We start from the raw sequence: 144,179 nt of genomic DNA on the forward strand, positions 1-144,179 counted from the left end.
ACAAAACTTAAGTGCCATGTTCATTATGATAATGAAGCATAGATAGATAAATGCTAATCTCTCACCATTATAATAACAGTGGAGGTTAGCATTTTTGGGTGGGTATGATAACTAACTTTCTCACTCTTCATTATTCACTATTCATTAAAGATTATCTGTAATCATTGTAACATCCTCATTAACTGACTCCGCCCTCCAACCCTGAGGAGGTCAATCTGCATGTCCCAAACTCTGGGCCATCGTCCAGCCCTGAGGCAGCCACCCTGCTATCTTCTAAATCTCAGCCTCCTTCAGCCCAAAGGAGGCCAAGCCAAAGCCGACCTCCCCATTGAAGCAGTCAACCTGCTGCCCTGTCATGCTGAAGGGGACTGAGCTGCCACTGCCTCCTTGGCCTAAGGTGTTCTCATGTCCGGCATGAGAGCCAGACTGAGTCTGGCCAATACCCCCTGTGAAACCAGAGGTGCTATCAAAACTACAGTCCCTCGCTGTGTCACAAGGGGCAGCACCTAAACTGCAGTCCCTTACTGTGCCACCAGGGGCACCGCCAAACTGCAGTCCTTTGCTATGCCACCAAGGGTACTACCCATACTGCAGTCCTTCGCTGTGACACTAGAGGTACCGCCCATACTGCAGTCCCTTGCTGTGCCACCAACGGCACCGCCCAAACTGCAGCTCCAGCAACGCCTCCAATGCTGAAGCCACAGCCTCTCTCACTACCATCCCTACCTGGCCTCCTGCTAGGTAGCTTGCCCTTATTGGCCAACCACACCTTTGACCCAGGGGGATAGGTGGCCGTAGAATGGCCAATCTTCAGTCGGCCAATGGCCTCCATTGAGGAAAGAAGTTAGGCGGTGTAAAGGCAAACCCTCTTACCATGCCCTTTCAACAGTTTAGCAAGCTGATACTGCTCACATTCAGGGAGAAAGGACTGGAGTCAGCAGCAGACAAGTTGGGGGCTAAAATACTTTCAGTTTAAGAGAAACCTCAGTTACTGAAGCTTTACTTTAAGCTACTTATTGTTGAGCATTTATGTTTGTAAAATGATCAGTAATTCTAGTCAACCACAGGAGGCTGTTGAGAGGATGATGACTCATAATAATAGTTGGAACGGAGAAAATGGAATGTCTTCAAACATCTGGAAACCATGTGTTTTGACGTATTTGATACCATTCCGCTGAATCCACTCTAGCCATTACCACGAGCCCATCCTCCACAATTACGGTGCCACCAACCTCCTATGTAGTCAACGTCAACTCATCGCTTAATGCTTGCTTGTATATTTGAATGATCTTTAATGAGTCAGATAAACATTTGAATAGGATAATTGCTCAGTCTTATTATTATGAGTTGCATGTGAGGTATTTATAATATCATATAATACAGTACCAGTCAAAAGTTTGGACAGACCGACTCATTCAAGGGGTTTTCTGTATTTTTACTATTTTCTACATTGTATAATAATAGTGAAGACATCAAAACTATGAAATAACACTTATGGAGTCTTGTAGTAACCAAAAAAGTGTTTTATTAAAAATAAATTAAAACCCTGGAATGTGTAGGTGTGTCCAAACTTTTGACAGGTACTGTATATCAAATATTACCCCACTACAGTAAATGTGACCCCGACATGATATAACATTAGGAGTTTGTTTATTATATTGATTACTTTGGAGGTAAAGTAAGGGGCGACTTGATAATATCTTACGGAGACTTTAGATCAAATATTAGTTAATTCCATTAGATTCCCCGATATATAACGAATATGTAGCTTACGTGATGGAGAATATTAAGTCAGGCTGACTGGCTCTCGTTCAGGCAAATGAGAAATAAGTGCACTCAGGCTATCCGGAAGGCCAAAGTGAGTTACTTTAAGGAGCAGTTATCTCTCTGTGGGTCTAACCCCAAGAAGTTCTGGAAAACGGTTCAAGACCTGGAGAATAAACCCTCCTCGTCACAGCTGTCCATGTCCCTTAATGTTGATGATGTAGTTGTCACTGACAAGGAGCACATGGCTGAGCTCTTTAATCACCACTTCATTAAGTCAGGATTCCTATTTGACTCAGCCATCCCTCCTTGCTTGTCCAACATTTCCTCATCTCCCACCCCTTCTGATGCAACCTTTATAATCTGTCCCTCCTCTCTGGGGAGGTTCCCATTGATTGGAAGGCAGCCACTGTTCGTCCTTTATTTAAAGGGGAGATCAAGCTGATCCTTATTGTTATAGGGATATTTCTATTTTGCCCTGTTTATCAAAAGTGTTGGAAAAACATGTCAATAATAAACTGACTGGCTTTTTTGATGTCTAAGGTATTCTCTCTGGTTTGTAATCTGGTTTCCGCTCAGGTTATGGATGTGTCACTGCAACCTTAAATATCCTCAATGATGTCACATTGCCCTTGATTCTAAACAATGTTGTGCTGCTATTTTTATTGACTTGGCCAAAGCTTTTGATAAGGTAGACCATTCCATTCTTGTGGGCCGGCTAAGGAGTATTGGTGACTCTGAGGGGTTTTTGGCCTGGTTTGCGAACTACCTCTCTCAGAGTGCAGTGTATAAAGTCAGAACATCTGCTGTCTCAGCCACTGCCTGTCACCAAGGGCGTACCCTAGGCTCCACGCTCTTCTCAATTTACATCAACAACATAGCTCAGGCAGTAGGAAGCTCTCTCATCCATTTATATGCAGATGATACAGTCTTATACTCAGCTGGCCCCTCCTTGGATTTTGTGTTAAACGCTCTACAACAGAGCTTTCTTAGAGTCCATCAAGCTTTCTCTACCCTTAACCTTGTTTTTAACACCTCCAAAACAAAGGTCATGTGGTTTGGTAAGAAGAATGCCCCTCTCCCCACAGGTGTGATTACTACCTCTGAGGGTTTAGAGCCTGGGAGTATGGCTTGACAGTACACTTTCCTTCTCTCAGCACATATCAAAACTGCAGGCTAAAGTTAAATCTAGACTTGGTTTCCACTATCGTAATTGCTCCTCTTTCACCCCAGCTGCCAAACTAACCCTGATTCAGATGACCATCCTACACATGCTAGATTATTGAGATGTAATTTATAGATCGGCAGATAAGGGTGCTCTCTAGCGGCTAGATGCTCTTTAACATTCGGCCATCAGATTTGCCACCAATGTTCCTTATAGGACACATCACTGCACTCTATACTCCTCTGTAAACTTGTCATCTCTGTATACCCATCGCAAGGGGGCTCCCGAGTGGCGCAGTGGTCTAAGGCACTGCATCTCAGTGCAAGAGGCATCATTACAGACGCTGATTTGATTCCAGGCTGTATCACAACTGGCCGTGATTAGGAGTCCCATAGGGCAGCGTACAATTGGCCCACCGTCGTCCGGGTTTGGCCGGGGTAAGCCATCATTGTAAAAACTGACTTGCCTAGTTAAATAAAGATAGAAAATAAAAAAGACCCACTGGTTGATGCTTATTTATAAAACCCTCTTAGGCCTCACTCCCCCCTATCTGAGATACCTACTGCAGCTCTCATCCTCCACATACAACACCCGTTCTGCCAGTCACATTCTGTTAAATGTCCCCAAAGCACACACATCCCTGGGTCACTCATTCTTTTCAGTTCGCTGCAGCTAGCGACTGGAACAAGCTGCAACAAACACTCAAACTGGACAGTTTTATTTCAATCTCTTCATTCATAGACTCAAACATGGACACCCTTACTGACAGTTGTGGCTGCTTTGCATGATGTATGTCTCTACCTTCTTGACCTTTGTGCTGTTGTCTGTGTCCAATAATGTTTGTACCATGTTTTGTGCTGCTACCATGTTGTGCTGCTGCCATGTTGTCATGGTGTATAGCTACCATGCTGTGTTGTCATGTGTTGCTGCCTTGCTATGTTGTTGTCTTAGGTCTCTCTTTATGTTGTGTTTTATTTATTTTTATTTAACCTTTATTTAACTAGGCAAGTCAGTTAAGAACACGTTCTTATTTACAATGACGGCCTACCAAAAGGCAAAAGGCCTCCGGCGCTGAGATTAAAAATAAAAATAAATTAAATAAAATATAGGATAAAACACACATCAAGACAACAGAGACAACACAACACTACATAAAGAGAAAACTTAGACAACAACATAGCATGGTGGCAACACAACATGGCAGAAGCACAGCATGGTAGCAGCACAAAACATGGTACAAACATTATTGGGCACAGACAACAGCACAAAGAACAAGAAGGTAGAGACAACAATACATCATGCAAAGCAGCCACAGCTGTCAGTAAGAGTGTCCATGATTGAGTCTTTGAATGAAGAGATTGAGATAAAACTGTCCAGTTTGAGTGTTTGTTGCAGCTCGTTCCAGTTGCTAGCTGCAGCGAACTGAAAAGAGAAGCGACCCAGGGATGTGTGTGCTTTGGGGACCTTTAACAGAATGTGACTGGCAGAACGGGTGTTGTATGTGGAGGATGAGGGCTGCAGTAGGTATCTCAGATAGGGGGGAGTGAGGCCTAAGAGGGTTTTATAAATAAGTATCAACCAGTGGGTCTTGCGACGACGGCTATACAGAGGTGACCAGTTTACAGAGGAGTATGGAGTGCAGTGATGTGTCCTTTTAAGGAGCATTGGTAGCCGAATGATAAAGGACATCTAGGCGCTAGCTCTCTTGTCGTGATGTGTGTTTTGTCCTATATTTTTTTATGATACATTTTTTTAAATCCCAGCCTCTTACCCGCCGGAGGCCTGATAGGCTGTCATTGTAAATAAGAATGTTCTTTTAACTGACTTGCCTAGTTAAATTAACGTTAAATAAGATAAAAATATGCAAGCAACAGATTATTTGAATTATGGAAATCATCTCGCATTAATGATTTGATCAAAAAAGGCAAACAATGTCTCACATTTGATTAGACTAGGGTTGAAATAAATAATTGATTACTTGCACACAATTGACATGCAAAATAAGGAGGCAGAGAAACCAAATTCTAGAGGTTAGTGCGCATTTGCTTTGCAAACACCAAAACAGGGAATTGAAGAGAAATATATGCATTTTGGAACTCTTCTCTGAAGTTGCCTCCTTAGAGCCGGAGGTGACACTTTTGAAGCAGCAATGTGAAGTGCTAGAAAAAGTGTCTGGACACTGAACACCCGGCCGACACCTCTGCTTTGAGGCAGACCATTCAGGCACTGATGATGTTTCAGACACCGATAGTGGTGTTGGCTTTACAGACGATTGTGGAGAGCGCAGCCACACTCCAAAACGCACGTTTAGGCGCCCGCATATTCGAAATCACAGCCGTTGTCGCACTCCTCATAGACTGGCGAGTCCATTTAGGGCAATGGCAGCTCACGTTTCAGTCATCAGGACATTGACAAACAACACAGAGTCTGTCATTTCGCGCAGGTTAACATGCAGCGATACCACCTCTCACTAAAATGTTATTGTAACATTCCCAGTGAAATCTTCATTCACACCATGGAGTCCTAGATTCAAGGCATGTTCCGTTGCGTCTAACGTTAACAATGTTTCTAAACAGTACAATAAACAGTGTTCTCACAAACGAACGGGACATGTAGTGAAAACGTGTTGGGATCTGGGGAGGGGTCGTGCACCCAGGCATTTCAACCAAGGTGTAGACTCTTACACTCCCATGACGGGTCATCTAGCATCGAAGTGTTGGAACCCTGGATACCGGAAAACACATTTCTTTATGCTTCTTAAACTAGACACAAAGCAAATGTTTCAGACTTGAATAGGACTTCGGTGTTGGATATTCACGCTTTCAAACCACTTGAGCCACAGGCTCCAAATAAGTGTCATGATGTTGGGAAAATTGCGCACAACATTGCACAGGTCTTATTTTCAAGATTTTGACTTTAATTCGCTTTCTAAAGCTAATAAACATGTGGAAAAGTGAGCAGTAATTTGTATTCCAAGTTGAATTAGTTAGGGAATGTAAACAAAGTACAAACTTTTTTACATTCACATTTCAATAGCTCCTTGGTCATGTGACATACGGACTTCAAACGAGGTTCAGAATGTCCACTGACTACCCTTCTATATTGCACACCCTTTAGTTTGTCCATTTTCATCTCACAAGATTTTACATTAATTTTTCAAAATGTAACATTTCAATAGCTCCTTGGTCATGTGACCTGGTGACTTCAGACAAGGTTCAGAATGTCCACCCAGTGGCCCTACACATTGCACACTCTTTAGTTTGTCCATTTTCATCTCATATGGTTTTACATGAATTTTTCAAAATTTTGAATTTCAATAGCTCCTTGGTCATGTGACCTAGTGACTTCTCGTGCTATTAGACTTAAATCTGTAAGCTTTGTAGGCCTTCATTTTACATGGGTGTTAAAAAATATATTTTAAGTCAACAAATGTTCCATCCTCGCAATAACTATCTTCCACATGGACACTGAAAAGATCCGCAAATGGCTGTATGTGGTATGGAATAAAGGACAGGAGAGGTGTTCGAACAGAGGTGCTTAAAGGACTGGAGAACTTATATTTGTATTGCTTTTAAAAAATAATAATCTTATTAACACTTTGTTCTAGCTAGCTATTTGTGTAGGTAGCTATCAAGTAAACACAATGATATAGTAACTTGTTGACTTAACTCTAGAATGCCTACTTCAAGTGTTTTAGTACTAGTCTGTAATCTCAGGACTTAACCTATGCCTCATGAAGGTCGGCCTCATGAAAACAATGTTTCATATGCTCTTTTTAATCACAGTAATAGGCAGGGATTTGTCAGTCAGTGAGCTTGATAACGTGAAAGAATCCTTTTCATAGCATCCCTTTCATATACTGTACATTAAGACAAATCCTTCTACGTTGAATATTAGAACGCAGTTTACATAACCTGATAATGACTTGATATTTAAATGCATTCACAACAAGCCACCTGCAAACAACTTACAAAATGCAATAGTGCATTTGAGGGTTTGTTTTTCTGATGAAAAAAGTTATTTGATGCATGGCCTACTATTTCTAACTGGGAAAATAAATTCCTGCGTCTTTTGTGAGTAAAATCCTTTTTTCAAAATTGATTTGGGTACATTTTTGTGAAGGGGTATGAGGGTTGTGAAATGGGTCATTTAATAGTAAAATCATTTAAGGGATCAATACATTTATATGTTGCTTCCCCAGTATCTGCATGAACCATCAGGCCAAGTGTTTTTGGTTGACCCTGCTGGACAGAAAGAGAAGGAGGAATCGAAAAACCCTGCATTCAAATTCAGGTCTTAGTTATTCCATTGTACTGGATCTAATACATATTAGCATTATACATACATTCATAAGTGTAATACTTTTTTATGACATACTGTGAAAAACTCTCTTGGCTGCTGGCTCTGTCACTTTCAGACATAGCAGAGCAGACTTGAACCACAGGGGTTCTCTGTAAAGAGAGAGTAATCCAAAAGGCACAGACACACCCCTTGACTTTCAAGTGGCACCGTTGACCTGTATGCATTCTCTCCTGATTGGCTCTGTGGTGTACAGTCTGGCAGTCTGACTAAAGTGCCAGAGGTATGAGGAGAGACATCCTACCTTGTATTTATGGGAAGAAATATTTCCAAACACTTTGGATCCTATTCTTGGACAGATAGAAGACACAATGCATCAATGCACATTTTTTTATTACTAATTACTGTCCATGAGTAACCTCAACCTTGTGGGTCTGTGGGTGTTTGGGCCAATAAAGTTCTAACTCAATTCTACCACTGACTAGTCTCTCATGCCCCTATGAACAGGGACACATGGCAATAGTTTTTAATCTAAACCAGCCCTTTTTTACTGGAGTACACTAACCCCTAATTGGGGCTCTTTTCTTGACACATAGTAGCAGTTTAACAGATAACAAGTCAAGGAGATCAAAAAGTAGATTGTTGTAAGGGTATATTACATCCTGTGCTGGCCCCATTGTCATATCCATTCTGGATTCTGAGTGGTAAAATCATAGCTGAAAAATGCCTTTATGTATGTGCATACCTTTTCCGCCTAGACAGAACAATCTACTGCAGAGACAGCCTGCAGAGTTCTGTCATGCTATCCAGGTCTGTGCCCAAACAGTTCGAGCTTCTACTTTTAAAAATACACCTTTCCAGAAATAAGTATCTTACTGTTGTCGCTTGTTACAGACCCCCCTCAGTCCCCAGCTGCGCCCTGGACACCATATGTGAATTAATTGCCCCCCCCCCCCATTTATCTTTAGAGTTTGTACTGTTAGGTGGCCTAAACTGGGATATGCTTAACACCCCAGACGTCCTACAGTCTAAGATAGATGCCCTCAATCTCACTCAAATTATCATGGAACCTACCAGGTACAACCCCAAATCCGTAAACTCGGGCAGCCTCATAGATATCATCCTGACCAACCTGTCCTCTAAATACACCTCTGCAGTCTTCAACCAGGATCTCAGCGATCACTGCCTCATTGCCTGCGTCCGTAATGGGTCTGCGGTCAAACGACCACCCCTCATCACAGTCAAACGCTCCTTAAAACACTTCAGCGAGCAGGCCTTTCTAATCGACCTGGCCCGGGTATCCTGGAAAGGTATTGACCTCATTCCATCAGTAGAGGATTCCTGGTTATTCTTTAAAAGTGCTTTCCTCACCATCTTAAATAAGCATGCCCCATTCAAAAAATGTAGAACCAGGAACAGATATAGCCCTTGGTTCACTCCAGACCTGACTGCCCTTGACCAGTACAAAAACATCCTGTGGCGTACTGCATTAGCATTGAATAGCCCCCGCGATATGCAACTTTTCAGGGAAATTAGGAACCAATATACACAGGCAGTTAGGAAAGCAAATGCTAGCTTCGTCCAACAGAAATTTGCATCCTGTAGCACAAACTCCAAAAAGTTCTAGGACACTGGCAACGTCCATGGAGAATAAGAGCACCTCCCAGCTGCCCACTGCACTGAGGCTAGGAAACACTGTCATCACCGATAAATCTACGATTATCGAGAATTTCAATAAGCATTTTTCTATGGCTGGCCTTGCTTTCCACCTGGCTACCCCTACCCCGGTCAACAGCTCTGCACCCCCCACAGCAACTTACCCAAGCCTTCCCATTTCTCCTTCACCCAAATCCAGATAGCTGATGTTCTGAAAGAGCTGCAAAATCTGGACCCCTACAAATCAGCTGGGCTTGACAATCTGGACCCTCTCTTTCTAAAATGATCTGCCGCAATTGTTACAACCCCTATTACTAGCCTGTTCAACCTTTCTTTCGTATCGTCTGAGATTCCCAAAGATTGGAAAGCTGACGCGGTCCTCCCCCTCTTCAAAGGGGGAGACACTCTAGACCCAAACTGTTACAGACCTATATCTATCCTACCCTGCCTTTCTAAGGTCTTCGAAAGCCAAGTTAATAAACAGATCACTGACCATTTCGAATCCTACCGTACCTTCTCCGATATGCAATCTGATTTCCGAGCTGGTCATGGGTGATGCCATGATGCCTCAGCCATGCTCAAGGTCCTAAACGATATCATAATCGCCATTGATAAAAGACAATACTGTGCAGCCGTATCCATCGACCTGGCCAAGGCTTTCGACTCTGTCAATCACCGCATTCTTATCGGCAGATTCAACAGCCTTGTTTTCTCAAGTGACTGCCTCGCCTGGTTCACCAACTACTTCTCAGATATAGTTCAGTGTGTCAAATCGGAGGGCCTGTTGTCCGGACCTCTTGCAGTCTCTATGGGGGTGCCACAGGGTTCAAATCTCGGGCCGACTCTTTTCTTTGTATATATCAATGATGTCGCTCTTGCGACTGGTGATTCTCTGATCCACCTCTACGCAGACGACACCTTTCTGTATACTTCCGACCCTTCTTTGGACACTGTGTTAACTAACCTCCAGATGAGCTTCAATGCCATACATCTCTCCTTCCGTGGCCTCCAACTGCTCTTAAATGCAGTAAAACTAAATGCATGCTCTTCAGCCGATCGCTGCCCGCATCTGCCCACCCACCTAGCATCACTGCTCTGGACGGTTCCGACTTAGAATATGTGGACAACTACAAATACCTAGGTGTCTGGTTAGACTGTAAACTCTCCTTCCAGACTCACATTAAGCATCTCCAATCCAAAATTAAATCTAGAATCGGCTTCCTATTTCTCAACAAAGCATCCTTCACTCATGCTGCCAAACATACCCTCGTAAAACTGACTATCCTACCGATCTTTGACTTTGGCGATGTCATTTACAAAATAGCCTCCAACACTCTACTCAGCAAACTGGATGCAGTCTATCACAGTGCCATCCGTTTTGTCACTAAAGCCCCGTATACTACCCACCACTGCGACCTGTATGCTCTCGTTGGATGGCCCTCGCTTCATATTCGTCGCCAAACCCACTGGCTCCAGGTCATCTATAAGTCCTTGCAAGGTAAAGCCCCGCCTTATCTCAGCTCACTGGTCACCATAGCAGCACCCACCCGTAGCATGCGCTACAGCAGGTATATTTCACTGGTCACTTCCAAAGCCAATTCCTCCTTTGGCCGCCTTTCCTTCCAGTTCTCTGCTGCCAATGACTGGAACGAATTGCAAAAATCACTGAAGCTGGAGACTCATATCTCCCTCACTATCTTTAAGCATCAACTATCAGAGCAGCTTACAGATCATTGCACCTGTACGTAGCCCATCTGTAAATAGCCCATCCAACTACCTCATCCCCATATTGTTATTTATTTAATTTACATATTTTTGCTCCTTTGCACCACAGTATCTCTACTTGCACATTCATTTTCTGCACATCTCACTCCAGTGTTTATTTGCGAAATCGTAATTATTTCGCCACTACGGCCTATTTATTGCCTTACCTCCCTAATCTTACTTAATTTGCACACACTGTACATATACTTTTGTATTGTGTTATTGACTGTACGTTTGTTTATTATATGTGTAACTCTGTGTTGTTTGTGTCACACTGCTTTGCTTTATCATGGCCAGGTCGCAGTTGTAAATGAGAACTTGTTCTCAACTGGCTTACCTGGTTGAATAAAGGTGAAATAAAAATGTAAAAAATACTGTATGTGGGAATGTCTTATGTCCGTCCTACATGTTGTGGTAGGTACATGGAGTATTCCTCAACTGCATATATCATAAATTGCTCTTGCAAATAGAAGTATTATGTTCAACAACTGACATTTTCAGATATTATTTTGACAAACACACTTTGGTGCTTACAATTCATTCTCTATTTTCATAGATTTGGTGGGCACTGTCATCTGTGATCTTTGTCATATTACTTTCTTTAACTTCTTATGGCTGCAGGGGCAGTTTTGAGTAGCTTGGATGAAAGGTGCATAGAGGTGACCATAGTAAACTGCCTGCTCCTCAGTCCCAGTTGCTAATATATGCATATTATTATTCGTATTGGATAGAAAACACTCTGAAGTTTCTAATACTGTTTGAATGATGTCTGTGAGTATAACAGAAATCATATGGCAGGCAAAAACCTGAGAAAAAATCCAAACAGGAAGTGGGAATTCTGAGGTTGGTCGATTTTCAACACAGCCCCTACAGAACACACAGTGGGATATGGATGAGTTTGCACTTCCTACGGCTTCCACTAGATGCCAGCAGTCTGTAGAACCTTGTCTGGTGCCTCTACTGTGTAGTGGGGCCGAAGGAGACAGGAAATAGTCAGGTCTACCATGACCTGGTCATGCTCTGACCATATGCGTTCACATGAGAGGGAGCTCTGTTTCATCGCACATCTGAAGTCAATGTAATTCTCCGGTTGGAACGTTACTGAAGATTTATGTTAAAAACATTCCAAAGATTGATTCAATACATCGTTTGACATGTTTCTACTGACTGTTACGGAACTTTTTGACATTTCGTCAGCTTTTAGTGAACACACTTTCGGACTTTGGATTTGTTTACCAAACACGCTAACAAAAATAGCTATTTGGACATAAATGATGGACATTACCGAACAAAATGAACATTTATTGTGGAAGTGGGAGTCCTGTAAGTGCATTCTGATGAAGATCAGCAAAGGTAAGTGAAGATTTAGAATGCTTTTTATGAGTTTTGTTAACTGCACAATTTGGCGGGTAACTGTATGGCTTCCTTTTGTGGCTGAACGCTGTTCTCAGATTATTTAATATTGTGCTTTTGCCGTAAAGCTTTTTGAAATCTGACACAGTGGTTGAATTAAGAACAAGTGTATCTTTAATTGTATGTATTTAGTATTTATGTTATTTGACGTGGCTCTCTGCAATTCCTCCGGATATTTTGGAGTCATTTCTGAACATGGCGCCAATGTAAACTGAGGTTTTTGGATATAAATATGAGCTTTATCGAACAAAACATATATGTATTGTGTAACATGAAGTCCTATGAGTGTCATCTGATGAAGATCATCAAAGGCTAGTGATTAATTTTATCTCTATTTCTGCTTTTTGTGACTCCTCTCTTTGGCTGGAAAAATGACTGTGTTTTTCTGTGATTTTGAGGTGACCTAACATAATCGTTTGTGGTGCTTTCGCTGTAAAGCCTATTTGAAATTGGACACTTTGGTGGGATTAACAACACGATTACCTTTAAAATGGTATAAGACACATGTATGTTTGAGGAATGAGATTTCTGTGAGATTTCTGTTGTTTGAATTTGGCGCCCTGCACTTTCACTGCCTGTTGTCATATCATCCCGTTAACGGGATTGCAACCATAAGAAGTTTTAAGCACGTACTGATGAAACTACCACTTAATATTTTTTTCTTAAAGTCTACAAACGCTCTACATTTATTCACTCTGTGATAGGTTTGGATCCTATATGCTACTTTTATTATTTTATTATATTATTTCCATAAAGTGGAAAGGAGGGGAAATAACTCACACCATGCAGCAGAACACCTTCAGCTGTGGGGTCTTTGTAATGCAGGTTTGATAGTTATATTTTCAATAATGAATGGTTAGCTGTTATGTGACAATTAGGTCAAAAACTCTATTTTATTTTTTGGTGAAGATGGCCAAGGAAGTTGAACAGAACTTCCCCAACATCCCCTCCCAAATTGATATGGAACCTTCAAAAACACATGGAGCAACTGCGAAACCAAATGGCTGAGGATTTACTAAAAATGTCTGGTATGTAACGACATTTAATTCAAAGTAAATGAACATTCTTTATTTTTAAGTAGTAGTGTGGGACAGCCATCATGTGTGCCACTGATAAAGAACCTGGATGTGGCCCAAAGACTGACTGGGTTAGTAACTTTATTTAACATGTTTATCATCTTTTGACAACAGTGACGGCATGTAAGACAATTTATGATATAACACAATGGATGGCTAATTCGTCATTCATCATACTGCATTGATATTTGATATTATTTTTAACGTGTTACACTTTGTTTTGATAGAATGTTTTGCATGCCAACGGTGGTTCCATGTGCTGTGCCTAGGAATGAAGACAAAAGAGTTCAACAGAGTAAAGAATACAAACTGGAAGTGCAGTCTTTGTTGTTGAAAATGTATGCTATACCCCATCCACACTGAAGAGGCTCTGAAATGTACATCAACCAGGGATAAAGAGAAAGTTAACACTGTGAAATGTTTCATACTTGATTGAAGTTAAGTGTCTGTTGACATGTTGAGAAAGATTAAAGGTCTACAATTTCTGTTTAATTTGTCAATATTACATTTTTATTCATTGATTTACTGGCCACCATTACTGTGGTTACATGTTCAGTATATGTATTGACCAGCAAACCCACTGCAGCCTACCTCACTAGCTCACTCTCCATCCCTGCTTTTATATCCACTGCATGCTTCTTAGGTGTGTAATGGACATGACCAAGGAGCTATTGCAAATTTGAAACTATGAAAAATGTACATTACACTGCGTGATTTTACAGTACACAAACAAGAGTGTGCAATATAGAAGGGTAGTCAGCGGACATTAGGTCACATGACCAAGGAGCTATTGAAATTTTACATTTTGAAAAATGTATGTAAAAACGTGTGAGATGAAAATGGACAAACTAAAGGGTGTGCAATGTGTAGGGCCACTGGGTGGACATTCTGAACCTTGTTTGAAGTCACCAGGTCACATGACCAAGGAGCTATTGACATTTTACATTTGGAAAAATTAATGTTAAATCATGTGAGATGAAAATGGACAAACTAAACAACACAGTCTCACATTCAATTCGCGCATATATGTACAAAATGTATTTCAGCAGATTTCGTGCGTTTTTGTGCATTTTTGGGGTGGTTCAATTCGTTTGAAAATACACGAATTTCTGTGCTTAATTCGTGCGAAAATACACGAATTTCTGTGCTACTTAATTCGTGCGAAAAGACACGAATTTAACCAGTAGGCGACACAAGCCTTTGCAACAACCATATAGACGCGATAATTTATATTTCATTTTTGTTCTTCTTAATGGCTAATTCAACGTCATGAATATACAGAAATGTTGTCTTTGTTTAACCATGTTTTAAAATGTGTCGTTGTATGCCTATATGTACTGCTTTAGACTTGCTGAACAGAATTTTTGAGAAAAGACGCACATTTACCTGCGACTTAATTCGTGGGAAATATTGTTTTATTAATGCCAATGCTGTTTTCTGTGCTTGATTTCGCTTAATAATTTGGATACTGGTGCACTTGTAATCAGAACGCCTTTTTGTCATGTAGGCAACCATACACGATTTTCTTCATAACCCATTTCATATTTTGTGGAGCCTAAATTACACCATTTTCTTCATAATGCATGTATTACATGTTAATGTAAAATAATGAATTATGTTGGCTTACACTTATGGCCTTTCCAAGGCCTTTCCATACCTTAAGGGAACATTTTAGCACTCGCCATATGGTTAGTGAGAAACGCCACATTGCAAATGTAAGGTCCCTTACTAGACGTCCTGCAACGTTTCTAAAATTCGCGGACGGCGTCGGGCCGTGAGCGGGGGAGAGATCTTTCAGGAAGTCATCAAACTAAATCTCTCGGACGTTCGGTTTCCGTTTTATAAAAATAACACATTTTGGTCATTTTTACGCAGTCTAGGAAATTCCCACCAGAGGGAAAATAAATAATATTGCAAATGCACAAGCACATTGCAAATGCATGTGGCCTTTTCTCCTAAACGGAAAATATTTCGAAGACGTAATGGACAGTTGGCCCCGAACAAGATGGCGTCGAGGCCTCAACGCTTTTTGAGTTATGGCCATTTTTCTGGGATTAAAGGTCAAAAACGTAAAGTAGGGTTCTAATTTGACCGCTTCACGTCAAAGTACATAAGCATACGGTGTCAGGAAAAAAAGAACCAGCCATTTATCTATCGTAATTTAAGAGAAATCGTACATTGACAAATTGGTCATGTTCACAAAAAGGAGTTAAAAAAAAAAAAGTTACAGATCCAGTTGCAGTGTGTTCAGACGAACATTTTTTAAGTGGGTCTCGAAGCTCTGCCACTGCATCGCAGTGCTAGCTGCGCCACCAGAGTCTCTGGGTTCGCGCCCAGGTTCTGCCGCAGCCGGCCGCGACCGGGAGGTCCGTTGGCCTAGCGTCGTCCGGGTTAGGGAGGGTTTGGCCGGTAGGGATATCCTTGTCTCATCGCGCTCCAGCGACTCCTGTGGCGGGCCGGGGCAGTGCGCGCTAGCCAAGTGGGCCATGTGCACGGTGTTTCCTCCGACACATTGGTGCGGCTGGCTTCCGGGTTGGAGGCGCGCTGTGTTAAGAAGCAGTGCGGCTTGGTTGGGTTGTGCTTCGGAGGACGCGTGGCTTTCGACCTTCGTCTCTCCTGAGCCCATACGGGAGTTGTAGCGATGAGACAAGATAGTAATTACTAGCGATTGGATACCACGAAGAAAAGGGGATAAAAGGATGGAGTGAAAAAGTACGGTGCTTAAAGACACACAAAGCCTGCAATGGCATTGCCATTATCTCCAGGCCGTGCCGAGTTCAACGAGATGCCCCGCTTGACCGTAGCTAGCTCGGTCTGAGTGCAGCGACAGGGACAAGAAGAAGGACCCAAATGACCCTTTAACCTCAATTTCATATTTTTTTGCTTTTGGGAGACAGAGAGAGAACCGTTAAGGTTAGAAGCACAATTTGACCTCAGGAACGTTCCTAAGGTCCTCCCGATCTGTGCAAGCCTAACATTGACCGTGTGGCATTAACCCTTAATAGTTAAAAAAAGGTGTTTACATCAAACAGTTTACAATGACATCTCACCCCATAGGAATACATTGCCTGCTCCCCTAAATTCAACCTGAAGCCTATGTGGGTTAATAATGCCTTATGAACCTGTCTTCGATGACAATCCATCAGGCCACTAGGAGGTCTACCTGTGTCGATTCTAAGCTTCCTGGAGCAACCGGAAGTGGTTAAATCACCCTAAAAGTGTTTGCCATACCCAACCTGCAGTTTGAGAGAAATAGTGCATTCAACCCTATGTAAATCAGTGAGTTCTTAACGTATAGACTTAAAACTCAGGATTCTGTAAAAGCCCACTCCAATGAGGATATGTGTTTACTTTCAGCTTCCTGTGCCAACCGGAAGTGCCATAATTGGTGTCAAAAGGGCTGTTTCGAAGGGTTAAAAAAGTCAAATCTTTCCAAAACTTAATATATGTGAATAGGCAACCCTCATGAACTGTAAATCAGTCATTCATCCCATCAGATTTCAAGGAAAAATGTACACACCCACACAGAAAGGATGGAGTGACACACTGAGGGGCTTAGAGGCAGACAGTGCCTGCAATAGTTACTTTTGTTTGAACTTTTAAAGAACCGTCAGACCTAGAGTTCTGAAACTTTACAAACCTGTTCTAGAGCTCAGGTCGATTAAGCACCGTGAGTTATGTGGCTCTAGAAGGTTCTCGGACCGATAAAAAGCCTCGGTGCATTTGCATTGACTTCAATTCGTTTTGAGCATTACAAAATTGTGACATTTAGAAAAGTCCCAGAGTTGCAAGACTAGGTGCATTGAAACCGGCTCGGCCCATAGAGACGGACCCCGACATTTCTGTCCGATAGCTCATTCAAGGACCCCGTAGCAAGGCATGGAAAAAAGTGGAATTTCAGCACCAATTAAGGTTTTGCTCGGGCACCGAATGACCTATCGAGCCGAAACTTGGGATTTGAGGTCGCTTCACATAGGGCTAAACATAATGTGAAAACTGGACCCGCAGCTAGAACATAACTACGTATTATTTGTTTTATTATGGTTTAAATGGAAGGCGCTGTGAATTTTGGGCCTGCTCTGAAATATGTGATAGTTGGCTTCTAAACGAGTTGGAAAAAGTGAGTTTGGAGTCAGATGGTATCAGTTTGGTGTCTGAAAATATCTAATTGGCTGATGGACACTGACTTGCTAGTTGACTTTTGTGCATTTGCAATATGTTTCAACAGTGAAAAAACACCAAAATAGCATTCTGAAATCACCACTAAAAATGACATCACCATAGCCGTGCCGAGATCAACGAGATGCCCCGCTTGACCGTAGCTTGCTCGGTCTGAGCGCAGCGACAGTGAAATGAAGATGACCCTTGACCTACATTTCAAGTCTTTTGCTTTTGGGAGACAGAGAGAGAACTGTTAAGGTTTAGAAGCACAATTTGACCTCAGGAACGTTCCTAAGGTCTCTGTGCAAGCCTAACATTGACCGTGTGGCATTAACCCTTAACAGTTAAAAGAAGGTGTTTACATCAAACAGTTTACAATGACATCTCACCCCATTGGAACACATTGCCTGCACCCCTAAATTCAACCTGAAGCCTATGTGGGTTAATAATGCCTTATGAACCTGTCTTCAATGACAATCCATCAAGCCACTATGAGGTCTACCTGTGTTGATTCTAAGCTTCCTGGAGCAACCGGAAGTGATAAAATCACCCTAAAAGTGTTTTGCCATACCCAACCAGCAGTTTGTGATATATAGTGCATTCAACCCTGTGTAAATCAGTCAGTTCTTAACGTATAGACTTAAAACTCAGGATTCTCTAAAAGCATACCCCGATCAGGATAGGTGTTTACTTATAGCTTCCTGTGCCAACCAGAAGTGCCTTAAAATGGGGTCATAGGTGCTGTTTCGAAGGTTTAAAAAAGTCAGATCTTTCCAAAACTTTAAATGTGTGAATCGGTCAACCCTCATGAACTGTAAATCAGTAATTTCGCTAAACAGATGTCAAAGAAAAGCTCTCTCACACACACACACACACACACACACACACACACACACACACACACACACACACACACACACACACACACACACACACACACACACACACACACACACACACATACACATACACACACACAGCAAGGATGGAGTGAAAAAGTATGGTGCTTAAAGACACACAGAGCCTTAAATGCTTTTAGGGGGGATCCAGACTTCCATACCCGCTCTGGGAGCGCTATACTACCGCCCCAAATCAATGGGTGCTGGCCTGAGTGATTTATGGAGGTTTTCAAAAAATATTCTGTTTTTTCTTCTGGAAAATATTTTATGTTTTTTCTTCTCGAGTCAATGGCCTGAGTGATTTATGGAGGTTTTCAAAAAATATTCTAAGTCCAAACTTTTCATGCACCTGGTATTTTTTTGGGGTTACCAGGCGTCATTTTTCAAAACGGTTGAAATTGCTTTTAGGGGGCATCCAGAGTGTCACATGACCGGATGAGTTAACTATTCTTGTTCTTCTTGTAACTTTCCGGTAGGCTAGAAGCTTTCCGGTGTTTAGCTGCTCGACACAGGTCGACGCAGGTATTGCACTTGATTTATCGTTATCGTAACCGTAGGTGCAGCCAAGTGGAAATACGAAAGCTTTCTAGCTATTTCGCACTGACGGTAATTTTAACACAAGAACGTTTCTAGTGAAAAGGTGCTTACACTCAGAGCCATGTATTTACACTCAGCCACCCTAGCCTTATTACGGGTTAACGTTTTGGTAATTTTGGTTGGCCAACAAAATGTAAGACTACAATGACTGCATACGTTTCCCCAAATGTTATATGAAAAAAAAATGTTTTGTTATTGATGGACAATGGCAAGGCTGCCATTGTATTTTCAGTTACATTCTGTTCAATAAAAATGGTTTACACGTTTATTTTTTAAGAAATACATGGAACTACAACCGAATAAAACACCATTAACCATCATGCATTGCTTACATTCATTCTATCCTGAAAAGTCTGTTCAGTAAAATCGAAAACAGTACATATAGGCATAAAACCACAATGCTTTAATAGGGATTAAATAAAGACAATATATATATAACCTCTTATGGTTAAATGGTTAAAAAAAGACAAAATATCTATATATTCATAACGTAAATACAGGCGATCGCGTCTATGGTTGTTGCAACGGCTTGAGTGTCGCCTACTGGTTAAATTCGTGTCTTTTCGCACGAATTAAGTAGCACAGAAATTCGTGTATTTTCGCACGAATTAAGCACAGAAATTCGTGTATTTTCAAACGAATTGAACCACCCCAAAAATGCACAAAAACGCACGAAATCTGCTGAAATAAATTTTGTACATATATGCGCGAATTGAATGTGAGGCTGGGCTGAACTAAAGGGTGTGCAATGTGTGTCTATGCCATCGGGTTAGCTACAACCAGTTTTGAATTTTTTCGGAGTAATGGTTCTATTGAAATTAGAAAATGTAATTTGTCACCATGTTGACGGCCCTTTACTGCTGTTGGTGGACGTAAGGAAAACTACAGGCGAATACCCGTCGAATATCCAACCTGAAACTGTCTCTGTAGCCTACCTGGTGGTGGCCGCATCCGTGCCTCTCTCCAGCAACCAGAGAGGCCAAGTTAACCAGACAGAGCTCAGCCATTTTTTATATTAATTTAAACTCTAATTCGTGAAGCGTTCATTGTTTTTTTTTAACAAGAATAGCACGTTTTAACCAACAACGGGATCATTGGACAGACCGCAGTGTTTCTGGGAAACATGTGCGTTTATTATGCTGCGGTTGTCTTGGTTGCGCATAGGACAGGTTTCAGATTTAGCGATGACAATGTATAGATATTCTCTCAATGCGTGGCGTGAGCGGATAATCATAGATCAAATGATATATATCCTATGATAAATATCCTGTCTTGTTTGAGAAACGGTGCAGACTCTATCCCAATGTTTTAAACTCAAAATGCAGTTGCCTGAAGCTCAGACGCTCGGGAATAACTGTAATTCTAACAAAGCCGGGTAGGCTGCAACAACGTAGTCTCAAACATATGTTTGTAACATTTAACCCTTGTAATCTTGTGCGTGGTAATCAGTTGTGTTAGATTTCTGAGTGTGATTTATATTCCTATTCCTATGCGTATGGCCAAATCCATCTGATATGTGGAGATGTGTGGGTGAGTTATGAATTTTCCCTCATCCCTCTGCTAGTGGATGGCATGTGGATGGCTGGGGGGGTGTTTATTGATAGGCTACACAGGATGGTCTAAGGTATTGATAGACATTTCATATGTTTACATTTATTTTCTTGTTATATTGATGATTTACTATTTTCCCTTACACAGAAAATTTGACATATCCGACTGATTCGATTCCAAAATTCAACTTTTTATTATTCAACCTATGGATGTTGATACTTTTTCTAGCATTTTAGCTAATCACTGACACTATAGAAAGCTGATTCCTTGGATTAATTTCTTAGCTTCTGCTCGACTCCCCTTTTATGTGTAAGATAAAAGAGAATCACATTGGCCTTGCTGGTTTTCGATACCAAGCTCAGCTCTCAATATGAAGCAGTAGATTTGAATGCGTTTAAAATCAGAGATTATGATTATCCCACTTTTGAACTGACTCTGATTGAAGTCCTTGGCCAAGGCAACGCCTCCACTTTGTCCCATATTGCCCTATGTTTGTCTATGATATGTGTTCCACGATCGTTACATGCTCCACGTCTTACTTGTTGAATGTTTCTCTCCTGTATTGAGAATAACCCAACATTTCGCTCAAGATTTACACTGACAAGTTTACTAACACACAGCTAATGCCTTGTTTTAGGTTTGTTTTAGGTTTTGCCCGAAACAATTTCAACCCTTGTGAGGTGGCCACATTAAATGTAACTGTTCTCACTTTGTTGTCACACACAATGTTTGACAAAATGGTTTATGTGGTTGTGCAAAGGATCAGATTAATGTTGATGCGGCAAATAAAGTTAAATCTTCCTGTTGATGACACCCAACTATGGATGTGTGTGTGTGTGTGTGTGTTCAAGGGGGGGGGGGGGGGGGGGGGGGGCACAGATTGTGTTTACAAACTACTGAATTATTCATATTTGAATTGCACAAGCACTGGGTGAGTTTTGGATCTCACTCCCAAGTTTTATTTTCCTCACCTGATAGAAGGTGACTTGCTAAAGATAGCATCGTTTTTTAATTAATCTTTGAATGTGATTTTGTCAGGTTTGAAATACATTTAGTTAAATATGACAGCTCTGTCTCCAGAGACAGAACAGTGACTAGTTACATTCCATTTAATCCATGTTTAAAGATCCAGTTAAATCCCTACTTCCTGATTGGGTCTAAAAGCATTTCAACACATTTACTATGCTGGTTTAGAAACCAGTTCGAAATTGCAATTGCTTTTATGACCTATTGGCAGAGAATATGACATGTCAGCCGAGAACATGGAAATCATTTAGCAACCAAATATATATTTTTTGATGCTAATATTGATTGATGCTAATTCTTATTACACATAGGCATATGTGTCACTACCTTTAATGTTGTTATTCAATTGTCTTACAGAAAATGTATTTGCATTATTTGCATTGTGCATTGTGGCTTAACATGAAGTGTTACTATTATGTTCTGTTTCTAATAATATAAGCTCAAGAATTGATCTTGGGGTGATTTGTTTTCATAAATATGTTTTTCATATTTTCAAGGCAAACTTCCTCCCAGAGGGGAGGCTTTTTCAATTGAACTTTCTGTTTTTCAAAAAAGAAGGTACAATTTAACACTTGTGATAGTGCTACTTTAATTATGCATTTAATGGCCATTCCTTCAATTTTATATCCATCTGATTCATACTTAATAAACTTTGAGAATACAATTGACCAAGCCAACCAATCTGACCAACACACAAAGCCAAACATTGACTAGTAACTCTTGACTGTAATAATGCTTCATCAAATGTTGAGAACTGATTGAACTGTTGTAATCTTTCTGCCGTTAACAAAGAATGACGTTTTATTGAGCTTGGTATGTACCTAGGGACAGTTGCATGTCTAAAGTGCATTGTCAACGATCCCCCGGATGACACTTCTGATGTCATGGGCCCAAGACTAGAAGTTGGATTCCATAAATTGGACTGAAGACTCAAGAAGGAACAGGTATGTGGTGTGGGCCATTTCTTTCTGAGTTGGACACAGGCTGTCCATGTACAGCGTAGGTCCAGGGGGGATTCGTAGGCTAGGCCCTAATTTATGCGTTTTCTGTCACCTGAAGCTGCATGGCAAATAGTCCAAGAACACAACAAAAGCACAAAGGACAATCCCTAAGGCCTAGTCAGCTCTTCCCCCTCCGAGGGCCCAAAATGTTTATCTGTTACAGTATCCAGAGGACTGACTATTGAATGTGTGATAGAATAATGCTAGTATCCATGTCTGGTATATATCTGAAACTTGTCCCCTAAACAGGACTCAGAAACTTTCTATGTGTACAGTACCAGTCAAAAGTTTGGACACACCGACTCATTCCAGGGTTTTTCGTTATTTTTCTATTTTCTACATTACTTTAAGACATTAAGGGGCGGCAGGACGCCTCGTGGTTAGAGCGTTGGGCCAGTAAGCGAAAGATTGCTAGATCGAATCCCGAGCTGACAAGGTAAAAATAAGTCATTCTGCCCCTTAACAAGGCAGTTAACCCACTGTTCGTAGGCCGTCATTGTAAATAATATTTTTTTCTTAACTGACTTGCCTAGTTAAATAAAGCTTAAATAAAAAAATTAAGGTCAGTCAATTTGGGAACATTTCAAGAACTTTGAAAGTTTCTTCAAGTGCAGCTGCAAAACCATCAAGGGCTATGATGAAACTGGCTCTCATAAGGACCACCACAGGAAAGAAAGACCCAGAGTTACCTCTGCTGCAGAGGACAAGTTCATCAGAGTTACCAGCCTCAGAAATTGCAGCCCAAATATATGCTTCACAGAGTTCAAGTAACAGACACATCTCAACATCAACTGTTCAGAGGAGACTGTGTCAATCAGGCCTTCATGGCCAAATCACTTAGTGGGACTATCATTTGTTTTTCAACATGACAATGACCCAACACATCTCCAGGCTGTGTAAGGGCTATTTGACCAAGAATGGAGAGTGGAGTGTGGCATCAGATGACTTGGCCTCCACAATCAACTGACCTCAACCCAATTGAGATGATTTGGGATGAGTTGGACCGCAGAGTGAAGGAAAAGCAGCCAACAAGTGCTCAGCATATGTGGGAATTCCTTTAAGATTGTTGGAAAAGCATTCCAGGTGAAGCTGGTTGAGAGAATGCCAAGAGTGTGCAAAGCTGTCATCAAGGCAAAGGGTGGCTACAAAGAATCTCAAATATATAATATATTTTGATATGTTTAACACTTTTTTGGTTACTACATGATTCCATATGTGTTATTTCATAGTTTTGATGTCTTAGCTATTATTCTAGAATGTATAAAATAGTAAAAATAAAGAAAAACCCTTGAATGAGTAGGTGTGTTCAAACTTCTGACTGGCACTGTATATGATCTCTGTGGTAACTTGTATTTGTACAAGGTGAACTCTAAATTACTCTATGCAAAGGGGGTTTTAAGTTCATCTCAGGAATTCTGTCTTATTTACACTGGTCTCTTCCCCCATACAAGCATTTAGATGTTCTTACACCCTGTGGAGATTGGGCCTGGTTACTCTGTAAACTTGTTATCGTGTGATTGGTCAATGGTGGTTGGTTTTGGGCTGAAGAGTTACACCTTCAGATGTTAGAAATGTAATTAAATGCCTTTGTTGTCTCTCTTATCCTGTATCCCATCCATGGAGGAAGGTTGTATGATCAATTCTCATTTCCTAGGCATCTCTTTGTTCATGCGTTGTCTTGTAAGTTAACTTTAGACTCTATATGCTTTGAATAATGCCTTGAAATGCTTGTTAATGCTTGTAACTAAAGCTTTATGCCTTGTATGTGAATTCATTCATTTTACAATATTATATAAATATCTTCCTTTGATATAGACAATTCTCAGATCAATTCTTGCTAGTCAATGTCAACTCATTGCCTATTGCTTGCTTGTGTATTTTAATTATCTTTATGGAGTCAGATGAACATTTTAGTAGGCTAATTGCTTAGTCATGAGATATATAGAAATTAATGTAAAAATAATTAAAGCATTTCATGATTCTACTAAAAGATGTCCACCATGAAAATATTGTTGCATTTACATTGCGTAATTTATTGACAGTCTCTAATTAGCACCAGAGATAAAACTTTGTCACAGTTACACACCAGCCGACGGAAGCTAATTGGCGAAAGAAACTAGCTAGCCTAGACGACTTCAAGACACAAGCATGCTTCTTACTGTTCCTGTAGACTTCTAGTTTAGACTTCTGTAGACGCTAGTTAGCACTGGTTCATGAAACTATCTTTAACTTCCTTCATACTGGACGCAGAGACATAAAAACGGTATCCACAATAATATTATGTTGCAGCTAGCGATGTTCATAAAATAATTATTTTTTACAAAAAAATCCCACAACATATTTAACGAAATAAATAAATTGCAGGCCCCCTGCAGTACCCCAGTTTGAAGCTAATTTGTTGTTTGTAGCCGGCAATCAGTAGATCCTCAACAGGCAGACCAAGTGTAATGTGTAAACCCATGTTTCTCATGAACAATCAATTATTGAACTAAAAATGGTGTTGATCAAAAACCTTCACTGGTGAAAAATGTACTGCATTTATAGGTAATGTATCCAGGGAAGTGTGGATGGTTAATCATGACACATTGCCTGAATCGTAAAAGTGTCATGTTACATTAGGTTTACCTTCATGGCACTGTAGAAGAATTCCTAAGACAGATACTGAGGGTATTTCCCAAATGGTACACTATGCCCTATAGGGCTCTTATCAAAAGTAGTGCACTATGTAGGGAATAGAATGCAATTTGGGACATACAAGGACACTGAAAGTTATTAACTATTAACACCCAGAAGAGAGGCACTATCTTTCTTGACCTCTTTGTGACCTGTGGTGGAGAGTAAGTCTGAAGGTGTTAGCTCCACTGGTTAGAAAACGTAGTACAAATATGTTCATAGTTTCTACAAACTTCCTACTCGTGGTTTGTTAACTAGGATATATTGTTTCATTAATTAATGTCAAATATATTCCTGTGTCTGGCCAAATACCCCTTACACCCCAACATGGACACAAATAAAAAAAAATAGAAGGAAATGATAGGAAGGGGTTGCTACTGGAACTGAGTCTGTGTGTTTATATTCATGACATCTGCCTCCCTCTCACTCTATCAAACCTCTTCCACTTCTCTGAGGCTTGGACAAACATTAGCTAGTGCTTTCACTGCTGCCCACACAGCTGCCCACACATTACTGTAGCTGTATTATTCTTCTCTCTGGGCAAGCTAACTGTACTGCTGGGGATGAATATTATAGGGCTGTTCGCTTTTTAAAAAGTTGGACAGGGAGAGTTGTAGCTTGCAGCTGTGTCATCGTTTAACCATTAAACCATAGTGGCCACCCCCTGTTTGATTCCAGTTCCATCGTTGACTTTGTTCTTCTCATTAATGTCTGACCACTGGGACTTTGACTGAGCCAGCAGCACAGGAGATTCTGTCTTAGTTGTGTTCTTCTCCATAGAGGATGTTGGTGAGGATCCTGGTTCTGCTCTACCTGGCGGGGGCACCAGCCCTAGCACAAACCCTCTGCCAGCCTAGTAAGTTACTCAGATTGATCTAAAGAAGACGCTTATGTCCTCACAAGTTCTACTTGTTTTATTGGTTTTGTGTTTGGTTGGTTGTCATTCTTTAGTTTATATAAGTGTTACAAAATGTTATGTTTACAACTTCTTATTGTGTCCCTGAATGTTTCTTTTAGCTAGTTTGCCAAATATCTATAGTTTAATGTAGGGAGAGAGAGACTGTGCAATACTTGCCAGCTGATCAGAGTTTTCTTGAGGAAGACGTTCACGTGAATGAGTATGGTTATAATGAGTATTTTCATGATTTAAATGGTCTTTGATGTTGTTCAGTTGTTCAGTTGTTTATGCATTGTCATGTACTACATAGAGGTTTCTAGTTCAACAGTGAATGTTTGAGTGGACACAAAGTAAATACTGTATGGTTGTACAGATAGTTCTTTATCAGGACGGTTTGAAGAACACTTTGTGAGGGATGTCCTATTTACTGTTGGTTTCATTGTCCTGTTTCTTTTTTTTTTTTACTATTTTTATCTATCAACCCATGTGATTCAAGCCCACACGTTTGTGTCCTCTAAAAAAAAAAAGAGTGTGTTCTTGTACGCTCAATGTTTCATGGTGAATCCAAAGATTATTCAAATGTGTTTAAGACGGGGGTGAGAATCACTCATCAAGATAAGTCTTATTCTGTCTGTAGATGCATCAAATGGCTGCAGAGTGCGAATCAGCATCAAAACTGCTTTGGGAAATCAGGCTGTACGTACTATGCTTACAAGTGTTCTCTCACATCATTGGTCCTTTATGAAAAGTTTTAAATACAACATTTAGAACTACATTGTGCTGGGTGATGAAATGTCCTTTTTTGTCTGCAGTATGAATGGAATGAGAATGAAATTTTCCTTTTCCGAGCAACTATGGCCTTTGCCATGAGGAGGTACTACAAAACAGAAACGTACAAGTAAGAAAATCTACAGTTCCCTAACAACTTGTGCCATATATTTAAACTGAAATCAAAGCACAGTGTAGTACAGCATAATGTTATTTCACTTCCTGCAAAGATTAATTTCCAGCATTACTGTGTGCATATTTTATGACTTCTGTTCAAGTCAATAAAAACGTATTCCCGGTGTGTTGGTGTAATGCTGACAACATGGCATTTATGGCATTATGATGTTTGTGGGACTTTTCCAGTGTCGACAACATTATCATGTGTAATCAGACTCTGAGGGTGTCCTTCTGGTTTGTGGTGACGTCACCTGAAAACTCCACCATGCTTATTCCTAAGGCAGATGTGGAGAAAGCTGTGAGGTAATTTCTTGGTCTACTTTAAAAGGAAAATATCCTGGTATACACCTGTAGATGAACTGAACTCTGAAGTAAAAAGGTGAACGTAAACAGCCACCTGAGTATCTGATGGATAAAACAGAAAATAGATATTATGCTTACAATCTGAACCACAAGGCAAGTGGTATTTACACAGATTCAGAGACCTGTAAAAGATGAGATTTACCAATTGGACCTAAAGTAACCCATTCTATGTCCAACAGGATGTCAAGGCATCGCATCAACAACGCCTTCCTCCTGACAGATAGGACCCTGGAGTTTCTGGGCATCCACCCCACACTAGCAGCGCCAGTCAACCCTGACACCCCTCCCTGGCTCATCGTGTTTGGAGTGGTCATAGGGGCTGTGTTTGCTGGAATCATCGCCCTGCTCGTATCCTCTCTGCTTCAAAAGAGACGGTGAGTCCACCCTTTGACAATACTTCTGTCTCTCTGTTGATAATGCTGTGTTTTGTTAATGAACTATGGCTCATTCTAACCTAGGAAAGAGAAAGGGATGATGGAGGATGGACAGGATGAAGAGGACAGGCAGATGAAAGGAGTGGAAAATGACAACGTCCTGGACGGCATCTACAACAGAGGATTCACAGATGATGATCGCTTCACAAAGCTGTAAAGGCTTCCCCTGTAAAATGCTACCAAGCAAGCACAGGATGGGCCAAGAGACATTAAAAACCATTACAAATAGACTTTTATGCACTGTGTCTACAGTTTAAAACTGCATTTGCTGTTTATTTTGGTTGTGTTTAAAACGATTTTGTGCCCAATAGAAATAAATAGTAAATAATGTATTGTGTCATTTTGGAGTCATTTTTATTGTAAATATGAATAGAATATGTTTTTAAACACTTCTACATTATTGTGGATGCTACCATTTCTATTGGGCACAAAATAATCTGAAAGACAACCAAAACAAACAGCAAATGCATTCAACAAGTTTGTAAAGTCACAAGCTTGATGTAATCATTGCATGCTAGGAATATGGGACCAAAAACAAAACTTTGGACTACTTTTAATAATACACATATAAGTGAATTTGTCCCAATACTTTTGGTCCCCTAAAATGGGGGCGACTATGTACAAAAAGTGCTGTAATTTCTAAATGGATCACCCAAAAGTGATGGAAATACCCACACATTAAAGCTGACAGTCTGCACTTTAACCTCATAGTCATTGTATCATTTCAAATCCAAAGTGCTGGAGTAAAGAGCCAAAACAACCAAACACGTGTCACTGTCCCAATACTTTTGGAGCTCACTGCAAGTTAAAAAAAACTGCTTTGAGATAGGCTATAGCGAACACAACACCTTTCAGTTCTGTTTTATCCATGGCTTTAGTTAAGCATTTCTGCAAACCGAGTAGGTGGCATCTGGTCAACAATTTTGATTTATATTTCAAATGGTCAAATAATAGAATCCCTTAATAAACAGTGATCTTGTTCATTTAGAAATCATGAGTACTTCTTCTCAATCACAAATCTGAAAATAATGAAAATGTAGCAACAGAGAGGCACAAATATATCTGAGAGGGAGGAGAACCACCATGATAATTGATTTACATGTAACTAAGAAATTATTGATGTAATGTCTTCGGTAGCTCCAGCATCTAGTTAAATGTTAACCACCTATTCAAGTTTTTTACTGCTTTGTTTTGCACAATGTGATCAAATGAAGAAGAACCCCAGAACAGATGGGTTTAAATGTGGAATATGTACATTTCCAGTCATTGTTTTAAAGAGCACCCATTTTGATTTCATATTGTTTGTTTTGAAAAGCTATTGTGTGAATCAGAGGAAATACAAACAAACTGTAATTTAGATATGTCTCTTCCTTGGCTATTGCAGAATCTCTCTTCCAACCTCTCTAGTCTGTTGAGATTAAAACAGGTTAAACCTCATTAAGGACTACCTATTTATTCAGCTACAGCACATGGAGAATGATTAAAGGGAACGGGGAATACCTAGTCAGTTGTAAAACGGAATGCCTTCAACTGAAATGTGTCTTCCGAAATTTAACCCAACCCCTCTGAATCAGAGAGGTGCGGGTGTAACAGTATAACTTTATGGCGTCCCCGACCTCGGGCGCGAACCAGGGACCCTCTGCACACATTAACAACAGTCACCCACGAAGCGTCGTTACCCATCGCTCCACAAAAGCAGCGGCCCTTGCAGAGCAAGGGGAACCACTACTTGTAGGTTTCAGAGCAAGTGACGCAACCGACTGAAAGGCTGCTAGCTCGCACCACCGCTAACTAGCTCGCCATTTCACATCCGTTACACTGGGGGCTGCCATAAATCGACATCCACGTCTTCGGTGCCCGGGGAACAGTGGGTTAACTGCCTTGCTCAGAGGCAGAACGACAGATTTTTACCTTGTCATGGACACATGATGGAACACAGAAACACATTCAGTCAGTGCCTGCAATTACACATGCATATGTGGTAGATGCGGTGTCAAATGTAACACAATTTGAATTTTACACGCTGTTCTAAACCAGTTCCTCAGTAATAATTAAATGGCTAAATGGGTGGCTCTAATCTTCCTTAAATATCTCTGATGGGTAGGTCTTCTACCAGTTCCAGCTCTGGTAGTGGAACACACAAGGTCCTTTAATTTATTTTGATCAAATGTAGCATCAGCAACTCTAATGCAGCTGGCAACAAACTCAATTGTGCTGCTCAAGTGCCTTTGATCCCTCACCAGAAAGGACAACATGTTACAAGGGGAAAGCTTATGTGATTAATTGACTTGAGAACACCACAACAACCACATTGGAAATTGGACAGTGTAAGCTAGCTAGTCCTACAATTTTGATGATTCAATACATTTGAGGATTGTTATTAGCATTTCACTAATATATAATTGAAAATGTAACTTCTTAACTCAGGAAATAGCTAGCTATGTCTAAAAGTTTGTTGTTTTTGACCTGGGTAAATTGAAAAGCTAGCTAACTAGATACACTGTATATCTAACTGTAGCTAGCTAGCTAACATTAGATAGCCACGTAGCTAACTAGCTATGTTCAATAAAGTTAAAGAGAAAGAACACTGACAAATATCATACCTAGCTAAAACCAGAGCAGGAAAAGAAGACTGTCACAGCTAAAGTAGTGTCTAGCTAACTGTCATGTGTTTCGGTCTGTTTCTGTACCTGTCATCCTCCATCTCATCTGCTTTGTTTTTGTTTTCTCCCTATCTCAGATTATACTCTTTGGCCCTTCTGGGTAGATATCCATGTGGACCCACCACTTCAAAGGCAATGTGTGAGTTTCCTGATCAAAAATCGTGAAATTGATTGATGAGTTGCAAGCTAGTGATGGTTTAGGCTATGTTCTTCTCTAAATCCTCTCCAATTCTTACACAAATTACATTTCAGCCATGTCTTTGCAGATTTCTAATAATATCACAACTTTCCCTACATGGGAGTGGTGTTGGATGCAAGGAGAGAAAATCTAACTGTACCAAGAAACAATGGTACACTTCTCTACATGACCAGGGGATCCAGATTGGAGTGGCATCACGGTTAGTTCACACAGGAATCAACTGCATGCTATTTTATTTTATAATCTGATTAAATATCTATGTAAAACTTCTTTAGACAATGGCAATTTCTGTTCTTAGCCTCTAGATTGGTAATTCTTTGAAATAACATGCCAGCATTGTAAATTATTTAAATGTTCCTTCTATTCCCCAGCACAGGGGAGGTGGATGGAGCCAATCAGCTGTTGTCCCTCTTCAATCTCAACCAATACATATCCTTCAAGGAAATATACCCATGGTCAAAGGTCCCTTACTTCAAAAAGTATGTATCTAAACTTGAGATTATGCGACCACTGCCACCGGTCCTGAACGATTCTTCTGTCTTCAACACGAATACTGTTAGTTGGAGAATGGAAGTGTGTGTTTGTGTGTTTCAAATCAAATCACATTTTATTAGGCACATGCTTCATAAACAACAGGTGTAGACTAACAGTGAAATCCTTACTTATGGGCCCTTCCCAACAATGCAGAGAGAGAGAAAATAGAGAAAAGTCATAACACGTCATAATAAAAGTAATAATAAATACCCAATGAGTAACGATAACTTGGTTATATAGACACAGGGTACTAGTACCGGGTCGATGTGCAGGGGTACATGGTAAAAGAGGTAGATATGTAGATATGTACAACAGGATAGATAATAAACAGTGGCAGCAGGGTATGTGATGAGTCAAGAGTTAGTGCAGAAAGGGTCAATGCACATAGTCCGGTTAGCTATTTGGTTAACTATTTAGCTAACTATTTAGCAGTCTTATGGCTTAGGGGTAGAAGCTGCTCAAGGTCTTTTTGGTTCAAGACTTGGTGCATCGTTACTGCTTGCCGTGCAGTAGCAGAGAGAACCGTATATGACTTGGGTGGCTGGAGACTTTGACCATTTTTAAAGCCTTCCTCTGACACTGCCTAGTATACAGGTCCTGGGTGGCAGGGAGCTCGGCTCCAGTGATGTACGCATTACCCTCCATAGGGCCTTGAGGTCAGATGCCAAGCAGTTGCCATACCAAGCGGTGATGCAGCCAGACAAGATGCTCTCAATGGTGCAGCTGTAGAACGTTTTGAGGATCTGAGGACCCAATGCCAATTACTTTCAGCCTCCTGAGGGGGAAGAGGCATTGTCATGCCCTCTTCATGATTGTGTTGGTGTGTATGGACCATGATAGATCCTTAGTGATGTGGACACCGAGGAACTTGAAGCTCTCGACCCGCTCCACTACAGCCCTGTCAATGTGAATGGGCCGTGCTTTGCCCTCTGTTTCTTGTAGTCCACGATCAGCTCATTTGTCTTGCTGACGTTGAGGGAGAGGTTGTTGTCCTGGCACCACCTCCTCCCTATAGGCTGTCTCATCATCGTCGGTGATCAGGGCTACCACCGCCGTGTCGTCAGCTAACTTGATGTTGTTGGAGTCGTGGGGGGCAACAGGGAGTACAGGAAGGGACTAAGCACGCAACCCTGAGGGGCCCCTATGTTGAGGGTCAGCGTGGCTGATATGTTGTTGCCTACCCTCATCACCTGGAGGCGGCCCGTCAGGAAGTCCAGGATCCAGTTGCAGTGGGAGGTGTTTAGTCCCAGGGTCCTTAGGTTAGTGATGAGCTTGGATGGTACTATGGTGTTGAATGCTGAGCTGTAGTCAATGAACAACATTCTCACATATGTGTTCCTCTTGTCCAGGTGGGAGAGGGCAGTGTGGAGTGCAATACAAATTGCCTTATCTGTGGATCTGTTCGGGGCGGTGTGTGAATTGGAGTGGGTCCAGGGTATCTGGGATGATGATGTTGATGTGAGACATGACCAGCCTTTCAAAGTGTTTCATGGCTACAGATGTGAGTGCTACAGTCATTTAGACAGATTACCTTGGTGTTCTTGGGCACAGGGACTATGGTGGTCTGCTTAAAACACGTAGGTATAACAGACTGGGTCAGGGAGAGGTTGAAAAATGTCAGTGAAGACACTTGCCATTGGTCAGTGCATGCTCTGACTATGCTTCCTGGTAATCCGTCTGTTCTTGTGAATGTTGACCTGTTTAAAAGGTCTTACTCACATCGGCTACAGAGAGCGTGATCACATAGTTGTCCTGAACAACTGTTGCTCTTATATCATGCTTGCCTCAAACCTGCCATACAAGGCATTTAGCTCGTCTGGTAGCCTCAGGTTACTGGTAAGCTCACAGCTGGGTTTCCCTTTGTAATCCGTGATAGTTTGCAAGCCCTGCCACATCCGAGGAGCATCAGAGCCGGGGTAGTAGGATTCGTTTTTAGTCCTGTATTTTTGCTTTGCCTGTTTGATGGCTTGTCGGAGGTCGTAGTGGGAGGATAGAGTTACGGTCAGATTTGCCAAATGGAGGGCGAAAGAGCTTTGTAATCGTTTGTGTGTGTGGAGTAAATGTGATCTAGAGTTTAGTCTCCTCTAGTTGCACATGTGACATGCTTGCAGAAATGAGGTAAAACCAATTTCAGTTTCCATGCATTAAAATCACCGGCCACTAGGAGCCCCTCTTCTGGACGAGCATTTTATTGTTTGCTTATGTCCTATACAGTTTGTTGAGTGCGGTCTTAGTGCCAGAATCGATTTGTGGTGATAAATAGATATATAATATAGATGAAAACTCTCTTGTTAAAAACACTGAACAAAAATATAAAGGCAACATGTAAAGTGTTGGTCCCATGTTTCAGCGAAAATAAAATATCCCAGAAATTGTCCATACTGCACAGAAAGATTATTTCTCAAATTGTGTGCACATATTTGTTTACATCCCTGTTAGTGAGCATTTCTCCTTCGCTAAGATAATCCACCTGACATGTGTGGCATATCAAGAAGCTAATTAAACAGCATGATCATTACACAGGTGCACTTTGAGCTGGGGACAATAAAAGATCACTAAAATGTGCAGTTTTGTCACACAACACAATGGCACAGATGTCTCAAGTTGAGGTAGCATGCAATTGGCATGTTGACTGCTGGAATGTCCACCAGAGCTGTTGCCAGATAATTTAATGTTCATTTCTCTACCATAAGCTGCCTTCAACATAATTTAAAAGAATTTGGCAGTATGTCCAACTGGCAGACCACGTGTATGATGTCATGTGGGTGAGCGGTTTGCTGATGTCAACGTTGTGAACAGAGTGCCACATGGTGGAGGTGGGGTTATAGTATGGGCAGGCATAAGCTACAGACAACGAATACAATTGCATTTTATCTATGGCAATTTGAATTCACAGAGATACAGTGATGAGATCCTGAGGCCCATTGTCGTGCATGTCATCTGCCGCCATCACCTCATGTTTCAGCATGATAATGCACAGCCCCATGTCGCAAGGATCTATACACAATTTCTGGATGCTAAAAATGTCCCAGTTCTTCCATGGCCTGCATACTCACCAAACATGTCCCCCATTGAGCATGTTTGGGATGTTCTGGACCAACGTTTATGACAGCGTATTCCAGTTTCCACCGATATCCAACAACTTCGTACAGCCATTGAAGAGGAGTGGGACAACATTCCACAGCCCACAATCAACAGCCTGATCCACTCTTTGCGAAGGAGATGTGGGGTGGTCACATCAGATACTGACTGGTTTTCTGATCCACGCCCCTACATTTAAAAAAAAGGCATCTGTGACCAATAGATGCATATCTGTTTTCCCAGTCATGTGAAATCCAAAGATTAGGGCCTAATTAATTTATGTCAATTGACTGATTTCCTTATATGAACTGTAACTCACAAAAATCTCAAATTTTTGGGCATTTATATTTTTGTCCTGTATATTATGGTCTACAGTTTATCATGACGGAATCTAACTCATGCGAGCAGAACCTTGAGACTTCCTTATTAGATATCGAGCACCAGCTGAAAGACATACCCCTCCCCTCCTAACCTTACCCGACGCTGCTGTACGGTCTTGACGATGCATAGAAAAACTAGCTAGATGTGTATTATCCATGTCCTTGTTCAGCCACGAATCAGAGAAACATAGGATATTACAGTTCAGGTCCCATTGATAGAATAGTCTCAAACAGAGCTTGTCCAATTTGTTCTCCAGTGATTGTACTGTACGTTCGCCAATAGAACGGAGGATAGAGGTAGATTATTTATACGCCAACATAGTTTCGATAGGGTGCCCACATGCTGGCCTCTCTTACGCCGCCTTTTCCTTTTCCGAGTCTCGATGTTTAGTTCCTGGTCCGGGGTGTGCAGTATTTCCTGCGTCGCCGACTCGAGAAGAAATCTTCATTCAATTCGAGGTTAGTGACGAGGTTAGTGACAGCTGTCCAGAAGCGGTTTTGGGTCATAGGAAACGATGGCAGAAACATTATGTACAAAAATTATGCAAAAAAAAACACGCACTATAGCAGAAACGGCAGCTATCCTTTTCGGCGACATTCTTTCATGTTTGTGTTTATGCTTGGGTAACTGGTCGTCAAAGTGTGTTTGTAGTGGAACTCACTGTCATTGTGTCTTTGTTCAGGCTCCAGACAGACAGTGGATTCAAGCTTCAGTGAGATGACTTTCTTTGATGCTGAACATAGGAACATCAAAGACATCATTCGACTAGGTACTTTCCACCTCCATAAAGTATATAAACTCAAACCAATTTATAACTTCATGAAGTCCACTCTAACTTCCAAAGTCATTAAAATATATACACAACAGAGAAAATATATCGATGATTTCAAAATGATTCAATACCAACTTAGCAAGTGTTACGAACTGGCTCGTAGCCTGTAACAAAAAGGGAGACAACGTGGAGATATATTTTTATTATATAAAGTCAACTAAACTCAGCAAAAAAAGAAAAGTCCTCTCGCTGAGAGGTTTATTTTCAGAACATAACAAGATTCAACAACTGAGACATAAACTGAACAAGTTCCACAGACATGTGACTAACAGAAATGGAATAATGTGTCCCTGAACAAAGGGGGGTCAAACTCAAAAGTACCAGTTAGTGTCTGGTGTGGCCACCAGCTGCATTAAGTACTGCAGTGCATTTCCTCCTCGTGGACTGCACCAGATTTGACAGTTCTTGCTGTGAGATATTACCTCACTCTTCCACCAAGGCATCTGCAAGTTCCCAGACATTTCTGGGGGTAATGGCCCTAGCCCTCACCCTCCGATCCAACAGGTCCCAAACGTGCTCAATGGCATTGAGATCCGGGCTCTTCGCTGGCCAAGGTAGAACACTGACATTCTTGTCTTGCAGGAAATCATGCACAGAACGAGCAGAATGGCTGATGGCATTGCCATGCTTGAGGGTCATGTCAGGATGAGCCTGCAGGAAGAGGACCACATGAGGGAGGAGGATGTCTTCCCTGTAACACACAGCGTTGAGATTGCCTGCAACACACAGCGTTGAGATTGCCTGCAATGACAATAAGCTCAGTCCGATGATGCTGTGACACACCGCCCCAGACCATGACAGACTCTCCACCTCCAAATCGATCCCACTCCAGAGTACAGGCCTCGGTGTAACGCTCATTCCTTCGACGATTAACGAGAATCCGACCATCACCCCTGGTGAGACAAAACCGCGACTCGTCAGTATAGAGCACTTTTTGCCAGTCCTGTCTGGTCCAGCGGTGGTGGGTTTGTGCTCATAGACTACGTTGTTGGCGGTGATGTCTGGTGAGGACCTGCCTTACAACAGGCATACAAGCCCTCAGTCCAGCCTCTCTCAGTCTATTGCGGACAGTCTGAGCACTGATGGGGAGATTGTGCGTTCCTGGTGTAACTCGGGCAGTTATTGTTGCCATCCTGTACCTGTCCCGCAGGTGTGATGTTCGGATGTACCGATCCTGTGCAGGTGTTGTTACACGTGGTCTGCCACTGCGAGGATGATCAGCTGCCCATCCTGTCTCCCTGTAGCGCTGTCTTAGGCATCTCACAGTACAGACATTGCAATTTATTGCCCTAGCCACATCTACTGGGTTCTGCAAAGCCACTTTTGTGAGTCAAAACTCATCCGCCAAAACCGCAGCTTCAAAGACAGCCTTCACTTTTCGTTCGCTAATATACGTGGCTAATTGATCAGGGATTGTGTCCTTAAATTGCTCTAGCATAATCAGATCACACAGCCCCTGGAAAGTCGTAACCGCAGAGGCAGAACACCAGCGATTAATCTGTGAAGATAACTCTCGCACAAACTCAATATGAGTCTGTTTATCAGCCCTTTTTAAAGTTCTAAATCATTGGCGGTAAGCCTCAGGAACCAATTCGTAAATCTGTAGCACAGCCATTTTAACCTTAGCATAGCTGAGACTGTCGGCTACACCAAGAGCTGAATATGCTTCCTGCGCTTTACCAGTCAACACACACTGCAACATTAAAGTGAGATCAGAATTAGGCCAACTCCTAGCGCCAGCATCAGACTCAAACAACGAAAATAAGTCTTAGGGTCCTTCTCATTAAATTTTGTCAACAGCTGTAAGTTTCCAACAATATCATATGTGTCCGGGGCACGACCGAGAGACCCCTAGCTAAATCAGGGTCACCTTCCCTAAGCAAACTCTCCCCGAGAGCTTTCCTTCTCTAACCAATTCTAACTGCTCTTGTTGCAGCTTGATTTTAGCACGCTCCAAATCGTGTTTAAATTCCTTTTCATGCTTAACACAATCAGCATGCTCCAAATCCTGTTTAAGTTCCAATTCCTTTCCATGCTTAACACGATCATGCTCTAGCTGTAACAGCTGATAAAAAAGACTACTAGGGCTAACAGATGGAACGGACAATGTAGCGAAATGGGAAGATGGCTTAGGGGGGTGGCGATTCCTCAGCAGAGTCTGCCCCAGTGATACCTACGAGTATGCCAATCTCTATCAGCTTGGCCTTCAATATCAACCTAACATCATTTTTTGACGCATTTCACTAATTTCAACCTAGTAGTGTTCAGCGATATTCAACAGCTGTTCTTTAGTACATAATTCTAACAGTTCCTCTGATGGAGCGCAAATGAACTAGTCTACATTAGACGCCATAGTCACAAGTAACTGCAAAAAAAAAATTTGCTCTGCCCCTCTGCTGAGCACACCAGACCGAACCACAACAAGAGAAGCACCAATCAAACTGGGCACCACAGGAGAGAGATGAGATATATCAGGAGCTTCTCCAAATCCTACAATAACGCAACCCTAGTCTTGGTGCAGATTTGTGGTGCCCAACGTATTCCAAAGTGGAACATGTCACTAGGCCTAACAGGGGAAAAGACAGGCTATAGCTCCGGGTCGCAAATAGCACTACCCTACCCAAATCTCCCACTGAGTTACACAGGTGATTGAACTGACCTCCTCGGACCGATGTCCCAACAGCGAGTAGAGCAAGAGCTTCCAGCCTGGGCAGGGGCCTGGAAACTAACCAATGTTACTCTCTCCAACACAGCATACAACTAACTAACCACCGCAGTGGCAAGTCTACCAAACAAAGGCAACCAACCCTGGGCACCAAACAGCGCAAATCAAAGAAAGTTGTAACAAGAGATGCAAACAAAGCACATACAGTGTTAATCAAACACTGACTTCATGTTTTCTCCCAAACACAATACTCATACCAGTTAGCCTAACGACACAAGTATTAGTCCTACTTACATACTTTCCAAGCCTATTATCATCGGACAACACTTATAACCAACACTTATAAGACTAGGCAGTGAATATCAAACAAAGTGCATCCCAATTAACATTAACCCATCATAATGCAACAAAATACTATACGCCAAAATGTCTAGCATCCAACCTTATGATCCCGGACGAGCCCGCACTTGTTACACACCGGCTCATAACCCGTAACAAAGAGGGATACAAACATTTTCATTAAATAAAGTAAACTATATCCAAGTAATAATGGAATGTGTTGTCAGTAGTGTGAGTGGATGCGTGCACAGATGGTGATAATGAGGGGTGTTGAGAGATGCCAAAACAAATGAACATAAAGAAGCCTCAAAATGCCACAACCAAAAATAACAGTGTGTATGCATGAAGAGAGTCTCCTCAATGTATGGGGGAAAGGTGTATTTATCCCTGGGACCTGGGCCCAGGTGTGTCCCACTTCGCTGACGACCCTCCCGGCTCCGCCCACCGACAAAAGCAAAGAGAAAGAATTTGGTAGACAGAGTGGGAGGGTCGTCACACAAGTATGTTGCATAAATCGTTCACTCCCAAAGGAGATAACAAGACAAGTAACTTTACTTCAATTTGTGCAGTGTGTTCTGGTTCCGAAAGGAGTGACTGTGAGACTAGTGGTTGAAGAGATTCTACAGTTCTCCCAGGGTGCAAAATGAGTACTTGAGGACAGAGTTGATGCATTGATGCAATGCATAGACTTGACCTCTGTGGGCAGTGTTGCACTGCCACAAACCTAAATATCAGCACTTCACTGTTTTCAACATTACTACACTTTTAATGTGTATAACCAACATAATGTTTTTTTATACTGTATAAAACACAACTGTACATAGTCATGGTAATAATTTCCCTCATACTTTGTTATCTCTTTGTCATTAGTTTGGTATTAATGTAAATACTCAACTCGTCCTTTCTTTCATTTACTGTTAGGACATTTACATTTACATTTAAGTCATTTAGCAGACGCTCTTATCCAGAGCGACTTACAAATTGGTGCATTCACCTTATGACATCCAGTGGAACAGCCACTTTACAATAGTGCATCAGATCTTTTAAGGGGGGGGGGGCAGAAGGATTGCTTTATCCTAGGTATTCCTTGAAGAGGTGGGGTTTCAGGTGTCTCCGGAAGGTGGTGATTGACTCCGCTGTCCTGGCGTCGTGAGGGAGTTTGTTCCACCATTGGGGGGCCAGAGCAGCGAACAGTTTTGACTGGGCTGAGCGGGAACTGTACTTCCTCAGTGGTAGGGAGGCGAGCAGGCCAGAGGTGGATGAACGCAGTGCCCTTGTTTGGGTGTAGGGCCTGATCAGAGCCTGAAGGTACTGAGGTGCCGTTCCCCTCACAGCTCCGTAGGCAAGCACCATGGTCTTGTAGCGGATGCGAGCTTCAACTGGAAGCCAGTGGAGAGAGCGGAGGAGCGGGGTGACGTGAGAGAACTTGGGAAGGTTGAACACCAGACGGGCTGCGGCGTTCTGGATGAGTTGTAGGGGTTTAATGGCACAGGCAGGGAGCCCAGCCAGCAGCGAGTTGCAGTAATCCAGACGGGAGATGACAAGTGCCTGGATTAGGACCTGCGCCGCTTCCTGTGTGAGGCAGGGTCGTACTCTGCGGATGTTGTAGAGCATGAACCTACAGGAACGGGCCACCGCCTTGATGTTGGTGGAGAACGACAGGGTGTTGTCCAGGATCACGCCAAGGTTCTTAGCGCTCTGGGAGGAGGACACAATGGAGTTGTCAACCGTGATGGCGAGATCATGGAACGGACAGTCCTTCCCCGGGAGGAAGAGCAGCTCCGTCTTGCCGAGGTTCAGCTTGAGGTGGTGATCCGTCATCCACACTGATATGTCTGCCAGACATGCAGAGATGCGATTCGCCACCTGGTCATCAGAAGGGGGAAAGGAGAAGATTAATTGTGTGTCGTCTGCATAGCAATGATAGGAGAGACCATGTGAGGTTATGACAGAGCCAAGTGACTTGGTGTATAGCGAGAATAGGAGAGGGCCTAGAACAGAGCCCTGGGGGACACCAGTGGTGAGAGCGCGTGGTGAGGAGACAGATTCTCGCCACGCCACCTGGTAGGAGCGACCTGTCAGGTAGGACGCAATCCAAGCGTGGGCCGCGCCGGAGATGCCCAACTCGGAGAGGGTGGAGAGGAGGATCTGATGGTTCACAGTATCGAAGGCAGCCGATAGGTCTAGAAGGATGAGAGCAGAGGAGAGAGAGTTAGCTTTAGCAGTGCGGAGCGCCTCCGTGATACAGAGAAGAGCAGTCTCAGTTGAGTGACTAGTCTTGAAACCTGACTGATTTGGATCAAGAAGGTCATTCTGAGAGAGATAGCAGGAGAGCTGGCCAAGGACGGCATGTTCAAGAGTTTTGGAGAGAAAAGAAAGAAGGGATACTGGTCTGTAGTTGTTGACATCGGACCATTCTCTCATTGGGCCCTAGACTATTCATTCACAGTTTTCTTTTATTCCTCTTTCTCATTGCCATCTCTGTTCTTCTTGTAAGCCTCGGGTCAATCTCCACACCTCATTTTTCACCCCAAAGAGCTATAGATTGTTTGTCAAATTTCTCAAGTTCAAATCGAATTCTCATTAAGATAGTTGGTTGATTAAGATTTAATTTCCCCTGGTTAGCCTGGTGGGACAAACAAACAGCAGTTTGGCCAAGGCCCCAGGTCTCTGCTAAATTTAGTCATCACACAGTAATCGAAAAATTCTAAAAGCAATTCGTTTTTGCAATAGTAGTACAAATGAGCCATACAGTGTTATCTCAATCTCAATATCTTTTGGGGGAGATATTGATAGGTGGTCATATGAATCATTCTTTAGTTCAATTATGAATAGTAAAGTAAACAGTACGATTGCGTGCGTAAGCTTACCCAATTCCATGTCCGTTTTTAAAGAAAGAGAAGGATTGTGCAGTTCGATGGATTGCAAAGATGAAATGAGTAATAGATCAGTCAATAAACAGGTTTCTAGCTGAACTATCTAGGAAAACTCTCATGTGGGAAATAACGTGGCACAACAGACATCTTCTTTAACACCAACCATTTAATCACTACAAATGATGAAATAATGACAGTGTTTGTCATAAAGGGACACTTTCGTGGTCTGTGTGAAATCCTCCACTCAATAATCACCACATGGCAGAGGATGATATTTACAGTATGCACATAATCATGTCGATATAGTAGGAAACATATTCAACTTTTTACAAGGCTTCTTTCTTCAAAGACGTATTATGTCTAGTCAGTGTGCAAATTGCATAGTGTTTCATAGAACCTATTACTGTGATTATAATTACTGGGACAATACATAGCCTGGGTGTCAAAGTCTATACAATTCTGAAGAGCTACCTCCTGATTGTGACATAATATCATCACCCGAACAGCTTTCATTTGACTGGATGTAATGTGCACAGATTCACCCTTATATATTCACATTAGCTCTATAAGTGTGTGTCTGTGTGTATGCCTACAGTATGCAAGTGTAGAAGTGTGGAATTGGTATGCTTTTTAGAATGAGTTCAATTCAGTTATCCATGTTTAAATGTCGCCTTTGGGAACAACAGTGTTCTAAGTGAAAGTGCACCTAATTAACTATCAAACATTAAATATCACGATTCCCTTTCATTTTTCATGAGGCCTATTTTCCAACAATGCAGCTTTCAGGGCTGGGAATCAATATTTCAGAAAGTGCATTTTTCATAACTTCAGTGTAGAAAGCCTAGGTGCATTATTCATATCCGTTACAAGGAAAGTCTAAAAGTGACATTTTTGATATGCTGTTTAATAAACACAAGGGTGAGTTTATGAGATGTGCTAATGGATCCTCCGGCATGTCTCAGCTGTGCTGCATAGCCAACAAGCAGGAAGTTTAGTCATTGAACAGAACAGAACAGAACAATTTTCTCTCTGAAGTCGTGCATAACACCCCCGTATTGCTTTTAAATTGCATCTGTTGGAGTGTTTCTCTCTCCTTTCCAAACTCCTATTCAGTCTCTTTGATTTGCAGGTTCCCTAAAAATCCCACCTTGAGACCTCTTTCTCTTCATCAACACTCTCTGTTTTGCTCATATCGTTGACATCCAAACCCTGGCTTCTATCTTCTGCCCGTGTCGTCTCCTCCACTGAACTTCTCTCACACTCCTTTTCTTGTTCTCTCTCTTCGATTATCTTCACTAGCCTATGGAACTTCTGGTCCAACTCGTCTACCGTTTCCCTCCCTCTCTCCTCCTCCCTCTCGCCCTCGCTTTCCAGTGAGCTCAGTGACCCTGCCCGGGAGTCCCCCCCCTCAAACTCATAGGTTTGCAGTGAGTCGTAGGGTGGCTGGGATAGGTCAGTCACCTGGTCCAAACGGTGCTTCAGGAAGTCCTCCATCCTCAAAGGCAGGGAGGGGTTACAGTTAGCCCCACCCTTTTCCCCTGCCCTGTTAGACACCAGTCCCCGTGCACAGCCCCACCCCCTGCCGTATCCCAGCATGCCTCCAGAGAGGCTCCTACCAAGCGCGTACATGTTCAGGAATTCTGCACTGCCTGGATACAAAGTAGTCCCGGTCACAGGTATCCCTCCACTGCCCTGGTTTAGTGAACCCACAATGCTGTATGTTGACTCCCCCAGTGTTTTAGTGTGGGTGTCACCAACAGTGTCTTCATTCTTCTCTGAGCTGGGGAGAGTAGAGGAATCTGTGTCTGTGTCATCTACTGCAGAGCTGGAAGCTCCAGTGGTGGTGGTGGTCTGTGAGGGAGAGGACTCTGTCTTGTTCTCCTGCTGCTCTGAGGAAGAGATGCTACTGCTGTGACTCTGGGAGCACGAGCCATTTGGGACAGAGTAGGTCAGAACCAGTGCTTCATCTGTCAGTACAGACTCAGGCTGTGTCTGGGGAGGAAATACACAATGATTTTATGAGGAATTATAAATACTTTAATAGGAAAAATGGTCAGAGATTGACCAAAATCTCTGAGGGAGATAATAACAACATTATAAACACCCATTATATGTGAAAGTTAATATCTGACCCTGATTGGTCCCTGGTCCGGATGCAGCTGCTGTTGCTGGTTGTCAGTGTTGGTCTCCCTGCCTCCCTCTCTCTCTGTGGGTCTGCTGTCAGCCATCATGCTCTCTGGTCCTTCTCTGCTGGGGAACCGTGGCTCAGCAGGATTGAGATGAACCGCTCCAGACTCTAGCAGATCAAATGAGCCCTGGTTCTGGATGACTAGGGAATTATTAACGTTACCCATCTGATGGCCAGGAAGCCCATAGGTTTCCATCAGTTTGGCCAGCTGCAGACCCGACTGGAATGGAGTGCGCCCCTCGGGAAGGTCTCTGAGGACAGGCAGGGTGTGGATGCTGTAGCAGAGGTGTCCGTACACAGGGGTTGAGCCTGGATGCCTGGGGTCCAAAGCAGAGTGTGGGGTCCGGCTCCAGCTGTACGTCCTAGCCCTGGCCTGATTCTGCTGTGTGTACCATCTGGGCAAAGAGATGAGCATAAGGCAGAGGAACACACATGCACGCAAGTACACACACACAGACACATGCCCTCACACACACTACACAAACCAACGTCACAGCTCACATGTTCCTGCTGTCCTGCATGCGCTGTACTCTGTGCATGCTCTGGAGCGCGGTGATGTCAAAGGCAGCAGTGTCTGCTTCCCCTCCCCCTTCGTCATCGTAGGTAATGATGTTCTCCCTCACATCATCCTCCTCAAATGGGGAGTGGGAGTCTCGCTTCTGATGCCGCAGAGACAGAGACAGAGCACAGACCACTAGGGAGGCAGGGAGGCAGGGAGGGGGAGTGGGAGAGAGAGAGAGAGAGAGAGAGAGAGAGAGAGAGAGAGGGAGAGAGAGAGAGAGGGGTACATGATGGTAAATACCACACACTGCTGTCCATTTCATGGGATACAGATCTTCAGATAGAAGGACAGACAATGAATAGACAGACAGACATACAGTATAGTGCAAACAGTACAAACAGGCATGTACTATACATTGATTTGACAGTAGTCCTACTACACAGAGAGTCTTACCCAGCAGCGTGGTGACACAGGCCAGCAGGGCCAGCAAGGTGACCATACTGAAGATGAGGGATGGAGAGGCGGAGGGCAGGGGCAGACATACTGTCTGTCTCTCCCAGCCCCTGTCCCTCTGCCTGCCCCTCTCCTCGGCCTGCATGCCTCCTCTCAGACATGGACACACGGTGACGGTGACCGTCCCGGTGTTGGTGAGGCCGGACGCCCCATCCCGCAGCACGATGGGCACGTACAGGGTGAGGAGGGAGGAGGAGAAGCCAGCGAGGGGCTGCAGGGCCGACTGGAGCACCAGTCTCGCTGTGGCACCTGGGGTTAAATAAGACAGTAACACCAGAAACACAAGCCAGTCGTCAGGTCACTGGTACAGGAATGGCATTCTCCAGTTGCACTATGTCAGTCCTAAAATTAATATTTGAAGTTCGACAGGCTTATATACTATGAGATGTAGGCACACTGTCATCAAGCATGTCAAAAAAATGATCCCGTTGCAGAATTTCGGATTTGACATGCATTAGGCAGAGGGCTGAGGAGGGTGACAATTTGACACAGAGGTTGAATATTGCTCGAGGGCACCTCCACTCTCCCTGATGGTGAGGTTTAGAGCAGAACTGGACTCTGGAGGGATGCTGAAGTGGACTGTGGCGTCCTGTCCTTCCTGGTCCCTATCCACCGCCCGCAGTACCTGAACAACCTGGGAGACAGAGCAGAGAGAGGAGGACTTCTATTGGACCTCACAGTCACAGAACTGAGCCAATGGCATTGGAGAAAAAGAAGTCAGCCAATGGCATTAGAGAAAATGAACTCAGCCAATGGCAGGCTAGAGAAACAGGAAACAGTTATCTGACATCAGGTCCAATTTCATAAAAATGAGACAATAAAAGGAATAGGAAATCTTCAAAGACTTCTAAGGAGAATTGTCCTCTAAAGGTTGGAGTAAAAAAAATGGCATTATGGTTATCAGCATGCGGGGCTATAGATAGATAGACTGATAAAGTGCAGTGTCAGAGTTTACCTACGTTCCGTAGGTAAGTGTTAGCAGCAGCACTGACCTGTCCAGGGGTACTGGAGTCACACACAGACGTTGTGTACTGCCTGTCCAACTCTGGTGCATTATCATTCTGGTCCAGCGTCTCTATGGCAACCACAACTCTGCTCACAAGGTTAGGATTGTCTGGAACAGGAAAGGAGTGCCTGGTGAGTTCTACATCAACTTCATTACAGCTTTTCACAGCTCTCACCCCAGGGCTACAATGAGTGATATGGGGGGAAAACATGACTGTACTAAGCCAGAGTGCGTGTATTTCCTGGGGGCGGCTGAAGCTGAGAGGAGAGAGGGGGGAAGGCCTCATACCTCTCTGTGTGGCGATGACAGTGATATTATGCCACTGCTCGCGCTCCCGGTCCAACTCCATCACCGTGGTGATAAGGCCGCTGTCAGAAGCAATACGGAACAGAGCCTCAGGGTCAGACTGAGGGTCAATAGAGTACCTGAGAGAGTGACGGACGGGGGGGGGGGGGGGGGGGATAGTTTGAGAAAAGATAATGTGAGTGAGTGAAGGACAGATTGACTGACTGACGAACGGACTGACTGGCTGAGTGTAGGCTACCTGATGTTGGAGCTTTGTCCCGTGTCTGGGTCCACAGCAGACACCCGACCCACGCTGCAGACAGGGGGACAGTTCTCAGGCACATCTAGACGGTAACGTGACCGGGAGAAGCGGGGGGGCTCGTCTGCATTGAGGACCATGACCCGTACGGTCGCCCGGTCCTTAAAGGGACCCTTCCGTAGGAACCGTGCGTCCACTACGGGGTTCATAACCTCCACTGAGAATGAGTAGGAACCGCACCTCTCATAGTCGAGCAGCTGAGGAGAGAAATACAGTACCACCAATTAGATTTGACTTATGTCCTTTCCTATAACCAGTTTTATCTACTAATTCTCTCTTTCTCCTTTGCTCAAACACTCTCTCTTTCTTCTTCTTTTCATCATGCCCCTTCCCCAGCCCTGGTTCCATAATTAATTTGCTCCCATGTTGATTCATCATTCCCACATTCTATCTCATACTCTCACCCTCATCTCACACACTTTGTTAAATGGAGCTTGCGATGCCCCGTGTACTTGACACCACACTGAGGAAAACACAGGCTCACAACCTATTTTCTGGTTGGCGATTTCAATTCAACTGCTAGATGAAATCTTTCATTTTTCAAATAGTTGTGCATAAATTCCAGTGTATTTGCATCTCTTTGTCTATTTCCAAGCAAACCAAGGTGAGATATGTTTTGTTTAAGTTAATTACGTTTGTGACATTGCCTGCAATCACACAACAGGATTGCTAGGAAAAATGACTGAGGAAAAACTGTTAAAATACTGTTTCCAGACCAAATATTTCTTTATTCAAAGCATCCTATTATCAGACCTGATTGTTGCTGACTGAAGTCTCTGCAGGCAACACCGTCCTGCTGTTTTCTATGTTTTCACTGAATGAACTTCCTTGTTAGAGTAGCTTGGAGGAGCAATGCTTAGTTTAGCCTCTCATTTTACACCATTGTGGATGTTTTTTGACTTGAGTCTGATTAGGAGCTATGTATCTTATTGCTCACCTTGTTTAACACAATGACAGCCTCTTGGTCTCTTCCGGTGATGTTAAATGTGTCCCCCTCCTCTCCGTCCAGGATGGTATATTCCAGCATGGCGTTCTCTCCCAGATCAGCATCTGTGGCCGAGAGGCGACCCACCTCCACTCCTGGTGCTGCCAGCTCAGAGATAGAGAATGACCAGGCACCTAAAGAGAGAGAGAGAGCAAAAGAGAGAGAGAGAGAGAGCGAGAGAAAGAGGGAGAGAACGAGAGAGCGAAAGCGAGAGAGAGCGAGAGAAAGAGAGAGACCACACAGATGAGTGACATGGCATAGACATACCATTTAGATCCTAAAATGAGAGTAGGCATTCCAGTAGTCCTCAGGGAAAATGTTTACAGTAATGATGAAAACCAAAAGACAAACTTCTCTTTGAGTGTCCTGTATCCAAGGAAACGGCAGCCAAAGTGCAGTAGTCTGTGACAGCAGGGTTTGGCAGTTCCCTGGCTCTCAACGATGAGTCTGTCTGTCTCTCTTTGATTCTACACAGTGAGTGACTAACTGTAGTATTCCTACCATGGTCTCCCTCTAAACAGTATGGAAAGGACACACTTTCATCTAATGACACTTGTTAATAATTCAAAGCTTTGCGAATTCAACACACACGTCTCTATCTCCACAGATGAAACAAATAAGTTTGTTTAGACTCACTCCGCATTAGTGTCAGATAGAGAATCACGAACATGCACACAGTGAGCTACAGTAGGACGACAGCTATAGTGCTTAATAAATACTGTGCATTTGGAATTATGAAATTGCTTGAGAGAGAGAGCGAGGGAGGGGTGAAGTCAAGAAAGAGAGGAATGGGAGAGTGAGAGAGAGAGAGGGGCATATATTACAGAGGAATGTATTGTATGACTGAGAATGTTATATTCTGCAGTGATTCTACTGTCTGTTGGAGCAGAATTGACTGGATGGCAGATCAAATATGAATAGAATAGAATGCAGAAGCGCTTGGATAAGAAAAGACTTGACCATGATCTCTCCCTGTTTTTCAGGAACAGCTTAGTGTTGAGAAACCTAACAGAGAAATCTCAAAATATTTTATCAACTCAGATTGATGATGGTGATGAAGATGACGGTGAGGAGGAGGAAGAACAGATAAGCAGCTCATTCATGGAATTGATTCATTAGTTTGCCATGAGGAAACACGAGCCATATGCACACATCAAGGAACACTCCATAAAATGGCTTCAAAATCCACTATAAGCACAGCGCTGCTGTGTGACAATCCTGGCAGAGAAGATCCTAAAGGTGCTCTTAGTAGCAGCGAGAGATCAGTGCACCATCACAAGTGCCACATTGCAAGGCATTTCATCACAAACATACACACACACAATCAGACAAGCACACACGCAAAATCAAACACACAAAATCACACACACGCAGACACACACAGAAACACACACACACAGAGAGAGAGAGAGAGAATACAGAAATATGTCCTAAGAATGTTTCAACTGGAGTTATAGAAGTTGAAAGCTATAACCGCAATAGCATGACAATTGCCAATAACAAAACCGTAACTGTAATGTTCTCACTCTTTCTGAAGTGAGGGGGGTTGTCGTTGACGTCACTCAGCCTCACAGTGACTGTGGTCGTCCCTGACATCCCCCCCAGGTGCCCCCCCATGTCTTTGGCCTCCAGGACGACCAGATAGGTGTCCTGACTCTCCCTGTCCATGTCAGTTACAGCAGTACGCAGGACACCTGGCAGAGAGGACGATGAGAGGACAGTAAATAAGCACATGATGCATTACATTACATCACAGCTGAAGGGACAAGCAGACCTAAATGCTGTAGTGGGATGAGTCACCTGCTTTAATGTCACATATAGCTATGTCACAAGCCTTTATGTCAGGGGTAGGCGACAAGATTCAACCCCGGGCTGTTTTTGTCAGAGCGGATGTTCGGGGGAGCCAGAACATAATTATAATATTTTTAGACTACAAATTGAACACAACTAAGCCCAAAAGGAGATTGTATTTAAATTAAGACATGATTACATATCTCTATTTTTTATTAGAACAAATTTTGGACCGCGGGCTACCTGTTGCTGACCCCTGCTTTTTGTAGAGTACACAGAATACATCAGACCACAGAAGTTACACCATATAATATCTTTACAAATCAAAGGGTCATACTGTAGTGTCAGTTCATCAGCATGGCTACCATATGGTTAACATGTAGCTTGATAAGAGTCTGCATTGTAGGCCCACCAGACCTGTCTGAGGATCCACAGAGAAATACCGCTGGCCCTGGGTCACAGCATACACCAGCCTGGCACTGTTACCATACGTAGGATCGTCTGCATCCGTGGCTGTCACCTGGATTATGGATGTACCTGTTAGAGAGAGATGGATTGGTGAGACTTCAGGAATGACTAATAAGCCCTTGAGGCAGCTTGTCTAGACTGTAATGTAAATCACAGATCAAGACCGAAGCCCTGTCTGTCACATGTAATACCTATATTGGCCATCTCGGGCACAGTGGTGCTGTATGGCTCATTCTGGAAGACAGGTGGGTTGTCATTGATGTCCTGCACTCTGATGATGAACATGGACGAGGGTTCGAGGGCGTGGCCCGTCTGGCGGTCGGTTACTGTGGCGATGAGGCGGTACTGGTCCTTCTCTTCTCGGTCCAGGGACTTGGTGACGTGGATGTTGCCCGTGTTCCCATCGATGACAAACACAGACCCCACCCCCTCTCCTTCTAAGATGTACTTGGTACGCCCATCACCTCGGTCCATATCTGTGTGCAGCTGCAGGAGATATATGTGTATAGAGAGAGAAATATAAAGTCATAAAATATCTATGGATTCTGCATTGAGCCTTGCCTAATGAGTGGCTTTAGTTTTCTATGATCTTTTCTCTAAAAAGAGGGTTTACAGTTGAACTTATGCTTTGTTGTTTGACATTTTGTGTCCAAGCCACCACTGACTCAGAAAACGCATCCCTCATTAGCATAATTGATCATCTACCTAAACAATAGTTTGTGAAATTGGCGGTTGAATCAAGTCCAAGATGTGGTGTTCAGTCAGTGTGAATTGAATGGCACCAGGTGTGAAGGGGACAGAGGGGACCAGAATGTGTACTGATGCGTACAGCTAATTAACTCATTGGACCAAATAGGCCACCGGGGGATTGTTAGGGGGTGAGAGCACATGACTGTGGACAGTGGCCCCCAAATGTCGCTCTGTCTGTCTTCTGTTCTGTCCATCTGTCTGTTTTCGTTCCCTCTCTGAATCCATCTGTTTGCCTGTCTATGTATCTCTACCTTTGTCTTTCTGTCACCCTCGCTCTCTCTCAATTCAATTCAAGGTGCATTATTGGCATGGGAAATGAGTTTACATTGCCAAAGCAAGTGGCAATAGACAATAAACAAAAGTGAAATAAAAAATAAAAAATGAACATTTCAAAATGTCATATTATGTCTATATACAGTGTTGTAACGATATGCAAATAGTTAAAGTACAAAAGGGAAAATAAATAAACATAAATATGGGTTGTATTTACAATGGTGTTTGTTCTTCACTGGTTGCCCTTTTCTTGTGGCAACAGGTCACAAATATTGCTGCTGTGATGGCACACTGTGGTATTTCACCCAATATATTTTGGAGTTCATCAAATTTGGATATGTTTTCGAATTCTTTGTGGGTCTGTGTAATCTGAGGGAAATATGTGTCTCTAATATGGTCATACATTTGGCAGGAGGTTAGGAAGTGCAGCTCCGTTTACACTTTTGTGGGCAGTGTGCACATAGCCTGTCTTCTCTTGAGAGCCAGGTCTGCCTATGGCGGCCTTTCTCAATAGCAAGGCTATGCTCACTGAGTCTGTACATAGTCAAAGCTTTTTAATTTTGGGTCAGTCACAGTGGTCAGGTATTCTGCCACTGTGTATTCTCTGTTTAGGGCAAAATAGCATTATAGTTTGCTCATTTTTTTTGTAAATTATTTCCAATGTGTCAAGTAATTATCTTTTTGTTTCTCATGATTTGTTTGAGTCTAATTGTGTTGCTGTCCTGGGGCTCTGTGAGGTCTGTTTGTGTTTGTGAACAGAGCCCCAGGAATAGCCTGCTTAGGGGGCACTTCTCTAGGTTCATCTCTCTGTAGGTGACGGCTTTGTTATGGAAGGTTTGGGAATCGCTTCCTTTTAGGTGGTTGTAGAATTGAATGGCTCTTTTCTGGATTTGATAATTAGCGGGTATCAGATTAATTCTGCTCTGCATGGTCTCATTTTGATGTTTGTCCCATTTAGTGAATTCTTGGTTGGTGAGCAGACCCCAGACCTCACAACCATAAAGGGCAATGAGTTCTATAACTGATTCAAGTATTTTTTGCCAGATCCTAATTGGTATGTCAAATTTTATGTTCCTTTTGATGGCATAGAAGGCCCTTCTTGCCTTGTCTCTCAGACGTTCACAGCTTTGTGGAAGTTACCTATGATGCTGATGTTTAGGCCGAGGTATGTAGGGTTTTTTGTGTGCTCTAGGGCAACGGTGTCTAGATGGAATTAGTTTTGTGGTCCTGGCGACTTGACCTTTTTTGGAACACTATTATTTTTGTCATCACTGAAGATCTAGGTGCAGAAGATCTAGGTGCTGCTGTAGGCCCTCCTTGGTTGGGGACAGAAGCACCAGATCATCAGCAAACAGTAGACCTTTGACTTCATATTCTAGTTGGGTGAAGCCGGGTGCTCTCGCCAATTCGTTGATATATATGTTGAAGAGGGTGGTGCTTAAGCTGCATCCCTGTCTCACCCCAAGGCCTTGTGGAAAGAAATGTGTGTTTTTTGATAATTTTAAACTTGTTGTTTGTGTACATGGATTATATAATGTCATATGTTTTTCCCCCAACACCACTTTTCATCAATATATATTGCAGACCCTAATGCCAAATTGTGTCAAAACGTTTTTGAAATCAAAGCATGAGAAGACTTTGCCTTTGTTTTGGTTTGTCTGTTTGTCAATTAGGGTGTACAGGGTGGCAGACGTGGTCTGTCATAAGGTATTTTGGTAAAAAGCCAATTTGACATTTGCTCAGTACATTGTTTTCACTGTGGAAATGCATGAGTCTGCTGTTAATGATAACGCAAGGTTGCTGTTGACGCATATTATTGTTATTCTTATCTCGCAGTTTGTTGGGGGGGGGGGGCATTTTTCTTAAAACTGCATTGTTGGTTAAGGGCTTGTAAGTAAGCATTTCACTGTACACCTGTTGTATTCGGCGCAAATTTGATTTGATTTGATATCCCACAGTAGATATTGGGGTAAAATGTGTCTCTCTCTCTCTGAGAACATACCTCTGACAGTCCATCTGCCCATCTGTTTCTCTCTTTCTGTCTGTCTACCTGTCTCTGTTTGTCTGCCCATTTTACTTTGCAGTGAAGAGTGCTAGCTTGTTCAGTATTTAATAGCAGTAGGGGGATATTACAGGGAGCTTGGTGGGTAAAAGGCCAGACACACAGAAATAGAAAGCTAAAGAGATTACTCAGCCTTCATCACACAAGGAAGGCTTTCTGACCAGGAACCTTCACATCTCTCTCCCCTTAAGGCACATCTACACATGCTCATAATCCACTAGGCTTACTCACATCACATCCTTTCCTCCCCTCCGCTGCGACCCTCCATCTTAGACCAACACAACCTCTGTCTAATGAACCACAACCGATTCTTTTAACTATAGTAAGTAGCATGGGTTGTTTGATATTGGCTGAGCAATATTACTGTAGATTTTCACATCAATTAAGGTCTGTATATATACTGTAGGTTCTTTCATATGAAAACAGCTTTGTGGTCTCTGTGGTTATTATTTTTTTCACATGAGAATTACGTACAAGCCAAGCCATGGGCAAGGAAAATTGTTAATATTATTATGTGACATAAGCCTGGAGAGAGCAAGCATAAGAAAGTATTACGGCCCTAGGCCTTTAATCACATAGATGTGCATTTCTTCTACCCAAGAATACCAAAATGGTGCATAAAAACATTGGTATACATGTCAACTGTAATTCATAAACCCCGGGTGTATACAGCCAAGTGTGTCTGTGTGCAACTGTGTGTGTCAGAGAGAGCGAGTCAGTGTGTGTATGTGTGTAGTTGAGCGTGCAGTTAGGGATTAAAGAAACACATGATAACACAGTAAAAAAATGCTATATATTCATCCTCCTTAAATCTGCTTTGATTCGGATCCCATACATCACCACGAGAGACATCTTTGTCAGTCTCCTTCCCTATCTTACTCTCCTAACATCCTTCCCTCCTAGCCCCCACCCTGTCTCTCACCAACCCCTACACTCCTAGTCTCAATCTAATTGCTAGCTCAGTCCTGCTGTGCATCAGTCGCCATGGCAAAAGAAAATCCTCTGTGGAGTTTAAACTTATCCAATCCATAAAAACATGATTTTTTGTTGTTGAAATGATCTCTGATAGAATTCCCAGACGGCTACTTTCCCCATGCCGTTGTCACTCTCCCCCACTCTCTTTCATCTCAATGTTCTCTTCTCCTTGCTCTTACAGTGTGGCAGGGATCTTCAGTCTATCTTCACCTTGCTGATTTTCTCTCCCAGTAAAATTCTCATTCATTGCCATGATGTACTGTATCTTACCCCCCCGCTCACCGATTTTAGCAATGTCTTTCAAACGGCATAGCACATACACTCTATACATGTATGTGAATCTGGGCATTGATGTATGTATGATCTTATCAAACTCATAGCCCTAACAAGCTGGAACATGTTTGACATAACATCCAAACAGCATCCTAGCCATCTCAAGCCCTGAATCAGACTTGCACACTTACTACAACAACAACAAGAAAGAGTATATTATTTCTCCACCGACCGCACTGACATCCCTCCCTGACTGTTTCAATAACAGACAGAGAGGAAGATGAAACATTTACGAGGTGAACACAGTGTTGGTTGGGGAGGCTCCAAACTGGGGTGTCACGATAAAGTATGCTGCCTCTGCTACTGTGAGTTGGCAGAGTTCCCTGTAAGCGTCACAGCTAATATAATCCACACACACACACACTAAAGCTGCCAACAGATGCATTAGCAGCCCAACACTTTGCCTGTGAAGTGCTACAAGTAACTTCCACAGATCTAGATGGTTCAGGTGTGTTCTGATTTAAAACCCCTCCAATCATCTCATCATCACACCGTCTGAACACTGATTTCCTGTCAGCTCTGCGGTGTTGTTGGTGTGGTGCGACCTACCCTACTTATTGGCTAACCCTAATGATTTAAAAAAAAGAATGTTTATTTCACCTTTATTTAACCAGGTAGGCTAGTTGAGAACAAGTTCTCATTTGCAACTGCGACCTGGCCAAGATAAAGTATTGCAATTCGACACATACAACAACACAGAGTTACACATGGAATAAACAAAACATACAGTCAATAATAAATAATAAAAATTAGTCTAAAGTATGTAAAGTAAAGTATGTCAACTGACTAGTAGTGTACTGAAGTGGTTCCCAAACTGTGGGGTGTGCGAAGGACCACCCCGCCCACTTACTCCTGGAAGTTGTAATAGTAGAATGCACAAGGTGCTATTTCCAAATTGGGTAGTGCATCATCAGTTTTCCTCGTCAGGTCAGTCATTGCAGACCTTAGAGAGATCATTTCCAGATCAACTAGCCCGTGTCAGCTAAACGTTTTATAGCTCGGTTTTTTAGCCCATAGTTTTTGTTGTAATGTTTGGGTCAATCAAACATCACATGAACACACATACATTAATTTAAGACATGGCAAAATGTGTAGAATTGTAGGAAATAAGCTTTAAATCTGCAAAATTGTCTCTCTGCCAACAAGAGGGGTGTGAACAGTGTGTGTCATAAACAGTGTTTGTGCCTATAGAAAGAGATGTGGGGGGCGCGGAATGTTCACCATGAATGCTAGAAGGGGGGCTTTAGTGAAAAAGTTTGGGAACCCCTGGTGCACTATATCCTCAGGCTGTTGTTCTAGGAATTTACCAAAGATACATTTATGGATATTTCTGATAGCACTGAAATCATACTGTACTTTAATGACATTGGTTGTGATGAGGTCTTACCCGTCCGATGAGCACTGGCTCTGGTCCTCTGTACTCCTCAATGACAAAGAACTGGTTCCACTGCCAGCTCCGCTTACGACGAGAGTGAGGCCCCACCCCTATTAGAGTTAACCCAGCCCCCCGAGAGACTAAGCCCCGCCCAGAGATACTCTCTGGGAGAACTCTGGACTCTGGATGCGAGACAGTCTGGAGCTTCACATGATGTTTGGGGTCTCCATTGGCCTCTGCCTCCATGGACTGCTGGGCCTCAAGTGACTGAGTGTGAACATTATCCCCATTATCCACATGGTCACTCTTGGATGTAATTACATTCCATATCTTTCCGGGAGTCAAAGTGGTTTGAAGGGTAAAGTCTGGAGTTTGAGTTGATATCTGTACTATTTCATCCATGCCATTCTTTTCTTTGTCTGTTAATCCAGGAGTCAGTGGGATGTGGGATGTCATAAGAACCTCAGCATTCTGACCATGATTCACCAGAGAGTATTCTGCAGCCCTCAGTTCAATTAGGTCTTCCTGGCTGTTCTGAGCTGTAATCGGTAAACTAACAGTTAGTGAACTACATCCTCGCTGCTCCTCCCACATACAAACCAAAACAAGAAGAAGCACCGTTGGGATGGTCATAGTGGAGGTGGTGTGTTAGTCAACTCGTTTAAAAAAAATATATATATATTCAGAGATTATTTTATCCTCTCCTTGGATTCTGTTCATCTTCTCCCCACATTGTGATTTCCTTTGCTATCCGCAGGGTCAGTCTTGATTCTGGTTTACTTTTCACTCTCACACTAACTCATTCCCGTTCTGCTGTACACATGAGGCAGGACTCCCTCCCGAGGCCGCAGCAGAGCGGAGCTGGATTACCTGAGTAGAGAGATAATTAGAGTAATCTCAGCTGTTTTAATTAAAAGGAGAGCAAACAGCTCCGAGGTGCAGGAGGCATGAAGACATGCAGAGATGTTGACACTATTCTCATTAACTCCTCGAGACCTGAGGAGAACTGGCTGCCATTTTACAACTCCACATTGTGGGGAATATATTGCAATAGTCTGTACTGTGTTTTTGCATCCAGTCTATGTGGAGATTTGTCCATCGTTTAGTGTTTAGTGAATTGCAGGATTAGACACCACAGTCATCAGCTTATAGAAAACCAGAGGCTATGTTCAGTCTGTTGTAAAATTGCAGCATATAAATACCTATTATCTATTTATAACATAATAAAACATTACAAGGGCTCATAGATGCTCGTAACTAGTAACAAAGCATTACATATTTTGGTTTAAAGCGTCACTGAATACTTTGTGACAGAATGGGGCATAGTGTAATGAGACTATTGTGTTAGGTTATGAGCTCATTATAATGCATGTAAAGGAGATCTGTCTCTGGAAGCTGAGTTTGGACCTGAAGGGCAGAGGGTGGGGCACAGCTCCACTACTTTACTGTGTCAGACACAATTGCCAGTCCATCAGATGATTGATGTCGTCCTAAAGATGGCCTCCTCATGCCTCAATGCCAAGTAGTGGAAGAAGTCCCCCTTCAAAGATTAATTGGACTCATACATATTTTAATCAATTTCTGTCATCATTTCCCAAAAGTTTAACGATCCGAGTTTCGTTAGTATTAGAGTCAGACCCCGGCCATCGATCTTCCAGGCTTTGTGAAATGAAGGCTGTCACCAACTTAAGACTGAAAATGTGTAATCTCTCTCTCTCTCTCTCTCTCTCTCTCTCTCTCTCTCTCGCTCTCTCTCTCTCGCTCTCTCTCGCTCTCTACACTCATATACAATGGTACATATTTATTTCTGTCTATAAGAACAGAATGGCTGCCAACCTACAATCCCTGACTTGGCATGCCCAAATCCCATGTTTATATTGAAAAGCCTTATCTGAGCTCCATTTTACTGTGTAATTAAAACATCTGCAATTGTATTACAAAACCCATTCATTTAGATGCACATGAGGGCCTAAGTTAAAACACTATTAACCCAAAATGACTGTGTAATATTTATCAGAATGTTTAATTTATTAAATGTTTTTATGTTTACGACAGGAACAGAATACTCATTCATTCCCATTCAGCAATTGCCCTAGTTTCTTAATGCTTGATAACAAAGAACTAATTTGAGCTATATATTCGACTTTGTTCTACCCCTCCCTTCCACATGAATTCTTTCACCGAGGAGAAAAATTAACTGTTTAAAAGGACTAATGCTCTTTTTTTGTATTTTGCACACATTAATGCCACTTCATCAATATTAATGCCAGATGTGCACTCAGTCTCTCTGAGCCGATATGTCTGTTCCCTCATCTTTAAACCATCCCATATACTGTATCTCCACTAACACTTTTACAGCCATTCCCTTTCTTCTGTATAATGCTGCATCTTTGAATCCATTAATACTACTTCCTGGCCCATTTTAAAACAGGTAGTTTGAGTGTTGTTCATATTGCTCTCATGTCTACTGCTCCACAATTACAGAAAAAACATGTCATTTCATATTATTTTTCAGCATTTGAGATGTAAGTGTTAGTGAGAAGCATGTGTGAGGGGATAGCTGGAGAGAGATAGAGCGATAGAGATAGATAGGCAATGAAAGACTGAGGGTGAATTTACTGTTGCTGGCTCGGAGGGGGATGATGAGTGTCACACAGGCCTAAATTGCAAATCGCTGTTTCAGTCTCACTTCACTCTGTGTCTCGCTTCACTGCAAGAAAGCTGTTTCATTTTTATTAAAAATAGACTGTGCATGTCAAGCCTTTACATATATATAGAGAGAGGAGGGGGGGTAGAGGGAGAGAGAGAGATACAGAGAGGGGGGAGGAGTGGGATGGAGGGAGGGAGAGGGGGAAAGAGAGGGAGTGAGGGGGAGATAGAGGAAGAAGAGAAGAGAGAGGGGGGTATGTGATGAAGGGAGAGCTTGGCTGGCTTAAGCAACGAAGACAGGCAAAGAGATTCTGCTCCACTCGTGCATCTCCCTGACATTCTCTTCTTCCTTCCATTCATCTTAATGTTTTAAGACTGCTCTGCCTCTCTCTCTCGACCACCTTCTCTCTTTCTCTCTCGGTGTGTAGACAGTCCTCCCATTCTGTCCAAACCAAACTGATGAGAGGCCTCACTGTGACTGTACTCAGCACATCACTCATCTTGCTATTGTCAACATCTGACATTCAGACAGTCAGTCAAAGCCTCAGTGGTATGACAACCTCCCAATCTAAGTGCTGTGTTGTGGCAGACGCGTGCTCGCTCTAACAATGTGTTAGCATTTATGACTCAGCTGTACATTCACTTGACAAATTAATGAGTTCCACAAATACTATATCTATACTGGCTGTGTGTGTGTGTGTGTGTGTGTGTGTGTGTGTGTGTGTGTGTGTGTGTGTGTGTGTGTGTGTGTGTGTGTGTGTGTGTGTGTGTGTGTGTGTGTGTGTGTGTGTGTGTATTATGTGCTGAGTGGAAATGGCTGATAATGATCTTCTCTTCTCCTTTTTGATGTCCAAAGTCAAAGTGTTGTTGACGTGCAAATTTGGTACATGGTGTCTTATTCCAACGGTCTGTTATTTCTCTCCCTACTTCCTCTCCTCTTGTGTCACACACACACACACACACACACACACACACACACACACACACACACACACACACACACACACACACACACACACACACACACACACACACACACACACACACACACACACACACTCTTCAAAGCTGTTCATTAGCATACTGTAGATAGGCCTACACTGAACAGCCTGGAGCACAACCTTGTCTTGTTAGAGAATTCTGGAGCTGTGACCCCTCTGACGCATGTTAATGTGATTTACACACTTGGTCTAACTATAATAATGAATGCAACGCTAACAATTCCGAGCAACTGGCGACGCGGCGGCAAGCTCATCATTTTCATTAGGCGAGCGCAAATCCGTGCGGAACCAGTGCGTTCTGCAGGTGAGCTTTTTTTTGCGCGCGCTCCACAACGCACGAGTCCAGGAAGGACAACAAGCTCTCACAGGCTCAAGTTAAAATTAGACGTTCATCCATGTTTTTCAAACGTTTAATTTCGAAGTTGTTCCAAACCTCAAATGTCCAAGTATTTAAGGTTAAGTTTAGCCATTAACTTCAACATCTTAAGGTTAGGCATTAACTCTGAATGGTTAAGGTAAGGGTTAAGGTTTGGGATAGGCTTATAACCAAAATCTCTTGGACCAGAGGCAGATGCTTACGCCCATCCACAACACCCTCACTGTTGGCCTTCGTGGCCGGTTTCCACTTCATCTGAAGATGTCCTCAGACATGGCTGGACATCTATACTAAGCAAAAATATAAAACGCAACATGCAACAATTTCTAAGATTTTGCTAAGTTACATTTAGGGCTGTTACAGTGTTCATATAACCGCCACACTGGCAGTCACGAGTCATGACCACAGTCAAATTCCATGAGACCGTTTAGTCACGGAAACTAGGCGGTACCTGGTAGTCATTAGTAGCCTACCAAACTTGCTAACTGACAGTCGCTAATGGTCTTGTACTCAGCGCTCTCAACGCAAATGCAATCAAAAATCAAATCAAACACTTCATGAGAGCCCTGGCATTCAGAGCTTGAGTGGAATAGGATCACCTGTTGCTCAGTGAGAGACAGCTCCTCATAGCTGGTTGATGCATGGAATGAAATAAGTGTTCCTATACGCTCATGTTGCGCAACATTTCTATAGGCTATGCTATGCAATTTCATGAGAAAGAGTTTTGATGGCCTCTATTAAAAAGAGGATCCAATCAGATTTCTATACACTAGGCCTATTATATTTATTTATCATCTTTCCTAATATTAAGCACATTGTTTCACTTTACAACCGGATTAGCCTACCTGGCTGGCATGAAAATTAACCATGGGAAAAGCGTCCTCCATTCGCTATTCAAGTGCATACGGATTACAATGCTTTTTTCCCCCCTGCACCTGTTCCAACAGATAATGGCCCATTCTAAATCCAAACTAATTTCACACATATTTTATTTAGTGTATGTACAGACTAGATTCAATTGAGAATAGTCTGATTGGAGTGAGAATACTATCACTTGTGAATGATGCCCAGAATGTGCAGCCTGTGCAAGAAACAGAGCAGAGCGCATGCCTTTCATGCAACTTTTTATAAAATTATTATTATGTATTAGAAAATCTAAACATATAGCCTAACGCTTGTATCACAACTAAAGTTGCATAAATAACTCTAAATTAAGCATATAGGAGGACCTGTTTCTTTATTAACCACTCAACACAGAATAGCCGCATGTGTCACTCCTTCAAAAATCGTTTGGGGAAACTATCCTTTCTATTTTATTCAGCTATGTTCCATTTTATTGTTCTCACTATAAAACAATATAAAATAATGCCACGGGAATTATAAGCAATTCTTTCCTGCTAAATGAACTAGTGTAGCCCACAGCTATATGGCATTGCCAGATTAGGGCCTAACATAATGACAACTCAGAATATGCTATTCTGTTCTTCTGAAATAGGTTACATTTTCTTCATATCATTTTGTTTCTTTAGACCGGCCTAAAATAAATCATTGATGTATTGTGATGGTGTAGGCTATATTAAGTGTATTTATTAGACTTTTTAAAATGTAGACGCTCCATAGGTGTGCATCAATGGCTTGTAGGCTATTTCTTGGAAGCCGGAGATGCCAAATGTGTTTGTTAATAAACAGTCAAATACCGTGAGATCGGCAGTTATTTGCATGACAATCACCGCCTGACAAAATGTCATGACCGCCACAGCCCTAGTTACAGTTCATATAGGGAAATCAGTCAATTTAAATAAATAAATTAGGCCCTAATCTATGGATTTCGCATGACTGGGCAGGGGCGCAGGCATCGGTGGGCCTGGGAGGGCATAAGCCCACCAACTTGGGAAGCCAGGGCCATCCAATCAGAATGAGTTTTCCCCATAAAAAGGGCTTCATTACAGACAGAAATACTCCTCAGCTCCTCAGACAATCCCGCAGGTGAAGAAGCTGGACGTGGAGGTCCTGGGCTGGCTTGGTTATACGTGGTCTGCGGTTGTGAGGCCAGTTGGACGTACTGCCAAATTCTTTAAAACGCTGTTGGAGGTGGCTTATGTTAGAGAAATAAACATTTAATTCTCTGGCAACAGCTCTGGTGGACATTCCTGCAGTCATCATGACAATTGCACACTCCCTCAAAACTTGAGACATCTGTGGCATTGTGTTGTGTGACAGAACTGCACATTTGAGTGGCCTTTTGTCTCCAGCACAAGGTGCACTTGTGTAATGATCACGCTGTTTAATCAACTTCTTGATATGCCACACCTGTCAGATGGATGGATTGATTATCTTGACAAAGGCTAAAATGCTCACGTACAGGGATGTAAACAAATTTGTTCACAATATTTGAGAGAAATAAGCTTTTTGTGTGTATGGAACATTTCTGGGATCTTTTATTTCAGCTCATGAAACATGGGAACCACACTTTACATGTTGCGTTTATATTTTTTTTTCAGCGTAATAGTGACTTGTCTGGGTAGGAAGGGAAGCTGACCAACACATTAAAACAGTCGTTACTAGTTACCACAGCCACAAAGTCATAAAGCCCACCTATTTCTACAATTTATCTTCTTAAAATCTGTTTTTAAACCTAACCACAGTGCTAACCTTATGCCTAACCCTAAGCTTAATTAAGACCAAAAAGCTCTTCTTTTTTTTTTCATTCATGTTTACGATATTTGTGGTTGTGGAAATCCATAGGTACCTTATGTCAAATCTCCGCGCTTAGTTTAGTCAACCAGAACATTCGCAGTTTGGTCCCTTCCAACGGATCTCCTGGATAACTCTGTATTATGTCTACATTATTATGTCTGCTAAAACAGCTAACATCTGAAGACAAACATTCTTATGCACATTGTATTTGACATAGGCGCGCGCGCCACACAATTTTGTCTTTTTGTCAGATTCACCACCATGGAACATGTATCGACATTGGAAGAAACATTTTCTTCGCATGCATAAGACTTTCAACAGCAGCTATAATACATTGAATAACTGATAACCTATTTATTCCGTAAAATGCATCGGCTACAGTGAAAGTAACCTACGAATAAAACCGAATCCCATTATGAAAAAGAAAACGTTTTGTCCCGATGCATTTTTCTCACGCGAATTGCAATCTTACCTTTTAATATAGATATAATTGGGTAGCTCCTTCATCTGCCAGCGATTTAATAAGTGAACGCGCTGAATGAAATACAACTAGATTCCAAAGTGGGAAAGAAGCCGGTCTTCTTCACTGGGTGCCTTTAAGCGCGCGCTCTCACTCTGGTGCTCGTGAGACTGTTCCAGTAAATAACATATCACCCCCCCTCTATCCTCAGACCCCTATCCTTCTCGCGGGGCTGACAGTTTGATTCTCGTTTTGGGGGATATTGTAGACTAGGCTACTATTTTTTCAGTCTTCATGCCACAATGTAATTGTGGGCATGTTTGCTTTGCATCCTGTGAATTGCGTATCCTATTCTTGTACTTTCTCATCCTAACGCCTGTGACCCAGTACATATTATCACTGCAGTCCAGTGGTTGCATGCATCAGCCAAACGTAAACAATGTGGTCTTTTTTTGTTATGGGAAAGTTAAATAGTTTTAGAGCCAGGAAAATAGTCTGTCAGCTTGCAGCCTTGCACTCTTAAATAAGAATGCTCAGCAGTAGTCCTCTCCCTGTCAGTTACTCTTCAATTGTCTCTTTCTTCAATAGCTGTTGAAAGAGTGACAAAGGAATATGCTGAGTTGAGTAAAACTGAATACATATATTAGACCTATACTAATGTGGTAGTAAACCATGACATGTGTACACAGGGGGAAAACTGTTTCAGCAAGTCTGCACAATTTCCCAAGTGCATGGAACCCCTGGTGGCTGTAATTGTTATGTCTGGTATGTGTACTGAACCTTACTTCTCCTGGTACATTAATTCAGCCTTGAAAAGGGAGAGTTGCACTATGGCTGTTTCACTGAACGAAAAATATATACACTACTGTTCAAAAGTTTGGCGTTGCTTAGAAATGTCCTTGTTTTTTAAAGGAAAGCACATTATTTGTCTATTAAAATAACATAAAATTGATCAGAAATACAGTGTAGACATTGTTAACGTTGTAAATGACTATTGTAGCTGGAAACAGCAGATTATTTTATGGAATATCTACATTAGGCGTACAGAAGCCCATTATCAGCAACCATCACTTCTGTGTTCCAATGGCACTTTGTGTTAGCCTTTTAAAATGATAAACTTGGATTAGGTAATTGATCATCAGAAAACCCTTCTGCAATTATGTTAGCACAGGTGAAAACTGTTGTTTTGATTAAAGAATCAATAAAACTGGCCTTCTTTAGACTAGTTGAGTATCTGGAGCATCAGCATTTGTGGGTTCAATTACAGGCTCAAAATGGTCAGAAACAAATAACTTTCTTCTGAAACTCATGCCTTTTCTTGTTCTGGGAAATGAAGGCTATTCCATGCGAGAAATTGTCAAGAAACTGAAGATCTCATACAACGCTGTGTACTACTCCCAAACTGGCGCAAACTGGCTTTAACCAGAATAGAAAGAGTGGGAGGCCCCGGTGCACAACTGAGCAAGAGGACAAGTACAATAGTGTCTAGTTTGAGAAACAAAAGCCTCCCAAGTCCTCAACTGGCAGCTTCATTAAATAGTACCCGCAAAACACCAGTCTCAACGTCAACAGTGGGATGCTTCACCATCTGGCAGTCCAACGGACGAATCTGGGTTTGGCGGATGCCAGGAGAACTCTACCTGCCCCAATGCATAGTGCCAACTGTATAGTTATGGTGGAGGAGGAATAATGGTCTGGGCTTGTTTTCATGGTTCGGGATAGGCTCTTTAGTTCCAGTGAAGGGAAATCTTAACGCTACAGTGTACAATGACATTCTAAACAATTCTGTGCTTCCAACCTTGTGGCAACAGTTTGGGGAAGTCCCTTTCCTGTTTCAGCATGACAATGCCCCCGTGCATAAAGCGAGCTCCATACAGAAATAGTTTGTTGAGTTCGGTGTGAAAGAACTTGACAGGCCTGCACGGAGACCTGACCTCAACCCCATTGAACACCTTTGGGCTGAATTGGAACGCTGACTACGAGCCAGTCCTAATCGACCAACATCAGTGCCCGACCTCACTAATGCATGTGGCTGAATGGAAGCAAGTCCCCGCAGCAATGTCCCAACATCTAGTGGAAAGCCTTCCCAGAAGAGTGGAGGCTGTTATAGCAGCAAAAGGGGGACAAACTCCATATTAATGCCCATGATTGGAATGAGATGTTCGACAAGCAGGTGTCCACATACTTTTGGTCATGTAGTGCATCTCCTTTGCCTTAATCCTTCATGGCAATAATGGGATCTGTAAATGATTACTGGTCTGTTCAATTCACTGCTACCAATAAAAAGGCACACGTTAGAAAGATGAGAATGAATGAGAACATTTATTGAAAACTTTAGAGCAGTCAAAAGGAAAGAAATCTGAGTTAAGTCAGCAAATCCACTGGTTAACAGAAGGAACACCCCTTTATCCCAGGCACAGTAAAGAACATGTAGTGACAGCAAGGTTACTTATATTCTTTAAAAAAGGTCATTTTTCAATAGACCAGATACTGTGCCAAGTTCGAATGTGTGTAAACACTTTTTTATAAACTGAATGGTCCCTCTGGCTATCATTCTTTACCCCTCCCCCTCCTATACCTTCTCTGCCTGGTACTGTTGGTGCAGCATTAAGACATCTGACTGGGACACCCTGTTCCAGCCCTCACTGTGTACATGGTACAGGTTGACCTGTCCTCCACTGTAGGCGTCGCGGTAAGTGGCCTGGTAGATGGCCCTGCGGCCCAGATCACAGGCCTCCTCCACAGTCAGGTCCTTCTGCTTCAGACCGCTGTCCACGATGCCATACGCATACATAGAGCCAGATCCCACAGCAAACAGGTCCCCGCAGACACGGTTCCCCTCAGAGTCCACGTAGTAGAGGCCTGGAAGGCGTTAGAAGGTGAAATGTTAACCCTCTACTACTGTACATCGTTGCCCCCAGGCAACAGAAAAACATTTGCCCCTCACACCCCTCAATATATTTTTGTTTGTATTCCTACACATGACAATAATGGCTGTACCCAATTCAATGAGGTGCAAAAGTTGGTATGATATAAATTGGGGGAGGGACCTTATTTTAGGAAGCAGAGCAACGTGAGCACAAGGTGTGAGCAAATGGTAAAATATATGCAAAGAATTAAATGTATAACGTGACAATAAAAAAATATGTTATTGTGTATGAACCCCTAAAGAAGCATATTTTGTTTTTATACACATTAAAAATATATATACACTACCGGTCCAAAGTTTTAGAACACATATTCATGGGTTTTTCTTTATTTTTACTATTTTCTACATTGTAGAATAATAATGACATCAAAACTATGAAATAGCAAATCTTTTTTTATTTCACCAGGTAGGCTAGTTGAGAACAAGTTCTCATTTACAACTGCGACATGGCCAAGGTAAAGCTAAGTAGTGCGACAAAACAACAGAGTTACACATGGGAAAAACAAAAGTACAGTCAAGAACAACAAAAAAATCTATACAGTGTGTGCAAATGTAGTAAGAAGGTAAGGCAATAAATAGGCCATAGTAGCGAAGTAATTACAATTTAGCAAATTAACACTGGAGTGATAGATGTGCAGATGATGATGTGCAAGTAGAAATACTGGTGTGCTAAAGAGCAAAAAAGTAAATAGAAACAATATGGGGATGAGGTAGGTAGTTGGTTGGAAGGGCTATGTACACCAATCGGTAAGGTGCTCAGATAGCTGATGCTTAAAGTTAGTGAAGAAGATATGTCTCCAACTTCAGCGATTTTTGCAATTCGTTCCAGTCATTGGCAGCATAGAACTGGAAGGAAAGGTGGCCAAAGGAGCTGTTGGCTTTGGGGATGACCAGTGAGATATACCTGCTGGAGCGCATGCTACGGGTGGGTGTTATGGTGACCAGCGAGCTGAGATAAGGCGGGGCTTTACCTAGCAAAGACTTATAGATGACCTGGAGCCAGTGGGTCTGGCAATGAATATGTAGCGAGGGCCAGCCGACGAGAGCATACAGGTCACAGTGGTGGGTGGTATATGGGTCTTTGGTGACAAAACGGATGGCACTGATAGCAAACTGGATGCAGTCTGAGTAGAGTGTTGGAGGCTATTTGGTAAATGACATCGCCAAAGTCATGGATCGGTAGGATAGTCAGTTTTACGAGGGTATGTTTGGCAGCGTGAGTGAAGGAGGCCTTGTTGCGAAATAGGAAGCCGATTCTAGATTTAATTTTGAATTGGAGATGCTTAATATGAATCTGGAAGGAGAGTTTAACATTCTAGCCAGACACCTAGGTATTTGTAGTTGTCCACATATTCTAAGTCAAAACCGTCCCGAGTCGGGCGGGCGGGTGCGGGCAAGCTCATTTGTTAACACAATGCCCAAAGGGCCAGATTTATACAGAATGGTGTCGTCTGTATAGAGGTGGATCAAGGAATCACCAACAGCAAGAGCGACATCATTGATATATACAGAGAAAAGAGTCGGCCCGAGAACTGAACCCTGTGGTACCCCCATAGAGACTGCCAGAGGTCCGGACAACAGGCCCTCCGATTTGAAACACTGAACTCTGAGAAGTAGTTGGTGAACCAGGCGAGGCAGTTATTTGAGAAACCAAGGCAGTCATTTGAGAAACCAAGGCTGTTGAGTCTGCCGATAAGAATACAGTGATTGACAGAGTCGAAAGCCTTGGCCAGGTCGATGAAGACGGCTGCACAGTACTGTTTTTTTAATCGATGGCGGTTATGATATCGTTTAGTACCTTGAGCGTGGCTGAGGTGCACCCATGACCAGCTCGGAAACCGGATTGCACAGTGGAGATGGTACGGTGAGATTCGAAATGATCAGTGATCTGTTTATTAACTTGGCTTTCGAAGACCTTAGAAAGACAGGGCAGGATAGATATAGGTCTGTAACAATTTGGGTCTAGAGTGTCACCCCCTTTGAAGAGGGGGATGACCGTGGCAGCTTTCCAATCTTTAGGAATTTTGGACGATACGAAAGAGAGGTTGAACAGACTAGTAATAGGGGTTGTGACAATGGCAGCGGATTATTTTAGAAAGAGAGGGTCTAGATTGTCTAGCCCAGCTAATTTGTACGGGTCCAGGTTTTGCAGCTCTTTCAGAACATCTACTATCTGGATTTGGGTGGAGAAGCTGGGGAGGCTTGGGCAAGTAGCTGCGGGGGGTGCAGAGCTGTTGGCCAGAGTTGGGGTAGCCAGAAGAAAAGCATGGCCAGCCGTAGAGAAATGCTTATTGAAATTCTCGATTATCGTGGATTTATCGGTGGTGACAGTTTTTCCTAGCCTGGGAGGAGGTGCTCTTATTCTCCATGGACTCTACAGTGTTCCAGAACTTTTGGGAGTTAAAGCTACAGGATGCAAATTTCTGTTTGAAAAAGCTAGCCTTTGCTTTCCTAACTGACTTTATGTATTGGTTCCTGGTTGCTACTTGGAATCATGTAGTAAGCAAAAAAGTGTTAAACAAATCAAAATATATTTTAGAATCTTCAAAAAGCGACCCTTTGCCTTGATGACAGCTTTGCACATGCTTGGCATTTTTTGTTCCAACGGCCGTGTGTGGTATATCACCGGCTGAGTGTTAACGGACGGTGGCAATTAAACATGTAGAATCACCGGGAAATTAAATTACAATTTTATTAACTTATTTAACTACGCAAGTCAGTTAAGAACAAATTCTTATTTACAATGACGGCCTACCAAAAGACCTCGTGCGAGGGCTGGGGTTAAAAATAAAAATATAGGACAAAACACATCGCGACGAGAGAGACATGCGGCTGATGTTGTGGTCGTTATGGTGTGTCCCGTCTCTTATTATTGTAGTCTATACTGCACTCTTTAGCCACAACAACTTTAATATGCAGCGTGATAGGGAGGAAAGGCACCTCTCCTTTTTAAGGGGAAGGATGTGCCATACATTCGTAACTCATGGGAAATATGACATTTAGGCTACTGCAATCTTTATGTGGCTCACGTGTGCAATTCAAAATTCAGATCCATAGTTATCTAATTTTGCAGTCTAGGACAGCATGATCTGATAGAGACTAGGGACAGTATATCAGCATGGAGTATATGGTGTACTCACATTATTTTTTTCCAAGTACTTGACTCATCAAATCAAAAAAAATATAGCTATTTTTAGAATGAGGGCCACACTAGAAAAAATGTGCACATTTATCTACAGTGGTTCCTCCTTTAAAAGTTGCGAGTTTACACCGTGGGACTTAGAAGTACCCAGCATCACAGCTTCATTGCTCCAGATCACCACAAGGGGGAGTTAGAGCACTCATTATGCATTTGGGTCCCAAGGTTTTTATATGACCAATCATATCGAGTGGTTCCAATGACGAATTTGATGCGAGCCACCCGCCCCTGGTGGCTTTCTTCAACAAATATGGTTGACAAAACATTACGAGGGGAGCAGATGTAAGTAGTTATAACGAGTCAAGCTAAAAATGTACAATTGAGAGGAATATGTTAGTTAATGTGCCAACAGTGTGCAACAATACCTAATTTATAACCATTACAGATAACAAATCCTAATTGCATCATACCCCCCCCCCCCAGTCAATAAAAAAACAAGTGCCGTTTAAGATTAATTAATTGAAACTAATATCAACTGGTTATATTATATCTCCAATCTTCAAAAAAGGTAGTAACCTCAACAGTGTGGCACTTGATTAGAAGCCTATGGCTGTGCAATGGCATAGCCGTGTTTCGTTAATTTTAAGCAGACAAGATGCTCTTATTTCCCGAGCCCTTATCACAGTCAAGACACATATTTTATGGTAAGAAAATATGATGTAACAGAATAGAACAGAAGAGTGCGAAGTGATTGGCTTATCGCGTCTGGAACAGTTATTCTCAAAGAGTGATCATTTGGAACGGGGCGCAATTTGGCAAGTTGAAAGACATTTTTCAGGGTTACAAACTAAAATCTGCCTTCTTTTCAATATACAGACATTCGGTTTATTGTATTATGTCAGTTCCTAGGAATTTTCTAAATGGATTAACAATCCTACATTGAAGTATGGCCATGACATAAGTTTGGTGAGTAGACCTAGGTTTAATGATTCTGATGAAAATGTGCTCTGTCTTTATCAAACTAATGTTATTGCATATTGTCAGTGTGGAAACTGTCTGTTTGGGGAGGGGTAATAGCCTAGGTCAGAGATGGGCCCCCAACTTACAATTATTATTTATTTTTTTTACATAAAAAAAAAAAAAAATCACTCGAGGTCTCAACTTGCTGTTGAAGAGTTAGAATAATAGAATACACAAGGTCCAATTTGGAAATGTGGTTGTGCATCAGCAGTCCCTCAATTAGCACGTCAGCATTTGTTTTAGATTGGTAAGTTAGTCTACTTAAACTTGTAGTAAGTGTGGTCGAATTACAGACCGGGGTGGGTCACATTTATCATCAGTTATCATATAAAAAAAAACTGCAAATATTTGTAACCAGATCATTTGTATTCAGATCATGTATCCAAAACAGATAATTTCTCTCCGCCCCATGGCAAAATGAGTAGAATTGCAAGAAATGAACTTTAAAACATTTTTTTATTTTAAATCTTCGCTGTCACGAGGGGGGGCGCTAAAATGTTTTGCCACTAGCAGTATGCAAAGTAGGGTAGTCACAAAGTAATAAACCCTAGCCTGTTCCTACAATTTCACTTCTTACATCAGAGATTACGATACAGTTAAGTGGTTTGTGATGATTTGGCTCAGTTGGTAGAGCATGGCGCTTGCAACGCTAGGGTTGTGGGAATTGAACCCACAAAAAAAAGTATAAAAATGCAAAAAAGTATAAAAATGTATGAACTCACTACTGTAAATTGTTCTGAATAAGAACATCTACTAAAATGTTAAAGGAATGAATGGACCATTTCAGTTTACACATAGAAATAAGTTGCATTTGCAAAGTATTTCAAGAAACTGGAAAACAAAGTATTTTTTATATTTCACAAGTATTATCAGATTAACTGTTTTGTACAGGAAATTATCAGATTGAAGTTACAAATGCTGGTTAACACTCAAATTCAAATAAATTCAGTTATAAAAATGATCACAAAAGTAGTGCACTGGTCCTTTACTAGTCCTATATTAGCAGACTGATAAAGTAGTGCACTGGGCCTTTACTAGTCCTGTATTAGCAGACTGATAAAGTAGTACACTGGGTCTTTACTAGTCCTATATTAGCAGACTGATAAAGACATCTTCAGCGCGGGTTAAGAAAAAATATTTCTGCATCACACCCCCCACCAAAACATCCCAGCATCCCCAAACTACTTCCCGCGGCTATGCGTACTATAAGCTCACTCCACAGTAGAGGTCGACCGATTATGATTTTCCAACGCCGATACCGATTATTGGAGGACCAAAAAAGCCGATACCGATTAACCGGGCGATTTTTTAAAATGTATTTGTAACAATGACAATTACAACAATACTGAATGAACACTTATTTTAACTTAATATAATACATCAATAAAATCAATTTCGCCTCAAATAAATAATGAAACATGTTCAATTTGGTGTAAATAATGCAAAAACAAAGTGTTGGAGAAGAAAGTAAAAGTGCAATATGTGCCATGTAAGAAAGCTAACGTTTAAGTTCCTTGCTCAGAACATGAGAACACATGAAAGCTGGTGGTTCCTTTTAACATGAGCCTTCAATATTCCCAGGTAAGAAGTTTTAGGTTGTAGTTATTATAGGAATTATAGGACTATTTCTCTCTATACGATTTGTATTTCATATACCTTTGACTATTGGATGTTCTTATAGGCACTTTAGTATTGCCAGTGTAACAGTATAGCTTCCATCCCTCTCCTCACCGCTACCTGGGCTCGAACCAGGAACACATCGACAACAGCCACCCTCGAAGCAGCGTTACCCATGCAGAGCAAGGGGAACAACTACTCCAAGTCTCAGAGCGAGTGACGTTTGAAACGCTATTAGCGCGCACCCCGCTAACTAGCTAGCCATTTCATATTGGTTACACCAGCCTAATCTCGGGAGTTGATAGGCTTGAATTCATAAACAGCAGAGCTGCTTGCAAAACGCACAAAAGTGCTGTTTGAATGAATGCTTACGAGCCTGCTGGTGCCCACCATCGCTCAGTCAGACTGCTCTATCAAATCAGACTTAATTATAACATAATAACACACAGAAATACGAGCCTTAGATCATTAATATGGTCGAATCCGGAAACTATTATCTCGAAAACAAAACATTTATTCTTTCAGTGAAATACGGAACCGCTCCGTATTTTATCTAACGGGTGGCATCCATCAGTCTAAATATTCCTGTTACATTGCACAACCTTCAATGTTATGTCATAATTACGTAAAATTCTGGCAAATTAGTTCGCAATGAGCCAGACGGGCCAAACTGTTGCATATACCCTGACTCTGCGTGCAATGAATGCAAGAGAAGTGACACAATTTCACCTGGTTAATATTGCCTGCTAACCTGGATTTCCTTTAGCTAAATATGCAGGTTTAAAAATATATACTTCTGTGTATTGATTTTAAGAAAGGCATTGATGTTTATGGTTAGGTACACGTTGGAGCAACGACAGTCCTTTTTCGCGAATGCGCACTGCATTGATTATATGCAACGTAGGACACACTAGATAAACTAGTAATATCATCAACCATGTGTAGTTATAACTAGGGATTATGATTGATTGTTTTTTATAAGATAAGTTTAATGCTAGCTAGCAACTTACCTTGGCTTCTTACTGCATTCGCGTAACAGGCGGGCTCCTCGTGAGGCAGGTGGTTAGAGCGTTGGACTAGTTAACCGTAAGGTTGCAAGATTAAATCCCTGAGTGGACAAGGTAAAAATCTGTTGTTCTGCCCCTGAACAAGGCAGTTAACCCACCGTTCCTAGACTGTCATTGAAAATAAGAATGTGTTCTTAACTGACTTGCCTAGTTAAATAAAGGTGTAAAAAAAAATAAAAAAATAATAATAATAATTATTCTGCAAAATCGGAATCCTAAATGACCAATTTCCGATTGTTATGAAAACTTGAAATCGTCCCTAATTAATCGTCCATTCCAATTAATCGGTCGACCTCTACTCCACAGCTTCAAATATCTACACTCGGGTCGCCGAATTGCCAGCTTTTTGGCAATGCAACTGGCTAGCACGTGTTTGCGAAGCAGAGAATCACTAGTTCGAGCCCAGTAAGAGGCTAGGGACAGTGAAAGAAGCTTTACTGCTAAACTAGCACATTGACACCAGTTAGACAGCATCATATCACATCCATACCTGGTCCAGTCTTATCCCAGCCACACACCATGGTTCCCATGCTGAGGCCCATGCCTTTGTACTGGTACACCATGTTGGCCAGTAGCTTGGAGGCAGCTGCCACAGAGATGCGCTCCTTGTTGCGGAGCTCGTAGACGCGGCACTGGCGGGCCAGCAGGCGCTCCCAGAAGCTGCAGTCAGCAGCCCCTCCAGCCATTGTGCCCAACAGGTAGGGGTTGATCTCTATCACCTTCTTCACTGTCTGGGAGGCGATGTAGGCGCCTGCTGTGGCCCTGGAGTCCACCGCCACGATCACACCATGCTGGAACTGAGGGGAAAAGGACATGGAGGCAGAAGTTAGACAATGGCTAGCCAAGGGGTAATAGCTAGGCCTATATAACCCTAGACTTGATTATTTCAGATGTCATTACATTTTACATTTACATTTTAGTCATTTAGCAGACGCTCTTATCCAGAGCGACTTACGGTAGAGTGCATACCTTTTTATTACATTTTACATACTGAGACAAGGATATCCCTACCGGCCAAACCCTCCCTAACCCGGACAACGCTATGCCAATTGTGCATCGCCCCACGGACCTCCCGGTTGCGGCCGGCTGCGACAGAGCCTAGCAACTCTTTAATGTTAGCTAACTAGCTAAGTTTAAACAAGAAGTAGCCTATCTGACTAGCTAAAATGGCCATTGGCATGAAGCAGTCATTTTTGCCTGCTTATGTGCTCATTTATTGTGTTGTTTATATCTTCAGTTGCGTAAGGACACTTACGCAGGGTTATAGGTCACTGGTAACGTGATTGCGTACACAGTTGACCAGCAAGAGTTAGCACAGGTGAGAGGCGCTTGTTATGGAATGCACATCACGTTGGTACGGCAATACTTAGTTTTGGAACTATGCATTTAATATTCTGCAACAAAAAAAATGTACATTCAACCTTTATTTAACTATGCAAGTCAGTTAAGAACAAATTCTTATTTACAATGACGGCCTACACCGGCCACCGCTGGGCCAATTGTGCTCCGTCCTATGGGAATCCCAATCACGGCCGGTTGTGATACAGCCTGGATGAATGGCCCATACAAAAGATCTAAATGGCTAGCCAACGGGGAATCCAGTTGTAACGTTATGTGAGCGCGCAATTAATTGCACTCAAACAATGGTTACTTGTTAGCTAGCATATCGTGCAAACGGTTTAAAGACGAAGCGAGTCATCCCACTCCCTCATTCTTTCTGGTTTATGTACAGTAAACGAACTGAACTAAGCAGACCAGCCGCTAATGCGTTGGTGCCTAAACCACCCATTAAGCCGACCTTAACTGATGTCTTATTTTCCAATGGTAAACGGCCTCAGTGGGACGTCTTCATTTATCCACCATATTTGTTAGCGAGTAACGTTACACTTACTTTGAAAGCTAATGTGGTTGTGCCATGAAGGAATTCTATCTTTCTTTCTGGCCCATCTTCGTCAGAGCAGGCGGTTCTCACAGCGAAAGAGAGGCTATCTCCCCCTACAGACTCCAAACCCAACTCTGTTTCATACAAACCACTGGCGAAGCCACGCCGCTTGCGACCATAGTTTGAAAAGTCTACTGACTCACTCTGCAACACATTAGCAAGAGCCATCTTTAAATAAGAATGATGAAAATACCACTTCCGTTGTTATCAAAACAGTTTTCCCGGTAAAGGAAATGCGTCACAGATTTGCAGTTTTGCACCTCGTTCAGTTTTCTTCGAGATGGCCCCCCAATAGTTCATTATCGACTTCGCAATATCGATTACAAAAGTTCACTATGGGCTTATGTAAACATTTGTTTACCTATGATAAAGAAACACTCTTAAAAATGTGATGATTCACAATGATGCAGTGTTAGCCTACAAAATACATTTATTATTATTTGTGCGACTGGTCGCAAGCGTTGTGGCTTCGCCAGTGGTTTGTATGAAACAGAGTTGGGTTTGGAGTCTGTAGGGGGAGATAGCCTCTCTTTCGCTGTGAGAACCGCCTGCTCTGAGATAAATACATGTCGTTTTTCAATTACTAAAGATCTCTGTCTGGACACAGTGTGATTTACCCATAGTCACTTCAATGTATTTCCCCCACCCCCTCCCTCACTATACTTAAACAATGAATTCCATCACAATTCTAATGTCATAAAAGCAGTGTTGGTCTCTGGCAATTATGCTGCATAGGTCTAATTTTCTAAAGATGAGAAACTTGTCATTCCAATAACTTAATTTCCAATTTTCACTATGAAGAGGAAAGGTGTGAGTGCAACATTCTTGTGGTGATACAGCTTTTTTATGTGTAGTTGCTCCACACACAAGATGTAGTCCATGCACATACAGTAAAAGACAGATAACTGCAAACAAAGATGTCAAAGACAAATATCAGGAAAGTTTCAGAGATTACCTGTCTGCTGCTGACTCTGTTGAGTCTTGGAAGTCTCAACCCTACTACTCCAAGGAACCATGGATGTCCTTTGATGAGCCGGCGTACCCAGCAGAAACGTCCTGGATTTACTTCCCCTGGCAGATAGCGCCTCCTTCACCCCATCGCCAGCGCTGAGCCTCCAGCATGTGGAGAGATATGGACAAGGGAGATGAGCCAACCCCAGAGGTGAGCTTCCTTGACAACCTCTATGAGCCTTACCACAGACTTCCCATGTTTTCCTCTATGACAGGGCCCAGTGACAAGTGCCAAGCCTCCAGCATGTGTTACGATATGGAGAAGGCCTGCTCATCCTCATGCAACCTGAGCTGACCCCAAGTGAGATCCTTCAGCTTTACTGCAGACTCCCCGTGTTTGTCTCTTTGATGAGGGGGAAGGGGGCAGACGCAAGTTTAGGACCAGGATGTGGCCCAGCTTCTGCTCTGCAGTCCAGGGACATCTGAGGACCAGGTTGTAGCCTAATTTTCTTTCTGCAGTCCAGGGACATCTTGCATTGAAGCTTCTAGTCCAGAGACTTCTTATCAATTCTCTGACATTATCAATCTGATGACTTCTCAGAAATACAATATTTTCTTAACTCTGTCACTGTTGTCCGAGACAGATTAGATACAAGTACTTGATTTAGAAATCAAAGTCAAAAATGTGATTTCCTAGGTTACATAATGTGAATAATGTTGTTATTATGAACAGAGGGGAGTCTCGTGCTTTCAAGCGGGTCCACTAGGTTTTAAAGTCAATTAAAACATGCCCTCTGATGTTTATAAAAATTATTAACATTAATGTAGGCTAACATTTCATTTCAGTAATACTCTAAAAGGCTGCAATTATTGGCTCATACATTTATTATTTTCTTTCTTCTGCTAAGCTTCTCTCTCCTCATACTAGCCTTCTTTATAACCCTAACTACCGATCTCCTCATCCTTTTCCCCCTCTCTATCCCTCCTCTCCTTTACCTTCACTCTTTCTCTCTCCTTCTCTCTGTAATACTCCTCTCTCAGCTCTTCTCTGTCCGTGCAAGTTCACCCATGTGAGGTGACATGATACACATCCACAAAGTTACCAGAGATTACGTCTCTATGTGTGGCCCTGTACACAGCCTCCCTGTCCAGTGAGAAGAGTTCCTCCAGCCCCCATCGCAACCCTCCATCCAGCACAGAGTAGGCATAGAACAGCTTTCCCTGCAGCCGTGTCCCATCACTGCAGACATATTACAGGCTCGGGCCAGACAGCACCTGCCTACCTCTACCTCCAGCAGACATTTCACTGTACTTGTGCACTTGACATTAACAATGCGAAACGTGAACAGTGCTGCCCACTCATGGCTGGTGAGAGGCACTGCCTCTTATCCTGTCCCTCTGCTTGAGAGATTGGTTCACTTGCAGTTGTCTTTGCCTGATCATCTGTTTCACTCCCCATCATTGATCTTTTCTCCTGAACCATCCCTCTGCTGCCATGCTCAAGAGGACGTGTCTCCACCTCTCTTCCATCACAGCCACACAGAGTGGCCGCCACACACAGCTCAGTGCCCTTAACGGGTCCATCATGTGGTTTAGCAGCTTGGCAGCACCAGCTGTGGACAGTCTCCTGGCGTGGCGAAGGTGGTAGAGCCGGAGTTCCTGAGTCAGAATCCTTCTCCAGGGGGCACAGTCGGCAGACGTGATGAGGTTTGGTGCAATGTTTGGGTTGATTTGGCCAAACTGTATGGGGCTTTCACTTAGGTATCAATATAAAGATGCAGTGGGCTTCAACTGTAGCTCCACGACAAGTCACTGCTTGTTGTATCTCTGGTTCTCTTCCCAAAATGCAAGGAGGTGTTTTCCTGGTCTATTTGAAGTGACGCTGAAAATTTCATCTGGAGGCAAGAAAAGAGTCCTTGAAACCATACAGATCCTGTAATGCCATTGAAAAAAATGGGTCCGTTAATATGTCAAATTACTTATTTATTGATTATTTATTTCCTCTCCAATGTCAATTATTGATTCTAATGTTTTTAGTTTTTGAGAGTCAGTCGAGGTCTGTTTGTCTCTGAGAGTGGGGATGCACTGATCTAATTGTAATAAAAAGTATGATTTTTATACAGTAAATGATCCCTCAGTTGTATTGTCTAAACACGTAGCGTGATATCAATAGCATTACGTTACCTCATTACCGGGATGCATTAAATATGGAGTAAACCACGGCAGTCATCAAAAACTGTGCCTGAACATGATATCTGTCTCATAAATCATATTGGTATGCTGATTGTACTTGTGTTGATTTAGATTTATGAAATTAGATTGTGTCTGTAGTTCAGTCTATCCCCCTATTGGTGAGCCAAAAACATGCACACCTGTGTTTAAAAAGTAGGATGCACATTGGCCTGTGTACAGAGGTAGACTATTTGCCTGATGACTCATCCTGAATTTAAATTTGCTGGGTTAGTGCTATCTGGAATCCTTGGGAAATTCCCTTGCCTAAACCCTAAACTTTACCATAACCCTTACCAAACCCCCTTACTTTAACCATTTTAAAGTTCAACTTCAATGAGGTGACTTCCAGGGGAGAACAACTGCCCCCTCATTGAAGCCATGAAGTTCAAGAACGATGTATGTCCTTGAACTGATTATTTTAAAATGGCACACAGAAGACGTTATTAGGGCAATTTAGTTGCAGGCTAGATCAGTGCTGCCCCCTCATTGAGTAGCTGAAGTTGAAGGCCAACACTGTACTTCAGGTTGCCGTTAGCAACTAAATTATCCTTAACTTCTTCTGTGTGCGATTTTAAAATAGTCAGTTCAAGGACATACATCTGGTGTAATTGAAACAATTATTGGTACCATGATTGACTTCAAAACATATATTTATTTACACGAAGATTGCCATTTTTCCATTCACTATAATAGGGGATCCTGTTTTCTGCAAACAATTCCTGCAGTACAGCGGTTGGCCTTGAACCTCATGGCTTCAATGAGAGGTGGCTGTCATTCTCCCCTGACTACTATTCACATACAGTCATTGGGTGACTTCCGAGTCGGAACGTCCGAAGAACACAGAGGTTCTTGACCACCTTTGCCAAGGATCCTCTTTAGACTTTTTTTTTGGCACCATACAGGAAACATTAGTGAGCGTGGCGTTTGGTCAGAGGGTTGTGATTGGGTAGCCAGGCAACCAGACTATAGCAATCATTCCATAAAAATGTAATGAATAGAAAAGGCGTCTCCATTTAAGTCAATGATTGCATAATGGACTGGCAGCTATTTTGAGTGTACCTATGACAGGAAGTAAAAGCAGGAAGTGTACCTTTCAATCTGTGCTGTGATTTGTTGCGTCAACTCAACTGACATTATAAAAAATACATTCCATTGCATGAGCCCCATCAGTTTGCATAATTTGAATTCACTTTCTACATTACCATGGCAATCCAGCATTAGTTCATAGAAAATTGATTGTATTGTTGCATCACAATGCCAGGCAGCCATTGTGAGTTTGCCCATGAGTGTACCAGTCAAATTGCCAGGGTTAGAGCTTCCAAGCCCATTCTTTTCATTTTATTTCTATGATTATTTCTATGAATATGCAAATGTTGCTCTCTGCCCAGGTGTTCTCTGCAAAAGTAAAAGTCAGGTAGCCTACCTGGCACTGCATATACTACTATAGATTTGCAGAACAGGTGGCACCGCATAACTCCACCTGTTATGAGCCACTGAACTGATGAGTAGAGACAAGGCTACAGACAGCTGCATTTGGACAAAAAAATCTCACATTATTTTAAGTTCAATGAATTCTAACCCCGAATTGATTGTGAATTCAATAGCATTCGATTCAGTCCTGGAACAAATTCGGGAAGACAGAATGTCAAGCATTGCATGAAGTGCACTCTTGAAAATGAACGTTTTTAAAAGTTGGAACCCTTGTGGATATGCTATCACTGTTGTTATTTTGTTCTTGCTTGGAAGAAATACAAATGATTGACTATCTTATATAATTCAAATGCGGTAGAGTGATTAGTCCATAGGCAATTTTAAACTTGAAGAATGCAAACAATTTCTGGGTAGTCTATTTAAATAAGTTGCAAACGTGTGTAAATATTTGTCTAGTGTGTGTATTACAACTATTCCTATCATTATGTTTACAGGCTGCCTCCACACATCACTTTATTTTCCTCACAACTTACAGTATTTCCACAAATGTCACATTAAGCTCCTGCTCATTAAATGGAGCTCGTTTAAAATATGATATTTGTTCAACATATGATGTTTAATATGTGGATACCATACTAGGCCCACTATGCTTCTGGCACAGTTCATCAATTTAAATCTGAATGCATATGCGTCTTACCAGTGTTTAAAATTCTAATAAAATAGATTATATTCCAGCCACACACTGCTAGTCACCAGTGCCAGAGGCATCTCAGAACGAATCTTACAAACAAGTTATACTAAGTGAGGAAAAGTCCTGAGGCTTTACTCATTATTTCTCTTGATTTGATAAAAGATAATACCCATGTAAAGATAATACCCACACAAACCAAGACAGGAGTCCGGGTCTTCAAGAGGAGATGGAACACATTCAGAAGATCACATTCCCTCCAGACATGGCCTACAGAGAGGACTTCTTCATCAGGCGCACATTGGACGTCCGTAATGTGATTGTTAGAGCCTGGTTGGACCACCTCGACCAAGGCAATAGAGACAAATGCAATGGGACCAACAGCACATACCATGGGTCCCTGGTGAGGTCATTCAAGGTGCTCCAGGCAGTACCGCCCTCTAAGAGTCCAGTCAGACTTACCCTGGGTGTCCCTCGTGGATGGCTGATCTGAGGTGGCAGCTGACCAGAGGCAGAGTACGCCATTGCCCACATGAGTCCGGCCATGTCTAAATCAACCAATCATGTTTTGTTTATGTGTGTTTAAATTAAACTCACCTGGCTGTCACTTATAATTTGAACAGTTTAAGGTTCCCATGTGTTATGAATTTCCTACCAGAGGCTCTCTGCACACCATCTCACAGCCCACTCTCAGGGACACAAACTCTGCAACTTTCTAACTCCTGCAGTAGGCTCCCCACCCCCTCTGGAGCCTAGCAGACTAGGCTAAAGGTCGTAAACTGGCCCTTCACACCTCTGGTCCTAACCAAACCGATTGGTTGCTAGGGGTCATGGTTGCCAGGGGCCTTATTACATGGTGGGATCAGCCAATCAAAGGCAGTTATCTTTATTTTTCCTTCACGCAGTCACAGAGAGAGCAGCAAGCTCATCTCTGTCCTGCACAACAACAGCTGGACTGGTATCTCTGAACTTGTGCGTGCACAAAGTGATTTGTGTGCCATTTGTATATTGTTCTTACTATTGTTGTATGCTGCCTTTGTGTATAGCTGTGTTGTAATATGTGCCGGTAGTATGTAAATTTTCATACAGTCCTTCCCTTGTTATAAAAAACATGTTTCTCTACTTGTGCTATAAGTTATTGTATTGTGTACAGTGCATTCATTACCTGTTTCTCCTGTTTCAGAACCACTACCATTCCACTACCTTTCCATGTTCATTTTATCAGTGTGTGTGTCAATAAAGTATCTGTGTGTGTAACTCTGAGGTTGCCTTATTCCCCTCTTACCAGAGAAGGTTCTAGTGGGTCACAGATCAACCCAAACAGATAGATGCTCTCTTTCACCATGAATTGAGACAGGAAATAAGCACTGACATATTATTTGGTTAAACATGGTGTCCTCAGTCCTTATAGTTGTAGTGTATACTAATGTTTTGTTTTCCTTTTATTGATTTGTAGACACTGTAGATATGTTGACATTCCCAATGGTAAAGGGAAAGGGGGGATACCTAGTCAATTGTACAACTGAATGCATTCAACTGAAATGTGTCTTCTATATTTAATCCAACCCCTCCGAATCAGAGAGGTGCGGGGGGCTGTCTTAATCGACATCCACGTCATCGGTGCCCTGGTTAGCACTGGAGAGAGTTTTGAAGTGATTTACAAGATCCACCCTTTCATCAACATAGATCTTGAGAGAACCCGCCTCCTCACTGTGGAGCAGCCCAGGTTTGGATCTGACTTCCCTCTAAATTGTATAGTTTATTTACATTTATGACAAACTTCCTTACATTGTCATGACAGCTGATAATTTGGGTAATCTTGTGGGCAACAAGCTCTCTGCTTGTGTAATGACAATGTCACCTGGAATGACTCACAACAACATGAATAGTTATAACCGGTATAATGCCAAATTAATTATACAGTTTTGTGGCCTCTTACACAGTGGGTTCATTTAAAGTTCAACTAAAAAAGTCCATGAACTAGCACTTTGAAAATGATAGCATCTGCCATCCAAAGTTTCTGACTCCAATTAACCCCCTTAGGTCAGTTACAGTAGGCTAAGATCTGTGTCTCTTTTCAAGGCTGACACCTCATTTCACTTCCATTTTTGATTCCACTTAACAGATCAGTTTCCACATGGTACAGTTAAAAAAAGAAAAAAGCCTTTGATAAACTAACACTCATTTGAGCCTTTCTCCTCTTACTAGCTCTGATTTTGCTGATAGCTACTTTTGTAGGAGAAATGTACTTGCTATGACTGTGATATGTGGTTGTCCCACCTAGCTAACTTAAGGTGAATGGACTAATTGTAAATCAAATCATATTTAATTGGTCCATACACATATTTAGCAGATGTTATTGGGGGTGTAGCGAAATGCGTGTTAAAAAAAAAAATAACACAAAAAAAATGGATACTGCAAAGTTGCTAGAAGCAGAGTTGCCATGTCTGTCGGAGCCATCTTCTTTACCAATCGCTCTGGATAAGAGCATCTGCTAAATGACTCAAATGTACACATTTAAATGTACTTTATTGTCTACATGCTTTGAAAGATCAGCAAAAAACATATGTTGAAGATGATACCAGTGGGTGGGTGTGTTTTATGGATGCTTAAGGATGGATGCATAATCTAAGATGTAATCACAGCTTACAATGACACAAATTCATTCAATCTCCTCCCTGAGACAGCCATGGAACAGTGACAGTGACACAGGAAATGGAATGTGAAAGATCTCATTAATCTCTTTTTCCCCAGGGTAACAGTGTCTATGTGGGTCTATCTGGTGCAGTGGTGTGACAAGAAGATCCTCCATCACGTTGATCAGAACAGTAAATATGACACTCCTCTAATGCAGCTCACTAACCAGGCGAGGCATAGCATGGCAGCTTGTTGTGGATTCACCAGATAGGATGTCACTGTGTATTTGTCAGAGTTTTGTTCTCACTTGATACTTATGATGCCATGCTAGGCTGTGAATGTGATGAAGCTGTCCTTGTGCGATAGGTAGTGGTATGATTGGATATCAACGTGCATTATGGGAGATGTACATTATGTCTTATGATTTAATAAAGGACATGTCATCATGTCTGCTGTTTAGGAGAGATCTTAATTCAGGTGTGTGTGGTGTCTAGGGGAGATCAGACATTCATAGCCCATACATCTCTGCCTCTCTGGACATGGATCAGACTAGACTTCTCCATACAAGGCTCTAAGGTACCATACAATTGAATTGAATACACTTTATTAATCCCACAAGGGACACTACAGCAACAACATACAGTATGTATGTGCTCCTAACCAACTATGTTATTTTGTTAGTTTTCTTGCGTTGTTTGTAACTTATTTCTGAACTTATTCTGTACATAATGTTGCTGCTACCGTCTCTTATGACAAAAATAACTTTTGGACATCAGAACAGCGATTACTCACCACGAACTGGAAGAATCTTTTTCCTTTCTCAAGTCCGATGAGAAGGATATACTGCTTCCCGGGAACAGGCCCAGATCCCCGTCATTTGCGTGAAAATTCAATCGCTATTGTTTGCCTATCCGTGTCTTGCTTGTTTGTTATGCTGTGTAGGCTACATACTGTATTGCTTGCCTAAATAGCTGCATGTAACTCCCCTCCTGCAATAGCCTACTGTCACAACAGACAAATAACTAAGTTATTTGAGCCAGACATCCTCCTGTTTTGGCTACCACCTCCACCACCACGCCTCTCTGTTACTGGCTACCATCCACATGGCTGGCCTGGGGGTCCCTGTGGACCAACAGCAGGTAAGGACCACACAACAGTCACCTGCTACTAATGGCACATCTATGCTCAGCTGTATGTGTGACCCCTGACCCATGAATGACCTTTTTATGACCTCTGTGTATTTCAGGGTCATATTTACAGTCTGATTAGTGTACTGGGAGACAACCATTAAGCCCTCATGCATTTGGGCTACAAACACACACAAGGAATTGACAAAAACTGACATGGGGTATGGTTACTACTCCATTGTTGGGGCATAGACAACTATTGACCAAGGGATGGTATTGGAACAACAAGTGAGTTTATAGAGAGAAATTAGGGACTTTAGTTATACTGTGTTTGATGAGTATAACGTTAACCATTCATTTCTTCTTATTCCAAGCAATCTATAACTATAGCACATTCGTATAAGCAACGAGGACCATCTGAACAGCCTGAGACAGGTGACGCCTTTCAGTTTCTCAAACTTCAAGCTGACAGAGGAGACGTTGAATCACAGTTATATCAAAAGACTTATACATAATTTAGCTTTAGTTCTAGACTACAGTAGCTAGAAATGTCTTCTCTGTCAAGTTAGGAAAGATCCAAAGGAATAAATTTGAAAATGACATAACTCTTCATTTATGCAGAAACATCTAGCAAAGCTTCTGTTCTGGGGTGAAAAGGGTGTCTCTAAGGATGGAAGGAATGCAGTTAAGTGGTACGCTAAGAGTGCCATGGAGCTGGAGGATTCTTCAACCATGTATGACTACTCTATCTTATTACTTTAGGTAAGCATCATGTCCTATGCAAATAGGGGACTTCAAATGGAAAGAACCCAAACCACTCAGAGAGGAATGAGGTAGGACCACAGCTCATTTTTAAAATCAACTTGAGTTTTAAGTTGAAAACCTTTGACAGATTTATGAAAGGTCTAATAATCGGTGTGTTTCCTGTACTCTCTGTACTCCTCCCTGAATGGCCACGTGGTCGGGGCGGTGGAGGCAGCCTGGTACCTGTCCACAGGAAACCTGGACAGGGTCTCCCAGGACACAAAGAGGGCTGTGATATTAGTATTTTATCCACTCAGTGAGTGAAGAGAGCTCCTGTTTGGTCCACTGCACCGGAGGGTAGCCTGCAGCAAAGTGTCATCTGACTCAATGACAAGAGCTAATGCAAGGACAGGTCTTGGGTATTTGCATATCTAAGAATAAGTGCCATGTCACAGTGTGGCGTAGAGAGAGAATGACCCTGCTTATTGTTGAGGCACACATGTCTTATGAATCCCCAGATGAAGCAGTTAGTGTCCCACACATTTTCTTAGATTCTAAAGAGTAACGAGTTAGTTGATGCCAGAGAAAACCTTTAATCACTGAGGTTATTGTAGGTCATGGTAATAATGATGTAATGATAATGTAATAACCATACTTAGCTGATTTCGATATGTGATGAACCTCCTTGGTGGTTCAATTAGGTTTTTCATGTATCATTTATTATCTGCTCTGTCCTCCAGCACGCTAAAACAGATTTGCGAGCAGAATGGTTACATGCGATATGTGGTCAGAGAGGCTCTCCAAGCCTACCTCCAGGGCTCCCTGGTGAGAGAAGCAAAATAGACTCTAGAACATCCGTCCAATTTGACTCACATTAATTTGATTTGGCAAATCAAATTACCGATGTTACGGTGTGTGCGTGTGTTTGTGTGTGCGCGTGTGTGTGATTATTCTTCCTAAAGGGGTGAGGCTCTGGTGAGGTATGCTCTGGCAGCAGCAACAGGTCTAGTTGTGGCACAGAATAATGTTGCCTACCTATTTGAGGTAAGGAGTCTGGCATTTTAAATCCAATTTTCTTATGCAAAGTTACATCATCTCTCATATTATTCTGAAATAATTTAGTTCAGATGTAGAGAAGCATTCATTTGAGACAAGGCCTTAACAGAAAGGGACGTGAATAACCATAAGCCATTATGATATCTTCACTTACACCTGAGTTACCACTCTTTTTTAATTGCAGGAAATGAAGGAGAGATATGACTGTCAATTGCTGTATTACAACCATTCCACAATGAACTATGCCCCACATGACTCTGGTGAGTTTCTGTCTTACAGACTACAATGTCATCACAAAGCCTCGAGTCACTGGTGGAAAAGCTAGTTTACATAAAGCACCTGTCTCTCTGTTAGCCTGGTCCCAGATCTGTTTGGGCTCCTGCAAACTCCATTGATGTCATTGTCAAGCCAAACATTTGGCATGACCAGAAGTGACAAGGAGTTGGCACAGACTGGCACTCAGGCTATCTCTCTGTTTCCAGGTTTCCTGAAGATGGTAGACTACTACTAATCTAGCAGCATGCTTGGAACTGTTGATCAGGCCATATCAGTGTACAACAGATCAGCCCTTGCAGGCAGTTCCCAGGTGACTGTCATTTCCTGTATGCTATGATCAAGCCTCTAGAATTCAGAATTACTCTTATGTAAAAGTAACCATCAGAAGTTGTACAGATCCAAACAGATCAATACTCATTATTTTCCTCATGAATCCCCAGGGAATATATAAATTGGTGGTTTTGGCAGAGGAGGGATATGATTTCCCATTGATACATCAGAAACAGATTAAACGTACACTACATGGCCAAAAGTCGAATATCTCATTCCAAAATCAGGAGCAAAAATATGGAGTTGGTCCCCCTTTTGCTGCTATAATAGCCTCCACTCTTCTGGGAAGGCTTTCCACTAGATGTTGAAACATTGCTGCGGGACTTCGTTCCATTCCATTGGGGCAGCAGGTAGAGTGTTGGGCCAGTAACCGAAAGGTTGCTAGATCAAATCCCCGAGCTGACAAGGTAAAAATCTGTCATTCTGCACCTGAACTCGGCCGTCTTTGTAAATAAGAATTTGTTCTTAACTGACTTGCCTAGTTAATAAAAGGTCAAATATTTATAGTAAGATCAAAAATATTAGTGAGATCAAAAACTGATGTTGGGGGATTAGACCTGGCTTGCAGTCGACGTTCTAATTCATCCCAAAGGTGTTCGATGGAGTTGAGGTCAGGGCTCTGTACAGGCCAGGAAAGTTCTTCCACACTGATCTCGACAAACCAATCTGTATGGACCTCGCTTTGTGCATGTCATGCTGAAACATGAAAAGGCTTTCTGCAAACTTTTGCCATAAAGTTGGAAGCACAGAATCTTCTAGAATGTCATTTTACACTGTAGCTTTAAGATTTCCCTAAGGCGCCTAGCTCAAACCACGAAAAACGACACCAGACCATTATTTGTTCTCCACCAAACTTTACAGTTGGTGCTATGCATTCGGGCAGGTAGCGTTCTCCTGGCATATGCTAAACTCAGATTTGTCCGTCGAACTGCCAGATGGCGAAGTGTGATTCATCACTCCAGCGAATGCATTTCCACTGCTCCAGAGTTCAATAGCGGCGAGCTTTACACCACTCTTGTCATGGCCATCGTTAAAGGAAGACCAAGGTGCAGCGTGGTGAGCGTACATTTTCGTTTATTTGAATAAATGTCGCCAACAAAACAACAAAACAAGAAACGACCGTGAAGCTTACAAGGGCTTTAGTACCCCAAACAAAGACAACTTCCCACAATGACACAAGGGAAAAAGGCTGCCTAAGTATGATTCCCAATCAGAGACAACGATGGACAGCTGTCCCTGATTGAGAACCATACCCGGCCTAAAAATAGAAATACACAAACCTAGAAAACAGAACATAGAATGCCCACCCCAAATCACACCCTGACCAAACCAAACGGCTCCTCCTCTGCAGTGCAGGGGGCGGTTCCTCCTGCAGGCAGAGGAGGGTCGTTAAGTGATTGGAGCCACCTGGGCTCAGGGTATAAAACTGCTTACTAATCACCTCTGTCTCTCTTGCTCTCTCTCTCTCTCTGCTCCTCCAGGTATGCTCATGATTTGTTTGTTCCTTTTTAGTTTTGCATAGTTTTCACTCAGTCATGTTCACACACACATATTCATGCACCCATGCACTTTACATACACCTTACATTATGATACATCCACACCTCATTCCTTTTTCTTAGTTTAAGTTAATAGTTTGTTTAATAATAAAGAACACTTTTGAATTGGCCTATACCTGTTGTTCGTGTCCCCTCATTTTTGTCACAGGCTATGAGCCGGCTTGTGACAAAATAGTGACATAAAAATGCTCTCTAAGGCCAGGGCGTGACAATTCTATGCAACGCTAGGCATTGCACATGGTGATCTTAGGCTTGTGTGCCGCTGCTCGGCAATAAAAACCTTTTCATACAGCTCTGACAAACAGTTCTTGTTCTGACGTTGCTTCTAGAGGCAGTTTGGAACTCGGTAGTGAGTGTTGCAACCAAGGAAAAGGCGAATTGTAAGCGGTCCCGTTCTGTGAGCTAGTGTCGCTTACCACTTCGCGGCTAAGCCGTTGTTGCTCCTAGCCGTTTAGACTTCACAATAACAGTACTTACAGTTGACTGTGGAAGCTCTAGCATGTCAGAAATTTGATGAACTGACTTGTTGGAAAGGTAGCATCCTTAGACGGTGCGATACTGAAAGTCACTGAGCTCTTCAGTACGGGGGGTTGTCAATGTAAATAGTCCGGGTGGCCATTTGATTAATTGTTCAGCAGTCTTGTGGCTTGGGGGTAGAAGCTGTTAAGGAGCCTTTTGGTCCTGGACTTGGCGCTCCGGTACCACTTGCCATGCAGTAGTAGAGAGAACAGTCTACGACTTGGGTGACTGGAGTCTTTGCCAATTTTTTGGGCCTTCCTCTGACACTGCCTAGTATATAGGTATATAGGATGGCAGGAAGCTTGGCCCCAGTGATGTACTGGGCCATACGCATTACACTCTGTTGCGCCTTACGGTCAAATGTCGAGCAGTTGTCATAAAAGGCAGTGATGCAACTGGTCAGGATGCTCTCGGAGGTGCAGCTTAAAACTTTTTGAGGATCTGGGGACACATGCCAAATATTTTCAGTCTCTTGAGGGGGATTAGGTTTGGTCGTGCCCTCTTCACAACTGTCTTGGTGTGTTCGGCCCGCCTTTCCTGTAGTCCACGATCAGCTCCTTTGTCTTGCTCACAATGAGGGAGAGGTTGTTGTCCTGGCACCACACTGCCAGGTCTCTGACCTCCTCCCTACAGGCTGTCTCATCGTTGTCAGTGATCAAGCCTACGACTGTTGTGTCGTCAGCAAACTTAATGATGGTGTTGGAGATGTGTTTGGCCACGCAGTCACGGGTGAACAGGGAGTACAGGAGGGGCCTAAGCACGCACTCCTGGAAGGACAGTTCCACTAGCGCGTCGTGAAACACCTTCCACGTCATTCATTATTTTCCATAGAACGCATAGTCCCTCGTTGATTATCCCTTACATATGTTGAATCTTACATATGTTGAATCTTACTTACACTGTTGAATCTGCAGACGTGTTGCTGTGCGTTTTGTTGCTGTGCGTTTTGCTGCCAACTTTACTTTACTTTGCTAGCTGACAACTTTACGTTTTTTGTTTTGTTTCTGTTTTTAATTACCGTTTATATTTTTAGTTTTTCCATCGCAACTTTTTTCCCTCATTCAACTTTTTCACTCCGGACGCTTTATCTGGACATGGTTCGTCAACACCTTCAACAGCCGAAGCTAAGTAGTAACATTAACATGATGTCTTCTAATTGCAGTCGCTGTACTCATAATATACAGGAGAATGATCGCCTTACGGCGAAAATAGCTGTGCTGCAAGCCCAGCTTCAGACGCAATCGTTAGGCAAGGGTAATTTCAGTGTAGGAAAGGAAGAAACAGCGTCTGTGCCACCAGTAAGTACAGATAGTAACGTTAGTATAAATCCCCCCGCACAGTCCCCGCAGCCGGACAACTTTCTCATGGCTTCTGGAGGGAAATGCTGTTGGAATGCTCAACCGGTGTCGCTCATTCAGCCGACAGAAACTTTCAACCGGTTTTCCCCATTATGTAGCGAGTCGGAGTCTGAGTCTGAGTCTTCTCTTGTCTCTACTCCTCCCGTTACGGGGTCTGAGACGCCGAAGGCTCCCACCATTAGCTCTGACAAATTGAAAACCCTAGTCATTGGCGACTCCATTACCCGCAGTATTAGACTTAAAACGAATCACCCAGCGATCATACACTGTTTACCAGGGGGCAGGGCTACCGACGTTAAGGCTAATCTTAAGATGGTGCTGGCTAAAGCTAAATCTGGCGAGTGTAGAGAGTATAGAGATATTGTTATCCACGTCGGCACCAACGATGTTAGGATGAAACAGTCAGAGGTCACCAAGTGCAACATAGCTTCAGCGTGTAAATCAGCTAGAAAGATGTGTCGGCATCGAGTAATTGTCTCTGGCCCCCTCCCAGTTAGGGGGAGTGACGAGCTCTACAGCAGAGTCTCAGCACTCAATCTGAGTTGAAAACTGTTTTCTGCCCCTCCCAAAAGATAGAATTTGTAGATAATTGGCCCTCTTTCTGGGACTCACCCACAAACAGGACCAAGCCTGACCTGCTGAGGAGTGACGGACTCCATCCTACCTGGAGGGGTGCTCTCATCTTATCTACCAACATAGATAGGGCTCTAACTCCTTTAGCCCCACAATGAAATAGGGTGCAGGCCAGGCAGCAGGCTGTTAGCCAACCTGCCAGCTTAGTGGAGTCTGCCAATAGCACAGTCAGTGTAGTCAGCTCAGCCATACCCATTGAGACTGTGTCTGTGCCTCGACCTAGGTTGGGCAAAACTAAACATGGCGGTGTTCGCCTTAGCAATCTTATTAGGATAAAGACCTCCTCCATTCCTGCCATTATTGAAAGAGATCGTGATACCTCACATCTCAAAATAGGGTTACTTAATGTTAGATCCCTCACTTCAAAGGCAGTCATAGTCAATGAACTAATCACTGATCATAATCTTGATGTGATTGGCCTGACTGAAACATGGCTTAAGCCTGATGAATTTACTGTGTTAAATGAGGCCTCACCTCCTGGTTACACTAGTGACCATATCCCCCGTGCATCCCGCAAAGGCGGAGGTGTTGCTAACATTTACGATAGCAAATTTCAATTTACAAAAAAAAAAATTGGCGTTTTCGTCTTTTGAGCTTCTAGTCATGAAATCTATGCAGCCTACTCAATCACTTTTTATAGCTACTGTTTACAGGCCTCCTGGGCCATATACAGCGTTCCTCTCTGAGTTTCCTGAATTCCTATCAGACCTTGTAGTCATAGCAGATCATATTCAAATTTTTGGTGATTTTAATATTCACATGGAGAAGTCCACAGACCCACTCCAAAAGTCTTTCGGAGCCATCATCGACTCAGTGGGTTTTGTCCAACATGTCTCTGGACCTACTCACTGCCACAGTCATACTCTGGACCTAGTTTTGTCCCATGGAATAAATGTTGTAGATCTTAATGTTTTTCCACATAATCCTGGACTATCGGACCACCATTTTATTACGTTTGCAATCGCAACAAATAATCTGCTCAGACCCCAACCAAGGAGCATCAAAAGTCGTGCTATAAATTCTCAGACAACACAAAAATTCCTTGATGCCCTTCCAGACTCCTTCTGCCTACCCAAGGACGTCAGAGGACAAAAATCAGTTAACCACTTAACTGAGGAACTCAATTTAACCTTGCGCAATACCCTAGATGCAGTTGCACCCCTAAAAACGAAAAACATTTGTCATAAGAAACTAGCTCCCTGGTATACAGAAAATACCCGAGCTTTGAAGCAAGCTTCCAGGAAATTGGAACGGAAATGGCGCCACACCAAACTGGAAGTCTTCCGACTAGCTTGGAAAGACAGTACCGTGCAGTACCGAAGAGCCCTCACTGCTGCTCGATCATCCTACTTTTCCAACTTAATCGAGGAAAATAAGAACAATCCAAAATTTATTTTGATACTGTTGCAAAGCTAACTAAAAAGCAGCATTCCCCAAGAGAGGATGGCTTTCACTTCAGCAGTAATAAATTCATGAACTTCTTTGAGGAAAAGATCATGACCATTAGAAAGCAAATTACGGACTCCTCTTTGAATCTGCGTATTCCTCCAGGGTTTAGCTGTCCTGGATCTGCACAGCTCTGCGAGGGCCTGGGATCGGGAGAGACACTTAAGTGTTTTAGTACTATATCTCTTGACACAATGATGAAAATAATCATGGCCTCTAAACCTTCAAGCTGCATACTGGATCCTATTCCTACTAAACTGCTGAAGGAGCTGCTTCCTGTGCTTGGCCCTCCTATGTTGAACATAATAAACAGCTCTCTATCCACCGGATGTGTACCAAACTCACTAAAAGTGGCAGTGATAAAGCCTCTCTTGAAAAAGCCAAACCTTGACCCGGAAAATATAAAAAACTATCGGCCTATATCGAATCTTCCATTCCTCTCAAAAATTTTAGAAAAGCTGTTGCGCAGCAACTCACTGCCTTTCTGAAGACAAACAATGTATACGAAATGCTTCAGTCTGGTTTTAGACCCCATCATAGCACTGAGACTGCACTTGTGAAGGTGGTAAATGACCTTTTAATGGCGTCAGACCGAGGCTCTGCATCTGTCCTCGTGCTACTAGACCTTAGTGCTGCCTTTGACACCATCGATCACCACATTCTTTTGGAGAGACTGGAAACCCAAATTGGTCTACACGGACAAGTTCTGGCCTGGTTTAGATCTTACCTGTCGGAAAGATATCAGTTTGTCTCTGTACATTTCGGTGTTCCTCAAGGTTCCGTTTTAGGACCACTATTGTTTTCACTATATATTTTACCTCTTGGGGATGTTATTCGAAAACATAATGTTAACTTTCACTGCTATGCGGATGACACACAGCTGTACATTTCAATGAAACATGGTGAAGCCCCAAAATTGCCCTCGCTAGAAGCCTGTGTTTCAGACATAAGGAAGTGGATGGCTGAAAACTTTCTACTTTTAAACTCGGACAAAACAGAGATGCTTGTTCTAGGTCCCAAGAAACAAAGAGATCTTCTGTTAAATCTGACAATTCATCTTGATGGTTGTAAAGTCGTCTCAAATAAAACTGTGAAGGACCTCGGCGTTACTCTTGACCCTGATCTCTCTTTTGACGAACATATCAAGACTGTTTCAAGGACAGCTTTTTTCCATCTACGTAACATTGCAAAAATCAGAAATTTTCTGTCCAAAAATGATGCAGAAAAATTAATCCATGCATTTGTTACTTCTAGGTTAGACTACTGCAATGCTCTACTTTCCGGCTACCCGGATAAAGCACTAAATAAACTTCAGTTAGTGCTAAATACGGCTGCTAGAATCCTGACTAGAACCAAGAAATTTGATCATATTACTCCAGTGCTAGCTTCCCTACACTGGCTTCCTGTTAAGGCAAGGGCTGATTTCAAGGTTTAACTGTTAACCTATAAAGCGTTACATGGGCTTGCTCCTACCTATCTTTCCGAGTTGGTCCTGCCGTACATACCAATACATACGCTACGGTCACAAGACGCAGGCCTCCTAATTGTCCCTAAAATTTCTAAGCAAACAGCGGGAGGCAGGGCTTTCTCCTATAGATCTCCATTTTTATGGAACAGTCTGCCTACCCATGTGAGAGACGCAGACTCGGTCTCAACCTTTAAGTCTTTACTGAAGACTTATCTCTTCAGTAGGTCATATGATTGAGTGTAGTCTGGCCCAGGAGTGTGAAGGTGAACGGAAAGGCTCTGGAGCAACGAACCGCCCTTGCTGTCTCTGCCGGGCCGGTTCCCCTCTCTCCACTGGGATTCTCTGCCTCTAACCCTGTTACTGGGGCTGAGTCACTGGCTTGCTGGTGCTCTTTCATGCCGTCCCTAGGAGGGGTGCGTCACTTGAGTGGGTTGAGTTACTGACGTGAACTTCCTGTCTGGGTTGGCGCCCCCCCTTGGTTGTGCTGTGGTGGAGACCTTTGTGGGCTATACTCGGCCTTGTCTCAGGATTGTAAGTTGGTGGTTGAGGATTTCCCTCTAGTGGTGTGGGGGCTGTGCTTTGGCAGAGTGGGTGGGGTTATATCCTTCCTGTTTGGCCCTGTCCGGGGGTTTCTTCGGATGGGGCCACAGTGTCTCCTGACCTTTCCTGTCTCAGCCTCCAGTATTTATGCTGCAGTAGTTTATGTGTCGGGGGGCTAGGGTCAGTTGGTTATACCTGGAGTACTTCTCCTGTCTTATCCAGTGTCCTGTGTGAATTTAAGTATGCTCTCTCTAATTCTCTCGTTCTCTCTTTCTCTCTGAGAACCTGAGCCCTAGGACCATACGTCAGGACTACCGGGCATGCTGACACCTTGCTGTCCCCAGTCCGCCCGGCCTTGCTGCTATTCCAGTTTCAACTGTTCTGCCTGCGGTTACGAAACCCCTACCTGTCCCAGACCTGCTGTTTTCAACTCTTAATGATCGGCTATGAAAAGCCAACTGAGATTTATTCCTGATTATTATTTGACCATGCTTGTCATTTATGAACATTTTGAAAATCTTGGCTCTCTCTAATTTTCTCCTTCTCTCTTTCTCTCTGAGGACCTGAGCCCTAGGACCATACGTCGGGATTACCGGCCGTGGTGACTCCTTGCTGCCCCCAGTCCGCCTGGCCTTGCTGCTATTCCAGTTTCAACTCTTCTGCCTGCGGTTATGGAACCCCTACCTGTCCCAGACCTGCTGTTTTCAACTCTTAATGATCGGCTATGAAAAGCCAACTGAGATTTATTCCTGATTATTATTTGACCATGCTTGTCATTTATGAACATTTTGAAAATCTTGGCTCTCTCTAATTTTCTCCTTCTCTCTTTCTTTCTCTCGGAGGACCTGGGCCCTAGGACCATGCGTCGGGACTGCTGCCCGTGGTGACTCCTTGCTGTCCCCAGTCCGCCTGGCCTTGCTGCTATTCCAGTTTCAGCTGTTCTGCCTGCGGTTATGGAACCGCCACCTGTCCCAGACCTGTTGTTTTTCAACTCTTAATGATCAGCTATGAAAAGCCAACTGAAAATTATTCATGATTATTATTTGACCATGCTTGTCACTTATGAACATTTTTGAACATCTTGGCATAGTTCTGTTATAATCTCCACCCGGCACAGCCAGAAGAGGACTGGCCACCCCTCATAGCCTGGTTCCTCTCTAGGTTTCTTCCTAGGTTTTGGCCTTTCTAGGGAGTTTTTCCTAGCCACCGTGCTTCTACACCTGCATTACTAGCTGTTTGGGGTTTTAGGCTGGGTTTCTGTACAGCACTTCGAGATATTAGCTGATGTACGAAGGGCTATATAAAATAAAATTGATTGATTGATTGATATCAATGTAATAGTGAATCGTCTTGATGTCCACGTGTAATGATCACATTTCCAGCTCTTATGACCCTGTATGTATGGGTTATCTAAATATTTATGCCACAAGGTGGTAATATTGGCCAACTTGATTATCTGTCACAAACTAGTTGTGTTACAGCTAAAGCCTTAAGGTAAATACATCAGAGAAGGCTAGTGAAGGGAGGACGACTCATATTAATGGCTGGAATGGAATCAATGGAACAGTATCAATGACTTGGAAACCATGTGTTTGATATGTTTGATAAAGTCCCATTTATTTCATTCCAGACATTAAAATGAGCCAGCCACCACTGGAATACTGTGCCGTTCTGCTCCTGACATATTTATTGTTGTCTTCTTCGTTGTAGATATTGGAAGCTCAGGTTAAATGTGTAAAGTTACCCATTGTTTTATCATACCAAACATTTATTACATCAAAGCATGACTGGGGAATTGATTCTTTGCCCCCAGAGTGTCGCCAAGTAGACATCCCACCTAGACAACGTAGACATACTGCTGACCGTGCAGTAAAGGACAGGACAGGGACATCCCCTGTCATTCAAGCAGAAGTTAAGTGGACGGCAGGATCAGAATGATCCCATCAGAAGAGAAGACATGTCTAGAACTGTTAGAATGGCCCAGGGACTACACTCTTAGAAAAAATAAGATAATCCTTTTAAGTTCCAGGTGGAACCATTTTTGGTTCCAGGTAGAACTCTTTTGAGTTCCATGTAGAACCCTCTGTGGAAAGGATTATACATGGAACCAAAAATGGTTCTCCTATGGGACAGCTGAAGAACCGTTTTAGGTTCTAGGCAGCACCTTTTTTTCTAAGAATGTATGATTCATTTTCTGTATACTCCATGGCTCCCGAGCGGCGCAGCGGTCTAAGGCACTGCATCTTAGTGCAAGAGACGTCACTACAGTCCCTGATTTGAATCCAGGCTGAATCACATTCGGCCTTGACTGGGAGTCCCATAGGGCGGTGCACAATTGTCCCAGTGCCAGGGTAGGCCATCATTGTAAATAAGAATTTGTTCTTAACTGACTTACCTAGTTAAATAAACACAGAGGGTTGGACAGAGAGTGCAGGGGACAGCTGACCTGGCTGTCTCAGTGCTCTCTGCACATTGACAACTGAATGCATTCAACTGAAATGTGTCTTCCACATTTAACCTAACCCTTCTGAATCAAAGAAGTGTTGGGGGCTGTCTTAATCGACATCCACATCATTGGCGCTTGGGGATTCGTGGGTTAACTGTCTTGCTCAGGAAAGAACGATAGATCTGTACCTTGTCAGCTCGGGGATTTGATCCAGCAACTTTTTGATTACTGGCCCAATGCTGCTACCCACCAGGCTACCTGCCACCATCCTCCAACATCTGCTCTGATGGATGTCTTACACAGCATAGGAAATTACAACACAGGAAATACCTGAGGCATGAGATTACTTATAAAGGAATGTATATGTTTTATGTTGGGTAGAAGACCTGTAAATATTTTGGAGACATCTGACTCATTTTAACTGAAAGTGGGAGTAAATAGACTGATGTGATTGATAGTATGAGTCTGCTGGTAGTTTTGGTTCAGCCACATGTTGCTGATTTGATACATTTCTTAAAGATTGCTTTGCTTTGTGTTTGAGTGAAGAATTGTGTGAGTTGGTATGGTTACATAGGACAGAAGGTTACTTAAGGCAAAAAAAATATTTTTTAACTACTTTACAACTACTTAGCATGTTAGCCAACACTAAACGTAACCCCTAACCATAACCCCTAGCTAGCCACCTAGCTAACATTAGCCACAACAATTTGGAATTAGTAACATTTAATACGTTTTGCAAATTCGTAACATATTGTATGAATTGCACTTCGTAACAAATTCTACGAATTGCAATTTGTAACATATTATATGAAATTATTGATGGACATCCACAAATTAATACATACCAATACAAAATGTAGCATATCATACTCCCGGATTTACATTTACTATGTTACGTCTACCCCTGAGTCCAGGTTGGATTTGTGATGCTCTGCAACATATTTCTAGACAGGAAATTGGAGCTTAGGTTACCGCAGAGAAATAATGTGCTGCACTTGTTTTTCAAAAAAATACGCTTAAAAAGAGATAATTCGAATTAATTAATTGATTGGTTGGAATGTTCCGTAACAATCCAGTAGGGCTCTAATATCAACAGGAATGACCCTGTAATTAAAAACATCAGTAGATAACCAATTGGCTTGGTGGATACAACCACAGGACCTGAAGTGAAAGCGGGTTGGTAAGAAAGGGAGAGCTCTGTTTAAAAAATATATATATTTACCCCCTTTTTCTCCCCAATTTCGATCCTGTCTCATCGCTGCAACTCCCTAACGGGCTCAGGAGGCGAAAGTCGGGTCATGCGTCCTCCGAAACATGACCTGCCAAACAGCAGGTATTTTTTGTATTTAATTTTTTTACATTGAATATCCGAAACATACAATATACTTGCAGTGATGCCGCTCAACAACTGCATCATACCAGTCATCCAACAGACTCCCATTCAGAGTGACACACAGAAGCATCCAGGGTCAAGGCCCTGGGTTCCTCCTAATGCAAGACAATGCTAGACCTCATGTGGCTGGAGTGTGTCAGCAGTTCCTGCAAGAGGAAGGCATTGATGCTATGGACTGGCCCGCCTGTTCCCCAGACCTGAATCCAATTGAGCACATCTGGTACATCATGTCTCGCTGCATCCACCAATGCCACGCTGCACCACAGACTGTCCAGGAGTTGGCGGATGCTTTAGTCCAGGTCTGGGAGGAGATCCCTCAGGAGACCATCCGCCACCTCATCAGGAGCATGCCCAGGCGCTGTAGGGAGGTCATACAGGCACGTGGAGGCCACACACACTACTGAGCCTCATTTTGACTTGTTTTAAGGACATTACATCAAAGTTGGATCAGCCTATAGTGTGGTTTTCCACTTTAATTTTGAGTGTGACTCCAAATCCAGACCTCCATGGGTTGATAAATTGATAAATCCATTGATCATTTTTGTGTGATTTTGTTGTCAGCACATTCAACTATGTAATGAAAAAGTATTTAATAAGAATATTTCATTCATTCAGATCTAGGATGTGTTATTTTAGTGTTCCCTTTATTTTTTTGAGCAGTGTATATTAGTAATTAGTAATTGACTGTCTCTCCAGATCTCCTAACAGTACTATTTCTAGGGTCAATTTTTTGCTCATACGATTTGAAAAACGAATCATCAGGAGTAGGCAGCGCCATAAGTAAGTGAGTAAACTGAGATATGACTAAGGAGTTAATCAGGGCAATTTTTCTGTAAATAGACAGTTATTTACCTCTCCATGGTTGCAGGATCTTGTCTAGATTTACAAGTTTTCTATTGAAATTCATTGTGGAGAGATTATGTATATATTTTGTGATATGAATACCAAGTATGTCTACTTCACCATCAGCCCATTTATGGGTAAACTGCAGGGTAATGTAAAAGTTCAATTTTTTAAGATCCAATACGTAATATTGTACACTTATCATAATTAGGTTTTAGTCCAGAGAGTTCAGAAAAGTTATCTATATCTTCAATGAGACATTGCAAGGATGTAGCTTGTGGACTTAATATAAAACTTGAGTCATCGGCATACATGGACACCTTTGTTTATAAGCCTTGGATTTCTAATCCTCTAATGTTGTTATTGGATCTGATTTTAATAGCGAGAATTTCGATGGCCATAACGAATAGATATGGTGACAGCGGACACCCTTGTTTAACTCCTATTGACAATTCAAAACTCTATGAGAAGTAGCCATTATTTACAATTTTACACCTGGGGTTGCTATACATTATTTTTACCAATTCCATTAAGGAATTACCGAAATTGAAAAAATCCAGGCATTTATAAATAAAATCCAGTCTTACTTTATCAAATGTCTTTTCAAAATCAACTATAAATACCAGACCTGGCTTCTTAGATGTTTCATGATGTTCTATTATTTCTAGTAGTTGTCGTATATTATCTCCAATGTATCGTCCATGTTAAAAACCTGTCTGATCCGGATGAACAATACCTGGTAAAACCGTTTTAATTTTGAGTGTTATGCATTTCGTTAGTATTTTTGCATCACAACATTGAAGTGTAAGAGGCTTCCAGTTTTTTTTATATAGACTGGGTCTTTATATTTGCCATCTGGGTTGTTTTAATAATAGAGAAATCAGACCTTCCTGCTGAGTACCTGACAGACTACCATTTCTATAGGAGTAGTTAAAACAATCTAACAATGGAGCTTTTAGTATATCAAAAAAGGATTGATATACCTCTACCGGTATGCCATCAAGCCCTGGGGTTGTTCCAGACTGAAAGGATTTAATAGCCTCAAAAAGTTCTTCCTCTGTAATTTGGCCTTCGTACTGATCTTTCTGTACATTTGTTAATTTTCCATTTTGTATATTATTTGGAAAGAATTCCTTAACACAATCTTCATTCAGAGGGAGAGGATGAGAGGGAAAAGGGAACATCTGCCTAAAATAATTAGCTTCCTCTTTTAAAATATAATTCGGAGAATCATAGGTGACTCCATCTTCAGTAACGAGTTTCTGCAAATAATTTTTGTTACCGTTCCTGTATTGGAAATTCATGAATCATATTGTGCATTTTTCTCCATATTCCATCCAGTTTGCTTTATTTTTGTAATAGATTACATTAGATTGTTCTTGAATAAGTTCCTCAAGTTCTTTTTGTTTTTCCTCTAACTTATTTTGTATCTCTGTAGTATCGTTTTTATTGATATCTACCTGTACTATTAGTTCATGGATTTCCATTGTTAGTCTTGTCTCCTTAGCCAGAAACTGCTTTTTTATTATTGATGAATATTGAATTGAATGACCCCTGAAGGTACATTTAAAGGTATCCCAAACAATGAGGGGATTTGCTGAACCTATATTATACTGGAAAAATGCAGTTATAAATGATTTTGTCTTAGTTAAAAATAAGTTGTCCTCCAGTAAACTTTGATAAAATTTCCAATATGTGGAAATATGTGTCCATGTGGAAAATCTATAAGAGTTATGTGAATGTCAATTAGATGATGATCCAATCGCATTCTGTCTCCTATTAAAACTATTTTAACCTTTGATGCAAGTGAGAAAGAGACAAGAAAGTAGTCAAGACGACTAGCTTAATTAAGTCTCATCCATGTATATCTCACTAGGTCGAGGTTTTTTAGTCCCCAAATATCCACTATTTCTAATGTGTACATAATATTTGTGATTTGTTTAAGGGCACGGTGATGATAGTTTGTAGAGGGATTACCTTTACGGTCCATTGAGGTACTTAACGCTGTGTTATAGTCTCCTACCATAATGATTTGATCATTTGTTGCCTGTAAGTTCAATCAATTGGTATAAATGTTTTCGAATTTGTATGTATCATCCTGATTTGGACCATATAGATTAATGAACCAAATCTCTTTTTCGTCCACTTTCATATTCAAAAGGATCCACCCTCCTTGCGAATCAATCCTGATTATTTGCACATTCAGATCAACATGTTGGTTAATTAATATCATCACACCCTTTGAGTTCCTTTGTCCATGACAGAAAATTATTTCACCCCCCCATTCCTTTTTCCACGTAACTTCATCTAAGGATGTAGTGAGTTTCCTGTAAACAGTATATGTTATATTACTTTTCTTTTAGCTATGTAAAGACTGATCTTCTTTTTTATAATCTGCTAAATCGTTACAATTATAACTGGCTATACTTATTTCACCCCTTACCATAACTAGATACTATTCTCAGTCTAAATTGACCAAATTAGTGCTTGTAAAGTTATTGCCATCAGAGGTATTATGACGGTCAAAATTAGAGCTTTCAAATGTCTGATATTCAGAATTCAAGAAATAGGTTCTAGCTATATTTGTTTTATTCCCTTGCCTGTTTGCTTGTGAGCCACTGCCACAGATGTTAGACAATTGAGACAAGATATTATGTGTGTAGTAAATCTGAGTAGGTTGATGTGTATGATATTGGATGTGATTTAGTGAGAGTGTGTACGATGTCTGTATAAGACTATAATGTAAGTAAGGTAATGTAAGACTATAATGTGTGATGTCGAAATAAATAATAACTGCCAATTTGCATGGTTGAGTGTCTATGTGTGTAACATGTAGTGCGTATAGCCTTAATTTTCATGATGATAATTGTAATCCATGTCGTATCACCATCATAGTTGCATCATAATTACCTAACATCATTGAAAAACACATCCCAGGATTTCCATAGCAATTGACGTTTCACATGATCATGAAAGAGACCTTGCAGTACTCTAGAGACGGCTTCGCTACAGTACAAATGTGTTCCGTACAATATGTTATTATTCAGCAAATCCTCCAATTCTGATATCTTTCCCTTGCTTGTTGTAAACAGATATCAACTTGTAGACAAATATATAAAAAAGATAGACAAAAAATAAACATATTAAATTATAAAACAGTTCTCGACAATAGAGAGAGAGGGAGAGAAGAGAAAAGAAAAGAGAGAAAGAGAGAGTGAGAGAAGAGAGCGAGATTAGGTGTGTGTGTGTATACGTCAGTATGTGTAAGCGAGCATATAATTGAGTACGTGTGTGTTCATATCCACTTCATAGTGTTCAGATATTTTTACAGTTCCCATACTTTCTTTTTTTCGTAACCTGAAGTCCCTGTAGAATTTAGTACAGCCATGGTGTTATGGAGCTGTCTCAGAATAGCTGTCCATCTATATAGAGTTTGTCCACAATGAGAAAGGCACGCTTACCCTTCTCCCTTTGTTGCCTTTGTACCAGATACAGTCTCTTACGACGTTCGTTTATCTCCCTTGGAAATGTGTAATTGAGTCCGAATTTGCTCCCTTCCCCTGCTTTTGATCAGCTCCTTTTGTTGGTAGTGTCACGATCGTCTTTGGGTGAGAGAGAGGACCAAGGCGCAGCGTGTGGAAAATACATCTTCTCTTTATTTAGAAGAAGAAAAACAAAAACAAAACAACAAAATGACGAACGTGAAGCTATAAACGACTAAGTGCAAACATGCAACATAGACACAGACAATTACCCACAAACACCTAAAGCCTATGGCTGCCTTAAATATGGCTCCCAATCAGAGACAACAATAAACAGCTGTCTCTGATTGAGAACCAAATCAGGCAACCATAGACTTTCCTAAACACCTACACTGAACACAACCCCATACATACTAAAAACCCCTTAAACAATACACACACACCCTAAACTAGACAAAACACACAAAGACAACCCACCCCAACTCACGCCCTGACCAACTAAATAAATAAAAGAAAAAAGGAACAATAGGTCAGGAACGTGACAGGTAGTGTTAAAAGTTTGCGATAATCGGTCGGGGGACCCTTGGTCTTGTCGCTCTGAGCTCCAAGTCTGTGTACTCTATGGAAAGCCACCCTGTTTACAGTCTCTATAGGACATTTCAAGGTGGATTGCATGAATTCTCTGATCGCGCCCTCTGGATTATTGGATGCGTCCTCAGGAATCCCAGACACTTTTTCGATTTTCATACATGCTACGACTTTGTATGTCTAGTAGCGACTCTTTCATCACCCTGTTTTTCCTGAGTAGACAATCCATGTTGGAATCGTGGATTTTCTCCTTGGTTGTGAGTGCCTTGCTTCTTAATACCCGCCTGCTTAACCCAGAAGGCAGCTGCACCAATGTGTCGGAGGAAACACAGTTCACCTGACGCCTGAGGTCAGCCTGCAGGTGCCTGGCCTGCCATAAGGAGTCGCTAGAGTGCACTGAGACAAATAAAGCACCCCCAGCCAAATCCTCCCCTAACCTGGACGACGCTGGGCCAATTACGGCCAGTTGTTATACAGCTCAGGATCGAATCCGCGTCTGTAGTGACGCCTCTAGCACTGTGATGTAGTGTCTTAGACAGCTGTGCCACTCGGGAGTCCCCCAAAGGAGAGCTACTACTAGAACAGAACTCTCCTTTGGGGGCCCCTCCTAAACGTCTGTCTGTCCAAGGCCGATCATATGGACAGGCTTATGCTGGTTAACTTACGGTGGTGGAAACTGTACTCAATTGTCATACTTGAGTAAAAGTAAAAAGTAAATTCATCAATCAAACCAGAAGGCACAATTTTTAAAAGATTATTATTTTATGGACAACCAGAGGCACACTCTAACACTCAAGACTTAATTTACAAATGCAGTATTTCTGTTTAGTGAGTCCACCAGATCAGAGACAGTAGAGATGACAATGTGTTATATTAATAGGTGCGTGAATTGGACCACATTGCTGTCCTGCCTGAGCATTCAAAATGTAACGAGTTATTTTGGCTGTCAGGGAAAATGTATGGGAGTAAAAAAGTACATATTCTCTTTAGGAATGTAGTGGAGTAAAAGTTGTCAAAAATATAAATAGTCAAGTAAAGTGCAGATACCCCAAAAATCTACATAAGTAGTACTTCAAAGTATTTTTGCTTAGTTACTTTACAGCACTGTTAACTTACTAGAGATTTTGTCTGAGCAGCGGTCCAGAATCTTGCTTGATTTATTAGTAAGGGTTAGTATCAATCATATCCATAACATTATCCAGAGTAAATATGATGGGTCAGCAACAGTATGAGTATGTGTAGCACTCCTAAAGCCATGCCCAAGGTTTACTGTAAGTTTTTCACAGTTCAATGTCTGTTCTCCGTGTACAATATATATACAAAAGTATGTGGACACCCCTTCAAATTAGTGGATTTGGCTATTTCAGCCACACCGGTTGCTGATAGGTGTAGAAAATCGAGCACACAGCTATGCAATATCCAGAGACAAACATTGGCAGTAGAATGGCGTTACTGAAGAGCTCTGTGACTTTCAATGTGGCATCATCATAGGATGCCACCCTTCCAACAAGTCAGTTTGTCAAATTTCTTCCCTGCTAGAGCTACCTCGGTCAACTGTAAGTGCTGTTATTGTGAAGTGGAAACGTCTAGGAGGCTTAGCCGAGAAGATGGTAGGTCACACTAGCTCACAGAACGGAACCGCCGAGTGCTGTAGAGCGTAGTGCGTAAAAATTGTCTGTCCTCGGATGCAAATTGCCTCTGGAAGCAACATCAGCACAATAACTATTCGTCTGGAGCTTCATGAAATGGGTTTCCATGGCTAAGCAGCCACACACAAGGCTAAGTATAGCAATGCCAAGCTTTGGCTGGAGTTGTGTAAAGCTCGCCTCCATTGGACTCTGGAGCAGTGGAAACGTGTTCTCTGGAGTGATGAATCACGCTTCACCATCTGGCAGTCCGGCGCACGTATCTGAGTTTGCAGATGCCAGGAGAACGCTACCTGCCACAATGCATAATGTCAACTGTAAAGTTTGGTGGAGGAGGAATGTTGGTCTGCAACTTTTTTCCATGGTTCGCGCTAGGCCCCTTTGTTCCAATGATGGGAAATCTTAGAGCTACAGCATACAATGGCATACTAGACGATTCTGTGCTTCCAACTTTGTGGCAACAGTTTGGGGAAGGCCCTTTCCTGTTTCAGCATGACTATGCCCCTGTGCATAAGCAAGGTCCATACAGAAATGGTTTGTCGAGATCTGTGTGTAAGAACTTGACTGGTCTGCGCAGATCCCTGACCTCAACCCTATTGAACACCTTTGGGATAAATTGAATTGGAACACCGACTGCGAGCCAGGTCTAATCACCCAACATCAGTGATCAACTTCACTAATGTTCTTGTGGCTGAATGGAAGCAAGTCCACGCAACAATGTTCCAACATCTAGTGGAAAGCCTTCCCAGAAAAGTGGAGGCTGTTATAGCAGCAAAGGGGTGACAAACTCCATATTAATGCCCATGATTTTGGAATGAGATGATCAAATAGCAGGTGTCCACATACCTTTGGTCATGTAGTGTATGTGTGTCAATGAGGCAGATATGATTGTGTTCTGTGAAACAAACTAATGCCCCACCATACTGTGATGAACATGTAGATACAGTACCTCACTGTTGCTCTCTGATTTTCAGATAAGGACATCGTGTTATGGTGATGTTAGAGCTGGTACTATGTTGGGTAATTTATAGGAACTAAACAGCGGTATAATTTCTAGTATTTCTCCCCTCCCCCCAAAATGAAGATTGATATGACGTTGAATTCTTGGTACTTCATTGCCAACAAGCACTGTGACCAGAGTAATAAATGTGACATTTTGAATTGCTCTCAACCCTACACTTTGTAATAATATTAATATTAATATTCCCACGGGCAAACAATTGTAACCAGAGATTGAGTTAATGCGTGGTCTAAGCTATTCATTAAACCATAGTCTGTAAACTGTCCTTTCATAAAAAAATTGTTAAATTAAATGTGATTGCAAAATTATTTCAAGATTATTGCTATTATTAAAACAGCTGAGTATTTAACTCTTTATCCAATGTTATCACCAGTGCCAGAACTCTCAGAAATAAAAGTGTCAAAGAGCTCTATTCAGTCCCTATCAGTGTACAGCGTGATTGAAATTTAAAGGCAATGTTCCCGCATTCGCGGAGACTGCATTCACGGTAAACGCTGCATATATCCTCAATGGGAAATGACCTTTACATTTCTATCACACAATTTGTAACGCTTAAGTGATCGAATAAAGCCCAAAGTCTCTGTTATCAACTCATTAGATACAGTATCAGCTACCCATTATAACAATTTTCCAATTCTGCAATGTGCTCTCAGAGCATTTTATATCATTCTGTAAGTAAATCCGAGACACTCCATTTAGTATGATATGTTATGTTTCGTATGGTATGTATACATTCTTTGGTCTATGAGACCAGTATGGATTATTATGGATTAATATCTACCCCAAACTAGAAGGCAAAACCCCACCTGACCTGGTTTTAGCGATAAACACATACAGTCTGAAATTATAGATTGAATTGGTAACGTGCAAATGGCCTATTTGAGAAAACATAACAATGATAACCTTGTATTTGGTTTTCTGATCTGCTGCCATTTGTACCAATTGATTTAGTAGTTAACTATAAAGTACTATCACCATGAGTTACTCATGAAGTGCACCTTGGCTTGAGCACCATAGTCAGGACTGGTCTCCCAGGTGAAATATCTATGGGTCAAAGGATGCAGGGCAAAGTCCTGCCCAGGTGGCTACTGTCCAAAAGCACATCAGATACATTTCACATATTACTATCAGTAGTACAGTACCAGTCAAAAGTTTGGACACACCTAATCCTTCAGTGGTTTTTCTTTATTATGACTATTTTCTACATTGTAGAATAATAATGAAGACATCAAAACTATGAAATAACACATATAGTAACTAAAAAAGTCATGTAGTAACTAAAAAAGTCTTAAAAGTAACCTTCTTCAAAGTAGCCACCCTTTGCCTTGATGACAGCTTTGCACACTCTTGGCATTCTCTCAACCAGCTTCACCTGGAATACTTTTCCAACGGTCTTGAAGGAGTTCCCACATATGCTGAGCACTTGTTGGCTGCTTTTCTTTCACTTTGTGGTCCAACTCATCCCAAATCATCTCAATTGGGCTGACGTCAGGTGATTGTGGAGGCCAGGTCATCTGATGCAGCACTCTGTAACTCTCCTTCTTGGTCAAATAGCCCTTACACAGCATGGAGGTGTGTTGTGTCATTGTCCTGTTGAAAAACAAATGATAGTCCCATTAAGCGCAAACTAAATGGGATGGCGTATTGCTGCCGAATGCTGTGGTAGCCATGCTGGTTAAGTGTGCCTTGAATTCTAAATAAATCACTGACAGTGTCACCAGCAAAGCACCCCCACACCATCACACCTCTTCCCTCATGCTTCACGGTGGGAACCTCACATGCGGAGATCATCCGTTCACTTACTCTGCATCTCACAAAGAACCAACAATCTAACATTTGGACTCATCAGACCAAAGGACAGATGTATACTGGTCTAAGTCCATTGCTTGTGTTTTTTGACCCAAGCAAGTCTCTTCTTCTTATTGGTGTCCTTTAGTAGTAGTTTCTTTGCAGCAATTCGACCATGAAGGCCTGATTCATGCAGTCTCCTCTGAACAATTGATGTTGATATGTGTCTGTTGCTTGAACTCCATGAAGCATTTATTTGGGCTGCAATTTCCGAGGCTGGTAACTCTAATGAACTTATCCTCTGCTGCAGAGGTAACTCTGGGTCTTTCTTTCCTGTGGCGGTCCTCACGAGAGCCAGTTTCATCACAGTGCTTGATGGTTTGTGCAACCGCACTTGAAGAAATGTTAAAAGTTCTTGAAATGTTCCTTATTGATTGACCTTCATGTCTCAAAGTAATCATGTCTTAAAGTATTAGTGCCATCTTCTGTACACCACCCCACCTTGTCACAACACAACCGATTGGCTCAAACACATTAAGAAGGAAATAAATTCCCCAAAATAACTTTTAACAAGGCACACCTGCTAATTGAAATTTATTCCAGGTGACTACCTCATGAAGCTGGTTGAGAGAAGTATGGAAAGCTGTCGTCAAGGTAAAGGGTGGCTACTTAGAAAAATCTCAAATATAAACTATATTTTGATTTGTTTTTAACACTTTTTTGGTTACTACGTAATTCTATAAGTGTTATTTCATAGTTTTGATGTCTTCATTATCATTCTACAATGTGGAAAATAGTAAAAAAAAACAACTTTGATTGAGTAGGTGTGTCCAAACATTTGACTGGTACTGTATATATTTATACAACCTCCCATAAACTAGCTACAGCATTAGAGCACAACCCTCCAGGGGTGACCAATTTACTGTATCCTTTAGCTTACATTTATGCATTATCAATCACAGGGCGACAGGTAGCCTAGTGATTAAGAGCGTTGGGCCAGACACCAAAAGTTCTCTGGTTTGAATCCCCGAGCCAACAATAGAAAAATCTGTTGTGCACTTGATGTGCACTTGAGTAAGGTACCTAACCGTAATTGCTCTTGTAAGTTGCTATGGATAAGAGCATCTGCTAAACGTAATGACCAGGTATTGAGTTGCATCCCCCCTACCCCTTTTGCCCTCGGAACAACCTCAATTTGTCAGGGCATGGACTCTACAAGTTGTTGAAAGCGTTCCATAGGGATGCTGGCCCATGTTGACTCCAACGCTTCCCACAGTTGTGCCAAGTTTGCTGGGTGTCCTTTGGGTGGTGGACCATTCTTGATACCCACGGCAAACTGTTGAGTGTGACACACACAGCAGCGTTGCAGTTCTTGACACAAACCAGTGTGCCTGGCACCTACTAGCATACCCCGTTCAAAGGCATTTGAATATTTTGTCTTGCCTATTCACCCTCTGAATGACACACATACACAATCTGTCTCAATTGTCTCAAGGCTTCAAAATCCTTCTTTAACCGGTCTCCTCCCCTTCATCTACACTGATTGTAGTGGATTTAACAAGTCACATCAATAAGGGATCATAACTTTCACCTGGATTCACATGGTCAGTCTATGTCATAAAGAGCAGGGGGGTGCAACTCAATATTAGGAAGGTGTTCCTATTGTTTAGTATACTCAGTGTATATACAGTGGACACTCACTTTTTGGTGATATTATCCTACAAGATGTGCAGTTGCCCTGTTCAGGCTTACACCACATGATACAATATCACCGAAACAGAGACTGGTTAACTCCATAAAGCCAAAGCAAACTTGGAGAATTACAAACATGTTACAAATAGGTTATATATGTCTTACAGATAGATATGGTAACTGCGTTAGAGCTGTGTAGCTTTCATAGTTTCCTTGGAGGTCTCTTGCGGCTCATCGTCTCTGGTTAGGACTGGGTTATCATATATCTCCAGACTCTTCTTCCTCTCCTGCAAACCCTTCTCTTCATCCTCAGTACTCTGGCAGCGCTTGCAGCAGCAGCAGCAGCGAGCGCCGCAGAAGGCCATGCCTGACATCACCACACGGTCCCAGGGGGCCATGGAGTGCAGGGGGCGGGGCAGGAAGTCCCAGTCACGTAGCGCGCTGGGCAGGTACTGAGGACAACGTGCCTGCATCAGGTTAACAACGATGATGAAGATGGCTAGGACAACGATGGGTACGGCCACCCCAACCAGGGCCTGCCAGCCGGCCAGGGAGAGCCCCAGGATGGTCAGGGGCATGAGGAAGAAGCAGAGCAGGAGGTAGATCGCTGCGAACCAACGGTACTTGGCTGTGCGGTTCCCCAGGGCTCTGGCCAAGCGGATGGGGATCCGAGTGAAGGGGATGGGGTACCACAGCAGAATCCCCGCTATGTTGAAGAAGAAATGGCACAGTGCAATCTGGAGAGGAAGAGATGCAAACAGGGTGAGTAAGACTTCAATTGCACTGATGCATATGGGGAGAGTGGACAGAGAGCAATATGAAACTGCCATGAAAATAAATGATTACTACAACAAACCTGCAGTGAGTTGGCTAGTGTTTCTCCAGGAGCAGCCATAGCAGCAAGAATAGCAGTGGTGGTTGTGCCAATATTTGAGCCCAATGTCAGGGGATAAGCTCTCTCAAGGCTAATAACACCAATACCTGTTGGGTAATTGAGAGAACAATCACATGATACTGAAATAATACTTGAGTATATGCTCTCTACATTAGTCAGTAGGTTTGGATACAATTGGAGACAGCTAAAGGTAAGTGGATAGATAGAAGCTAAAAAACTACTCACCAACAAGGGGCGTGATTGCAGAGGTGAAGACAGAGCTGCTCTGGACAATGAAGGTCATTCCTGCTCCGACCATGATGGCAATGTAACCAGTGACCCAGCCAAAGGGGAAAGGGAAGTCTGAACAGACAAGACACAGCAGGTTAAGCATTTGCTTGGCGACCACAGTGAACGTTAGGATTACTTTCAACATCAACATCAAAGTGACTGTATGGATCACAGCACAGTTGTACTTGATCTTGGTCCAGAGCACCTGAGGTGACCTTCAAGCTGCAGCGTGGCTTTACCAGTGTTGCTCATCAAACATCAAGATGTACCACTGCTGACTATCAAACAGGATGTATGTTCTACCAGCATTCTGAATAGATTGAAAAGATAGCCAAATGTCTGCTCACCTGTGTTGAGCACCTTCTTGATGACCACAGCCACCTGTCCCTTAAGCATGGAGTTGAGCAGCTTGACAATGAGGATGAGGCAGGTACAGAGGATGAGCAGGGATAGGGCCAGCAGAATGAGGCCCACAGCCAGGTCAGGCAGGTTAGCATAAACAAAGATATGGTTGCCTGCATGGGAAGATGCCAAATATTATTGAAGATTTAAATGGGACAAAGGGGCAATAACAATAATAGATTAGAGAGAAGGTAATTAAACTTTAGTGAGATTAGAAAGAAGGTAATAAATGTAGGCCTCCCGAGTGGCGCAGTGGTCTAGGGCACTGCATCGCAGTGCTAGCTGCGCCACCAGAGTCTCTGGGTTCGCGCCCAGGCTGGGCTGGGTTCGCGCCCAGGCTCTGTCGCAGCCGGCCGCAACCGGGAGGTCCGTGGGGCGACGCACAATTGGCATAGCGTCGTCCGGGTTTGGCCGGTAGGGATATCCTTGTCTCAGTATGTGAAAATGTAATAAAATGTATGCACTCTACTGTAAGTCGCTCTGGATAAGAGCGTCTGCTAAATGACAAAAAAATGTTTTTAAAAATGTAGTGATTTTAGAGAGAAGGTAAAACGATTAGTGAGAAGGTCAGTTTTCGGTCCTGACATGACTTCCACAGATTTTATGGAATAGATAGGAAGAATGGTAATCGCACTCCACACTGCCCTTTCTCACCTGGACTAAAGGAACACCTACGTGAGAATGCTGTTCATTGACTACAGCTCAGCGTTCAACACCATAGTGCCCACGAAGTTCATCACTAAGCTAAGGACTCTGGGACTAAACAACTCCCACTAAAACTGGATCCTGGACTTCCTGATGGGCCGCCCCCAGAGTAGGCAACAACACATCTGCTACGCTGATCCTTAACACTGGGGCCCATCAGGGGTGTGTACTTAGTCCCTTCCTGTACTCACCGGTTCACCCACGACTGCGTGGCCAAACACAACTCCAACACCATCATTAAGTTTGTTGACGACACAACAGCGGTAGGCCTGATCACCGACGACGATGAGACAGCCTATAGGGAGGAGGTCAGAGACCTGGCAGTGTGGTGCCAAGACAACAACCTCTCCCTCAATGTGAGCAAGACTAAGGAGCTGATCGTGGACTACAGGTAAAGGTGGGCCGAACAGGCCCCCAATAACATCGACAGGGCTGTAGTGGAGCGGGTCGAGAGTTTCAAGTTCTTTGGTTTCCACATCACCAACGAACTATCATGGTCCAAACATACCAAGACATTCGTGAAGAGGGCACGACAAAACCTTTTCCCCCCCAGGAGACTAAAAATATTTGGCATGGGTCCCCAGATCCTCAAAAGGTCCTACAGCTGCACCATTGAGAGCATCCTAACCGGTTGCATCACCGCCTGGTATGGCAACTGCTCTGCATCTACAGGAGGTAGTGTGAATGGCCCAATACATCACCGGGGCCAAGCTTCCTGCCATCCAGAACCTATATCATAGGCAGTATCAGAGGAAAGCCCATAAAATTGTCAGAGACTCCAGTCACCCAAGTTATAGACTGTTTTCTCTGCTACCGCACGGCAAGTGGTACCTGAGCGCCATGTCTAGGACCAAAAGGCTCATCAACAGCTTCTACGCCCAAGCCATAAGACTGCTGAACAATTCATAAAATCACCACTGGACAATTTACATTGACACCCCCGCCCCTCCCTTTTGTACACTACCTCGTTATCTTTATACTTATATTGTTACTTTTTATTATTACTTTTTATTTCAGTCTACTTGGTAAATATGTTCTTCTTCTTAAACTGCACTGTTGGTTAAGGGCTTGTAAGTAAGCATTTCATGGTAAAGTCTACAGTTGTTGTATTCGGCGCATGTGAAAAATAAAGTTGGATTTGATTTGATTAGTCAACATGTTTTTTTCCCCCATAGCTTCTACACTTAGCTCTGACATGTGGTGACCCAATGTAGGGGGTTACATTACAACAGGATTTGGTCCAAGTCATAATGAGAGCAGTGAACCTTTCCCTTGTATTGATTGACTGATTTCAGATCCAAGCGTACAGGTATTAATTTTGATTGCCTGTGTCAGACTTGGGAGCGCTGGCCCGTCATTTGGCCTTGGGCCACTCAGGTGCTTCAGCTGGCCAGGATGAATGGGCCTTTTGAGCAGGTGGAGAGGGTGGGGGAGGGTATTTGAGCAGGCAGAGGGGGTGAGATGAGGATATGTGCCGAGTCACTTTATAGACTGAATGGAAGTCATTGTCCTTGTATCATGTGGTCTTTTCTGGCAGTGGGGGTGGGATTCAGGTTTCACAGAATTTTGGTTTAGCGTATCTGGCAATTCAAATTGCTCTGTAAAGACCTTTGTAGGGTCATGGGCTGTTCAGTGATTGTGCTGTACTTACATCTCTCTAGATTGATTGTTTCAGTGACATTTATCTGGGTAAATGTCTTGTTGCCTTCCACCCAACAGAGGGCACCGGTCGTGCAATTGGCAGCTGAGGGAACTGTTATATTCACAAGAGTCTAAAACAGAAGAGATTAAAAACAACGATGATCTATTATATTGACCAGATAGTCCAGTGAGCGCTCTAACAATGAAAATGCATCTCCTCGAAGATGGAATGCAGGCAGGAGGAGGCGTGATCTTGTGAGCCCATTCTAGCCTATGAGAGGGCAGATACGCATGTGAACAACAGGCACAACTCCGATATAAAGTCGTTTCTTTCAAGGTTGCTGAAATGCCGCAGGTGTCCACTTATATCAGTGCATTCGTAACAACCTAACCATTACGAAATGTGTATTTGATCAAATAAGCCTCACGTAGCAAATTAGCAAGGACTTTTTCAACCCTCTCTCATTGATCTCCATACAAAAATTCCTTATTTTCATGGACAAATTTTGGTCGGAGTAAACCCTCTCGCTTCGCCTCTTCCTCTCTGATAAAACACAAGCCAATACAGATAAAAGGCACAGTAATTATGGCTATCACTAAGTAATTAAAACCTATGGAAACAATGACCTTAATGACATTATGACTAGTAAAGAAGCAGAATTTTATTAAGAAAGTACCACCTTCATGATGACATGATATAGTATCAGTAAGGCACTGGAACTTATAAGTAGAATAACTCTGGCCAAACTACAAGATCTATCAAACATTAACCCTGAGAAGAGAGCTTAAGAGATAGCACTCTCACGTATACTACAAGTTATCTTGTTTTTACTGTCGGAAAACTCGTAAATCATCAATCATCACAAACTTATAAAAATAGCCCATTGTTTGACTATCTGATTAGTAATTGCTGGTCATTGGAGGCTGCTGAGGGGAGGACGACTCATAATAATGGCTGGAACTGTTCTGCCTGCGGCTATGGAACCCTGACCTGTCCACCGGACGTGCTACCTGTCCCAGACCTGCTGTTTTCAACTCTCTAGAGACCGCAGGAGCAGTAGAGATACTCTTAATGATCGGCTATGAAAAGCCAACTGACATTTACTCCTGATTATTATTTGACCATGCTGGTCATTTATGAACATTTGAACATCTTGGCCATGTTCTGTTATAATCTCCACCCGGCACAGCCAGAAGAGGACTGGCCACCCCTCATAGCCTGGTTCCTCTCTAGGTTTCTTCCTAGGTTTTGGACTTTCTAGGGAGTTTTTCCTAGCCACCGTGCTTCTACACCTGCATTGCTTGCTGTTTGGGGTTTTAGGCTGGGTTTCTGTACAGCACTTCGAGATATTAGCTGATGTACGAAGGGCTATATAAAATAAACTTGATTTGATTTGAACCGAGCTAATGGAATGACATGTATTTGATACCATTCCACTCCAGCCATTACCACAAGTCCGTCCTCCCCAATTAAGGTGCCACCAACCTCCCGTGTTGCTGGTGTGACAGGCAGTGTTGGGGAGTAGTGAACTACATGTAGTTTAACAAGTAATTTAATTACATTTTGCAGTAGCTTGGCGGTAGTAGAACTATATTCAAATCTAGGTAGTGTTTTCTGTAGTAAATTACTTTATTGCCATCTAACTGTGTAACTAGCTACTGGAACTACACACTACTTTTTTTGCTAAAAGAAAATAAAGTGAAGTACGCAATCATTTCCTTTCTCGTTCTGCATCAGACCTCTCTAATTCTCACATGAAACATATCTTTGTGTTCAATAGGCTAAATTACACATTCTGTTATTATGACCCCAAAGTGATCTGTCTTGCAATTTGTATAGATTTACATATAATAATTTGTCAATAAGTCGTTTTCAAAGTACATTTAGTTCAGCAAACTATATTTTTCTTAAGGGTAGCTTTAATGTAGCTTAACTTCTTCCAGTGTGAAGTAATTGGCAGCTTGGTAAACTATATTTTCAGAGTACCTTCCCCAACACGTTTATCTAAACGTCTTACCGTGCTTTTCTCTGTTTTGCACCAGATTTTGATCAAACTCTTGTTTCTGGCTGCTGGGTCACCGGTGGCAATGTCACTGATTACATTTTTGTCCAGCTAGAGGAAAATAAAGGTTTCAGACTAGTTAATGAACCTACTAAACTTCTTCATCAACTCAAATGTAATATTAAGCAGATGTTTCATAAATGTTTCGGACATGTTTCAGGGTTGTATAGGTACTGTATCTTGCTAGCTATATAAATACATTTTAATAACTTTCACTTCTCATATTGCGTATTTTGCTTTATAAGGTGAATTAGTCAAGCTAATGTGATCCACCTCACATTTAATATAGGGATTAATCACATGAATTGCGATGGTAAAATGCTGATCCTACCTCTATGATGGCATCGGTGAGAGGGTCGGTGATGACGTTGAGCAGGTCAGGGGTGTTGTTTCCCCCCTGGATGTTGAAGGAGTCGATGACGATCTTGGTGAGTTTGTACAGGACACCAGTAGCTGCCTCTAGAGGCAGCAGGACCAGCACAGACAGCCAGTTGAAGAAGTCGTGCACGGTCGCCCCAGCAAACGCCCTGGAGGAAATAACACTAGGTTACACAGCTCACAATTTACCAAGCTTGATATTTTATTTCCCAGAAAAGTTGCTCATTACCAACCAGCAAATTACAATGTTTTTTTATGGTCCAAAATTGTGAAGTATACTTCTATCACTTGAGGCTGTTTAGAAATGTCTTGAGCTGACTGACAGACGTTTTGCTATGGCTGTATTCATCAATCGAGCAAGAAGGCAATATTTTGAATAATGTAGGCATGTCCATGTACAAATTTAATGATATCATAGGGAATTGACCTTCTTTATTACTTTACCCAAAATATCATGACATTAGTGATAGTCAAAATGTGTAAAATTTGTGAATGTATAAATCAACATTTTGTCCATTTAAACAGCCTGTGTCCAATCCGCTGTGAAAATGGTGCTTTCTCTTGGTTCTACTGACGTGCTTTGTGTCTGTATCTGACGTAAAAAAGGGTTGAACTTCCACACAAAATTGCTTTACTTATTTTAGGTTGAAGGAGGTGTGTAGGTCACATTCTTTATCGTACAGCAATAGATATATAAACGCCTGCTCAATAAGAATCCAATTAAATCAGTCATTTAAATACATTATCAGTAACTACCAGTGAATATAATGCCTGACTTCAAGCAGTGTAGTGTTATGAATCTTTAGAAAGTTACTCAGTTAGATGTACCTGCGGAACTCATTTCTGTCCCCTGCCTGCATCATGGCCACAATGGTGTTGGTGACTGAGGTTCCAATGTTGGCTCCCATAATGACTGGCACTGCAGACTGGACCTCCAGCACTATGATAAAGATACAGAGTAAGTTTGTGTGTGTGTGTGTGTGTGTGTGTGTGTGTGTGTGTGTGTGTGTGTGTGTGTGTGTGTGTGTGTGTGTGTGTGTGTGTGTGTGTGTGTGTGTGTGTGTGTGTGTGTGTGTGTGTGTGTGTGTGTGTGTGTCCCATGTGTACTTGTATGTGTGTGTGTGTGTGTGTGTGTCCCATGTGTACTTGTATGTGTGTGTATACTCACATCCAGAAGACACCATGCTGACCACAATAGAGGAGGACGTGCTAGAACTCTGGACTAACACTGTGACCAGCACTCCAATCACCAGGCCGGCCACAGGGTTGGACAGCACCGCATTGTCCTGGAAGATATCCCCAGCTGCCTTACCTATGCAGACACAGCGTAAAGGTAAGGCCAAATTCAGCATGAAAACGTTCCATAAACGCTTCCATATCCATAAACATCCCATATTTAGATATTTTTTTTATGGAATGACAGGACAATTGTAATTGTGAATAATATTGCGTAACGTCATCAACATGAGAATATTAGAGTATCATCAAATTAGTAGAGTTAAAACCTAAGAAGTGACAAATACAGTAGGTCCTTATCAGGACCTGGTTGACAACAAACATACGCTTTTATACTTTGATTTGATTTTGACTCTATATTATATCATATGATTGGATTGGATTTTGTGCATCAACAAAAATTCAGTAAGATATGAAACCATAATATTCATTTTGTCAACTCTGACAGAGAGAGAAAGAGCAGGGTTTAATGTTACCTCCAACTAGCTGGAAAGCAGAACTCAGGACGTCTAGAGAGCAAACGAACATGTAGAGAAATCCAACCAGCAGAATGAACTTGACAATCGCAGTCAGAACCCGCATAACCTTCCCTTTGGTATCCAACTCTGTTTCCAAAGAGAGAGATGAGACTGGATGAGGAACCAGATTTTGGTTGGTGTAGTCACACAGCTTCTCACTTAAAACGCCTACATGTTTATCTCAGTGAAGGGTAAAGAAGTGCACTTTGTTAGGAATAGGGTGCCATTTGAGAAACAACCATATTCTATCTCACCTGACCACTTGAGTCCATTGTCCTGCAGTTCAGGGAGGTTCCAGGGGTCATCCTCATACTTGTCCTCTGTAGAATATGCTGGCAGGACGACTGAGTCTTTGGGTGCCGTATCTGCATCATCTGTGAGATTAGGATAATTGTGAGGGGATGTTGCCTCTGTGTGTGGTGCTGCCTGGTGATGAGGTATGGATGTCATAGATAGCAAGGAGTAGCCAACTGTACATACCAAGAGTGGGAGAAGAGGTATCTCTGACTCCTGGACGAGGAGCCATTGCCCTACGGCAAATATGATGTACTTTACTTTGAGGTAAACCATGAAGAACGTGTACTGTGGCAAACCATCAAAGTATATCGGAATAAGGCTAAACAGATTAATTCTTCTTGAATTAATCTATTATATATAATTATTATTATTATTCTCAGAGGAAACAAAAACACAGTCCTTTTATATTGAACCCTCTATTAAAGAGTTCCTGAAATGTTTATTTGTTCATCCTCCAATGCATAGCCAAGCAATCTTGTGTCTGTCACAAGATGTTACAAAAAAATGAGAATTTCTCCTTTCAATTATGGTAAATTATTCCATGGGAATAACTCATCGTGATGTTGCTTTTCACGTCCACATTGATAAAGTCCACAGAGACATACAAATATGACTGTCAGCTAGGGGCCTACTATCCTCAAGAAAACCGTAAGAAAAGTGTAATCAGTAAACCTCTCTAAGTTCTTATTTTCCAAGGATCAAATTGAGTTATCTCAAACAACAATAGGCTACAATAGTGGCAAAATAGGCATTCTACTAGGCTAACTAATACGATGAATACCAATTATTCTAATAATAACAATACTAGTTATTATCATCGTTATCTGGGCAACATTTGACAAAAAAAAGAAAGCAGGTAAAAACTGCACAAAATAGCACCCTTGAGAACAAGCTCGGCCAGTCATTGGCACCAAACTGTGTGTGAAGCTGAGTGTCAACAAAAATAATAAGCATTGAGGCTATAAGCACATAAAGCTATAGGTAACAATTCTTAACATATCTTTGTTTGTTGTGATTTTGTTTTGTTGCTATATTACTTGAATTTGTCTTGTTTCTAATGTGGAGTATCAAGGGTAGTAATACGCACCTGAAGTGGAGGAGTAGGCTTTTGCAGCAGTCCTTATGAAAAGGGGAATTCACTTGAGCTACCTGGCTACCTGGAGAGGTCCTGCATGCTGCTTATATAGCGCAGGGGCGGGAAAACCCGCTTCAACCTGACTGTTCAAAGTCCGTGGCAAAAAGGGCTCTCTGACAGTAAGTGACCTTACCTTTGCATCCACAGTGAATGTAGGCCAGGCAACATCAAATGATCAGTGTATGACGGAATATTACTACTCTGGCATGGGTTTTTAAAATGTTGTTTTCACTAGGTAAAAAGTAGGCTAATGACTGTCATAAACTTCTTTTTTTGCTGGATGAGAGTAGCCTCAGTCAATCTCAGAACAGGCCAAAAAGAAAAATAGCAAATTAACTAGGCCTAACCAAATAACCTTGATGATTTCAAAATGTTTTCTAAAAAAAAGGCCAGTCTATTAGAATATTTGCACTTTGATTGAGAATAGACTAGGGTCGGCCTATTCAAATAACGGAAATTATACACGTTTTCACAAATGCTTTGCAAATTTAATTCAAACCTTATACAGGTGTAGCCTATCCAGAATGTATTTTTATTTTTATTTTTTAAATCATTTGAGTGGGTCAGCTGGCACATTTGTGGGTAATGTTCTCTATTTCTCTTCTGAATGGAGGAAAGCTGCTCTCTGGTGGTAGCTTGTGGAAAGTGTATAAGCTACCCAGTTCCCAGTAAGAAGTCTCTGTGGGTTAAGCCAAATCATTAACAACTATTATAGAAAAGAACAACAGTATCATGTGTTGTGCGTTAATCTATTCCTAAGATCGACATAGGCCTACTTTATCATGTTTTCAACCACAGGACCATACACTTTAATATATCATAGATGGGCCTATCATCTGATTAATGTGTGATATGGCTTGGCTTGTTCATGACTATAAGATAGATACTACTATCATGGTGACACTTGTATTATGGCTCTGACAGTATGTGACAGTTGAATAACCTGAATCACACAGGAGTGAAGGGTTTAACTGTCATTATCACATGGTTATAACAGTCTAACACAACTGAGGAAAGGAGCATCTAAAACATTATAGTCTTACAATACCTCTCTATGTTCAAATTTAATATATTATGCCATAGACGATGCATAAAAGATGGCTTATCAAATCTCTCTCTCGCTCGCTCGCTCACTCACTCACTCACTCACTCACTCATTCACTCACACTTACACTTACAAACACAAACATTTGTTTTCCTATATTTGTATATATATAAAGATATAGGACTTCTGGTCCCCACAAGGATAGTAAAACTAAAACACACACACACACACACACACACACACACACACACACACACACACACACACACACACACACACACACACACACACACACACACACACACACACACACACACACACACACACACACACACACACACATATATATATATACATATCCACACACGTACTCATGCGCACACTTTGACCAATCTACTGTATCTTTATGATACTGATAACACAGCATATTACTTTTGAAAGTAAAGGAACAAATATTATTTTATGTCTTGGTAAATGATTATACAGATATCATCATAATTCTTTGTTATTCTTAGAGAGCAATAAAATGATGCCATAAAAATGGTGTGCCAGCATGTAAACAGGTTCATTGGGTTTGTGGAAAGGGCACCAAACTATCATCTAAGAATTTGCATTTTGATCAACGAAAACCACCCTACTGGACTTAAGACTAGGGATATGAAAAGAGAACTGCAGCTACATTTTCCTGCATGTTGTACAGTAAAAAGAAATAAAAAATAAACAAACACATATCAAATCAACATTCAATATTGGTTGATATTTGATTGACTTGTCATTAAGTAGCAGCTGGTACCTTGCGTCAATTGTTGATTTTTGAAGAAATCTAAGTAAAATTTGGAAAAACATTTGTTTATTATTGCATGTTGCAGAGAGGAAGGCTATAGTGTATTTAGGATAAGGTATCCATGTCCTTGTTTGTGCCATCATACACTTAGTATACAAAACATTAACACCTGCTCTTTCCATGACATTCCAGGTGAAAGCTATGATCCCTTATTGATGTCACTTGTTAAATCCACTCCAATCAGTGTAGATGAAGGGGAGGAGACAGCTTAAAGAAGGATTTTTAAGCCTTGAGACAATTAAGACATGGATTGTGTATGTGTGCCATTCAGATGGTGAATGGGCAAGACAAAATATTTAAGTGCCTTTGAATGGGCTATGGTAGTAGGTCCCAGGCGCAGAGGTTTGTGTCAAGAACTGCAATGCTGCTGGGTTTTTAACGCTACACAGTTTCCCGTGTTTATCAAGAATGGTCCACCACCCAAAGGACATTCAGCCAACATGACACAAATGTGGGAAGCATTGGAGCCAACATGGGCCAGCATTCTTGTGGAACGCTTTCTAAGCCTTGTAGTGTCCATGCTTTGTAGAGTCCATACAAGTGTAGTTCAGTTCAAAGCTACATGCCACACAATTCATTGGCGACTGATTTGTGATTAATGGCTATTGTAATTCCTAGCCACACAACTAACCAACTCCCAATCAATTGAAAATGCTCAATCAAGGTTATTCCCAGTTACGGATTTTTTTTCTTCTTCCTCTTGCTTACGATTTCTTTTTTGCTTTTGATAATGTTATTTTCTATATATAGTATTAAATAGTAAAGACATTTAAAAATGTCTTAAATAATGGTATTAACAACTATTTTGACTCTAATAACAAAATGTTTTGGTTGGACAGCATACCGTTATCTGTTTTGATCTGACATCTGAAATTGAATTAGCAAAAAACAAGCTTTTGCTGATGCTCTTGCCCCAAAATATTGCTCTGGCTTCATAAGTAACTTTAACATTTTAATGCTTGACTATACAGTATCATAAGCAACTGCAACATTTACCTCCAAATCTTAGATTTACGGGGACCAAGCACAACAAATATTGCCTCAGACTTTCTTATCTGTAGTCCGATGACATCATACAGTGGCTAGGACAGTAACTAACATTCTTATCATGATGTCATGGTGATGCCCATTGCCCACTGATGAGAATGTCATAAATAAATACAGCTTATCACATTAGTTTAATCACTATCTCACAGATTATTACTATCACTACAGAAACACAAATAATACAGACACCGGTATGATAATTGCCCCTGGTAGGTTTTATAGTTTATCTTCCATTACAGGTGATTAGTGTTGCGGTGTTCACCTCCTATATATGCTCCTATGTGGGGAATAATGACCAGATATGCCTAATGTAAGTGTGACAGTTACCTTTGAGCTTGATTCGAATGAAGTTAAAATGTCTCAATCAGTAAGACTTTCACTTTGTCAGTATCTTTTTAAAATGTACGTTCTATGTTAAGGACTGGCACCGGCAGACTTATCCCATCCCAGATCCTGTTCTCTCAAAAACGATAGTGTTTGAACTTTATTGGTTGCAAATATATTTTTGATTACATACTAGGTCAAGGATACGCCTCTTAGTTTGATTATGACACAATTAAAGCTTTAAAATCAAGTTGTAAGGACCGATGACGACGGAGATGAGAAGCAGGTAAAGACAGAGGGGATTGAGTCCAGGTGAGTCCAATAATCACTGATGCACGTGGCGGGGAAAGGCAGGTGTGTGTAATGATGATTGCAGGAGTGCGCAATGCTGGGGAGCGGGGGAAGAGCGGGAGCATGCGTGACTGTACCCCCCCCGGGTCACCACTCGGCATCCCACCTGGGTGAGCCTGATGGGCCGGCCGAGGCACGGGTGCTGGGCAAGCCGGCTGGGAGTAAATCTCCAACGAACCGGCAGAGGCGTGAGAGCCTGGCGAGCCGGCTGAGGCATAAGAGCCTGACGATCCGGCTGAGGCATGAAGGCCTGTTGATCCCGCTGAGGCGTGGGAGCCCGATAATCCGGCGGAGGCGTAGCAGCCTGACGAGCTGGCTGGGCGTGAAAACCTGACAATCCGGCTAAGGCCTGATGTGGGATGGGCGCCTTCCGAGCAAACCGGGGCAAGAAACCTCTCGAGCCAGCTAGGGCGTGACAGTCCGATGAGCTGGCTTAGGCACCCCCGGTTCCATCGGTGTCGGGTCCTGTCAGCACTCCCTGATGCTTCGTATGATGGCTTTTGCATTCTGTAAGGACCGATGCCGGAGAGATGAGAAGCAGGTACGGGGAGTCAAACATTTAATCGGGAACAGACATAGAACAAGACAGGAACAGTGTCAGCACACAGGTAACCAAGGACATACGACAATCAATGCAGAAGCAGGGAATAGAGTGGGGAACCAGACAGATATAGGGGAGGTAATGACAGAGGTGATTGAGTCCAGGTGAGTCCAGTAATCGCTGATGCGCATGACGGAGGGAAGGCAGGTGTGTGTGATGATGCTGGGGAGGGGGGGAAGAGCGGGAGCAGGCGTGACACAAGTGGCAAGTTGTATGCCTAGGGAGTGATTATTTTGAAGTGCCCTCTCAGTGTTAATCCTCCAGGCAATGTACAGTATTCAAATGTTTGTAGACTGTCCCACGATAAACGCCCTTGCACTATTCTGAGTGCACACATGATTTCAATTTCAAGGACCACTTCAAAAAGAAAGTTACACACTCTACATATTTTAAAATGTGAAGGGTGAAGTGTCTGTTGAGTGTCTCCCTATAATACACATACTTTTACACAGGGTTAATGACAAACAGGTAACATCAAGTACTACAGAAACCTTTTCGTGTGAGTGTGTTTTACAATTCATCCAGTCATTTATTAACCATGGATACTGATGCAATTAGTTTTTTCCATTTGACTTAAGGAGTCCCACATTCTGTGGGAGGTACAGCTGAGCTGTGGCATAACCTTTACCCTTCATGGATTGGCCCTCCACCCACGCTCTAATAAAATCTTTATTTGAGAGGATTAAAACTGAAATTACTATATGATCATTTACAATAAAGTGTGCTGAAAAGTTACCTTGCTCAACATTTTTGGCATGTAATGATCTATTTTTCTAAGAGGTATAATGAAATTATATATTCAAAATAGCATTCCATCTGAAATCGTCTTATTTAATTTCTCCGGTAATGTACTATTATGGAATGGTGGTTAATGATTGCCCAGAGGGCCTTTGAGTTGACACTGCATAGTTATCTGTCAGCTGCACTGGCACTGTAGTCCAGGCAGGGTGAGAGAGTTTGCCTCCTTATCACCAGGGGCCACCAAGCCCCATAGTACTCCATTAGTTGTCTATAAAGCCATAAACACTCTCAGCTGCTAGAACTCGTCTCAACTAGTTCACCCTGAGAGGCTGTGGAAAGAAAGGCGGTATCTGCAGTCAAGGTCACCATGAAGGCCTACCACGCTGCCTTGGAATGATGGAAAACAATTTAGCCGTATCAGCACGCACAGTCACTCTGTGAACTCGACAGAATTCCTCCCTCTTCATTTACCTTTTCAGCTTTGGGATTAAAGGTCAACTGCCTCTTAGAACCTTCTCTGGTTTGAAATGGCCTTGGTGGCATGGATTTGAGTCAGAAATTGTGTCAAATTTGACTACGAAGTGTAAATAGGATAATTTTGGTCAGTCTTGTCCAAAACAAAGTTTTGTAAGTGAGTTCGTCAAGACTTACTGGAGGGTTCGGTATGGATTAAGATGATGCCCACTTACTTGCCCATTGCCCACCAGCACTCCATCAGCTGTGTGTGCACTATCCAATCGTAGCAGCCAGAACCTCCAGACAGTGAGACAGACGTTCACATTATGTAGTGCCTCAGACTTGTTTACTTAAGACAACATGTCGCCAATGTTATATTGAAATAACCCTTGGCTTTAAGCCCTTTATGGAGTGGTAACTTGCTGATGTGCTTGATAGTGTCAATCACTCGAGTCTGCCACTTTTTGGTGAAAATGGAGGATTGAGACGATCAGAGCACACTTGTATACCAACTGCAACTTGTCAATATTCCAAACCCATTCACAAGCATCTTGTGTCCCCCCGCGACCTGTAAAAAAGAAAACGTCACCGAAGCACAAACGTTGCCACTCGTCACAGACTTAATGAGCGGATTGTGGCTTGGCTGCGCAATGTGCCTGCTAGCTACTACTTTCTAGCTTTATTGACAAACACAGAGTTGGAACTTCGCTAGCTAGCAAGTGATTTTGGGCACTGATAAACAGTGTGTAAATTTACGATAGTTTGACAGCTTGCAGATGACGAAGTTGTAGACATGTTATTATTCTCAGAAATCAGTCCTGAGGGCGCAGACAGACCTTCCCGACTTGATAGTGCACTGACTAGTTTTATTGTACATGTTTTTACTTGAGAAATACTGCACCAAACACCTTAGCTAGATGTACATTTGTGTGACTAAGACCTATTGAGCAAAAACGTCTAAATTAATGACAGATTTCTTGATTTATTTTAGATTAATTCTGACTATTTTAAGGAAGTGACTATATGGTTACTATGGTGACTCGGGAGGGACAAACAACATAACACTCCCACATCATACCACACCCCCCAAGACAACTCTTGTTTGATTTCTGTCATGGCCACTAGCATTTCTTAATGAGTTATCTTCAAAACTTGTCCAAATCAGGAAGTGCATCCTCCCTTTAAGGTTTATGAAAATCCTTCTGTACCATAATATCAAACCATATTAATATACTGAATGTGAAGCTGAGCTAACATTCATGTTGTTCATGCACTCTGTCGGATGTGCTGTGACAATTTCAAACTGTGGACTGGCAGCATCATCCTAAACAGTAGGGAGTCCCCACACGGTGACAGTAGTTTACTAGGTTAACTATTTACAACACTATCACTGTACTTGCCAGTCTCATACGGATTACAGTCCTTAACACTTTTTTGAATCAAAATATTCTGAGAGCAGTGGTGATTTTAGCATGCAAATCTTGGTGTAAAAGAAATGACAAGAAGTGGGATGCCAGCAAAGCCACTACACAACACAACACTAAACAATACATTAATTGCACTATAACGGTGACAAACGCTGCCCACAAACTGTTAGGGCCTACATAAAGCTGTTCCAACAGCAGTCCCAACATCTTACCACTGCTACACCTGACTATCGGGGGAGCCTTGTCTGGCAGCGAAACAGTTCATTCAGCCTCATTTATTGCCTTTTAAATAAACATAGCTGATATGGTTGACTTACTGAAGCAAATGTGGTTTCTAATGACAATTTAGATGTACAAACTATGGCATAAGGGGACGACAAGCGGATAAGAGGCCATCTGTAATTTCGATTAAGATATTAATGAGTGAGCTAGGATGGACGTAGTCAATATAACTATTTTTAATTTCGTTATTTCACCTTTATTTTACCAGGTAGGCCAGTTGAGAACAAGTTCTCATTTACAACTGCGACCTGGCCAAGATAAAGCAAAGCAGTGCGACAAAAGCAACAACAACACAGAGTTACACATGGGATAAACAAACAGTCAATACAGTCAATAACACAATAGAACAATCTATATACAGTGTGTGCAAATGAAGTAAGGAGGTAAGGCAATAAATAGGCCATAGTAGCGAAGTAATTACAATTTAGCAAATTAACACTGGAGTGATAGATGTGCAGATGATGATGTGCAAGTAGAAATACTGGTGTGCAAAAGAGCAAAACAAGTCAATAAAAACAATATGGGGTAGGTAGTTGGATGGGCTATTTACAGATGGGCTGTGTACAGTTGCAGAGATCGGTGAGCTGCTCAGATAGCTGATGCTTAAAGTTAGTGAGGGAGATATGTCTCTAACTTCAGTGATTTTTGCAATTCGTTCCAGCAGAAAACTGGAAGGAAAGGTGGCCAAAGGGTGTGTTGGCTTTGGGGATGACCAGTGAGATATACCTGCTGGAGCGCGTGCTTCGGATGGGTGTTGTTATGGTGACCAGTGAGCTGAGAAAAGGCGGAGCTTTACCTAGCAAAGACTTATAGATGACCTGGAACCAGTGGGTCTGGCGATAAATATGTAGCGAGGGCAAGCCGACGAGAGCATACAGGTCGCAGTGGTGGGTGGTATATGGGGCTTTGGTGACAAAACGGATGGCACTGTGATAAACTGCATCCAGTTTGCTGAGTAGAGTGTTGGAGGCTATTTTGTAAATGACATCGCCGAAGTCGAGGACCAGTAGCATAGTCAGTTTTACGAGGGTATGTTTGGCAGCGTGAGTGAAGGATGCTTTGTTACGAAATAGGAAGCCGATTCTAGATTTAATTTTGGATTGGAGATGCTTAATATGAGTCTGGAAGGAGAGTTTACAGTCTAGCCAGACACCTAAGTATTTGTAGTTGTCCACATATTCTAAGTCAGATCCGTCCAGAGTAGTGATGCTAGTCGGGCGGGGGGTGCGGGCAGCGATCGGTTGAAGAGCATGCATTTAGTTTTACTAGCGTTTAAGAGCAGTTGGAGGCCACGGAAGGAGTGTTGTATGGCATTGAAGTTAATTTGGAGGTTTGTTAAACCTGTCTGGGACGGGGGTTCCGCTAGCGGAACTCCTCCCACATTCCACTGAAAAGGCAGAGCGCGAATTTCAAAAAAAATATATTTTTTAAAATATTTAACTTTCACACATTAACAAGTCCAATACAGCTAATGAAAGATACAGCTCGTGTGAATCCAGCCAACATGTCCGATTTTTAAAACGTTTTACAGGGAAGACACAATATGTAAATCTATTAGCTAACCACCTTAGCAAAAGACACCATTTTTTCTTTGTCCACCAACACCACTAGCTATCACCAATTCGGCCAAATAAAGATACTGATAGCCACTAACCAAGAAAAAACTCATCAGATGACAGTCTGATAACATATTTATGGTATAGGATAGGTTTTGTTAGAAAAATGTGCATATTTCAGGTATAAATCATAGTTTACAATTGCACCCACCATCACAACTCGACTAGAATAAATACAGAGAGCAACGTGTATTACCTAATTACTAATCATAAAACATTTCTTAAAAATACACAGCGTACACTAATTGAAAGACACAGATCCTGTGAATACAGACAATATTTCAGATTTTCTAAGTGTCTTACAGCGAAAACACAATAAATCGTTATATTAGCATAGCACATGTGCAAACATTACCCCAGCATTGATTCACAGCAAAAAGAGCGATAGCATTATCACCACCAAAATGTATTAATTTTTTCACTAACCTTCTCAGAATTCTTCAGATGACACTCCTGTAACATCATATTACAACATACATATAGAGTTTGTTCGAAAATGTGGATATTTAGCCACCAAAATCGTGGTTATACAATGAGAAAAGTAGCCGAGCTGGTCAGAAAATGTCGGGCGCCATATTAGACAGTGATCTAGTTTTATACATAAATACTCATAAACTTGACTAAAAAATACAGGGTGGACAGCGATTGATAGACAATTTAGTTTTTAATGCAATCGCTGAATTACATTTTTTAAATTATCCTTACTTTTCAATACATGTTGCGCCAAACGAAGCTACACCAAACAAAATGGCGGCATAAGCGTTTAACATTTTTCGACAGAAACACGATTTATCATAATAAATAGTTCTTACTATGAGCTGTTCTTCCATCAGAATCTTGGGCAATGAATCCTTTCTCCGGTCTAATCGTCTTTTGGTCGAAAGATGTCCTCTAGTCCCGTCAATGGCCACTAACGTTCACCATGCACTCAAAAAGTGTCCAGCTCCTCAAAGTGCATCACACAGGAAGGCCATAAAATCGCCCTAAACGGATATAAATTGCTATAAAACGGTTCAAATTAACTACCTTATGATGTTTTTAACACCTATAACGAGTAAAAACATGACCGGAGAAATATTACTGGCTAAACAACAGCTTGGAAGGAGGCAAGTCCGACGACCATCGTGCGTAAGGCGCAGAGACGAAAAGAAAGGTACTTCCGGTCATTGGTGTTTTATACAGGCCCTGATTGCGCAATCGACTCCATTCAAAGCGTCACGCCTTACTGACATCTAGAGGAAGAGGTAGGCAGTGTTTGTATCCTCATAGCATTTACAGGGACTTTACAACTGACTTGGGAACAGGGGCCAAGATTTCTGAAATCTCACTCCATGTCAGGGAAAGTGCTGTAGAATGAGTTCTGTTTCACTCAGAGACAAAATTCCAACGGTTATAGAAACTAGAGAGTGTTTTCTATCCAATAATAATAATAATATGCATATTGTACGAGCAAGAATTGAGTAGGAAGCCGTTTAAAAAGGACACGTTTTCCAGAAAAAGTGACAACAGCACCCCCTGTCCTCATTAACACAGTGTCCAAAAGAAGGGCCAGATGTATAGAGAATGGTGTCTGCGTAGAGGTGAATCAAGGAATCAGCCACAACAAGAGCGACATGGTTGATATATTCAGAGAAAAGAGTCGGCCCAAGAATTGAACCCTGTCGTACCCCCATAGAGACTGCCAGAGGTCCGAACAACAGGCCCTCCGATTTGACATACTGAACTCTATCTGAGAAGTAGTTGGTGAACCAGGCGATGCAGTCATTTGAGAAACCAAGGCTGTTGAGTCTGCCGATAAGAATACGGTGATTGACAGAGTTGATAGCCTTGGCAAGGTCGATGAAGATGGCTGCACAGTAGTGTCTTTTATCGATGGCGGTTATGATATCGTTTAGGACCTTGAGCGTGGCTGAGGTGCACCCGTGGCAAGCTCGGAAACCGGATTGCACAGCGGAGAAGGTATGGTGGGTTTCGAAATGGTCAGTGATCTGTTTGTTAACTTGGCTTTCGAAGACTTTGGGAAGGCAGGGCAGGATGTATATAGGTCTGTAACAGTTTGGGTCTAGAGTGTCAACCCCTTTGAAGACGGGGATGACTGCGGCAGCTTTCCAATCTTTAGGAATCTTGGACAATATGAAAGAGAGGTTGAACAGACTAGTAATAGGGGTTGCAACAATGGCGGCAGATCATTTTATAAAGAGAGGATGCAAATTGTCTAGCCCAGCTGATTTGTACGGGTCCAGGTTTTGCAGCTCTTTCAGAACATCTGCTATCTGGATTTGGGTGAAAGAGAAGCTGGGGAGGCTTGGGCAAGTAGCTGCGGGGGATGCGGAGCTGTTGGCCGGGGTTGGGGTAGCCAGGAGGAAAGCATGGCCAGCCATAGAGAAACGCTTATTGAAAATCTCGATATCGTGGATTTATCAGTGGTGACAGTGTTTCCTAGCCTCATTGCAGTGGGCAGCTGGGAGGAGGTGCTCTTATTCTCCATGGACTTTACAGTGTCCCAGAACGTTTTGGAGTTAGAGCTACAGGATGAAAAAATCTGTTTGAAAAGCTAGTCTTTGCTTTCCTAACTGACTGTGTGTATTGGTTCCTGACTTCCCTGAAAAGTTGCATATCACGGGGACTATTCGATGCTAGTGCAGTACGCCACAGGATGTTTTTGTCATGTCGAGGGCAGTCAGGTCTGGAGTGAACCAAGGGCTATATCTGTTCTTTGTTCTAGATTTTTGAAAGCGGCATGGCCATTCTTATAGGCCATTCTTATAGTGTTCTCCCTGTACACCAAGTCAGAACTGTTTGATAAATAAAGGGGCATATAAACAGACAATGAAAGCTCTTACAAAGTGTTATGATTACATCTCTCTAAAACAGGTTATAGGCTACATGTGCCCTACCAAGTCAGAACAGTATGCGAAACTAAGAGGGGTAAATAGACCAAATTATTAGGGTTAGGCACATGGGCTACTAACAGCTTACTACACAAAATACACTTAGTATTACTTTCTTAGTTACAGTATACATATCTTCCTGGCATATTACATCCTTTATGTAGCAGCATACAATACATTTTTGGACTCACATTGTGCTGTACTCACTTGAACAGAAAGGTGGCACGGCGGTCCTTCGTGGCCAAATTTTGTCATCAAAGTATGGGATTCTTTGGATTTATGGTGCTTTCATGACAACTGGGAACTCTGAAAAAAAACAAGGTTGAATCATGATGACTCCATTGATCTTCAGGTTGTAGAAAGAAGCTCAAGTTCCCGACTTACAATTCCGAGTTGGATGACCATTCAAAACGTATTCCCCAAACGGAGCTTGTTTTTTCCAGAATTCCCAGTTGTCTTGAACTCACTGAAGTCAAGTTCCGAGTTAACAGTTGTTTTGAGCACGGCACAAAACATGCTTCATTGACAGCATGGCCAACGTTGAATATTTATCATTTTAACTTGGAAAAGAGCCCTTTAATCCCAGATTCGGGATCACACAGCCACTCCACTGAATAGCAGGCTAGTGATTGCTTTGCAATGATTGCAGTTAGCCTTTCAAACCACTCAGTGTTGAATTTGCGATTTCCAACCTGCTGTGTAATGTATATGTCCAATGGCCGATGACCGATACGTTTTATTTATAATTTCTCTTCATTATTTCTCTTCATATGACAAGGATTAAAAAGGATTTTCCAGTAGATTGTCGACTTGATTCATGATGATGACTGCTAGCTAAGATTTTGAAAGTATGATGTTGAAATTTCCACCGGTCTAATTTCCATTGCTTGTGTTTCTTGTGTTTTACCAAGAAGGAGAGTGATGGAGTGCTGCATCAGATGACCTGGCCTCCACAATCCCCCGACCTCAACCAAACTGAGATGGTTTGGGATGAGTTGGACCGCAGAGTGAAGGAAAAGCAAGTGCTCAGTATATGTGGGAACCTTTTCAAGACTGTTGCAAAAGCATTCCAGTTGAAGCTGGTTGATAGAATGCCAAGAGTGTGCAAAGCTGTCATCAAGGCAAGTGGGTATTTGAAGAATCTCAAATATAAAATATATTTTGATTTGTTTAATTTTTTTTAATTTTTATTTTGGTTACTCCATGATTCCATATGTGTTGATTCATAGTTTTCATGTCTTCACTATTGAAATACATTGTAGAAAATAGTAAAAATAAAGAAAAACCTTTAAATGAGTAGGTGTTCTTAAACTTTTGAACGGTAGTGTATATATACTGTATATATCATTCATCACCCTCTGCTGGTGATCAGGAACTGGATTCACGGCTATAGATCGAGTATAGATCGACTCCTATAAGTATAGACTAGAACGCCATGAGGGCAGAACCGTAGCTACATATGATGGCGTTCTAGTCTATACTTATAGGAGTCGAACTATACTCGATCTATCAGGAGCTGGTGATCACCAGCAGAGGGTGATGAATGACTGGTAAAAACACAAATCAGACTCACTGCAAAACGTTAACATACTGTATATTCACATTTCCCGAGATGTGGTACATCTGGTAGATAGAGGTGACTTTACTTTCTCTCATAACAAAATAACATAATTTAGCCTAGTAAGAGCACAATGTAGCAGTTACAAGTTAGGACTAATATTTCTCCTTGTTTGTCCAGTTAAATCATAGTGTTCTGAGAACAGCCCTGGCATTGTGCAGCCTAGCTCCCTTTGTCCCAGCAGCAGGCTGCATCCCCACGAGGTACAGTATATGCCCCCCCCAGCCCAAACTCATCCAGACATCTGCATACACACACAATCCGCAAGCATGGTTGATGAGAGGCCATGAGAAACTCTAGGCATTGCTTCAACCAGCAGAAATTCACCCCAGATCAATCCCCATAGAGATCCTATTAATTCTATGTCAGTCCCGTTGTGTGTAGACCTATATCCCAACCAGCTGTCACATGACACCTGAGGGCATGCTTCAATTTTCCGTCCAATGATAAAATGTTTTTCATGTGGATGTGGGCATACTGTACTGTATACTGTTGTAGTTATGTATGTAGCCTATACTGTGGAGTTTATCTCCAGGACAGTAATGCTAAAGGGTAGTTAGGTTACCACAGAAAAAACAATATAGGCTAGCTACTAGGAATATAAATTTCTGTAATAGGCCATTGTCATCCCAAATATAATCCTGCATGGAGCTATAGGATCAGGCCATGTAGCATAATAGTGCTTGGAGCACTGCAGGTTGCACAGAGGCAAAGGTTTAATTAAAGTGACATCACCACACCGCGGTTAACGCTTGGTCCTGATCACAGGGTTCTGCCTGAGTAGAAAACTGCTGACTGGAAAACAGAAGGCCTTTTGACGGTAATCGTTTCACACATTTCACATAGGCCTGCACAGCAACGTTTAAAAAAATGTAATATAATGGCAGAGAAAAAATTTTACGGGAAGGGGTGGGGCCGTATATTTTCCACATCATCCCATGTTTGATCCAACCAGTGGCGAGTCGTAGCAATTTAAAGTCAAGGTTAGCCATCACCACCAATTTATCCACTTCCCCCCGCCACTGGCCCCCTCCCATACTCCCCGACTTCGCTCTTTTCCCGCCCGCTCTATGGCAGGGTGCCGACGCTGCCACTTCTCCGGCCTCGGCGGTGATTTATCAGCAATGCTCCCTCGAAGGCGCTCTATATGGACGGCCACTTGTTTATCTCAGATCACGCAGAAAATGAGGAATGAAGCCGTGACCCCGGAAGGGTGGCCAGTCAGTCACCACTTCCACTTTTTTATTTAACCTTTATTTAACTAGGCAAGTAGTTAAGAACAAATTCTTATTTACAATGACGGCCTACCCTGACCAAACCCTAACACAGATGACGCTGGGACAATTGTGTGCCTCCCTATGGGACACCCAATCACGGCCAGTTGTGATACAGCCTGGACTAGAACCAGGGTCTGTAGTGACACCTGTAGCACTGAGATGCAGTGCCTTAGACCGCTGCGCCACTCTGGAGCCCCCTCGGGTCACTTCTTCTCCAGGAATGCAAAAAACACAATTAAAACTCACTCAGACAAAAGTAACGCTGACAGGTACAGTTTCTTGATACATTAAAAGTGTGATTGCAAATGTTCATGTTGTGTGAATATGTGCTACTCTCCAGTAAACCTACTGATGAACAGTGCCATAATTAAGCCTGCATATGAGGACACCGAGGGCCGGACCTCAGTAATTGTGGGGTCTCAACTTACTGTTGAGGGTTAGAAGAGTAGAAAACATAAGGTGCAATTTGGAAACTTGGTTGTGCATCAGCAATTAGCCCATGTCAGTAAAACAATAATTTGATGGGTAAATAGTTAGTCTAGCCAGCTATCTAAACTTGTAGTAGCCAAATCATGGCCGAATTACCAACAGGGCATGTGCCCAGGGGCCCTGACCTCCAGGGGTCCCTCATTTGATTTTGTTAGTCACTCTCACTCAGATATCATATTAACATGGCAAAATGTGTAGAATTGCAGGACATCTGTATTTTAAACTGCAAATCTCTCCCCACCCCATGGCAAATGTGTAGAATTGCAGGACATTCCCTGTAAAAAAATTCTGCAAACTAATTTGTTTACTTTTTGATAATAAAATACATTTTCTGCTAACAGATCCCTCTGTACGCATTAAATTATAGTTTTTAATCCTGGTGCCGAGTTAATGTGAGTCCATGTGTAGCCGCTAATTGTATAGCTAAAAGGTTGAGTTTGTAGATGGACTGAGGTGAATGAAGCTACAGTAACCAATGTGATAATGCATTTTTTTTAGAGTTGTATAGAAGTGCAGTAAATGGGCTTCAACTTCCTTAACATTTATTAGATGGACCTCAATAAAACTCAGACCCTGGTTACAGCCCTGCTGATGAAGGATTTCGTGATAGGCTACACTCAAATATTGAGGAAGAAAACGCGCAATTTAGACTACTATATCTAAAAGCCTAAGGTAGCAAAATATTAACTAACCCCAGCATGTGACCACAAGGTCATCATTATTTTCACATGACCTATTTCCCCCCTCCAAAATATTCCTCACCACAGATATAGCCACCGAAGTCTGCTATTCCTCTCCAACCAGGCTCAGACTCCCGCCCCACTTTATAAAGAACACAGAAGGGGTACAGAATCTGAACAATGGGCATATGATTTATTGGGCAAAATGTATTCACGGCGTTATTACAAGATGGTCATCGGCCAGCCTCCGAGATACAGTAGGATCCTTAATAGTAAAGCATTGTCTGAGGAGGAGACAAAAAAAACATGTTTTGTGTGTTACAAATCATGTGTAACTTTGTTGTGCGTTACACAGATCTGAGAACAGTGGGTGAGCATGTTATAGGTCAGAGGTGAGAGGGATCTGTATTGTTACATGACTTACATTGCTGAGCCAGTCAGTAAAGGCTGAGATGCGGGTGAAGACAGTTGGTTTCTTCACCTCGTTGCAGACACGAGAGGACACAAAGCTGGTCACGCCCTGGACGTACCACTTACCATCGGCACCCTTACAGTTCAGAGGACCTCCAGAGTCTCCCTGCAGACAGAGATAAGGGCATGGGGGGGGGGGATAAGGCGAGAGACAGAAAGTGTTTTACAAACGTTGGTTATTATGTCATACAGGTTATGGTGAAAGTAATATTACTATATTATCATAAGAATATGATCTCAAGATGTTTTGTTGCCTCACTCACGTTGCATCCTGACACTTCACCCCCTCCAGCACAGATCATGGTGTCCTTCACCACCATTCCCCACCAGTCACTCTGCCTACACACACTGTTCCCCACCACGGGCAGCAGGGCCTGCTGCAGCTTATCAGGCATAGGACCATGGGCTAGAACAGGACAGGGAGGGTACAGTTAGACACTATACACTGGAACATAAACACAGGCCACAGATGTAGGATCTTAACTTGATCACTCTTTTGTTGCTGAGAATTTTCCTGCACAGCAGAAAATCCAAATTTGTAGTGTATTCGAGGTTTAAAAACGCTTCTAAAGTTTGTAAATTCCACTTTAAAACGTCAGCCTTGATTTTCTCTAATGAAAAATGTATCAACCCCTACAAAAAAATGTCCAATCATTATAATTCACATAATAATTCACATTTCCTGTTGCTGCAGGATTATTTTCCTGCTGTAGCAACCTGGCCCAAATTATGATCCTACGTATATCTGTATACAGTACATTATGTCTATGTATCATATTCACTAACAGGCTTATATTGTATATGTCCACACCCCATATATCTTAAAGGGATAGTGTGAGATTTTGGCAACTAAACGCTTTTTCTACTTACTCAGTCAGACGAATTCATGGATATCTCTGTGTGCAGTTTGAAGGAAGTTGTAGGTAGTTTCGTGAGCCATTGCTAACTAGCGTCATGCTGTATGATGAGATATAAAAACGGTATCCATAAATTCATCTGAATCTGGGTAAGTAGAAAAGGGGCTTGATCGCAAAGTTCTTGCACTATCCTTTTAAAACTGTTGTGTGGCTTAACATAAAAAGGCAAATATAGCCTTAAATTAAACTTCACATGCCACAAGCCCACAGTATCCACACAGCCAAACATATAAAAAAGACATTTACCAGACCCTTTTATCCAAAGCAACTTACACTAGTGCATTCATATATTTTTCATATGGGTGATCCCAGCAGCAATCAAACCCACGATCCTGGAGTTGCGAGCACAGTGCTCTACCACACAGGACTCTCTCTCTCTCTCGCTCTCGCTCTCGCTCTCTCTCTCGCTCTCGCTCTCGCTCTCGCTCTCGCTCGCTCATCATATGTAACACAGAGAAGAATGGTGTATGTGATATCTTACTGTAGAGGTTTCCCCAGCCAGAGATGAAGCATGCGTCTCCATCAGCAGGGATCTCTCCTGCCTCAGGAAGGCAAGCCAGACCAACGTTCTCATTCAGGATGGGAGCCTTGTCCAGTTTCAGCAGGGCAAGATCATTTCTGTGAGAAAACAAAACAAGTTGTTGTAGACATCCACATTCATGCTAGTTCGCATATTATGGTTACAGTTGCGATATCCTATGTTGTTCTTGAAGACATAATGTTGCTATTGGTGTTTGTGGTAATAGTGGCATTCGTTTTAGTCGTGGTAGTGATGGTAATAGTAATAGCTAGCTGTTGCTGTGTCGTCAGCATGGTTTTGGTCTATCAGATGGATCCTCACCCAGCGGCGACCATGTTGATGTCCCAGTCGGGATGAACCAGGATACGCAGCACGTCTCTGATCTGCTCACTTCCCTCCTGTACACTCTGGTCATGCTCTCCCATCACCACACGGTACACATCTCCAGGCCTGCATGGGGAGGACACGCCAAACATCACAGAGAAACATTAAGTTCTCTTTAATGACATCTATACTTTCCCAATATTCTGCTTCACATTCGTGACCTCAATTACCTCTTTTTACTCACATTCTCTAGTAATACCTCACTCTTCCATTCTCTGGGCCCATACTGGCACTCACCATACGCAGTGTCCAGCAGTCAGGACCCAGCGAGAGCCAATCAGAGTGCCCCCACAGGTGTGATGCCAGCGGCTGCCATGCTTCACCTGCATTGAAATCTAAGGATACAGATGCACAGACAGTAAAACAGTTCAAGACAAACATGATGAATGTATGGTTCAATGGACATATACAGGGAAGTAATTCACTGTTTTCACCTGCCATGGCCAGCTATGGGCGCGGGCATCCTCTCCATTCACAATCCTGTTGGTGTTGGGTTCAAAGGTGGGAGTACCACAACCATATGCTGAGAAACATGCAGTCCACGGTTAGCAGCATGATATACTTGCACACAGATGTGTTTGTGACAAATGTTTTTGTAACTTTTATCCTACAGTGAAACAAACGTAAATGGACATAAATTGCCATGTCAGAAGTGATGATGATATGGTTGTGTTAGCATTATGCTGTCCTTAGTGCTCAGAGGCAAGTGTGTTACTCACCGTAGGCTGCCAGCAGCAGCAGGAATACCAGTCTCTCCAGCATGGTGGCAGTCTGTCAGTAATGTGGAGCTCTGACCCACACCAGTGAGCTCTTATAGTCCTGTCTGTTTGTCACTGCCAGGCTCAGCTCCAGACACTGTGACCAGCCCGGGCTGTCTGTGGAGCACTTATCGTGTCATGTTGCCAATATTAGCTGGGAAGAACCTCCTGTTCCCCAGATGCTCACCTAGCACTAACCTGTACTGTACTGTATTGGAGTTACAAACGGAAAATGCTGACAGGGCAAAGGAGAATGGAAAAAGGGATTTAGGGGGACAGATCATAGCAGAGAGAGGTTAATGTGAGGGGGACAAACTCTTGTCAAAAGGTTTACACAGTTTACCAGAGGTTGGACACTGTAACCGGCATATACTGTAGATACCGAGTACTTTACTGTAATTGACCAAGTACAATACAAGAGAAACAATCGTGTAACAACCTTATCGTTCTTTAATAAAAAAAGTGGAATATGTCTAAGTCGGGGCCGCGCTCCCAGTGAATCTGGAGCCACCGCTTTACACCTCTCCCAGACAGTATATTTTCCTCCTTAAGGGAATTAGCAGTGTTCTCTAGAGGGGACAGCACACATCCATACATTTCCCCTTTAAAAGAAGCACAGCGAATCCATATTGGCCTGAACAGCTAAAAGGTTCTGTTTGTTTTCTCGCTGCGTTATAATAATTCTCCAAGGCAGATATTTTGTACACTGATTTATGGAGCAGACATATGATATAAGAAAGGTGTATTTTCTAATGTACATGTTCTGTTAATGTTAGGCACATCAGGCAGGTATAGACAATAGGGAAACATTTTACAGACTCATGATTGATGATAGCTCCCTTCTGCCTCTCTCTCTCTCTCTCTCTCTCTCTCTCTCTCTCTCTCTCTCTCTCTCTCTCTCTCTCTCTCTCTCTCTCTCTCTCTCTCTCTCTCTCTCTCTCTCTCTCTCTCTCTCTCTCTCTCTCTCTCTCTCTCTCTCTCTCTCTCTCTCTCTCTCTGTCTGTGTGTGACATGCTACCTGTCTATTCTCCATATATTAGACTGTACATTTGCGCAAGAGTTCCATCTGACTTTCATCAGAAAGTAGCAATTCCTCTCCAGTGCTGAAATGACTTGTCTATCCATAAACCTTCAGATTTTTTTCCTCTGTTAGGGCGACCTTCAGAAATACTTCGTAAATCAAAGCGTCCTAGGAGAGAAACAGTTAGCCGGCTAGCCACAGTAGCTTGTCTGATTGATGTCCACTCGTAATTTAAGACAGAAATAAATGATCTGCCTTCAACCTTCACAGTGTAAGGCCAACTGACCAAGTATATCTGATAAGTTTTTCCAGATATGACAGGAATATGCAGTTAGGAGCTCAGAGACTGCAGGGGAAATCATTTCAAATGGACAGCTTTGATCCATAAATCAGATAAACTGGTGAATGTCCTGTTTCCTGTTATTTACATGAGGGATATCAGTCATTGTTGTAAGGCTAGAACATGGTATAGGGAATAAACCAGCTACTCATTAATTAATGCGTAAAACAACAGACGTTTGCCCCAGAGATGAAAGGGGTGATACATCAAATTCTTGTTTAAGAAGGATTGGGAATTATATTTGGCAACAGGGACAAATTCAACCATGGTTATTTGTTTAAGATACATTTTACAGGATTTGGGCCCATATCTTCTAATCATGACTCATAGGCATGAATTCATGTTTATAACTGAATCCTTGGTATCTTTGATGTTCTGTTTCAGGTATGCTGTAATGTACACAGAATATATTTTAACATGATGGATGACTCAATTAAATAAAGTGGTGAATTTAACTTTTTCCATTTAACATCTTCTCCTCCTTACATCAATCCATCACCGTCCATCTTCAGGAATGCCCTAGCTTACTGCAGATATTTCAGATATAAACACAATCAGCCCCATTTCCCATGAAGTGTTTCATCCTGTCTTTTTTATAGAAACAAATGGATTAATTTGTAGCTTTGCCACCATCCCCTCCATTTGTCTGTGTCTATATCGGTGTATGTCTCTGATGAGCACCACCAGGCTAAGAGTCTGTGTGGATGGAAAAGCAGAGTAAGATGGCAGCACCATCATGACGGCTCCAGTCAGAGTGTGTTATGTCTAGTTGAGGCTCTGTGAATCACACCTGTCAGGCTTGCCAACAGTTTCCAATCACATTTTTTTAACATTTAATTTCCCCCTCTTCTCGCTCTATTTCTCTTCCCCTCTCCTCCTCTCTCCCCCTCTCCTGTTCCTGGTTATTGAGAGCTCAGAGTTTTGTAAAGTCTGAGTTGATCCCTCAGGTTTGTTTCTGTGCAACCTGAGCCCACTCCAGTCCCTGCTCCTCTTCTCTTAGCCCAATACACTACACTTGCCAAACATGGAACTCATTATTTATAATTACTACCACCAATGATGGTTTGAGTTTAACAATGAGTAGATCTGAAATACACTCTTAGAAAAAAGGTGATATCTTGAACCTAAAAGGGTTATTTCCAGGTAGAACCCTTTTGGGTTCCATGAAGTGCCCTTTCTACAGGGGGTGCTACATGGAACCCAAAATGGTTCTACCTGGAACCAAAAAGGGTTCTCCTATGGGGACAGCCAAAGAACAATTTTGGAACCCTTTTTTCTAAGAGTGTACTTCAGGAAATCCCAACTTAATTGTGCTTGACTGACCCTACAAATGAACAATTTAAAGTGTTTTAAATAAGGGAATGATCAAGTGTGCTAATGCCACGCATTGGAACTGTGCTGTAGGGGGATTATAATAACGGCTGTCTTTTTGGCAATCTGCCTAGTTTGTCACAGTGAGTAAAATAATATCACATTTTCTTATCCTATTGAGTATAAACCGTAACCCAATGAGCCATCATTTCAGGAACACCTGGAGAGCTATCCACACTAGAGCTAAAACAAACACAGGTTAATTGCCTTATCTTGCCTCAATGCCTTTTTTCCCCTAAAATGTATTTTGTTATCTTATGTCTTGTTCTGATTGCAGCTCTGTGGTGAGGTCATTGGGAGGCAGGCAGAAAAGACTACAAAGAAAGTGGGGAAATGTTGTCTGTCATGGGCTTTCAAGCCAAGTAAACAAGAAAAAGAGAATCATGCCCTCGAAATCATGCCCATCATGCCCTCGTCTGATAATTGGCCCAGATACATGAAGGAAAGGAAACACAGACCCAAATAAACACACCCTCCCTCTGTGCCCACAAGCGGGAGCTTCACCTCTACAGTTCAGCTTTCTCTACACCTCTCTCAATTCAATTACATTTAAATTCAAAGTGCTCTCTCTCTCTTTTATTTTGTTCCCCCCTGTGTCTGACAACACAACCACTCCACCCTGCACCTTTCCCAGTTAATATCCCCCACTGGGCCGGTCTGAAATGGGGGTTTTCACTCATAACTGGCTCTATTTGGGCACCTTGAGGCTCCTGTGGCGACACTTTTCAGCTTGATTAATTGCCCTCTCCCTCTCCCCCCTCTCTCCTCCTCCCCTCTTTCCTCTCTCCCCTATCTTCTGTGGAGCCTTAACTAAAACCTTGTTGGACAAATTAAAAAATGGTTTAGTCTGGGTCTCTGGCTTGCAAAATGAACCTATAAATACAAAGTGCTTTGGTCATTTAAGACAGAGGCCCTGTGATTATCTCTGCTCTTTTAACTCGCAAATCAAACCTGGGTTTAGCCCCCGGCCCTGAGATGTCAGAGGGTGTTTCAGCTCTACCTACCGGGAGAGAGAGAGTGGAAGGAAGAAATCCCCTCGTATACAAACCAATCAGACACAATCTAACTAAGATGACAGAGTCCTTTGTATAAAGACCAAGCAGTTGCAAGTTAGTGACAAACACATCAGTATTTGGTTAGATTCTGCTAAAAGTTGAGAGAGAAGTGTACTTAACAGCGCAGGTTAGTGTTTTTTTGTCATGAATCTTGTTCTGGAGGCAGATCTGCAGAGTGGTCATAAGAAATCTGCCTTCAGAAAAAAGCTTCTCCCAAGTGGGTGTGACACCTACTCCCGTTGCCTGCTGCACTGCTGCTTGGATTCCACCTGGCGATTTTGTTCACTTCCTGCCCTGGCTTGTCTCCCCCTGTCTGGTATAGGTACCACCGCCACACTCCCCCCTTTCTCCCGAGCTTTCGCTTGCCTCCAGCACACACACACTGTTGAGGCGAGTGAATCTGAACTTGCAATGGCTAGCCCAAAGTCGTTATATTTTTGTCTTGTGCTTTATGTTATTTGCCTCATGACTCCTGCATGCTTTGTTGACTATAAACTTTCTTGTTTACCTAACTGTGGGACAGACTATGTTAGTTCCCACACTCGGGACTCTGACTCTCTATTGGTTACACAGACTTTTGGCCTCCCATCCTATTCTAACCACCTATCGCCGGCTTTGTATTCATGTTACCTGATGAAATTGCTGTACAACATGATCTTGTTGCCATCTAATGCACATTTAAATGTCATACATTATCACTGCAAAGCTCTCCCTGTCCTCTGCCGTGCCCTTATTATATTACTGCTGGTGATATCTGGAAACGCGCATATACACCCTGGCCCATCTACTGTTGCTAGCCCCAATTCTGACTTGTGCTCTGATATCTGCTTCACTGATTTCTGCTCTCGTAAGATCCTGGGTTTTCTGCACGTTAATACTGGAAGCTTATTACCTAAAATGGATCAATTGAAAGTGTGGGTTCACAGCTGTAATCCAGATGTTTTGGTCATTACTGAGACGTGGTTAAGGAAGAGGTCTTCCAAAGGCGGAGGAGGGGCAATCTTTACCAAGGATCACCTTCAGTGCTCGGCTGTCTCCACCAAGTCTGTCCCCAAGCAATTAGATTTTCTGGTTTTAAGCATTACACCTTCAAATACCTCTTTGTTGAGTGTTGCTGGCGTGTATAAAATGGTAAAAATAAAGAAAAACCCTTGAATGAGTAGGTGTGTCCAAACTTTGGACTGGTATTGAATATATGTACATAATGGTGTGCATAGATTGGTCCTAGCAGATCTGTGATTCAGGGTCTCAGTCTTTGAAATCAACTTAATAAGTTCTAAACGGTAGTAACTTTCTGATGGCTAATGATCCTCCTATTGACTGGCAGGTCCCATTAAAGAGCTGCATGCTTAACAATAACCTAGCAGAGATTAAATATAGGGGATAGAAATACTGCTGAGCTTTTCTTTGAAATGAATACTATAATATAGAGATGAGAGAGATAGAGACTGAGAGAGGGAGATAGAGAGAGAGACAGAAAGACAGAGAGAGAGAGAGACAGTAAGACAGACAGAGGGAGATAGAGGGAAAAGCGAGAGAGGGAGGTAGAGGGGAGAGAGTGAGAGAGAGAGAGAGAGAGAGAGAGAGAGAGAGAGAGAGAGAGAGAGAGAGAGAGATAGAGTTTGTTGTATAGACGCCAAGTCTGCAGAAATTATAGGGGAAACCAGGCTGAGGAAATTAAGAGACATGAGATACATGATACATGTGCTCTAAGGATATTTTGCTGCATTTAACTGTGTTTCTCCCAACAAGAATTTCACACGCAGGGAAGAAATATGTGACATGTTGAAGTTGATGGTGGGGATGTTGAGCATCGATCTTTTTCTAGGTGACAGTGTATCAGTGTGTGGCCTTGATGGTCCTACAGTGTGACACCAAACCAGAGCAGTAGAGGTGCTGTGTGATCCACGATTGATATGATTCACAGACAGTGTGGTCTGGTGGCTGATGACCAGCTGGTAATATATGACTCTTCTCACATGTTTACCACGACAGACCCATGTAGAAGCTGCATATTGTATAGGTGATGGACAGTCTCAGAGCGGAAAAGTTGCCTGCTTCATCCCTCCATCGGTCTCTCCATCCATCCTTCCCTTTACTCTGAAACTCCAGTTCTCTCCATCCTATGGAGGACAGAAGTCCTTGAATGGGACAGTGGATATAACAATGAAGCAGCCCAAAAGCCTGCCTCTCCTTCTTCTCTGTTTTTCTCCTTACCTTTATCATGCGCTCTTTTGCACTATATCTCTGTCTCTGTTTGACTGTATGCACATTGGTCAAGAGGAAGAGAAGGACTTAGACATGCTTATTTAACCTCTGTGAATTCGGTTTTATTTAGCCAAATTCCAGTGTGTCAAGTGTCTTGAAACCTCACCGCGCAGCACAGCTCAGCTCCGCCTGTGTTTCTTGTCATAATCCCCTCTGTACTTCTAGCCAAAGCTAACTGTAAATATTTGGGGAATACTGTAAAAGCAGCATGGACGTCTGAAACATGTTTCCAGAATTACTCCTCAAACAAAATGGCTGATTATCGTCTTTTCCTAAATGACAGCTGCCTTAACAATATTAATACTCCAGCTGTGACTTTGTTGCTCCATCTGTGTATGTGCGTGAGTACATGCCTGTGTGTATGCAGGACAATAGTGTATTTGTGGAAAGATTCTCCCAGTATGTACATTACCAGTACGTGCTTTTGTGTTGTAGTATATAAAAAGAGCCCGATTTCAATTTCTCAGTCTCTTATGCAGCAGTTAACCTAACATAGCAGGCGTAAAAGAAACGCCTGAAATGATATCCCTTACATACTGGTCTTGACGAGAATAAAAAAACCTGTCGGGGGAGGATCTCTTCTGCACTGTTCAACCAATCCAGTAAATATGGAGTTAAGATGCAATGTCTTCTTGTTCATGTCCAAAAGCGGAAGTTCTCTTTTCATTTCCGCTGAAAACCGTAACATCCGGTTTGTCAGGGACTCGGCAGAGGCTATGCAGCGGTTAGCGTGCCATGTGAACATGTGTGTTTTTTATTTGTATTTATTTAAAAAAAAAAAAAAATTGTATATCTGAAACATACAATATACTTGCAGTGAAGCCGCTCAACAACTGCATCATACCAGTCATCCAACAGACTCCCATTCAGAGCGACACACAGAAGCATCCAGGGTCAATGCCCTGCTCAAGGGCACGTTGATAGATCTCCCACTAGGTCAAAAAACGTGAACCTGAATGCTCCAAGATCCCCCCCCACAGTTCCCCAATAGCTGTCCATCAACCATTCGAGACCCCTCCCACAGCCCCCCCCCCCAAGAATAAAAATAAAAATACAATTAATTCCATTCCCCATCCCCAAGAACCCCCCAATGCACCAACAACTAAGAGAATGAACTAAAGAGAAAAAAGGAGAAGACAGAAGAAAACAGCAAACAACAATGCAAATAAAATACATTTAAAAAAATAAACAAAAACAAAATAAAATAAAAACAAAGGACATCAAGGACAACTAAAATCATAACATCAAAGCCAACTGTACATGTTTGTGTGCATGTCTGGCACTATTACATGTATGTGTGTGTTCTTGAATGTGTTTATTTGAAAGAGAGTGTGTGTATATGCGTGTGTACAAACACCTGCACGGCATCAGCCTCAGGCAAGCCGACATTAGCTGTAAAAACACTGTCCCCCAGTATCATTCAAATGTACTTTTATTATGTTTTATTTAGACTTTTTTTGACTTTTATCTTTGACCATCATTCTCTCTCCCGCACAGCAACTCCCCTCCCACTTGTCTCTAACGTGTGTGTTTGTGTGTTAGTGAACTGAACAGATGCGTTTGAGTTCTGGAGAGAGCGAGCGAGAGAGAGGCTCTTTTTTAGCAGGATATTTGTGCTTCTCCAGTGCATGTGTTAGGTTCATAATGGGGCCATTGAACTGCTCCGGCTCACCTCACACTCTCCCAGTGACACCTACAACACCCCAGCAAATTGGCAGGCCGCGCCGCTTTAATATGCTGTGCTGTGAAGAGTCCGTAAATCAACCACAACTGAGCTAATAGCACAGCATTAAGACCAGGAAGGGAGAAGCCATCCAGGTCAGGCTGAGGAACACTGCTGTACTGCTCCAAGGGTGATTCATTTAAATGCTTTAGCACAGTGTCACCACAACGCTTAAAGGAAAACGCCACACAAAAAGAGTCTTTTGGTATTAGTTTCATTAGTCCATTGTTGATATAGTCCCAAAATGTTTTG

General features: G+C 42.3%; 5 protein-coding genes and 3 pseudogenes across 6 annotated transcripts; 3 read left to right on the forward strand and 5 right to left on the reverse strand.

The window, feature by feature from the left end:
* The first annotated feature begins 25,514 nt into the window (after positions 1-25,514).
* On the forward strand, positions 25,515-28,388 carry LOC129855361 (collectrin-like). The gene is made up of 6 exons (XM_055922930.1): positions 25,515-25,901; positions 26,581-26,639; positions 26,756-26,841; positions 27,075-27,191; positions 27,431-27,625; positions 27,710-28,388. The coding sequence occupies exons 1-6, from the start codon at positions 25,829-25,831 to the stop codon at positions 27,840-27,842; spliced, it is 663 nt and encodes a 220-aa protein (XP_055778905.1). The 5' UTR covers positions 25,515-25,828; the 3' UTR covers positions 27,843-28,388.
* A 773-nt stretch (positions 28,389-29,161) lies between these two features.
* LOC129854856 (magnesium-dependent phosphatase 1-like) lies at positions 29,162-39,026 on the forward strand (annotated as a pseudogene).
* A 2,375-nt stretch (positions 39,027-41,401) lies between these two features.
* On the reverse strand, positions 41,402-62,561 carry LOC129855362 (cadherin-24-like). Of its 2 annotated transcripts, XM_055922931.1 has the most exons (14): positions 62,276-62,561; positions 55,093-55,950; positions 49,504-49,798; positions 49,262-49,381; positions 48,580-48,747; positions 47,006-47,187; positions 46,009-46,265; positions 45,753-45,889; positions 45,451-45,572; positions 44,975-45,092; positions 44,399-44,707; positions 43,945-44,137; positions 43,388-43,838; positions 41,402-43,247 (listed from the first exon to the last, which is right to left on the reverse strand). In XM_055922931.1, the coding sequence occupies exons 2-14, from the start codon at positions 55,711-55,713 to the stop codon at positions 42,390-42,392; spliced, it is 3,831 nt and encodes a 1,276-aa protein (XP_055778906.1). In that variant the 5' UTR covers positions 55,714-55,950; positions 62,276-62,561; the 3' UTR covers positions 41,402-42,389. The 2 variants fall into 2 exon arrangements, with proteins under 2 accessions (XP_055778906.1, XP_055778907.1); XM_055922932.1 differs by lacking the exon at positions 55,093-55,950 and having other exon boundaries at positions 62,276-62,554.
* Positions 62,562-64,566: 2,005 nt separating this feature from the next.
* Positions 64,567-74,233, reverse strand: LOC129855363 (proteasome subunit beta type-5-like). The gene is made up of 3 exons (XM_055922934.1): positions 73,927-74,233; positions 72,526-72,832; positions 64,567-65,125 (listed from the first exon to the last, which is right to left on the reverse strand). Exons 1-3 carry the CDS (start codon positions 74,143-74,145, stop codon positions 64,836-64,838), a joined length of 816 nt encoding a protein of 271 aa, XP_055778909.1. The 5' UTR covers positions 74,146-74,233; the 3' UTR covers positions 64,567-64,835.
* A 93-nt stretch (positions 74,234-74,326) lies between these two features.
* On the forward strand, positions 74,327-87,190 carry LOC129854858 (protein sel-1 homolog 3-like; annotated as a pseudogene).
* LOC129854857 (proteasome subunit beta type-8-like) lies at positions 75,940-77,117 on the reverse strand (annotated as a pseudogene).
* Positions 87,191-102,469: 15,279 nt separating the features above from the next.
* On the reverse strand, positions 102,470-117,429 carry LOC129855364 (sodium-dependent phosphate transport protein 2B-like). Its single transcript, XM_055922935.1, has 13 exons — positions 117,363-117,429; positions 116,459-116,508; positions 116,233-116,352; positions 115,937-116,065; positions 115,393-115,536; positions 115,053-115,164; positions 114,178-114,373; positions 113,802-113,897; positions 111,794-111,914; positions 109,383-109,550; positions 108,991-109,107; positions 108,727-108,851; positions 102,470-108,607 (listed from the first exon to the last, which is right to left on the reverse strand). The coding sequence occupies exons 2-13, from the start codon at positions 116,502-116,504 to the stop codon at positions 108,056-108,058; spliced, it is 1,926 nt and encodes a 641-aa protein (XP_055778910.1). The 5' UTR covers positions 116,505-116,508; positions 117,363-117,429; the 3' UTR covers positions 102,470-108,055.
* Positions 117,430-133,287: 15,858 nt separating this feature from the next.
* LOC129854859 (proproteinase E-like) lies at positions 133,288-136,153 on the reverse strand. Its single transcript, XM_055921982.1, has 8 exons — positions 136,111-136,153; positions 135,826-135,914; positions 135,629-135,726; positions 135,329-135,457; positions 134,969-135,105; positions 133,834-133,976; positions 133,524-133,676; positions 133,288-133,383 (listed from the first exon to the last, which is right to left on the reverse strand). Exons 1-8 carry the CDS (start codon positions 136,151-136,153, stop codon positions 133,366-133,368), a joined length of 810 nt encoding a protein of 269 aa, XP_055777957.1. The 3' UTR covers positions 133,288-133,365.
* Between the last annotated feature and the right edge of the window lie 8,026 nt (positions 136,154-144,179).

The sequence above is a fragment of the Salvelinus fontinalis genome, chromosome 5 (genome assembly GCF_029448725.1).
Source record: "Salvelinus fontinalis isolate EN_2023a chromosome 5, ASM2944872v1, whole genome shotgun sequence".
Lineage (NCBI taxonomy): Eukaryota > Metazoa > Chordata > Actinopteri > Salmoniformes > Salmonidae > Salvelinus > Salvelinus fontinalis.

Coding starts and splice junctions, on each gene's coding strand:
- LOC129855363 (XM_055922934.1), bottom strand. CDS start 74,145: ATGGCTCTTGCTAATGTGTTGCAGAGTGAGTCAGTAGACTTTTCAAAC. Junction 72,833..73,926: donor CAACCACATTAGCTTTCAAA/GTAAGTGTAACG, acceptor TTTTCCCCTCAG/TTCCAGCATGGTGTGATCGT. Junction 65,126..72,525: donor CTGGGATAAGACTGGACCAG/GTATGGATGTGA, acceptor AACGCCTTCCAG/GCCTCTACTACGTGGACTCT.
- LOC129855362 (XM_055922931.1), bottom strand. CDS start 55,713: ATGACCATCCCAACGGTGCTTCTTCTTGTTTTGGTTTGTATGTGGGAG. Junction 48,748..49,261: donor CTCTGTGGATCCTCAGACAG/GTCTGGTGGGCC, acceptor CCTCTCTGCCAG/GTGTCCTGCGTACTGCTGTA. Junction 47,188..48,579: donor CCCCCCTCACTTCAGAAAGA/GTGAGAACATTA, acceptor CTCTCTCTTTAG/GTGCCTGGTCATTCTCTATC.
- LOC129855364 (XM_055922935.1), bottom strand. CDS start 116,504: ATGGCTCCTCGTCCAGGAGTCAGAGATACCTCTTCTCCCACTCTTG. Junction 111,915..113,801: donor GCAAAACAGAGAAAAGCACG/GTAAGACGTTTA, acceptor CTTCTGTTTTAG/ACTCTTGTGAATATAACAGT. Junction 109,108..109,382: donor CAAGAAGGTGCTCAACACAG/GTGAGCAGACAT, acceptor TTGTCTGTTCAG/ACTTCCCTTTCCCCTTTGGC.
- LOC129854859 (XM_055921982.1), bottom strand. CDS start 136,153: ATGCTGGAGAGACTGGTATTCCTGCTGCTGCTGGCAGCCTACG. Junction 135,915..136,110: donor GCTGCTGCTGGCAGCCTACG/GTGAGTAACACA, acceptor CATGTTTCTCAG/CATATGGTTGTGGTACTCCC. Junction 135,458..135,628: donor ACTGCTGGACACTGCGTATG/GTGAGTGCCAGT, acceptor CTCCCCATGCAG/GCCTGGAGATGTGTACCGTG.
- LOC129855361 (XM_055922930.1), top strand. CDS start 25,829: ATGTTGGTGAGGATCCTGGTTCTGCTCTACCTGGCGGGGGCACCAGCC. Junction 27,192..27,430: donor GATGTGGAGAAAGCTGTGAG/GTAATTTCTTGG, acceptor TATGTCCAACAG/GATGTCAAGGCATCGCATCA. Junction 27,626..27,709: donor TCTCTGCTTCAAAAGAGACG/GTGAGTCCACCC, acceptor ATTCTAACCTAG/GAAAGAGAAAGGGATGATGG.